Here is a 144,179-nt window from a genome sequence, read left to right as displayed (position 1 = left end):
TTCCTCCTCTTCCAAGATTTTTCTCTTTTGTCCTGATTTTTCTCTCCCAACATGATTCACAAAGCAATGTGTGCCAAAATAAATAAAAAAAGAAAACCCCCCAAAAACAAACAGAAAAGAAAGTCAGAAGCAGATGTTAAGAAGAGAGTGAAAGTATTGCAGATGGCTTTTTTTTTTTTTGAGAAGTTTAGTAAAGGGCAGAAGGAATATAAAATAGTTGGTAGAGAAGGATCATATGAGTGTTTTTTGAAAATGAGAGAGTCTTGGGGGGGGGTGGTTAGGTGGTGCAGTGGATAGAGTACTAGCCCTGAATTCAGGAGGATCTGAGTTCAAATTTGGCCTCAGACACTTAATTTAAAAATTCCTAGATGTGTGACCTTAGGCAAATCACAATTGCCTCAGAAAAAAGAAAAAAAAATGAGGAAGACATATAGACAATTAGATAATAGAATACCAGCCTTGGAGTAAGGGCCTAAGGTCAAAATTGCCTTCAGACACTTGTTATCTGTGTGACCTTGAGCAGGTCACTTAACTGATTGCCTTCAAAAAAACAGAATAAGGAAGACAAGAACTTAAGGAGTAGGGAATAGGCTATAGGGAATGAGCCAGTAAACAGAGAGAAGTGATAGAGTGAGGATGACAGAGGGGAAAATCTTTTGAAGGAGATAAGGATGGAATGGGAGCTTTGGAGCAGTTATAAAGGTTAGTATTGGCAAAGTAGCTCACCTCATGATTTGAGATGGAGATGAAGGAAAAGATAGATGCAGAAGGCAGAAGGGTATCTGAGTGACAGGAAATGAGGAAGAAGAGAGAAAAGGGAGCTCATGACTAAATATCTTCATTTTGAGGGGGTGGAGGGTGTAAAACATGAGGCAAGGTTCTCAATTAATAGTATGGAGAAGCAGCCATGGGAGGTTTGAGGAGGTATGAAAAGGTTTAGAACAGTTATTGTGGAGAATAAGATAATGAGTTGGCAGGTATAGAAGGATTCTTAGCAGAAGGGAAGGCTCAGTTGAAATTGTGTTACACAGATTTGTAGTTGACCCTATATGAATGATTGCATTGCTATTCTCTACCTTCATTCAGCAGCATAAATACATATTTTTTATTAAAGCTTTTTATTTTCAAAAAATATCCATGGATAATTTTTCAGCATTGGTTCTTGCAAAATCTTGTGTTCCAAATTTTTGCCTCCTTCCCCCCACTCCCTCCCCTAGATGGCAAGTAATCCAATATAGTATAAACATGTTAAAATATATGTTAAATCCAATATATGTATACCTATTTATACAATTATCTTGCTGCAGAAGGAAAAAATCAGATCAAAAAGGAAAAAAGAATAAGAAAAAAAACAAAGTGCAAGCAAACAATCAAAAAAGTGAAAATGCTATGTTGTGAACCACACTCAGTTCCCACAGTTCTCTCTCTCTGGGTGTAGCTGATTCTTTTCATCACTGAACAATTGGAACTAGTTTGAATCATCTCAATGTTGAAGAGAGCCGTGTCCATTAGAATTGATCCTCGTATAATCTTCTTGTTGCTGTTTACAATGTTCTTTTGGTTCTACTTCACTTAGTCTCAGTTCATGTAAGTCTCTCCAGGCCTCTCTGAAATCATCCCAGCAGCACATATATTCAAGAGCAAAGATGACAAATGGGACAAAAGGTGACTCAGGCTGGAGGACTGGCAGAGCAGAAGTATTGAAATAATAAGAGGGTTAGGAGTTTAAGAGAAGAAGATCTTGTGAAGTTGAATTTGCTCATCAAGACAAAAAGATGAGGAAAAGAAGAGAAAGTGGCTAGTTAAGGGGAGATGACATGAAAGAGAATTGAGGAGTCAAGGGATTGGAGGTCATGGATGGATGAAGGTAAAGTGTTATAAGGGAAGACAAAGGGTGAGTTGAACAGTCATTAGATTATGTTGGGATAAGGGGATTTCAGAATTGTTGAACATGGAAGATCCAAGGCTATGATTATCTCCATGTGTCACTGAATTGGGATGAAAGAGTGGTTCATGGGAGGAGATCTGAGGATTAGGGTGCTCGAAGGAGTTAATATTCAATATATATTTTGAAGTCCCTAAGTATGAGAGGAATTGGGGAGGAGAGAAAACTTGTGAGCCATGTACCAAATTATTGAGGGAAGCAGGGGAGTAATCTAGAACTTGTAAGCCATATACTAAACTATTTTTTTTAAAGAATTTTAATTAGAATTTAATTAATTTAATTGTAATTATACTATGAACCTCAAAAGAGGAGAGAGAATGGGAGTATGGGGAAAATCTAGAAGTCACAATCTCAACAAGTGTGCTGAGGGGAATTAGTGAAGGTGTGACCAACACTGGAAAGCATGGCTAGGGAGGCTATGTCATCAGAGGGAGCTAAATTTCAGTAATAAGATAAAAGACAGAAGTAGGAAAGGAAAAGAGTTAGGACGAAGGGAAATTTGTTGCAATTCTAGAGAGCAACACAGAAAGGGTATTGTTCCTTTAAAACTTGGGATCCCAGAGTTGAGAGAGATGGGAAGTATCAGGAGGTGGGGTGGGGAATGGGGTTTGGATGATGAGCCAGATACGAAGGCAAGGGAATGACCAAGCTTGAGAACGTTTACCATTGAGGAGTGGGTAGCACTCTACTTCATAAAGAAGCTGGTGATTAAGCTAGAGGCAGTGAGATATGAGATGGGAGACTCATGATCACATAGGAGGTCTCACATCTTTCAGGAAAGGGTGGGGCAGATGGAAGACCTGAGCTCAAAAGGAAGGTTGCATCTCTTAACACTGGAATTTCTTCACTTCCTGATTGTGAAATCTGGCAGGCAGCCAGAGGTAGAAGTTGCCTTGTGCAGATGGAAGATGCCTTACCAGGCCTTTTGCTTGTCTTCCACCAAGGGGTATGCTGTACCCAGGAAATGGAAGGTACAAGTGCACACAGGCAAGAAAGACCCTGACTCACCTGAGAAGGCTGGAAATCAGATAACAGCAGGAAGTGGTAGATCTACAAGTGTCATGATATAATTTCTGTAAAATGGTGCTCAAATCTTACAATACTAATTACTTGCTAGGTGTTATTATTGCCTCATTTTCTATCTTTGGTAAATCTTGGTTTTGATAGTTATTATTTATCATATTAAGGAAACATTAATTCTGTTTTATTTTCCCCCACAAATGGCTGTTTAATTTTATCAAAACCTTTTTCTGTTTCTTTTGATAGAATCATAGTTTTTGCTATCAATATGGTCTGTAATGTTTATAATTTTCCTAATATTGAAACAACTATGCACTTCTAGTACAAATTCAATATGCTCATAGTGATTATTTTAAGGTGTTGCTGTATCCCCTTTGCTAATATTTGAGATTAATATTTTTTGTGTCAATATATATTGAATGTGTTGATCTATAATTTTCTTTCTCCATCTTTTGGGTAAGAGGACCATATATGCCTCATAGAAAAGCCAACAGTCTGTTAATTTCCCTTTACAACACTTCTCCTCAAAATTTCTTTCTTCTGATGCTTTCTTCTGTGATCATCCTCTGTAGACCTCAATACCTTATGAACCGACTACTGCAATAGCCTGCAGGTTGGTCTCCTTGCTTTGTCAAAGTGATCTTAGGTAGGACCATGTTACTCTTTCCTCAATAAATTCTAGTGGCTTCCTATCACTTCCAGGATAAAATAGAAAATGTTTGCCTTTCAAATGTTTTTATAGTCCCATTCCTCCCTTTGCAGTCCTTTATACTTTAGATTCTCCTTCCCCCATTTATTCTGTGATGCACTGACTCTGGCTTCTTTACTGTTATTCAGACAAAACACCCCTGACTCTAGGTATTTTCACCAGTTGGCCCCATGTCTGGAATGCTTTCTCTCATGTCAAATTCTTGACTTTCGTGGCTTCCTTTAAGTAGAAGCCAAAATTCCACTTTCTACAGGAAGCCTTTCCTAATCTATCCTAAATTTTATTCCCCCTCTCTCTGTTGATTATTTCTGTTGTTTTTCTGATTAGACTATGAGATCAGACTGTATTTTGCTTTTCTTTGTATCCCCAGTACATAGGATGGTACCTGCATAAAGAAAGTGCTTAAAAAATGCTTATTGATTGATAGAAAGAGCTGGTAGGATGTCTCCTTCATCTATTTGTATCAAAATCCATTTTATGTAATATTGATGTTAATCATTCTTTGTATGCTAATCTACATTTGTATTTCTACCTGATTCATACTACTTCTCACTGGGAATTCTTTTTTATTTTTTTATTTTATTTTATTTTATTTTTTACTGTCTCCACACATGTAATATGGGGGATTCATTGTGTGGTTTGAAGGGAAGCAAAAGAGAGGCGGGGAAGGCACTTCTATGGAATGTTATTTTCAGATTCAAGTTAACTTTTTAGCAATTTCAATTTTTGAAGGAAAAATGGATCCTAAGCTTTGTATTTAACTTCCTTCTTTACCAAATACCAGTTCCACAATGAATACATACAGCAATTATCACAGAAACCAATTTATCAAAATCATATCAAAATAGAAATTAGAGAAAATATACAAAAGAGATTTTATATAGAGAGTGAAGCAGTTCTCACATTTTGGAGAGAAGTAACTTAACTTGGTTCAACCAAGGGAGTTGGTTGAACTAAATCTTGCTCAAAGGGAAGTTCTCCAAATGTTCTAAATGTAGCAATCTGGGAGAGACAAGGGGAAAGGTGCCTAGTCCTCTAATGTCTATAATGTCTACTCAGTCTTTTCCTTCAGCAACCTGAAATTATATATAATTAGTTGAAAATGCTTCCTAATAATTACCTTTTTTCCTCTTCATCCTTTATGAATTTTTTTTCATTTTTGAATATGGTACATTGTTTTTTTACACCTATTTTTCATAAAATTAAAGAACATGATGATCAAAGATAAAATGGATTTGATATTGTTATTAAAATAGTTTCTATTTCTTTGTGTCAATTCCATTGTCTTTTTTTTCCTAACAGTGCAAGTAGTTATTTGTGTATTAGTAGTATGTTGTGTAAGTGAGTAAGATACTCCCTGTTTCTGGTACCCTCCTTTCTGTGGTTAATATCACTTCTTCTCAGCTCTTCCTCAGCCTCCCCTTGGGATAAATATTTTCTCTCTGGTCACTCCCTAGGCTCCTGACTTTGGGAATATTTTTCCTTTTAAAACTGTCAACAGGCAGCAACAACAGCAAAAGGAAGGTATCTGAGGCAATTACCCAGGAAAAGTTAACTAGTAGTTACAGTCATTTCCCTCCAAACCTTGACTGTGTCTGGGTATTAGTTTGAAATGGTTTTGGTTCTCCTCTGCTTTTTGGAAGCTATGAAAATATGACAATTCTGTTTTGTTTAACCTGAGCCAATAGCTAGGAAAAGTACTGCTGAATTCTATTATCTACTATTTATTCTTCTATCCTCCTACTCAGGTTCATACATGTGATTGTTTATGTTAACAATTCTATTACATCTTTTTATTATTGTTGTTGAGTCTTGCTCAACTCTCTGCAACACCATTTGGGGTTTTCTTGGCAAAGAAACCAGAAGTTTATCATTTCCTTCTCTAGCTCCTATTACAGAAAAAATACTGCGGCAAACTAGGTTGAGTGACTTGTCCAGGATCCAACAGTTATTTTGAATAACACAAAGTTATGTGTTATTTGAATTCACAATGATGAGTCTTCCTGATCCAGTCTAGGCACTCTATCCTAAGTCTTATAGCTACCTATATCCTTTTAAACTTAACCTCTTTTTGTCCCCTAGCCATTCCTTTCCAAATTATCTTATTATTTCAAATTAGTCAACACCAGTTCTCTGGAATTGAAGTGTCCTGACCAGACTATGATCATCAATTTTTACTTGTATTTTGTTCTTTTAATCGCCTGTTTCATATGCCCTCTACAAAATTGAATATTGTTTTGCTTAGGAATATTCCATTTCTAATTTCACCCTCCTAAACCCTTCTTCCTTCTTTATTTCTATGCTCATGTGTTTTGCTATGAAATTTACTGTATCTACACACTATGGAAGAAGAGATTAAAATTGTGTGCTGTGAGTCTGGGGAAAACATTTACTCCTCAGAAAAACTAAAAGCAGGGGTCAAAGAATCAGTCTATTTGTGTAAATAGAGACCCTCAAGACTATAAGGATGAGTCTGACTTTCTCTGTCTTGAAGGAGGCCTCCTCAATCTTAGAGATTTCCCTTCAAACCAGAATATTTTGTTGAGATTAACTACATTACTATTATCCCACTGGAGCAAACCTGATCTTTGTCAAAGTTAGCTTATTCTAACTTCCAAGGTTGACACAGTCTCTCTCAAACCATCTGATATCCAACCTTTGATGTAAGAAAAATGGCTCACTTTGATGGTTTTTGCCCTTTTGTAATGTCAACCTAAGACTGTTTAAACTGACTCAGTGGTTAGAGCACCAGCCTTGAAGTCAGGAGGACCCGAGTTCAAATATGACTTCAGACACTTAACACTTCCTAGCTGTGTGACCCTAAGTAAGTCACTTAATTCCAATTGCCTCAGGGGAAAAAAAAAAAACCAAAATTTATATGAGAGCATATCTCCTGTTATTCAGACATTGTTATACACCTAATGACCATCAGTTAATGTTTACTTTTTTTTTTTTTTTTTTTTTTTACTAGCCTTGCCTCTAGATTTATTGACCTTCATTTAAGAATTCCCCAACAATAAATGTGGGTGTGTGTTCACTTTACTTCTGTCCAGTTCAAATAAGACTGAAGCTCCCAAGATGTCCTTTCCCTCACCTTCTCCTCCATATTTGTATAATCTTTTGGATAGCAAGAATGAGATACAGTAAAATTTTCCCCATTTCTTCCCAAAGAATACTTTTCTATCTTTTTGCTTTCTTTTTCTTTCTTAAAACCGAGAAGATAAAATAAATCATTTGGGTCATTATTGGCAAAGTCTGTGGCTCAGGTTGTTTTTTGAATCAATGCCCCTAAAACTTAAAGGGGTCAGAAAAAATGAATTTCCTTCGGGATTTTTTTTTTTAGTCTAATAGGAGTTTCAAAATAGACTGGCATTAGGAATTTGTACTTTAGAAAGTCAACCATTCCAGAATGGTTTGTACCAAATGCAGCCAAGATTAGAAGGGAAGCAAAAAATTGGGAGAAAAATTTTTACATCCGAGGTTTTTGATAAAGGCCTCATTTCCTAATATATAGAGAGAATTGACTCAAATTTATAATAATACAACCAAGCAAGGAATTGGAAACTGAGTGGATGCCCATCAGTTGGGAAATAGCTGAATAAGTTAAGGTACATGAATGTCATGAAATATTATTGTTCTGTAAGAAAAGATCAGCAGGATGATCTGAGAGAGGTCTGGAGAGACTTACATAAATTGGTGCTAAGTGAAATGAGTAGAATCAGAACATCACACAGCAACAAGATTATACAATGATGAAGTCTTTTGCATTTAGCTCTTTTCAATAATAATATGATTCAAGTCAGTTCCAATGGTCTTATGATGGAGAAAGAGCCATCTGCACCTAGAAAGAGGACTGTGGGTACGGAGTGTGGATCACAACATAGTATTTCCACTTTTTTTTTTGTTGTTGTTGTTTGCTTGCATTTTTTCTTATTTTTTTCCTTTTTGATCTGATTTTTCTTTGCAGCATGACAATTGTGGAAATATATATAGAAAAATTGTGTATGTTTAACATATATTGGATTACTTGCCATCTAGGGGAAGGAGTGGAAGGAAAAGGAGAAAAAAATTTGGAACACAAGATTTTGCAAGGGTGAATGGTGAAAATTATCTATGCATTTGTTTTGAAAATAAAAGCTTTAATTAAAAATAATTTTAAGATAATTTTTTTTTCATCAGATCACTTTCTGTTTTGAGAAAGATGCTTGCCGTACCGAGCTGACTGGATGGTAAATTGACTATGGAGGGGAAGAGTTTTTTATTTTCTTTTAATGTTGAAGTTGTAATTTTCTAATCTTTTGTTAATGAAGTTGTTTTTATTGCAAAAAAAGAAAAAAAAAGAAATGATCAGCTGGCAAATTTCAGAGAGACCTGGAAACACATGAAGTGGTACTAAGTGAAGTGAATAGAACCAAGAGAATATTTTACATAGCAACAAGATTATGTGACCAACTGTGATGGACTTGGCTCTTTTCAACAATCGGGTGATTCAGATTAATTCCAATAGATTTGTGTTGGAGAGAGCCATCCCCATTCAGAGAGAGGACTATGGGGACTGAATGTAGATCACAATGTAGTATTTTCACCTTTCATTGTTATTTACTTGTTTGTTTTTTCTTTTCTCATATTTTCCTACTTTTGATCTGCTTTTTTCTTGTGCATGATAAACATGGAAATATGTATAGAAGAACTGCACATGTTTAACCTATATTAGATTACTTGCTATCTAGAGGAGAGAGAAATTTGGAATACAAAGTATTGCAATTGTGAATGTTGAAAACTATCTTTGCATGTATTTTGAAAAATAAAAAGCTATTACATTTTTTAAAAGAGAGAGAATGGTTTGCAAGTAGTGTTATAATTTCCCTTAACAGTGAAGTTGAGTGACATGCTAGAGTTTTGTTTTTTCTTTCCAAGAAATAGTCTTTGAGAATCTAAGAGAAAGGAGGATGGTCTCAAAAACTGAGCTAAGAATAAATCTTCTATTGCAGGAAATGAGAAAGGAATAATAGGATTGAGCAGTGACAGAGAAGTGAGAGACTGAGGAGAACCACTAGCCCTCACGCTAGATTTCTGAACAGAAATTCTTTGCCTGAAGCTAGCAGTTCTTATCTACTTCTACCTAGACAGAAGAAAGTTCCAAGACAGGAGGATTTGCTCTTTCCACCCCCCATCTTTTCAACCCATGGTTGTTTATTAGCAGATATTGTAACTTACAATACTTATTTTTTTTTTTAACTCAACACAAAATCCAGGTGACCTGAATTTTTGTCTCAACAATAAAGAGATTAGAAGTTATATAATTTCAAATTAGGAGTTAGAGCTAAGCAAATGTCTGTGTTAATCATTTTCCTACAAGACACTCAAAAGCTACTGTGTTTGTATTTCTAAATTTCAATGTGTAAATTCCTTGAAGGAGCAAAAAAAAAAAAAAAAAAAAAAAGGATTATAGGACTCCTTAGAATCATATTTCCTTTAGGCCAGAGGTGGGGAACCTTTTTTTTTTTCTGCCCTGAGTCACTTGGTTATTTATAACATCATTTTGGGGTATACAAAATCATGAGTTTAGTTGTTCTACCTAACTTTCAGCAGTTGTGCAAATAATTTCACAGCCTTAGGCTGTACTTCTTCACCCCAGCTTTAAGCTAAGAAACAAAAAATAGGTTGTGGTTGATTAAATTAGAAACAAGGGGGATAGAGAGGGGACAGTGTACCCTCTCCCCAGTCACACCCTAAACCACTAGAGTTATATTTAAAATAAGATTACAGTTGGATGAGTCCTTAGGCTTCATTAAATCCATTCCTCAATTTTATAAAGGAGGAATTTGAATACTTGAGTAATTCACTTAAAATTACATTGCTAGTAAAAAAAAAAATATATATATATATATATATATATATATATATATATATATATATATTTTGGGGGAAGATGGCAGAATAGGTACAAAATTCCAAGCTCTCCAGATTTCTCCCACAAACAAAACAAAACTATACCTCAAGGTATAAGCAGACTGGTGAAAAACAAGTAAGATTTGGGGCAGAATATGGGTCATTGAATCACAATCTGAGAAGACCCTAAGAAACACTCAAGACTAACTGTAAAAAACGCAAGCAGGGAGCTCAAGGCTTAACAGTAGCCTGTTTAGGGGAAGTGAGTGAAGAATGAAAGGGGGAAAAAAGAATAAGATAAAAAGTGCATAGCAGAGAACAAAAGAATAACGTGCAGGAGAGCAAAGATGGACAGTCATAAATATAATCTTTTCTATTTTTATATGTACTTTCTTAAAATGGAAATTTCTTGTTACATATTTTGAATGTTCCCTGATTTTCTGCTGGACACATGACAATGTTTTTTTTTTTCTCTTTTTCTTTTTTTTACTTTGCATTTAGTTTTAAATAAAAATTCTTTTAAGAAACAAAGTAAAAAAATAGAAAAACTAAAATGAAATTTAAAAAAAAGAAAAAGAATTTTAATCAAGTCATCTTTGAGATCCAACATAGAACTAGATTCTCAATCTGAAAGTTAAAAGAGCTATTTTTACAAATAAAAGTAAAGCAACACATGAAAATGTGAGCTTGGGATTTTTTTTTTAATATTACAAAGAGTATTTTAAAATCTTTACAACAGTTGTTCAACATAATCAGGAACTACTATGTGGGACAAGTGCTAGAAGAGCTTTCCCAAATTAACTGATGAGAGACATCTTCAGGTAGAGGCCCAGATACACACCTGGGAGCCATCCCAGCTCCTGCCATATGCCTCTAGAACCTAATCAGCTTCTGGTTTGTCCAAGATTTCCAAAGCAAAAGACCTGAGCCTTTTCATTGGATAGACTAAAAGGACATAACCATTCTTGACCAATGTTGTCTGATTCTTGTGGGTTCCATCACTTCTTGAGGGTCTGACCTTTAGAGACCACATGACTCTCTGTAAACCAGGGTTCAAGACTGGGAATAGGGATCATTTGACTCAGTCACATTACTGATTAAGCTTCATTTTATCAGTCCCATTCATTATCATTGTACCTGAGTATTTGGAGAAAAAGATTCTGTATTAATCATTTTGCTTGTACAAACTGTCAGCTATAAAGTTTCTTGCTAAAAGCAATAATCTTTTCTAAAAAAAACAAAACAAAACACTGAATGTGATGTCAAATGAATCTGACACAAATCACTATAAATGTCTTTTCCTTCGGGATAATATCTCCTAGCACAAAACAGGATTTTTAGCACCTCTTCTAGTAATTATTGAAGAGCAGTGATTTCTGTATAATATTTACTATTACAAACTTCCCAGCTACTATTTCCACATCATGCTTCATCTTCAATCTTTTCCTCACCCCCCACTATCCCTAATCTTTCTCAGAATCTTGGGCTCTGATAGGTGAGATTTTATCTTACCTTATCAAGAACCAGGTCTCAATTCCCAGTCATCATTCCCAAATCATTTCAATCATCTATTAAATTTAACAAGTCATTTAATTTCAGGGTTTTTGTTTGTAATACTAAAAAACCCACGGCTGTTTTTAGAAACTTATATGAAAAAATATTTTTAAGTTATTGGAGTCTGTTACAGTAAAGTTTATTCAATATACATATGTACATATGTTTCTTAAGGCATGGGGTTTTTTGGTTCTTAATGCCCAATTTCAGTATTTTTTTTTTTCTGATGAGAAAACTATGGCCATGATATATCAAGCTAGGTATTTTCAACTTGGGACTTTTTTGGGGGTGACCATTGGATTTTTTCAGTTTTCACTTCACTTCACTCCAGTTCTGATACATCTTAACAAATTATGATTTCTTCAAATCCGGCAGCTAGGATTTTTGTTTGCTCCAAGAATCTAGAAATTTCCGTTCCTCAGTCTGTTTTCCAGGTCAATTTTTTTTGGGGAATAAATACTTGTTCTTCAAATTTTTGTTTTTGTGCTCATGGATCACTGAGTTATGTTGGATATAGTTTATTTTTCAGATAACTTCAGATAAAGTTTATTTTCAGATAAAAATAAGATTTTCCCTCTTACCTTTTAAGCCAGTGTTTTCAAACTTTCAAACTTCAATAGAAAGTATGTATGTATAATTTTCCTTTCAAATTGTTCTCTCATGAATTCTAATTTCATCTTTTACATTTAGCTTCATTTCTTTTCTTTCTTTTAAAAATTTTATTCTGTGTGGAAATGTTTAAAAGAATTGCTCATATCGGATTACTTGCTGTCGAGGGGAGGGAGAAAAATTTGGAACACAAAGTTTTGCAATGGTGAATGTAGAAAACTATCTTAGCATGTTATTTTGAAAATAAAAAGCTATTATTAAAAATATATAATTTTATTCTGAACTCGAGTCTTAGGGATTTTCCAAGTGTACTTATCATATTGTCTACAGAAAGGGACAGTTTTATTATCTCATTTCCCATTCTAAATCCTATTTCTTTTTCTTCTCTTATTGCTATTGCTAGGTTTTTCAATGCAATACTGAATAATATTGGTGATTATGGTTATTGTTGTTTCACATCTGATCTTTACTGGGAAGCCAGTAAAATCTCCATTAAAAATAATGCTTTCTGAAGGTTTTACATATTTTTTTTCAAGAAAAAATCCATCTGTGCCCATATTTTCCAATATTTTTTAATAGAAATGAGTTTTACATTTTATCAAAAAGTTTTTTTTTATCTATTGACATAGTCATATGATTTTTTTGTTTCTTTTATTGTTGATCTAATCAATTTCATTAATAGTTTTCCTTATGTCAAACTATCTCTTTATTCCTGATATAAATCCCATTTGGTCATAATCTTTGTAATATCTTGTAATCTCCTAGTAATATTTTATTTAGGACTGTTGCATCCATATTCATTAATAAAATTGGGTTATAGTTTTCTTTCTGCTTTTATTCTTTCTAGTTTAGATATCAGTATCATTTATTTCATAAAAGGAGTTTGGTAGGACCACTTCTTTGCATATTACTCCAAATAATGTAATTAATGTCAGATTTAGTTGGTTTTTAAATGTCTAATAGAATTTTCTTGTAAATCCATCTGATCCTGGTGTGTTTTTTTTTCCCTTTGAAAGTTTTTCTATGACCTGTTCACATTTTTTTTTCTACTCTAGGTCTATTCAGTTATTCTGTTTCCTCTTCTGTTAATATAAATAAGTTATTTTTTTGCAAATGTTCTATTTCATTTAAATTACTATATTTATTGGCATATAACTGGGCAAAATAACTCCTTATAATTGCTTTAATTTCCTGTTAGTGGTATATTCAACCTTTTCACTTTTAATACTTGTAGTTTGGTTTTCTTCTCTGTCTTTTTAATCATATTAACTGATAGTTAATTTATTTTATTTTCCCCCCCATAAAACCAACTATTTTTTACTTATTAATTCAATGGTTTTCTTACACTTAATTTTGTTAATCTTCCCCTTAAATTTTTAGGATTTCCAATTTAGTATTTAATTGGGGATTTTTAGTTTGCTTTCTCTAGTTTTTTTTTTTTTAATTGCATACCCAATTCATTGATTTGTTCTTTATTTTACTAAGAGATAAAAGCACTAAAAGCTATTCTTTAACCTACTCATTCTTTAAGATTGCTTAGTGTCTCCAATTAGTTTTATTGTTTCTGTGGTCCCTTAATTTTAATAACCAATTTTTATTGCATTGATATGAGAATTATTCTCTTCTTCTGGATTTATGTTTTAGACTTCTATTAATCTGCAGTTTTTTCCCCCCATTTTATTTGTAATTTTCTTCTGTTTATTCATATCTCCAGTATTGATTCCTAGATTAGGACTTTGTGCCAGAATTAAATAATATCCTTTTCCAGGCTCTTGTATTAGGTAGACAGGCCCTGTTTGCACCTGTCCCCTCTATAGTCTGGATGCCACCTGCCACTGAAGTTCTGTTGCAGGAATTAGATTTTATTATCAAAGCCAGCCATAATCCCTTATATGTCACACTTTCCATTGGAATTTTATTGTGGGTGTTGGGCTCAGCCCTATCTCTCTCCTCCTTGAATAATTTCCAGTTGAGAGTTGTAGACTTTTTGTGTTGCCATGACAGAAGTCTCTTTGATAGTACTTAGTTCACACCTTTAAGAGAGTTTACACATTAGAGTTCACACCTTTAAGAGAGTTCACACCTTTAAGAGAGTTCACACATTAGAGTTCACATCTCAACTAGGATTGACTTTGGGAGATTCACAAGTCAGAAACCCACAAGCCCACTCTCTGGGAGGAGGAGCCAGAGTCATTCCAACTTCCACCTTTGTGCTGGCTGGAGGCTTTGGATTCAGAGGGAGCTAGAGGCTGAAGCTGGCAGAGGCAAAGAACTAGTGGCAAGAGCTCTCAGAACCAAGGAGAGAGATAGGCCCCTAAGAAAGCTAACCGGGATATTTTGAAGGAGACAATAAACGATTTGGACTTTAACTCCTGGCTGCACTTGGGGTGATTATTACTCTGAACTGAAACTAAGGCTGCCTCCAGAAGCCCCCTAAGAAACCTTCTCCCAGAGAACTTTATATTTTAGAGAAGAGAATATTATATTACCCACAGGATGGCGGGTACTGGTCTAGTCGCTGGGGAGGCAGTGGTTACTTCGATCAGGGTTACGAAGCGCCTGGCATGAGGGAGGCTGCTGTTGCCTTGGTAGAGGAAGAAATGCGTAGGTACCGGCCTACCAAGAACTATCTGAGCTACCTACCGGTCCCGGAGTACTCAGCCTTTGAGATTGACATTATGAGAAATGAATTTGCAAGACTGGCTGCCCGACAACCAATTGAATTGCTTAGCATGAAACGACATGAACTTCCACCTCCCTCTTCTGGGCAGAAGAATGATATCACTGCATGGCAGGAACGTGTAAACAATTCCATGGCCCAACTGGAGCATCAGGCAGTTCGCACTGAAAACCTTGCGTTGATGTCACAACACAGTTGCAATGCCTGGAAAGTATATAATGAAAACAAGCCCAGAAGAAACTGCAGAAATCAAGAAAACATATTCAGGAAGAACATGCAACTCACTGCTGGATCTAAATTACGAGAAATGGAGTCAATTTGGTCCTCACTTGTCAGTAAAAATTATGAGATTGAACACACTATTGTACAGCTAGAAAATGAAATCTTCCAAATCAAGCAACAGCATGGGGAGGCAAACAAAGAAAACCATCAGGCAGGATTTCTGAAAACCTGGAGTGTAGGGAGAAGGGAGAAAAAGGACATCTTAGGAATTCTTAAGGCATCAAGAAGTTGAATGATTCTCAAATCATGGTAAAAACCTGTGGAGAGAATGGTAATGACCTGAATAGCCTGTGAATGCTTTAGAAATATGATAGAAACTTGGAAACTATGCAGAATGCATGAATTAATAATTCTTTGTATTATATTTAATTTTATTTGTATATTTCTTTGACAAATTTTTAACCTTAAAAAAAAGAATATTACACTATATGAAGATGATTTAGATATTTTAGTGGATTGCATGTTCATGTGATGTTGCAGTCTAGTCCATCTATCAATATTTTCTTAGCTGCTTTTATCATAGGGTCCTGTTTATTAATAATAAAAGTAGATTACTAAATACCATACCACTGGATTTCCTGTTGATCTTTAAAAATGGAAATGCATCTTGTCTGCTTGTTAATTATAAAGTTATACATATAATTTTTATGATTATTTTATATTTTATTAATTTATTCTTATTTTAAATTTTATATTAATTAAAATAGAAATATATACACACAATTATAAAATATATATAAACATAAAATTATAAAAAACTTTAGAATCACATTAAGACAGAAAAACATTAGACGTCCCTTCAGTTAAAAGCAGAGAAATAATGCCACAAAAGTCTAAGTGGCAATATTAGGATTTGAACTTTGTGCTCTAACTCAAATGCCCACACTCTGCACTGTACCACAAAACTCCTTTTTGTATAGAAGTAAAGGAGAGAAGTCATACCGTCATATTGGGGCTTAAGAAAAATTTTTTGGGCAGCACTGCATAAGATTAACTGGAGTCAGGGAGAATTTTGAGGGAGGGAGATTAATTACCACTAATTAAGAGACAATACTTGCAACAATCTAATGAAAGGTAATGAGGAACCTGAACTAAGCTGGTAGGTAGAGAAGTCTGGAAGAAGGGGATTTTAGGAGGAAAGATAATAAGTTCAGTTTTGGACATGTTCGATTTGAGATGATTCTGGGACATTCAGATTGAAAAGTCCGATATGTGATTGGGGATCCTGGCCTAAAGTTCAGTAGAGAAACTGGGGCTGAACATTTGGGTCTGAAAGTCCTCTGGATAGAGTTCTTAGTTAGATTCACAGGAGCGAACGTGGTTGACAAGAGGGAAGAGATGAAGAGGGGGAAAGGGCCAAGGAAAGAATCTTGGGGAGCATCCAGAATGAACAGGCTATGGATCATGTTCAAACAAAATAGATTGAGAAACAGAAATCAGAAGTATGGAGTGGACAAAGAAAACACAATCACAAAACCCAGGGAGGAAATAGTATCCCAGAAGAGTGTGGTCAACATCCACTAACAGTATGAAATGCAGGCTATAGGTTAAGTAGCTTCAGAACTGAAGGTGGTGCCTCAAGTGTTAAATCAGGCAGGAATAAAAGTCTGAGAAAACACTAAGGGTTAGAGGGATTAGAGGAAGCAGTGAGGGTGAAGAACAAACAGGTTCTGAGGCATAGGGAAAGAGGAAAAATAGGCGGTTAGAGGCACACAGGAGAATGTTAGATTGTAATTAGCAAACTGGAGCATTTGTGGCCAGATCTAACCTACAATATTCCCTATGGGTACCTGAGATGGAATAAAAGGAGTTACAATATTTAAGGATGCTAATGAATTGGAAGGTTAAAGAGTGTTTATAATGGCCATAAGGGTGAGAAGCAGTTTTGAAAACAGAAGGTAGTAGTATATTGGAATGTTTGCTATCTAGGAGATGAGAGAGAAGGAAGGGAAGGAGAAAAATTTGAATACAAGGTTTTTATTGAAAATTATTTTAGCATGTATTTTGAAAAAGAAAAGAAAAGAAAACAGGAGATAGTTTCTACTCAGCTGAGGTCATTTAGGCATTCTGTTGCTGTTTGGATGGGACCATTGGCTTTTCTGAGGATTGGATGCTCTTGGGCTCGGGTTATTGGTGGCTAGGCTAGAAGTGGAATATTGTGGGGCAGGACACTTTTGGAACTGAGGAGGCTTGAGTTTCCCCTCAAACTCCTCTCTTCTACCCCCTTAGACACACTCCCATAATAACAAACGTTGTTTTGAATCAAAATGCACTAGAGAAGACCCAGAGTTAATTTTGCCCCCAAGTGGATTGATTTTTGGACTTCAGCTCCGGGCCCTTTGGGCAATAAGAATATAAAAACACTTTTAGGACTTTGAGGAAAGCTCCTGGGACTCTAGGGAACTTCCTTGGTAACTGCTTATTTCTTATACTAGCAGCTTTTGCTTTCCTGGATTGCTTTTTCCTCTTAAATGGATTATCTTTTACCTTGTGGTTAGAGAAAAGGTAATGTTTATCTGAGTTCTCAGATTTTGAATGATTCATTATACCAAATAGCATTCTGAGCTTGTATATGTACAAATAACATAATTTGCATATAACAAAATAAAGAATCACAAAAGGACATGGAAATCTCATTGACTGCAGTTTTAAGAAAGATGCAATATTCAAAATGAAGTAACAGTCCAGAGGCTTTTCTTTAGAAAAGTATTATCTGCTAGCATCCAAAAATGGAAGATGCTTTTTGTAGACAGAGTCAATTAAAAATCACAATGCAAGAATATAACCTCTCATAACAGCTTGATTAAAATCTTAACTCTTGATTTTGGAAAGTCATAATTATAAAATATTTTAAAATGTAATTAAAAACTGGAAAAAGTGAACACAACAATTGGGGAACCACTGAAAAGTACAATAGTAATAACTAATATTTATCTATCAACTTAACATTAGTGAACTACATATTCTGTTTTTTTTTTTTATTTTTTCACAAGTTTTATAAAGAAGGGGCAATTTCCTAAATGAAAAAACAGAAGACAGAGTAGTTATTTGGTTTGCTCAGATTCACACAACTCAATAAGACATGGTTCAAATTTATTTTTTTTATACTATGTCTAGCATGCTCTCCATTAAGACAAGTATATTTGTAAAGGAATATTATTACTTTGTCAGAAATGACATTTATAAAAGTGTATTTACATTATCATAGATATCTGAGGAACTCAAAAAAACAAGGAAACAACTGTATGATTTGATACAGAGCTAAGAAAACAAAAATTTTGAAAACAATACTTTAAAATGAATGGGATGACCCCAGTGAAGACCTCTCATAACAATGTGGTCTTGACCTATACCTAATTGTGACCTGAGACTTTGCAATAACAAGTTGTGCTATAAAAGTTGTAGGTGTTCAATTATCTTAGATAAACTTACATTTCCCTCCTATCTCCCCCTGACCATTTCATTAATATTTAAGCACTAAATACAGTAAAGATTATGTTATTGACTAGTATTCTTTGTTTCTGGGGTAGATATTTAAAATAGAATATAAGCCAGGACTCCCTAGCCAATGGGAAAAAGGGGCTTCTCTTACATTTTGCAGTTTGTGTTTTGCACTCCTCTCTGTTGGGAATAGCCCTTTCTTGAAAGATCAGACTAAATCCTTTTTTTGCTTTTTACCTTGAGAGTCTCTGATTTTAATTTGGGTAAAGGTTACTGTCTCTCACACACACAAATTACTGTAATATAAAGGAAGCATACTAAAAATAGCTGAACTCAGATTAAAGGCAATTGTCCGGCTTTATTCTAGAAGTCAGAAAATAAACCACATTTCCCTCCTCCTAATAGAGATGTCATAGATTCTAGGAAGATGGAAGTATCCATTGATTTTAATTAGCAGATTTTCACTGCCCGAGAGAGAGTTCTACAAAAGAAGAAATATGGAGTGTGCCAAAGTCTTAGTTCCTAAGACTTTGGGGACATGCTGTACAGTTACTTCTCCTATAACACTTGTTTTGGTATCACGTCTATGTATTGTAGTATTTATGATTTCTTAACACATGCAATAAAACCATGCTACCATTATGATGAGATTTCTTTTTTAAAAATGTCACTGATAAATTTGTGTGATTATACATAGCGTGTTGATTTTTAGTGTGTTATAAGTTTCATTATAGCACAGTTGACTGTATTTCTGAGTGACCATTGAGTAAAGAATAACAAAAGTAGTATTTTGGAATCAGAAAGCCCCGAGTTCAAATATGATCTCAGAACCTTAATAGCATTTTGCAAATTACTTAACCTCTGTTTGCTGTAGTTTCACTTCCTCAACTATAAAAATGGGGACATTACAGATTGGCTAGGATGACAGGGAAAGATAGTGCTGAATGTTGGAGGGGATGTGAAAACTGGGACATTGATATATTGTTGGTGGAATTGTGAATACATCCAGCCATTCTGGAGAGCAATTTGGAACTATGCTCAAAAAGTTATTAAACTGTGCATACCCTTTGATCCAGCAGTGTTACTACTGGGCTTATACCCCAAAGAGATCTTAAAGAAGGAAAAGGGACCTGTATGTGCAAGAATGTTTGTGGCAGCCCTCTTTGTAGTGGCCAAAAACTGGAAATTGAGTGGATGCCCATCAATTGGAGAAAGGCTGAATAATGAATGTTATGATATATGAATGTTATGGAATATTATTGTTCTGTAAGAAATGACCAGCAGGATGATTTCAGAAAGACCTGGAGAGACTTACATGAACTGAAGATGAGTGAAATGAGCAGGACCAGGAGATCATTACAAATTCAACAACAATATTATATGATGATCAATTCGAATGGACGTGGCTTTCTTCAACAATGAGATGAACCAAATCAGTTCCATTTGTTCATAATGAATAGAACCAGCTACACCCAGCGAAAGAACTCTGAGAAATGATTGTGAACCACTACACAGCATTTCCAATCCTTCTGTTTTTGTCCGCTTGCATTTTTTATCTCCTTCACAGGTTAATTGTACACTATTTCAAAGTCCGATTCTCCTTGTGCAGCAAAATAACTGTATGGATATGTATACATATATTGTATTTAACATTTACTTTAATAACCAAGTATTGGTCTACTTGCCATCTGGGAGAAGGGTTGGGAATGAGGAGGGGAAAAGTTGGAACAAAAGGTTTGGCAATTGTCAATGCTGAAAAAAATTACCCATGCATATATCTTGTAAATAAAAAGCTACATTTAAAAAAAATGGGGACATTAACAGCACCTAACTAATTAGCAGGATTGTTGTGAGGATCAAATGAGATAATTCTGTAAAGTGCTTAGTGAAATATCCTACACATAGTAGGTGCTACATAAATACATATTCCCTTTTCCCATATGAAATAATATTAGCTAATATTTTATGAAGTGCTTTTTACATACTATCTCAAGGTTTGAAAAATGCTTTTTACATACTATCTCATTTTATCTTCACAACCATCTATAGAAAAGGAAATTGTGGCAGGAAAAAGTCAAAAAAATTGTTTAAGATCACACCAACTAGTTAAATTTTTGAGTCAACATTGAATTCAAGTCTTCCAGACTCTAGGACAGTATTTTAGCTATTGTATCATCTAGCGGTTTACCTCTCCCTCCCTACTTCCTCACTGCTCCCCTGTACCCCAATACAACTACTTATTCGTGATAAATTTTAAAAAGTCACTGGATTTTGAGGTGACACTGTTAACTAATATTTCTTTGAGATAGTTTCTGAGTGCTTCCACCACAGAGGAATCATTTTGATGGGAACTCATGTTCATGTTCTATATAGGCTTTGTGTTCTGGGTGACTGGGTGACAACTTCCCATTAGTCTTCTTTTTCTATCTTGAATTTCTTCATTTAGCAGATCTGGGAATCTACTCTGTTCCTTATATATCCACTCCATATGCCATCATTTGGTGGCCATGTACAAGAAGAGTCTGAGTCCATCTCTAGCTTGTCTTCTCCCATTCCTTAATCTGTCCTAATCTCTCCCCAAATTTTTTTTTTGATTTTGTCCTTCAAATATTATTCCAATTCTCCCAGACTTTGTCCTTATTACTTCAAGCATTTCCCCAACTCCTCCTTGATTTTATCTTTCAAGCATTCCCAACCCACTCCTCCCTGATTTTATCGCCCCAACTTTATCCTTTAAGAATCTCCCCAATTCCTCCCACATTCCTTCAAATCCCTTATCTCCCCAAACTCTATGGATTTCTTCTCTCTTCTTTCAGTCTAAAGTATGGCACAAAATCCTATTTGGATTATGTCTGTGAACTTTAACTCATTAAAAAGGTACCTTTTGGCAGGAAGAATACCTCACTATAATTTTTCACATCTTTGTGCCTCATCTTTGCTCTCCCAAACCTCTTCAGATGACTACATCATCTTTCTTTAACAGTTATGTATCAGTAAGCTGGATTTGATGGGTTATATCTCAAGCACATCCTACATCCTATTAATTCAGCAGGAACACACCTGTTCTCTTGCTGAGATTCAGTCTCAACATTTCCTTCTACTCTTTTGTTAATGAAGAGTCTCCAAAGTCAAATACCTCAGGATCCAAATGAAAGTTTAAATAGGTAGGGTTTCAATGATATCACTGCCACTTGTCTCCTCTCATAAGCCTCTGTACAGTCTTGTCCTGGTTTTTTTATTGAAGCATCCTGCTAGAACTAGTTCCAATCAATGTTTACATTCCTATGAGTGCTAGAAGGTCTAGACATACTTGAGACATAAAAAAAAAAATTTAATTTTCTGTTGATTCCAACAACTTCATTAAGGCAATTTCAAGCTCATCTTTGTATATCATCAATAAGCCTTCTTGATGAACCCAACAAATCTGAACTCTGTAAGAGGATTTAAAGGTTTTTCTTTCCCTCTCACATGTTATAAAAATACTAGAAAATGATGGCAGAGATCCATATTCTAGAATAGGATTGCAGATCAAATTGTAAATTTTTACCTCTATACAAAGTCCTGTAAATCCAGTGCAATACATCCATAGGGAATTGTCTGGTTTTTGTGTTCCAGTCCATATCTGATACCTTAAATCCAATATGAACAAAAATGAAATCATTATTATCTTTCCTTCCAAACCACATTATTTTCAGGGGTAATTTCAGAGGGATAACATGAAAGAAAAGTGTTATAAAAGGTTTAAAAAAAAAAAGGTTGATGGAGCTTTCTTTTAAAGTAGCAATCAGAAAAACAAGAAGTATGAAAAACAAATTATAAACTCATAAGTTTTTAGTTTGAAAAGAGAAAAAAAAAGAAAAAAATCCAACTTACAAACTTAAAAGTTACATTACCTAGTGCCTTTTTTTGGGTACATTACCTAAAATTTATTGTATACATGCATATATTGTATACATGCAAATACAAGGGTCCTGAAATCAAGGGTATTTTTTTCTTCCATTTTTTTAAAACTAAAAAAAAGCATTTTTTAAGTTCCCCTCACCAAATTAGACAACTAGGAAGTATTGAAATATTCCTACAGATAAGCTCCTATATATATAGCCAAAAGCTACTTGATATGGCTTTTTACCTAAAAATATCTAAAAAATTGTTCTATCCTCATTACACACAAGGGAAGCCATATTCCTGGAACTGTTCTTATCTCTTTGGGATGACCAAAGTTTGTTCAAACCACCAAATCAGTAAAAATCCTGCACATAAAAGACTATTCCTTCCTCAGAGCAGGTGTACTGGAAATATTGTTGCTCTTAGTGACCAAAGTATTATCCTGTATATATAAATAAATATATCCCACTTGCTATGTACCTACCATGCAGTAGCTGACAAAGACAATGTGCATGCAATTTTTCTCTCTACTAGGCCCTTTCCTAACTCTCTAGACCCTTTAAATACTTAACTTCCCTTTAAATGATGTCCTGTCCTTCACAGCCAGCTGCTAGGTCATTTTGATTAGTCTGTGTATCTTTAATAAAGTAAAAGGGTCATTATAAGGGCAATTACACCTTTTGTGAGTTTTTCACATTCTGACCATTTCCCCAGAACCTGGTACTTTATCAGTTGGGTTCTCCTTCTAGAAGTGAGCTATCCCAACTCAACCAAGAGAAAGATCCAGGTCATTCACAGAAGGGGAAATATCCCAAAATATCTAGGTAAGCAAACTGGAAACTTAGACACGCCCAAGAGTTTTTCTTTTTCCCCTTCCTGGATAAAATCCCAAAGAAGTTAGAAACCACTTATGTCTTAAAGAAGGTATTTATTCAAAACTGGAACCAAATCTGCCCCACATGCAGGTATGCAGCATCAAGGCAGCATTTTATCTACTAAAAAAGTGAATCCCAGGCAAAATGTTTCAGGTTTGGCTAGAAATTTGGATTACACGTACACACCATCCTTCCCTCCATCCCAATACCAACTTTGATATCTGTTAAATGTATATAATACACAAATATTTCTCTCGAGGTTTGAGAATTTTTTTTTTTTGAATGAACTTATTAAGGGCCTTCTACGTGACATGAGCTGTGGCAAGCAAAGGAGAGAGAAGGGAAGAAATAAGAATTTATTAAGGGCCTACTATGTACCTTGTACTGAACTAAGTGCTTTGCAAGTATTATTTTTCAAGCACCAAAAAGAAATAATACATTAAATTTTTTTTTCTATTCTCCTGGACTTTAATTTCTATTATATATCCATAAACAAGTAATTACACCATGTGCCAGATGAAGTGATTAGCAGAGTAATAAACACAGGCCATTTATTGGGTTGGATCAAGAAGGCATGAGTAAGAAGGAATGTGCCAATTTAGAAAGATGATTTTTTTGAGCCAAAGTTTAAAAGGCTCAAAAATGCCAAGTAGAAGAAGTGTTTACATTTTATATTATAGGCAGTGGGGAATTACTGAAGCTTCTTGAGCAGAAGAATGGTGTGGTTAGATCTTTAAAATATGAATTTGAAAGCCATGTGAAAGCTTAGAATCAGAGAAAAGAAACTTATGCAGGATACTAGCTATAAGCCTATTGAAATAGTTCAGATGAATGCCAATAAGGGCCAGGACTGGAGGGATTATGTTATCTCCAAAGAGATTTCCTAAAATTTAGTTGGAAGATTAAAAGAGACTGGGCAATTGATTGTATTTAGGCTGTGAGAGAGAAAAGAAATGGTGATGATTCTTAGGTTATAATCTTGAATGATGGGAAGAATGAAGAGGAGAAATTGGGCGATGAAAAATCCAGAGAAATGGCAATTGGGGAATGGCTGAATAAGTTATTGTATATGAATATAATGAAATATTATTGTTCTATAAGAAATGATCAGCAGGCTGATTTCAGAAAGGCTAAGTAAGGTGAATAGAACCAAGAGAACATTATATAAAGAAGCAGCAAGATTGTGTGATAATTGCTATGGATGGGGCTTTTTTCAACAATGAAGTGATTCAAGGAAGTTCCGATAAATTTGGAATAGAAAGAGCCATCCACATCCAGAGAGAAGACTAAGCAGACTGAATGTGGATCACATTTCACCATTTTTGTGGAATGCTTGTTTTTTGTTTTTTTTTCTCTTTTTTTTTCCTTTTTGATCTGATTTTTCTTATGCAGCATGATAAATGTGGAAGTATGCATAGAAGAATAGCACATGTTTAACATATATTTGCTGTCTAGGGGAGAGAATGGAGAGAAGGGGAGGGAAAAAAATTGTTATACAAAGTTTTACAAGGGTGAACATTGAAAAATATCTTTGCATATATTTTGAAAGTAAAAAGCTATTATTAAAAAAAAAAAAAGAACTGTACATGTTTAACCTATATTGGATTACTTATTGTCCAGAGGAGGGGAAGATGGGGAAGGAGAAAGAAAAATTTGAAACACAAATGTGTTCACGAAAGTGAATGCTGAAAACCAACTTTGCATGTATTTTGAAAAATAAAAAGCTATTATTATTATTTTTTAAAATCCTAAGATAAATTGTGATATTAGGAGGAGTGGGTTTAAAGGAAAAGATAATGAGTTCTGTCTTGGATATAAGCATATCAACTTTAACATCTTTATCATATCAATCTTTAACATTTATATCAGGCACTTGGAGGACAGTGAGAAGCAGTGGGCTCACAAATGTTAATTTCTATTTGATAACTCAGATCTCAATTTAAAACTCTATTTACCTTTGTTCTTTCTCTGTACCTTACTATTTATTTGAACTGAAGGCCTTGTAGAGATATCTCAAACTCATGTCCTAAACCGAACTCTTTCCTCCAAAACTTGTTTAAAGAAGAGGGTTCAACACACTCCTAGTCACCCACGTTCTTTTTTTTTTTTTTTTAAATCAACTATTTTATTTTTCCAAAAACATTTTCAACCTTCCTTGTAAGGCAAATCCAATCTAAACTCCAATATTGTCATTGACTTTCATCCCAATCATGCCCTCCCAATGTTTCTAAATCTTATTTCTGCTTTTGTTCCCTTTGCTTACACTACTATCCTAGTTCAAGCCCTCATTATACTATCACTTGATTGAAACTATCATGATGATCTCATTTGTCCCACTGCCTTTTTCTTTCCTGATTCAATCTATCCTCTCTATAGGTATCAATCTGATTTTCCTAAAACTCAAGTTTTACCATGCCATTCCCTTACTTAAAAAAACTCTAGTAGTTCCCTGTTATCTACAGAATTAAATAAACTCCCTTGTGTGGTATTTAAAGAACTTTATGATCTTGTCTTAACCTACCTCTTAAATCTTGGCAGTACTTTACTCTTTACCCACCATAATCCAGACTAACTGCCCTTATGTTCCACCTTGGACTGGATAAGAGTCCATCTTCTGATTCCATTCCTTTGAATGCATTGGCTATCCTGTATGTCTAGAACGAACTCCTTTTCTTAACTCTCAAAACATTTAAATTAGTTTCAAAATTCAGTCCACATCACTCACATTCTTTACGGATTTTTCCTTCTTTGTATCCTCTTCTTCCACATACTTCTGGGGTTCACTCTCTCAAAATCACCTTGTACCTATTGGTACCTTTTTACTTATTTCTACTTAAATATTTCCTTTCTGTTTCCATCAACTATATCAAAGGTTCATTCAGAACCGCTGTTTCAGGGTTTCTCTTTTGTTTTTGTAACCACATCACCTAGCACAGTACCTGGGCACAAAGATGCATAGTAATATCTGGTGATTAGATTGATGAATGGTTAGAAGATATACTATGATATATGATGGATGGAGAGAACACCAAAGAATGAGAAGTAACTGACAAAGAGGTGTGCAGGAAGTGAAGTGAAGAGCAAGATTCCATAATGGAATATACTGTGGATCCACAGTGACTGTTGCCAACAAAGGTGTCATCAGAAACAATACTTTCCTCCCTAAGGCACTAATACCAGGTTATTACTGAAAAAAGGGTCATCCCCAGAGTGGTCAAGAAGGGGTCAAGTTCTGCCTCTAACATAACTTAACATCTAAAGGCTTCAAATCATTCTTTAAATTACATAAAAGTTGCTGCTGTGTTTTGGCATAGGAATTTCCAAGTCTAGGAGATCTTTATATTGACATCACAGGTCTAGACAAAAAGTTTCATTTTTGATTAACTCTTTTATCTCAAAAATAGAAAATACTTGACAATAACCAAGTTGAATCTTTGCTACACATATAAATTGCATCAGTGATATAATACTGTTTTGAAATGATTTCTTAATTCATATTTCATAATTCTATTGGAAGTACAAAAGAAAACAATTTCGAAAGAATATTGGAGGGAAAGGGTCAGGTTTTTGTGATGTTCTGATGATCCCAAATGAATGCGCACTCACTCCTCTGGGAGTCCAGGACTAGTTTCTTTTTGATAACAAAGGAAAGGAGGAGGAGGGGAAAGGGGAAACAAACAAACCTTGCAGAATGTGGTCCAGAAGTAACAACTGTGTTTATTCCTTCAGTGTTAACCCCCACGGGGTCCAGCTAACATGAATATCACACCTTCAGTCCCGAGGGAGAAATACCACAGGCTGAGGGGACGTTCTTACCTTTGGGGAGAGTTTCCCGTTACCTCTGTTCCTCAACTCCGTCTGATTAAAGGCAATAAAGAAGAAGTTGCATCACAGCTACTGCAGCTGTCTCCTCCTCCTCCTTTTTCTCCTCCTCCTCCTTCTCCTCCTCCTCCAACAACTCCTCTTCTTCATCCTCAGGTGTTGGTTAGCGCGGTCCTCCGGAGACCCGGGGCTTGAGTGGAATCTGGGTAGCCACTGAAGAACGAGGTCAAAGTCAAGGTCAGAGGCATTGGTGGGTGGGAAGGGCTGGCTTACGCTTTCGTTCATGGCCAGCCTACCCTCGAGGGGTCTTTCCGCACAGAAGAGGAGCGAGCGGAGTCCGCGGCTGACAGGTGAGACTCCCGTCTAACTCGCCTGGCCGCCCAGGTGGGGCAAGCAACACGAAGCGGAGCAGAGGGCTGCCCAAACCGTGCCCCGCGACGAGCTGCTGGAGAGGGGGGCGACTTGGAATTACTTCGAAGGCTCCCAAAGAGAGCGCGGAGAACTCATCTCACCATGGAGGGAGCGGGAGGCGTAGACAACTTGGCTTTCGTCCCGTCCAGCCCTGGCCCCAATCGCCGTTTGCCGGCATCTCCCGCTGAAGTGGAGGTCTCCGTCTCGACCAGCGCCGAGGAACAGACGCTGCCCCCGCCGCCGCAGCCCGTGCAGCCGCCCCCGGAGCTCCTGGAGGAGGGTCCCTGTGGCTGGGGACGCTTCACTCCCGCCTGTCTGCAGCGCTGCAACAACCCCAAGGGCTTTCTGTTTCACTACTGCCTCCTGGCCCTCATCCAAGGTAACCGCAGGCTCGGGTTCTGGCTCCTGGTCCCGCGGGGAGCTCCACAACTCGGCACCGTGGGCAGAGCGGAGGTGGGGAACGCGACTGAGCCGGGCTGGGGGGGCTGAGCATGGGGCAAGGCGGAGTTTCACGCCTTGAGAAAGCCCGCGTCCTTCCTTCGGATAATTACAACCCGAGCTAGACATTTTGGCCTCAGCTCTTTAAAAGAATATGTCACTACCCCGTAGGTCCTTTTATTATCTGTGCTTTGTAAGTAGCAGACCTAAGCCATCCACACCGCTTGTGGTAGAAAGTTTTAAAACCGCAACACTGCGGTTTTCCTGGCGATTCTTTACAAAATGAAAAGCCCTGGGATTGCTTTGGGGATTTAGATCCCAAACAACCACGTACGCACGTACGGATACGTTGGAAACCTCAAGGTTTTCTGTTGTTTGTTAATCTATCTTTTTAAAGAACAAACCTTAAAGAAAGTTACAATTGAAACGGTAGATTTCATCTGAATTACGTTTCTGAGGTTTAGATTTCTGTTTCCGTGGGATTTTTGGGGATTACAGCAGTTAGATAATTTTTAGCTACCTTTTTATGTTAATCAGAATCAAATTATCGATGATGTGAATCTCAGGAAATGTTAAAGGGTAAAAGGAGACCATCCAGACAAAGCGCCCTTATTTTTGATTTAGAAACCCCACCCCCCCAACTATCAATTTCACAATTGCCTCCCATTCAATTTCCTTCGCCTTCAATGAAAATTTATTGTCTGACAATGAAAATAGATTGTCGGAGACGAATCTGATACCTTAATTCATACTGATATAGATGATTGATAGCAGTTTACTAAAGAATATTTTTATATTTCACAAAAAAGACACTTTTTGTCAAGCATAGGTATGGGGACATTTTTCTTTTTTCAAAGTAAAAAGTGGAGAAGACTACTAAAATTCAAAAATCAGGTCAACCTCTTAGGGTAATAACTAGCTGGGTAACTTTAGATGGAGAACTATCTAGTACTTAAAAACAAACCCCAAACCTATTTACCTTTAAAGGTTTAATTACTTGGTACTTATTTTCTAAATTAACGCCTTTGTTGTAGTGAGTGTTTCCATCCTTATTTCAATGAGATAACACTTATTGCACTTAATAGGAGATAAATTTACTCTAGATCTTGTCAGTCAAAACTTTGTTTAAATTATCCTGAAAAGAAAAATTTGATTAGTCCATAACGAACTAAATAATTAAAAAAAAATAAAACTTCCACTTTTTAAAAAATGTTTATTTTAAAAAATAAAATTCGTGACAGGTGATGATGGCTAAGGTAGCTGACATTTGAGCACATTTTTGTTTTCCTTCTTGGATGTTGTACTTAAAAGACTCTTTGCTAATGTTTACTGCTGCTTTGAACCTTTTCTAGGAAGAAATTGTCTCTAGACCATTTACATTTTGTTCTTTGTTAGTCTCTATGAAATAAATTGAAGTGATTTTCCAGTTTCAGTTAGTGATGATTTCCCCCCTTCCGTAGTCTAGGATATCCCATACATTTTGAACTCTTCCATGGAGAGAGTGTAAGTAAGCAGTGGATGGCTACCCTAGAAAGTTCCCTATTGACATAGTATCATGGGATTTTGCCTGGTTAGGTGGATTAAACACAAACATATTTGGAAAAAAATTGAATAAAAGATGAATTTTGATTTAGCATGTAATTTGTCATGTTAAAAACAATAACCAAGCTAAAATATTTTCCAAGATCTAATATTTTGTAGTGAATTAATATTTGTCAGCAAAAATAGGCACATTGTTATAATATGTATTTGTGAAAGGCTATAGTATCTTTAAATTGTGTTCTATGCAAATTAAATTTAAAAGACATGAATAAATACAGTTCTGGTATGCTTTCATAATGGTCATCAGTAGAGATTTATAGTTCTAAAGTGCACATTTGTTATTCTTTTTTCCTTGTAGGTATTGTAGTAAATGGCCTAGTAAATATTAGTATATCTACTATTGAAAAGCGCTATGAATTGAAGAGTTCCTTGACCGGCCTGGTATCATCAAGCTATGACATTTCATTCTGTTTATTGTCCTTATTTGTGTCATTCTTTGGAGAAAAAGGTCATAAACCAAGATGGCTTGCTTTTGCATCTTTTATGATGGGACTAGGATCTCTTGTATATTCTTTGCCACACTTTACAAGTGGAGAATATCATTTTGGATCTAAATTTGAAGGTAAGTGCTCCTTGTTTAAAAAAAAATAGATAAAATAATATCCAATTTAAAAGTTTTGAAATTGTTATAAAATTAGTTCATTACATCTATTTTCCACTGACCAGATCAAGTGTAATTATTTTGTATAAGTATCTAGGAGGGGGTATCTTAAGCTGGAGTCCAAATTACAAAGGTCCCTAAACTTTCATTGGAAAAAAAAATTATACTTAAGACATGTTTCTGCTTCTTAGACTTATAAAAATTTCTTCAAAGGTTTGGGAGTTTTGCAAGGCACGATGAGTTTTTGTGCTAATTATTATGCCAGTCTTCTAGGCTTCTTTGAAATACAATGTTGCTGAGGCAATTAAGTTTAAGTAACTTGCCCAGGGTCACACAGCTATTAAGTGTTAAGTGTCTGAATTCGGATTTGAACTCTAGACTTCAGGGCTTCTGCTGCTCTATCCACTGTGCCATCTCGTTGCCCCATACATAACCTAACATGGGATAAGGGAATTTGAGGTTTTCAGAATAGTAAAAATTAAAATTTAGAGTATCTTAGAACTAGAAAGCTAAAAGGAACACTGTGATGGGCATTGTAGGATAACTACTGTTTTTTTTTTCTTTTTTTATTTAATAACCTTTTATTTACAGGTTATATGCATGGATAACTTTACAGCATTAACAATCGCCAAACCTCTTGTTCCAATTTTTCACCTCTTACCCCCCACCCCCTCCCCTAGATGGCAGGATGACCAGTAGATGTTAAATATATTAAAATATAAATTAGATACACAATAAGTATACATGACCAAACCGTTATTTTGCTGTATAAAAAGAATCAGACTCTGAAATATTGTACAATTAGCTTGTGAAGGAAATCAAAAATGCAGGATGACCAGTAGATGTTAAATATATTAAAATATAAATTAGATACACAATAAGTATACATGACCAAACCGTTATTTTGCTGTATAAAAAGAATCAGACTCTGAAATATTGTACAATTAGCTTGTGAAGGAAATCAAAAATGCAGGTGTGCATAAATATAGGGATTGGGAATTCAATGTAATGGTTTTTAGTCATCTCCCAGAGTTCTTTCTCTGGGCGTAGCTGGTTCAGTTCATTACTGCTCCATTGGAAATGATTTGGTTGATCTCATTGCTGAGGATGGCCAGGTCCATCAGAACTGGTCAGGATAATGACTGTTAACTTGCTGTTCTGGAATCCAATATACACATTTTTATGCAAGAAAATAAGGATATTTACATGAACACAGTTTGAGACTGCTGGGTGACTAATGGATAGAATCCTAGGCTTAGTATCAGGAAGATTAATCTTTTGAGTTCAGATCTTATCTTAAGACCTTTACTAGCTGTTTGTTCTGGGTTTATCACTTAATCTTATTTACCTCAGTTTCTCATTTGTAAAATGAGCTAGAAAAGGAAATGGCAAACAGCTCCAGTATCTTTGCCAAGATAGCCCCAGATGGAAATCACTAAGAGTCAGACTGACAGAAAAACAATGACTACAATTAGAGACGTGAATATGGACTTTTTTTCCCTTGAGGCAATTAGAGTTCAGTGATTCACACAGTTAGGAAGTGTTTGAACTCAGGTCCTCCTTACTTCTGCGCTAGTACACCACCTAGCTGCCTTGGAATATGGACTTTTGATCAAGGATGTAGTACATCTTGCATTTTAGAGCAAATTTTCTGCAATTTTGGAATTGGTAAGATGAATTCCAACAGGGCTGTAGCATTTAAGCATGGGAAAAACAAATATAGGTGTAGTGTAGGTGATAATCACAGAATAGAAATCTCTACTATTTAAGGAAGGTAAGGTTGGTAAATTATTTGAGATCAGGAATTCTGAGCTTCAGTTAGGGTCAAAGTCAATTAGGTATCAGAACTAAGTCTGGTTCCAATATGGTTCCCTTTCTCTTATTTTCAATAGTATTTTATTTTTCCAAATATTTATAAAGATGGTTTTTAGCATTCATTTTTGTAAGACTTTGTGTTCCAGATTTTTCTCCCTTCCTCCTGTTATCTCCTTCCTTCCTAAGCAATCTGATAAAGATTAAGTATAAATAATCCTTTTAAACATTTCCGGTGCTGCTAGGTGGCTTAGTGAATAGAGCACCAGCCCTGAAGTCAGGAGGACCTGAGTTCAAATCTACACTCAGATATTTAACACTTCCTGGCTGTGTGACCCTGGGCATGTCACTTAACTCCAATAGATAGCCTCAGCAAAAAAGCAAAAACATATTCATACTTGTCATATTGTTCAAGAAAAATTGTATGTGATCATTTTTTAAAAGGAGAGGATAGGGAATCCCCAAGCTACCTAAGAGGGCAAATCAGCCCAAGTCAGACAGAAATGCAGGTCACCACTCCCTGTGAAAACAGCAATGGAATCTGGTGGCTGTTCACAGTTATTGCACTTTGAGCATAGATAGGAATCCAGTCTGCAGGAAAGAAAAAAAAATTAAAGCTATAAATATGAGGACGACAAAATGAAACTCTTGAGATGGCTAGAAATTTTGTCACTTTCAATCATGGATTAGTTAATAATGCCAAAAATGATGAAATTGTCATCCTGCTTGCAAGTATAGGCTTCTTTAACTTTTCCACTTGTAACTACTTTTCACTTGAGAAATTTTTATTTGACTCTGAGTATATAGGTATATAAAATAGGTACACAACTGAAACATTTGCAAGACAAATCTTAATTTTGGGACCCCTGCATTCAGTTATGAGACCCATATGGGATTCCAGCTCACAGTTTAAGAAGCTGGAAGATAAATGATAGATGTCAGTGTGGAATATTAATATGATATTTTAGCAGTGTTTCAGAATCTTTGGCTTAGGAGAGATTAATTTTAAGTGTCAAATGTCTGTTATTTTTAATATAAGATATCTAACTTTAGACTAAATATTTGGCTTTAGACAAGTACAAGAAGAGGTAATCATGTATTTCTCCCCAGAGTGATTTAATCTTTGAAATGAATCCACTTGTATTATCGTGGTCTCCTATGCTTACCTGTTGTCTCCTCCCTCCCCAACCAATATGATAAAAGTATAAATAATTCTTTTAAACATTTCCAGTCCCTTTCCGAGACTGATACTAGTATTCTTTTCTACTTTGTTGTTCTTGTTACATATAACATATATGGTAAAATTATGGATTAAACAGACTTTTATGGTCTGTTTATGAACTTTTATGAATTAACTATGATGCAAATAAGTATCTATTTACATGGAATGTAAAGACTTGGAATCTGAGTTGGAAGAGTATCGGGGGTTATTTATTCCAACCTATACTTAAACAGAAATTCCCTCTACAAGATCCTAATCAAGAAGTCATCTAGCTTCCACTTGAAGAGCTTAAACTTATTGAGAATTTAATAACAGCAAAGGTTGTCCATTTTGCTTTTGGATAGTTTTAATTATTAACACTTTTCTCTGTATATTTACACTAAACCTAAGTCTGCTTCTTTGCAATTTTTGTTATTCTTCCTTCTGGCTTCTTGGAACAAGCTGAAGTAATCAAATCTTTTTTTTTTTTTTTTTAATTGTGACAATCCTTCAGTACTTGAATGCAGCTATTCTACCTTGGCTAAACTTTTTTGTCAGATTAAATATCTTTACTTCCTTGAATGAATTCTTGAATAGCAAGATTTCTAGTCACTTCCCCCACTCCCATCCCCAGTTAAGGTGTTCCTTAAGTTCCAGTTCTTGATGTTTTTTTGCTTTATGAATTTGTGATGTTATTCATGCAAATATTGTCTTCAACTATACTGTTTACAAACTATACATGCCCTCTCGTCCCTTGTTGCCCTTATCCATGCTCTTCCATGAATACTCCATAAGGGAATCACTCAGTGTACTTGAATCTATTTAGTTGACAAGCATTTATTAGGTACTTCCTAAATGCCAGATACTATACTAGGAATCGAAATGCAAACAAAAGGAGAGATAGTTTCCTAAAGATAATTCAGCCTATCCTCTGAGAATCTTATTCAATTCTGGACCCATCTCATTGTCCATTTACAGTATCTGTCATAGGCTCACAGGATCAGAGCTTTAGAACTGGAAGGGACTTTATAAGCCAAACCTCTCATTTCACAGATGAGGAATAAGGCTCATAGAGTTGAAGTGATATGCCCAGGGTCTCATAGCCAGGAAATATTTAATATAGGATTTGAATTCAGGTCTTTCTGATTTACAGCTACACTCTTAAACACTTACATATATATATACTTACATATACATATATATGTATACATATATGTGTATTATAAGTACATACACACTAATGGATCCCTTTTTATTGGTTATTCATTAAATTGCACATCATATTATGGACAATAGATATATTTTATTCACTTGGTTTTTTTCTATGTGAATAGTTAGGCAAATCTCTAAGAGATTATTTTAAGAAGTAGGCTCTTTAGTTTCTGGGACTTGATATTTGTTGATAACTTTTTTAAAGTGTTGAAAACAATGCTATGTATGATATTCTAGACGTAGTCTGACTCAGGAAAAATAGTGTGACCATAATGTGATTTAGCTATTGTTCCCTTTGCCTGTCATGATAGTGTGATTCATTGAACTTACACTCTGCTAAAATTACCTGATTGTTTTCATACAAACTATTTAAATTCTTTAGTGAATTTTTGAACCTAAGAATAGAATTGCTCCTTTATTTCCATTAAATTTCATATTTTTTGACCCATCGTTTTTTTGATTTCCTTAACTGTTAGATGGAATAGTAAATTATGATTCAGCAGGCTGCTTACTTCTATGGCCTAGAGCTAAGAATTGTTTTTTCATTTTAAAATAGTTATTTGTATTTTAAAATGTGAAAGCCATCTTAATTGGGAACTACATAAAAATGAGCTATGAGCTAGAGTTATCCTTTGGGCCTTACTTTACTGATCTATGAAATGTGTTAGTCATTCCCCTCACTTTTAAGTTATTTTCAGATTTGAATAAGTAACATCACTTTATCCAAGACTCAAGCAGATCATTTCTCTCATTGATGTGCACTTTGTGATTGCGTTAATAAATATATTTTAACTGCTTTTTTTTTTTTTAAACATTCTGTGTTGAAAGTTGAATTGGGAACACTGTTATTGATGAAAGGCAGTGCCAAAGAATACTGGTTAGGGAGTCAGAAAGTCCTTGTTTTCAGTCTTATTTCTATTACTAGTTCTGTGATCTTATACAAATCACTTCACCTCAGCTAGTGGAGCCTCAGCATATTGTAAAATCAGTATATGTTTTTAACTGATATAGTTTCTCATAATATATTTGGCTTTACAGTGTTGTACAATTTATTAAAAGTATTGCAATAGCAGATAAAAAAAATACAAAACATTTCATTATTTGATTAATGAAAATTTAGTAAATCATTTTATGGCAGGAATAAAAAGTCGAGTAGAAATTCAACTATGTATTAAGCCTCTGAAATTTTAACTGGGTTTCCTTTCTTTCTATATGGATATTTGCCAAAGAATCAGAAAGTGAGCTTGTGCTTAAGAGGTGAAGTGCTGTTGAGAAATTCGTGACATCATCTATATTGTTTGATTTGAAATTCGTAGTTAGGAAATGTGTATATAGGTTTAAGTGATTTTTTTTATTTGTCCTTCTTTGAATGAGAGGGAAACTAAAGGAGGAGAGACAAAGATAAATAGATTTGGATGGGATGATTTATGAGAAGATTAAGGTAATTTAATATATACAGTGTGCAGAAGAAAACAAAGTACTCTGAATATGATTAATCTCCTACAAATCCAAAAGGGTGAGAATTATACTGGAGATTCAGTTAAATAAAGGTGATAGAAAGTACAGCTTGAATTCTCTTTTATAAAGGAGAAAGAACATTTAAGTAGATTGGAAAATATTTCCCACAGAGAGAAACTACTTATATAATTGTAAAAAAATAAAGAAAAAAAATTCAAAACCTTGTTATGTAACTTAAATGGAGGCATAAAAACAGTAAAAGAAAATTTTGGTTAAAGATGGTGAATGAGGAAAAAACCCTAGGTATTAAAGTTAAGAGTTTTAGCTACTTCTGGAATGTGGTATTTTAAAAGGTGATAAGCTTAATTCAAAATTTTAGAATCTCACAATTAGTTTCAAGGAAATTCTGATGTCATTTGATTCAAAGCATGCATAAGTAAGAATCCACCAATAGGTCACTTAGATTCTTTTTGAAGTTCTCTAATGAGAAGCCCACCCTTCTGGGGCAGGCCTGACACAGGGTGGTCTGGATGCTTGGGTGGAGGGAGTCAGATTTGGGATTTGAACAAAATGAGAAACTTAGTTTGATTAATGATAACAGGGAAAGGATATTAAACAAAGGTATTCTGATTAATTTGAGCAGATCTCCATTCTTTTTTGCCATGATAGCACCTCTGGTCAGAAGGGTACGTTGATTCATACTGAGTTGTGGGATGGCAATGGAACTTAAGGAACATTGAATATTTATGTATTGGGCTTTTATGCCTTTGGCAAATGGGAAGCTACTACAACAATTTCAGTCTTTTTCCCCCTTAAAAAGTCAATAAACGATGTGTTCTTATTCATGGGTTATGTAGAATCCAAAATACAAAATCTCCTTAAACAGCCTGTACAAAACAAAATATCTTAACAGGAACTTCACTGACTCACTGATGAATGCAGGAAAGATTTTATTTTACATTCTTGCAAGAATGCATACCCCAATTCCATAGAATGGGAACACACTTATAAAGGCCAGGTCAAGCTTTTTTTGGGGGTTTAGTTAGCCCTCCTTCCTTCTTTAGGATCCTGATTGGTCAGAATCCTTTCAAGGTTACCATTTTCCCTTATAAGATAGGTAGTACACTCAATTTTAAGCAAAATGTGATCAGAACAGTTCTTTGTTTCTTTGAGCTTATGCTGTTGGTCACATTTTCATTCTTCCAATCATTTCTCATCTAAGAGACAAATTATCCTTTCTTATCACATTCTCTGAGGTATTTATCCTTCCTCAAGGACACACATGAAAGCAAAATGACTAAGATTGCAAAATCCCATTTCTTATACATCCCTTTCTCTTCTGCACACCTCAAACTTTAAGAAACTTTCTTCAACTTTCACATATTTTTACTAGTTGCCTTCTAGAATCAAACAAGTTTTTTTGTTTGTTTTTAATAGCATTGTTTCTAGTCCTTACACTATCCTGTTCACTGTTTTCAGGATGTCTTCCAGTTTATCATTGTGAATTGTGTTACTTAGAATGGAATACAAAGTTGTAAGAGTCAGCAGCTACATGGTGTAGATGGGGCTGGATGTCTTTGTTGTAGAGACATTTTTCAGTTGTTATATCTGGCCCATTTGGTATTTTCTTGGTAAAATTACCGTAGTAGTTTACATTTCCTTTTCCAGCTCATTTTGTAGAGGAGGAAACAGAGGCAAACGGTTAAATAACTTAACCCAGGATTAGATTTGAATTCATGAAGATGAGTCTTTCTGATTCTAAGCCCAGTGCTTTACTTATTGGGCCATCTAATTGCCCTAGGAATAAGGATGGCCTATACTTAAAATCCTGCCTTAGGTACTTAGGAGTTATGTGATGATGAGCAAATTGCTTAACCTTTGGCAGCCATTGGTTTCCTCTCTGTAAATTGGAGGGGTAAATAACACTACCTTATAGGATTGTTGTGAGGATCAAATGAGCCAATATAGGTAAAGCACTTTGCAAACTTTGAAGCACCATATCGATATTAGCTATTATTAATTAACCAGAGCAAAGTATGGTAAGGATCTCTGCTAAAGTCATTCAATGTCACTCTCTTTTGAAAAATATTATTTTTGTTTGAGTTTCTATTGGAGGGCTGGGACTGGACTTCTTAAAATTTTTTGTATGCTTTGACTTACTTGGCCTTTAGTGAATTTTGTTGTTATTTGGGACTTAGCTAGCCAGCTAATACCCTACAAGGCTGCAAAATATGGAAAAGATAAAGAAAAGTCAGATAAGGAGATAGATTATCTTTTAGGAAGGTATTGTCAATTAGACTGTATGGCTTTGTGTGCAGAGGACAAATAAAGAGGAACAGATATGGAGCAATAAAACCTCTTATTCCTTACTGAGGGGGGGCAGTTTTGAGTAGACCCTCTGCTCTGAGCTATCATCTCCCTCCTTTCTGTCTTTTGGGGAGGGAAATTCTAGGGACAAGGACTTGGAACCCATCAGTATGGACAAGGTGAACAAAAACTGAGTCATTTTATGTTTTTACTTATTGATACCATTCACTTATTCATACCACTTATTTGTCTATCATCTACTGTTTTGGTACATCTCTTGAATTACTGTACTCAAATATAACTCAATACTAATATTGCCAGATAATAAGTCATAAAGGCTTATTGTAGAATGATACTTGAGCAAAAATTTGAAGGAATCTAGAGATTTTAAGAGGTGTGAAGTGAGATAGAGATGTCTAATGCTAAAGTATTAAAATGGGACATGGGGTATTGTCTGTGAAGAATAGCAAGAAGGCTGGGTTGGTTAGTGCCTAGAATAAGGGAAAGGAAGTAGCAAATGATGTGAGAAAGATTTTGAGCTCTCAGGGCAGGGACTGTCTTTTGCCTTAAAGTATTTTCCTCAATGTTTATTATCACAGTGACTGACACTTAACAAATATTTATTGCCTGACTAATTAGATTAGGAAGGAACCAGAGGAGCTTGTCTTGGAGCAATTAAAATTCACTATATTGAGTGAAAAGCCCTGAATGACATTATCTGACTTGTACTTGGAAAGGAAGTCATGTATCTTATACTGAAAAGAGCATCAAATTAGGTTTCAGAAAGCTGTCTTTGAGTTCAAATTCAGCCACTAACTAACCCTGCATGACTTAGTCGCTCACTTTGTCTTCTTCCTAAATCTTGTCTTTATCATTTATAAAATGGAAAGGTTAGGTGAGATGATAGATCTGAGGTCCCTTCCAGCTCTATCTTTATAAACTGAATTTTTTTCTTTATATTTTATATATATATAATATTTATTTATATATAATATATAATGATATATTTTATATATATAATATTTATATATCATTATATATATCATTTATATATCATTATATGATATATTTTATATATCTTTATAAACTGAAAACAGTAAGTTATAAGACATGAAAATATTAAAATACACTCAAACTTGGATGAAACTAAGTGGTATGGTTTTATGCATTTCATTGATTATATGGGCAATATTAACAATGCTAGTTCAGAATTTTTCATTTCTTACCTGACTGAACTACTTTTAAGATCTCTCTTGATTTCTCTACCATGCCCTAAGAAGCTAATTATTCAATTAATCGCCTCATCTCGTAAGATCTCATCATTTTTTCCCAAGCTCATCACTACCCTATACTGGAAGAGAAAGCTTAGCTCTGACTTCTCAATTCTTACCTGGTTGTATGACTTCTGTGACTCCCACTCCATCCTCCCTGTTTTATTCCCCTTCTTACATTATATTGTAAGTTCCTTGTGGACAGAGATTGCTTTTTAAAAATGTATATATATTTATATTCCTAGTGCTCAACACAGTAGCTGATGCATGGGAGGTACTTTGTAAATGTAGACTGTTATTAACTAATTACAGTGAAAATCTGGCAAATATAAAGACAGATCTCACTAAATTTGTTTCATAATAATAATAAGATCTAGTATTTAAATAGTGTTTCAAGATTTACATAATAGTTTATAAATATGATCTTATTTGCTTCTTAAAATAATCCTAGGAGGCAGATACTGTTATTATCCCCATTTTACAGATATGGGGCCTAAAGCAAATAAAAGTTAAATGATTTGGCCAGGGCCACACAGTAAGTGAATCTAGATTTGAACTCAGATCTTTCTGCCCCAAAGTTGAGTGCTCTGTCTACTCTACTAAATCTTGATGCCTGGTGCCTATAATTTATAAATATCTTCTTAAAACAGAATCCCTTTATCTTAATCCATTTGCCTCTGTCTCTCCTATCAGGAAACTTGCCCAGTTTCTTCTCCTTTGTAAGGGTCCTTTAAGTTTTATTTCCATTATTGTATTTGTTTCTTGTAAACAACAGAGAAGCTACATGTAGGAATGTCTTTAGTCAATGCTAAAATAGAAATGAATTTTTAAAAATAGTCAAGATTCTAAGCAAACATACCCTACCTCTGTAATTGCTTTGTCATCTCTTGCTTCATATCAAAATTTATTCAGCTAGGTTTCTGCTTAATCTTAAAGATTTCACTTTTTAGGCAAGGCATTCTCACTCAATCTAGAGTCCATGAACATTTTGTTAACTGTATTTCAGTATAAATGGTTTCCTTTGTAATCTTGCCTATTTTCTTTTATTCATTTAAAAAACATGCTGAGAATTGTCCCAGAAGCTTTACTAGATTTGACACAAAACAAATTAAGAAACCTTGCTTTAAGCTTTTTTTTCATTACTTAAGATATGTTTCATAACTGACTTATAATCTTAGATGCTTTAATTCCTTTTGTTGAAACTTGAACTAACCCAAACTTTTGAAATGTAAAGGGGAACTCTTTGGGGAAGGAACTGAAAAAAAAAAAAGTGAGAGGGCATGATCAGTGAAATCACACGCAATTCTATAGTGCAAAATGTTTTTTCCTGGAAGGTCAGAAGTAATTCAATCATAATTGACTTATGTAAAAACCAGGTGCATCCAAGTCTCCCTTTTGAAAACAAAGCCTTTATTTTAGTAGCTGAGTGGCAATTATAGTGTTGGTACCTCTTCTAGGAATGAGATGTTACCGACAATTTTTTATATATCAGTAAGCAGCACTGGTGATGAAAGGCCTGACAGTTAGGGTTCTGGCAAGTATCACTTCCTTTAAGGGTTTTCATAGACATATTAGATTCTATTGACATAATTTGGACACATTTGGGAAAGGATATGTAAACCAACAGCATTAGTCACTTGGGCTGTTCAGTTGTGAATATCAGATAAGATTTTGTCATCTGTCAAATTTATTTAAATGAGGAAGTGAAAATGAGAAACATATCTAAAAACAGCCCCAGTGATATTTTATTTTGCTTCTAGGGTTGTGAATTATTTCCCTTTATCTCAAAAATATATTCAACTGTTTAAAGTATATCTTGGGTGATCTGGAAAGAGAATTTGGTAGTTAACTACTTTATTTTTGCTTTCTAACAAAACTACATACTGGTTTATATATTTATTCAATAAATGGTTAGTGGCTACTATGTTCTGATATTTTGTAAAGTGTTATAGATAGAAAATCAAAAATGAAACAATACCTGCCCTTACTGAACATGATTGTCTTGGAGAGTATTGTGAATACAGATGAATAAGCGCAAAATATATGAGGTAAATATAAAATGCTTTTTGGGGGAGGAAGGAAGGCAACAACAACTGGGGAGAGCAGGGTCAGAATAAGGCCCTATATGGGAAAGAATGCTTAAGTTGAACCTTGTATTGCCACTAATTCAGATGCTGGGCCAGGGCAGGGGCAGGGGCATAGGCTGGTCCGGTGCTGGTGTGCACCAGGACTACACAATTGGACTCCCACCTGATGTCACACACATTTTCTAAGTTTCTAAGTTGCCTTCACCTGGAAAACATTCTTATGCTCTAAAATTTGTTTAGAGTCATCATTTAAAGGAATTTGGAGTAGTTTGGGGGAGAGGTTGGGCAAGTTCCTGCCTTTACCATCTTGGTTCCACTTGTTAAGTTGAACCTTGAAGAAAGATATAGCTTATATGAAGTAGGAGGAAGAAGTTTCCAAGCATGGGGAGAGACTTTGTAAATGCACTGTGAGGAGAAATGATTTGATGGAATCATTTCATATATAGGTAACAGCCATTAGGCCACATTGGTAGGAATGTAGGCATGAATTCAGACAAACATACTTAAATAGATGTAAAATAATGTGAAATGATGTTTAAATAACTGTTAAGTTTTTGAAAAAGGGCTTCTAGAAATGTGCATTGGAAGAAAGAAGAAATGAGGAACTCATTTTTTCTTTTTTCCCTGTTCAAGAAAAAGATTAAAAAGAGGTGACCAAGGTCAAAATTACAGAGCTGAAGTAACCATGTCTGTTATTCAAGGACTACTGCCGCAGTAGAGAGGACCATCTATATTTATTTACAAGATATATGCATGGGTAATTTTTCAGCATTGACCCTTGCAAAATGTTCTGTTCCAACTTTTCCCCTCCTTCCCCCCACCCCCTCCCCCAGATGGCAGGTAGACCAATACATGTTAAATATGTTAAAGTATATGTTAAATACAATATATGTATGCATGTCCATACAGTTATTTTGCTGCACAAGAAGAATCGGACTTTGAAATAATGTAAAATTAATCTGAGAGAAGAAAATCAAAAATGTAGGCGGACAAAAACAGAGAGATTGGGAATTCTATGTAGTGGTTCATAGTCATCTCCCAGAGTTCTTTCGCTGGGTGTAGCTGGTTCAGTTCATTACTGCTCCATTGGAACTGATTTGGTTCATCTCATTGTTGAAGAGAGCCACGTCCATCACAACTGATCATCATATAGTATTGTTGTTCAAGTATATCTTCAGTATATCTCCTAGTCCTGCTCATTTCACTCATCTTCAGTTCATGTCTCTCCAGGCCTTTCTGAAATCTTCCTGCTGGTCATTTCTTACAGAACAATAGCATTCCATAACATTCATATACCACAACTTATGTGCCATTCTCCAACTGATGGGCATCCATTCAATTTCCAGTTTCTAGCCACTACAAAGAGACCTGCCACAAACATTTTGGCACATACAGGTCCCTTTCCCTTCTTTAAGATCTCTTTGGGATATAAGCCCAGTAGTAACACTGCTGGATCAAAGGGTATGCACAGTTTGATAACTTTTTGCGCATGGTTCCAAATTGCTCTCCAGAATGGCTGGATGTATTCACAGAGGAACTCCTTTTTTTAAGATTTGTTTTTTAACTGACAAACTAAGGGGAAAAATTATCAAACTATGCTATTATGTGCTAGTTTAGTGATTCTTATTTAACATTATTTTGATTTTTTTTTTTTTACAAATGAAGATCTTTTCATTACAGATAGCAATTGATTTGAAATCTACATATTCTTTGCAATAGTATCTTCAAATAACTTTTTTATTAGAGAATTTGTTTCACTTAAAATCTTCAGAGTTGAATTCTTTGTTATAGTGAGCACGTTCAAACTCACATGGTATAAAATATGGCGTATTTTGAATACTTTTGTTTTTTAAAAAAAGTCAGACATGCTTTTATAGGTATAGAGAATCTTCTGATGAGGAATTACTATTATCAATGAAGATCTTTACTAACATTTTTAAGCTTAGAAAGTTGCTAAGAAAGAAACTAAGAAGTTTAGGTAGCTCACCCAGAGTCACACCTGTCTCTGAAACAAGTTTTCTATCCATTGTCTCTTTTAATGCTCAGTCATTCAGTTTTGTCTAATTCTTCACTGAACCCATAGATCAAGTGTCCATGGATTTTCTTGGTAAAGATACTGGAGTTTGATGAGAGTATCAACTAGAAGACTGTGGGAATAGCTGATATATCCAAGGTATTAGGAAATGCATTCTGTCTCCCTGTTTTTTATTTGTAACCTTTCTACTTTTCTTGTAGTTCAAGAAAACATGTTTAATCTGAGGATTCTATTTCAGGAAGAAAAATACTGGAATCTAACTTTGAAGATATTTTTCTCACCCATTTCACTCTGTGCTTTTAAAGCTATTTAAGGTTAAGATTTTAATTTTTCCAAGGCATCTAAATGGGAGATTCATAGAAATATATGGAATTATTTTTCTCCTGCACATCACTGGATGTTACTTAAAATAACCATTTGTTTTCTGTTACTGAAATTAAGAAATTTTATTTTAAAATTAGGATTGATTTACTACGTTTACCCTTATGTATTTGGTAAACTAAAGATTTGTTAGTGCCATTCTCTTTCCTCAAGGGAACAACATTATGATAACAATAACCACAACAAAAAACCTGTTAAAAGAATAAATGAGTTTCATTGTAATATATTAATAAAGTCCAATTTGTTTAAAAAAAAGGGGGGGGGGATAGTTAGAAGGTTCAAGTTTAAGAAGTCTCACATATTTTAAAAGGTTTGGAATGAAAAACCAAAACTCTAATCCTAAACCCAAATCTTGATCCTTTTAGTTATTTGTTTTGTGAGATTCCTGCCCATTCCCCCCTGTCCAGGAAAAATGCAAAGATTACAACAGAAGATTTAATTTGAGAGCTTCTTCTCATATAACTTCTATAAAGTGAGAAAGGTAGTACAAATTGTACAAATTTACACAGAGTTCACATATCTACTAAATCAACTAATGCTTAAAGAACTTGATATTTGTAATTGAGAATGTATTTAAGTAAACATTTTTCACATCAGTTGTCTGCTAGATAATAGGGGAAAATGTGAGAAGCTTTTTGGAAAAAGGAAATTATTAATGGTATTAATGGTATAGGTAAGACTTGGACAGGCTGTAAATTGAGAAGTTTGTCTTTAATCACTCTTATCCATTCCTTTCATGTGCTACCATCTCTTTTTGCTTTATGGCTGTTAGTAATTTTTGGTACCATTCTTCCCTCATTAAAATATGCTACATTCCATAAAGTATGTAAGCACCCTGAATCTTTGTAGGACATAATTAGTTACCTGATCTGCTAAGATAGTTGATTTTAATGAGAGTTTACAGTTGATTTTTAAAGTCTTTTCTCTCTCCCAAATAACATATACTTTTAACATAATCTTCTGGAAATGATGAATCAATTAATTCAAATGTTTCTTATTTTGGGACTTGGAGAAGAATTTTAGGGACTTCACGACCAGAGATCTTATGTTTATATCTTTGTTTGGGCCTGGTTTCAGTCCACAATGGAAGTTCTGCCCAGGCCTAGTTCAGTGGCAATGGAGAGTCATTATTCCAGTGAATAGGGACAAGAAGGGCTTTTGCTGCAATCAATAAGGTTGTTGTAAGTACTGAACTTTTTGCCAGATAGGATCTAGCCTAGTCCCTTTCTGCCAAATTCTCTCTGTGTGTATGTGTGTATCTCTCTCTCTCTCAGAGAAACTAGTTGGACTGTCCAGCTCTTATTTGAGAAGGAGTGACATCCAGGAAGAGATGGATCGATAGGAGGTTATAGTCAAAAGAATTTCATTGTGCTTGTTAAACATCCATCCAGTGGAACATCCATAAGTGAAACATGATTTTGCCTGGGAGACTGAGTCAGAGTGGAGGTGGGGTAGGTCGTGGACTTCAGAATTATAAGTCATGGGTTGATTAGTTTAATCATCAGGGTTTTTGAGGTACCATCCATATATAAATTGAAGTTACTAGGTATAAGGACAGAATTTTGGGGTCTAATAGATAATGACATTCAGGCAGGCCATTTAGTAAGACTATGTTACAAATACTGTGATACATACTTTGCAATTATGATCTCATTTGATCCTTACACTGACCTGGGAGATAGGTACTATTATTCCCATTTCACAGTTGGGGAAACATGAAAGTCACATACTTGCCCTAGCTAGGGGCTAGGAAATAAGTGTTAGAAGCTGGATTTGAACTCAATATTTTTCTTTATATCAGTTCTTTTGCCACTGTACCATCCATTGCATGTACTGGATAATGATACATCTGGATACAGCAAACTTTGAAAATTATTGAGCTATGGAGCATCTCTGTAATGTCTATGGAAAGAATAGCAGGAACCTACTCCCTCTCTTCATCTGGGATGGCAAGTGGGAGAGAAGGTTGAGAGAGTGCCTGAGAATGCATTATTTTTGTGGGGAGTCAGATATCCATATGTGCCAGTAGATGGAAGGAATGGAGGAGAAAATATCTAGCATCAAAGGAAGTTTTCAAAAATAGAATTTGAATTCCAAAAAGCACAATGAATACTAAGGTGTTTTTTCACAGGAACTTGGGGGAGGGACAGGTTTAAGAGAAAGAGATGAGAGAAAAGGGATAGGTAGTGGTGAAGGGTGGTGTTATCTTGGATTACATCATTTGAGGTGCTTTATTTAGTAGGGGAAGAAGCAATTTAAGAAACAAAATATATTAGCAAGAACTCCACTGACACAATGATGAATGCAGGAAAGATTTTATTTTATATTCTTGCAAGAATGAGTGTACACAATATTTTATGGAATGGAACACAGTTACATAGGCCGGGTCTTTTTCTTTTTCTTTTTTTTTTTTTTTTTTTTTTTTTTGCTGAGGCCCTTCGGGTTAAGTGATTTGCCTAGGGTCATACAGCTAGGAAGTGTTAAATGTCTGAGTCCAGATTTGAACTCGGGTCCTCCTGACTTCAGGTCTGGTTCTCTATCCACTTGGTCACTTAGCTGTCTTCTGAGATCAAGCTTTTTTATGGGGTTTAATTAGTAAGCCCTTTTTCCTGATTGGTCAGGATCCTTTCCAGGTTATCATTCTCTTTTAATAAAGTATGCAATATACTCAATTTTAAGCAAAATGAGACTAGATTATTTCTTCCTTTGGTTCTTTGAGTACTTGTGCTACTGGTCACATTTCTTCTCTCCCAATCCTTCCTTGTCCAAGAGGCAAACTTTATCACATTTCCCGGGGTATTTATCCTTCCTCAAGGGCATTTGTGGAAGCAAAATGACTAAGATTGCAAAATCCCTTTTCTTCTAGGTGGGAATTTGCTAGCTGCATTTTAGGAATTTTTACTTTGCATAAATAATACCCTTAAGAGTTTGTTAACTAGAATGTGGAGAACTTTACTAGAGTGGTAGTGAGGTAGGAGAGACTGAACTCTATTCATTGATGAGGCATTAACAATAAAAAATCTTTTATCTGACTCTAGTCTTTCCCTAGTTTCAGTACAACTATGAAAGCCTCTCTCAGTTCTAGGTCAGTGTCTGTGGACAACTATAGCATTGTTGCAGTGAATAAGGACAATAAAATCAGTACATTACAGGGGAGTAGATTGGAGATGGAAGTCTGGAAGAGTCTGGGATAGTAACTATGGTATGTGAAGGGATTGAGACCCCAATGATCATTCATTGGTCGATTTTCTCTCTTACAGGCACTTATTAAAAGAAGTCCTCAAACTTTTTGTATTCTTTTGGGGATTTATGAAAAGACATGTTTATGAAAAACACTAGGGGTCACCGTACAGCAAGATATCACACATTAATGGGCGAGTCAAACTCAGAAGTCTTAGGAGTTGAATGTTCCTTATGTCCCTTTTTAATTTTTGCTTTGGGGAGTTTATAATTAGTGGAAATGCTGGATTAATGGCTCAGTCACTTTGTCTCTCGCTCTCTCTCTCTCACTTAGAGAGGCTTTCATGATGGACTAGGAATTGGCATTCCTGGCTTAAAACCAGGATGAAAAAACTGTAGTCAGTTGTTGTGTAACTGTTCTACTGTATGCTCTCAGATCATGAACAAAGAAACACAAGTAAAAGCACAAATTTGAGTTGATTTACTTGTGTATGAATGAAACTAGGTCAAAAAAACCGAAAAACCAAATAACATAGTATCAAAATAAATGAACAAATTTGACACTAGGCATCTGTCATCCATCCTTAGTTGAAGTAGGGAAAAGGGACTGACTATTTTTCTGTATTCACTGCAATAAATATGCTTTTGCCCCTGTTCTACCCACATGAATGAATGACTATGGGAAGAAGAAAAAAAAAAAAAAACTAAAACAGGTTTATATCTTGCTGTTTCTCCCCCTTCTGGCCTTTACTTTTTTACTGTGGACCTGGGAGGACAAAGCTCATCTCTTCAGCTTTTCAGGTACAGGTGGCCCCTGAGGAAGTTTCTCACTCCCTTTATTTCTGCCCCCATTCCTAAACTCTGCAATATTTCTTTCCCTTATGAGATGAGTGAAAACTCAAAATGCAAGTTGTCTATGTAGGTCAAGGTCATTCCTCCCATCCAGAATTTGAATTTGCTCCATCCTCCCCTCTTTTCCCCCAGCATTGGCATGATCTTTTAGGGAGAGAAAGAATATAGTATCTTTTTTTTTTAAGAGGCAATTGGGCTTAAGTGACTTGCCCAGGGTCACAGCTAGGAAGTGTTAAGTGTCTGAGGTCTTATTTGAACTCGGGTCCTCCTGACTTCAGGGTTAATGCTCTATCCACTGTGGCACCTAGCTTCCCCTGAGAATATTGACAAATGACCCGTGTATGACTACTGGCCACTGTGTTAAATTTCCTTATTTATAAAATAAAGGGATTGAACCAGAAGACCAAGACCTATTAGGACCTGTGATTCTGAGATACTTAAGTTTGTAAGAGATGGGCCAGGAGAAGGCCTAGAACTAGATCAATGGAAAGTGGAATGGACTCATGTTTCAATTCATAATATTTACTTTTTTGGCATGTGAGCCAAACAGAACACTGCTTAGTATGTGCATGTGTTTGTATGTGTACACACACATACAAATACACATATGTGTGTATGTATGTGTTATAATATTCTCACTCTGTCAAGGCTTGACCTGTTAAACATCTCCAATTTCCTTGGTTTTAGGGCACCAAGAAGGGTTTTATACCTTTCTTTGAGCCTCCCTGCCCCACAGCTGTGTTTACTCTATTTTAAAGGCATAATAAAAGACATTCCCCAGTTACATTTAATCACTTAATATCAAATAACTTTTAAAAAATATTTACTTCAAAGATATAGTCAGAACAAAGTACAAGCATTTTCCCCAACATCTCCGGGAGATGTTGGAGGCTGGGGAGGAGTAAGCTCTCAATTTAGCTTGATTTATACATTGCACTGATTCTACCAAGTTGGCATCCAGAGGCAGTTTAGCTACTGGCTTCTGCTGGATTAGAGTCCCAGATCTTTTCTCTTTAAATTGTTGTTTTTAAAACTGGCTATAGTTTCCATCATGGATTCATGAATTTCTGTAGTTTATGCTCTTTGCCCACATTGGATTCCACTTCCTTCTCTTAGAACAGAAAAGAATGAATAAAAAGGTCAAAGATTGACTTGCTTCTCAAGAGTACCATGTAACTTCAGATAAGTCAGTGATGCTGTGGAAGTTACTATGGCTATTCTTAAAGCACAGTTCTCTCATATGAAGGCTTTAATAGTTATTTTACTCTTTCAGATGAGAATGTTGCTGATAGTAACCCAGGCCCATTTGAAGATATTTGAATAAAAAGGCTTTCTCTATCCAACCAAGTAGTAGACCAAGTAGAAATAGTTGCAGAATATGCACACATGCTTTGGGATGTACAATTGTCTCATGGACAAACAGTACCTTTTATTGTCACTGAAATTTTACTTTGTAAGTAGTTGTGGCTGCCCATTCAAAAGGCAGACTGGTTAAAATGGCTGTCAAATGGTTTTTCATATTTAGAGACCTAGAGTGAACATCTGGCTACCTGGAATAGCTTAAGAATAAAGTTGGCCTTCTCTTTCCTTTTCACTTCTCTCCCTCATAGGGAAAATTATCTGAATTGAGACTTTGATTTTGAGTAACGATTAATGAATAAACCAATCTCAGGCATAGTCGATCAGGACTCAGTTATCATGACCTCAGGTGCTTGGCTGCTCCAACTTATGAACTCCAACTATGAAATGAACTTTAGACACACTTTCCCTGCAACTGAGGGGAAAAAATCAAATCAGCCTTTTAGCTGGTTCCTAGTATTGCTACTCTTTTCTTGGAAGAGTCTGGTAGTTTAGTGGCCTGGGGGTAATATATACCCTCCTCTGCAAATCCTATGATTTAATCCATCAACAATCATTCACTATGACCAGGGACTTGTTAGGTAGGTACTGGGGACACAGAGCCAAAAATTAAAAACAGAGGAGATGTCTATTAATTGGTGTATGAATATGACAGAATATTATTGTGTGCTATGTGTAAGGAAAGGTAAAGGGAATGGTATTATAATAAAACATCTAGGAAGACTCATGAACTTTTGCAAGATGACAGGAACAGAACTGTAATAATTTCTATAGTAATAGCAAAATTGTAAAGATAATCAGTTATGAAAGAAAGTAATTCTGAGGGGCAGCTAGGTGGTGCAGTGGTTAGAACACCAGCCCTGAAGTCAGAAGGAGACGAGTTCAAATCTGGTCTCAAACACTTCATAATAGTTGTGTGATCCTGGGTAAGTCACTTAACCACAATTGCCTCAGATGGATAAAAATAATAATTCTGATCAACACAATGATCCACTATAATCCCAAAGGATTCATGTTGAAAGATGCTATCTACTACCAGATAGAGAACTGATGGACTCAGAATGCAAACTGATGCATTTTTTTCCCTTTCTTTTTTGTTTCCCCCCCCCCCCCCCTTAGAGCTTGGCTTAATGTAGAAATTTATTTTGTATGACTTTATATTTGTATGACTTTATATTTGTGATAAGTTTTATGTTTTTGGCTTATCAAAAAATGTAAAAGGAGGTGGGGGAAGGAAAGAATGTGGCATTGAAAATAAAATTGAATTAAAAAAAAAAGAAACACTAGGCTAAGAGACAGGAGACCAAGTTCAAGTTCTAGTTCTCACCATTGGCTGGGTAACGTGGCAAGTCACTTAACTTTCATCTTTACTTTTCTCATCTGTAATATTAGGATAATATTTATATTACCCACCTAATTTTATGAAGAATGTGATTTATAAGGTTTATGTTTAATTTGTAAGCAATTGTTTTTCTGCTGTTGTTATAGGATGTCCTGTCATAAAAAGTGTTAGTTTTTTAAGAGATGGAATTGGCCAATAATACCACAGAGAACGATAAACAAAAATGAAAGAAAGAAAAGAAGGAAGTAAGGGAGAGAGAAAGGGGGGCGGGAATGCAGATTGCTGATGCAATCTGGTACAATTTCAGTGCGCAGAAAACTATGGAGAAGATAGATGGGGTGTCATATATGAAGCTAATATGGCCAGACAATTCACTGTAAATGATGGAATATATAATAAAGAGAATGGTAAGTCTAGTTCATAAAGGACTTAAAAACGAGAAGTTGACATTTAATCCTGGGATTTATTTTGAATAGTTAAATAGTTTTCTTTGCTGGATCTTTAGTGAAGTAATACCAGCAAATTTGGGGTGTCCTTTCCCCTTTTCCCAATTTTCAACTTAGTTCCGTACTGGAGATTTCTGCTTTTTTCCTGCTCTCTTGCTTGATAACCTCTTCATTTCCCATGCATTCAATTAGCAGTTCTATGTAGATAATTCTCATTTATTTACCCCACCTATAACCCTTCTGCTAATCTTCAGTGTTATATCACAAACTGACAATTAGATATCTTAAACTAGATAAACAGCTGAAATTCAACATGTCCAAAATATGTCATTATTTTTCTCCAAAATCCCTATCTTCTTAGCATCCCTGTTACTATTGAGAACTCCCAGTCACATAAGCTTGCAACCTTGATATTATCCTGTCCTCTTCATTTCTCCTATATTCACTTTACATATCTACTCTGTAGGCAAACCATCCTTTTCAAACTATATGCCCTGAATTATCCACTCATCTCCTGCTTTTGTGCTGAATGCCTTTGAAGGTAGACATATAACCCCATATGTTGTCTACTGTAAATTTAGATTCTTTAATCTTAACGTGCTCTGTATTGTACATTAATCCTTTTCCTCTTCTCTGAATGATTCTATCACTTTTTCCCTAATTTTCTCTTCTCCAAGTCTCTTACTAGAGGAACTTGAAAATTGAGGGCCTCTATGATGTTTATGTTTTCAATTCTTATTTTAAATCTGCCTATCATTTTGCCCAATTCTCTCTTTTTGGACCAGTGTCAGAAGTCAGTGTCAGTGTCAGTGTCAGAAGAAGGGTTCTTTTCCTTGTAAAGGCCAATATTTTATGTTTCTCTCTTTTCTTCCTCCCCTTCTTTCATTTTGCTCCTTTGCTTATCCCTTCCTTCTCTATAATCTTTTATTTCTCTTTATCAGGGGAATTCTTTGTTAATGCCTCCAAACATGCTCAGATCTCTCCCTTCTTGGAAGAAGCTTTACTTGACCCTTAAGTTATTATCCTATATCTATCTTCCCTTTCACAGTAAACTCTTAAGAAAAAGCTACCAGTTCTTTCTTCTCCTTTCTCCTCTCCTACTTCTTAATCTCTGGCAATGAAACTTCATTCTCCAAGTATTATTGATCTCTCTACTATTTCTTTGCCCGTTGAAAACTACTAAAACCTATGCAAGCCTTTCTATACTTGAAAATGAAATCTCAGGTTTTTTTACCTTCTTTCTAAATCCAATCTTTCCTGTGCAACAAGATAACTATATAAATAAGTATACATATATTGTATTTTATATATACTTTAACATATTTAACATGTATTGGACTATCTGCCATCTAGGGCAGGGGGTGGGGGGAAAAGGGGAAAAGTTTGAATAGAAGGTTTTGCAAGGGTCAATGTTCCTTTCAAAATTCTTTTCAATTTCAATTCAAATCTTTTCAAATTTTAAGGAAGAAGTATTCTCTCAATTCTGAATTATTTTGCTTTCCTCCTGAAACTTGATCCATAGGCTGGACTAGTTCAGCTTAGAGACTTTAAAAAATGAACCACTACTAAATCATTCTATTTAGAATCAAACTCGACTACTAATGAATATATTAGGAATCTACTTAATTCTGCCATTGACAGTGTCTTATCTTTGTACCTATTTGAACTTGTTTGTCAGATATGTAATTGCCCCTTGCTTTTCTCCCATCCTTTCTGCTTATAAATCTTTCTGATTTAGGGTACTCAATTTACACCATTTTCTAGTGACCAAAACAAATATCTGATTTCTAGTGGTGCTGAAGATCATTCATTTTAAGTATTCTGAGATAATTTTCAAAAACAAAAGTTTTTGTTCTGTTTTTTTGAAAGTAGGGTTTTGAAAGTTTTTGAAAGTAGGGAAGAAATAAGAGTTTTAATCTTTAAGAAAAGCTGTTATGTTTAATATGTGCCTTCTCACTGAAGTTCTTGGAATCAAGCTCACATCTGATTGTCAGATTGCATGAAAGTTCTCCTTCTGCAATTTCCCCCAGTACTTTCTAAAGAGGTACAAAAAAAATGGTTTCATTGTTTGCTTAGCAGATGCTGTCTGTTCAATAGTAAATTCCTCTAGAGCAAAAACCATGTTGTTATCTTTATGTATTTAGTACTGAGAATAATGTCTTGCCAAAGTAAATTAAATTTATTGACAGTGGAAAGGTCATGAAAACGTATTTGCAGCTAATTTTTTTGTTTAATATTTAAAAAAAAATTTGTGTTATAAATGGAATTTTTGGACCAATTGAATTAATTATAGGATAATTAGTAATTATATATTGAGTGTCCATTATCTGCAAAATTACTTGTTAGACCCTCTTAGAGAATATCATTCCTCTCTTCAAGTTCACATTACCAATGAAAAAGATTGAGTACAATGGGTGCTAAAGGGAAGTATTACTTTGGACTGAGCGAAGGTCAGGAAAACTTTTACAATAATGATGGGATTTAAGATGTATGTTGAAAAAGATAAGTTTTCAGCAATAGGGCAGCTAGGTGATATAGTGGATATCATACAAGGCTTCAAGTCGGGAAGACCTAAGTTCAAATGTGACCTCAGACACTTATTAACTATGTGGTTCAGGGCAACTCACTTAATCCTATTTGTTAATCCTTTGTAAAATGAGCTAGAAGAGGAAATGGAAAATGGCTTCAGTGTGTGCCAAGAAAACTCCAAATGTGACGGTCATGGAAGGTCAGCCATGAAAATGGAAAAATGAGTCAACAACAAAAAAGTTTTCAGTAAGGGTATTTTCTATGGACCTTAAAAGTGTGATTGAAATAGATAATTCCTTCAGGGTATTAATGTCAAATAAAGCTGATTAGGTAAGTTGAACCTTAAATATTAGTATAAGAAAGTTGAACTTTTATTTCATAGACAATGAAGCCCCCTTTATAGATTTTGAGCAGGAAAACAGTGATTGAAGATCTATTTGATTGCTACATGTAGGATAGACTGGAAAAGAGAGGGGAATGTAAGAAGTGAAGAAGTAATAACTGTATAACTTGGAATAAATATTCCAAGAGTGAGGGTTTAAGGTTCTAAACCTGGGCAGTGGCAGTGGAAATGGAGATAAAAAGAATGTTTGCCAGAAATACTATTGCAAAGGAGAATAGAACTTGGTTACTATAGGTTTACTCAGGAGTCATTGATCACTCTGAAGTTTTAAATTTGGTTGCCTAGAACAATTAGGGTACCAATAATAAAGAAGTCAGAGTTTTGAGGAAGTTGTTACAAATTTAATTGTAGGTATTTTGAATTTGAAGCAACAGTGCAGGAAAGGTCTAATATATAAAGCCTGGAACATGGATTTGGGAGTCACCTACATTTTTTTTTTCCTGAGGCAATTGGGGTTAAATAACTTGCTCAGGGAACATAGAAAGGAAGTATTAAGTGTCTGAGGCTGGATTTGAACTCTAGTCTTCCTGACTTCAGAGTCAGTACTCTATCCACTGTGCCATCTAGCAACCCCTAGTAACCTTTTTCTAATACAAATGATGATTAAAGTTCTAAAAGTGGACATTTAGTTTTGACAGTATTTGGAGAGAAAAGAGTAAGGTTGATGAATCTTAAAGGGAAATAGTGGAAATTATTTAAAACAAATAGCAATAGTCCATAGATAGCTCTCTGAAACGTGATTATTTAATACTACTCTATTTTGATTATAAAGGAATTTACAAAATTGTAAGTCTACTCTTCAATCTCTTTCAGGAGATGATTTCCAATGATATAATATCTGCGTACAATATATGTATTGTAGTAGAAGAAAAACTTCACAAGAAGTCAGAGACATCTTTGATTATGCTACAACTGCCACCTGAATTACTTTTAGCAAGTCACCCAACTTTTCTGAGCCCTAGTTTCTCACTATAGAGTGCTATGCAAATATATACAGGTACAAAGTAATATTTTTTTTATGCTCAGAAAAAGTATAGTCAAAAAAATGACTAATTTGTTTCTAGAGGAAAATGGACATAGAGTAGACATGCCAAAAGCAGGCAAGTTCATTTTAACTTATTTCATTTACTATAGTTTTTTAAAAACTTATTTCATTTACTATAGCTTTTATTAACCAGGCAGATGGAGAATTGTTAGAGCATTGTTAGGAAGTACTAAGTTCAAATCCTACCTAAGACCTTTAACTAGTTGTAAGCAGTTAGTTAGCTTGGGCAACTTAACCTCTTGACTGCCTCATGTTCCTTGTTTATAAAATGAAGATAATAATGCACTTAACCAGGATTGTTATGAAAATAAAATAATTATTGTTAATTTAAAATAAGTAGTCACTTTGTAAAATGCTTCGCAATTCTTAGAGTACTGTATAAATACTATCTATCTTATCATCATCATCATCATCATCAGTCTACTAAAGGATTCTACACTTGTTTAATTTGGACACTATTAGGTATCTTTGTTTCTAGAATTACCTAGGCATGCTTAGACTTATTCTAACCCCTTTCTTCCACTCTTTGGTGATGTGTTGTTCATATCACCATAGTTTTCCCCATTATCCTTCTTCCGCTGTCAGAGAGCTGTCCTACATAACAAATATTAAAAAAAAATGCTTCACCTGAAGCATAATAGATTATGCTCCAGCCTTTTACCTTTACTATCTTTATTATTTTAATAAGAAGTCCAATAACATGTTTCATGTTACAGAACTAGTTGCAGAAAATTGTTTTTGGCATTTTTATGTTCACTTTTGTTTCATCACCAGCAAAGCCAAATGGTGCCATTTGTTATTAAGCAAATTTGCATTTACAAGATACCATTGTATTTGGCATCTTATCATGACCATTTCATGCATATCTTCTTACATGTAGCGTCAAGTATGCTGTCCTTTGCAATAAATACTAATTATCATGGTCTAGATTCAGATTATTTCTTTATTGCTTGCAGTCTGATCCTTAACAAGTACTTGTGAACACATTCATTCAGTTTTAGTTTCTTCATGTAAAATGCAGGGGTACCAGATCGTCTCTAAACTTTCTTTTATTGCATACATAATCAATGACATTTAAAATGAAGGATTTGAAAAAAATGTTATTGTGATAAAGTGGATTTGGAGTTTGGGTCTGAGATAGGATCCTGCCTCATATATATAATGACTTCAGACAAGTCAATTAAGTCCTCAATATCTCTTCTACTGTGTTCCATAGGTAAAAACAAAACAAAACAAACAAAAACTAGCTTTTATCCTAAATCTTTTCCTTTGTTACTTCCTCCATTTTCTTGTACCCTGTTCTGGCTCCCTCTGGATGACAAAGCTTTCCTGAGCTTGCAAACCTTCCCTGACCTGCCAAGCCTGTTAATTTTATTTTTGCAACATCTTTCAAATATGCTCCCTTATCTCCTCTGACGCCGCCACCACTCTGGTGTGCCAGTTTTACATTGTTCTTTCCAGTCCCTTGTCCCCTTACTGTCACTGATATTGCCTTGTTGCCATGCCTTAGTCTTGGATTACTCCCACCTACCTTGATTCTTACTCATATGAATCAATACACTATCCTCTTCATGAAAGTGTTTTTCCAAACCTTTTTAACCATCTTTATATCTCCCTTGACTTTCCTTTGAGAGTTTTGACCCTTTTGGTGAAAAAATTGAGGCAATTTACCAAGACTCCCTTCTCTTTTTCTCCTTATTTACCTTAGGCTATTGTCTTCTTCGTGCTGCTTCATGTGAAGACTTTTTCCTGACCATGGCAGACCCTATCCCATTTACACAAGTGACCCTGTTCCCTTCTATCATTCTCAATGGATTGTGTCCTTTATCATCCCTACTTTCTCATTTATCTTCAATTATTCCCTATGTACAGCTGCTTCCATACTTACAAACGTGCCTATGTCTACCATATTCTCAACAAACCCCTTCCTTGATTTATTCCTTTCTCCTGTTTAGCATGTAATATCTTTACTTTCTTATGCACTTGAGGCCATTGATAATTGAGTCCTCTATTTCCTTTTCTCCCCTTCTTTGTGTCATAATGACTCTTTCTAAAGTTAGCAGTCACCTCTTAATTGCCAAATCGAATAGAATTCTCAGGCCTCATCTTTTCTGACCTGAACCCTATGAGGGATTTTTTTGCTCTTCTTTCTAAGTTTTCATGACAATATTTTATTCACTTTCTGTCTATCTGACAATCAAATTTGGATGTTCTGCAAGGATTTGTTCTGAACTCTCTTCTGTTTTGCTTAGTGATCACATTAGCTCCTGTAGATTCAGCACTAATCTCTACACAGAAGGTTCTCAGATTTATTTAGCACTGATCAGTCTCATTTCTCCAGTTGCTTTGTTGTGTTATCTCAAAGTGTGACTGTCCCATAGACTTCTGAAACTTAGCACATTCCAAACTGAACCCATTCATTTCTTTCTGTAAAATGACCTCCTTTTCCTAATTTCCTTCTTACTATTGAGGGTACCTCTCCGACACTCAGTCTTGAAACTTAGGTGTCATCTTGAATTCTTTATTTTTAACTGTACCAACTTTCCATTCTCTGATATAGTTATTCCCCGAGCCATTAATGTTTTTCTCTTAATATTTTTGCAGTAGCTCTATTCTGGTTGGGCTCCTTCCTCAAGTCTCTCCCCATACTGATCTGTAAAAAGTAATATTCCTAAAGTTCAGATCTGATTAGATATATAAAGACCTCTCCCTCCAGTGGCTCCCTGTTCAAATAAAAAAATCCTCTCTTAGGTATTCAAAGCCCTTCATAATCCTCTCTTCCCAACTTCTTATATCTCCACCTTTACTACCTATGTTACTACCTAACATATTCTGTTTTCTAGTAACATTGGCTTCAAGGAGTGCAGTCACTCCTTGAGCAAGGCACTCTATTTTTAAGGGCAGCTAAATGGTGCAGGGAATATCACTGAGCCTGATATTGGGAATCAAAATCGGAAAAAACCCGGAGTTCAATCTGATCTCAGAGACTTCCTCTCGATGGCCATTCATTTTAAACCCCACCTTAGTTTCTTCAACTGTAAAATGGTTAAGTAATTCCTAGGTTTGCTGTGAGAATTAAGTGAAATAATAATATTTGTAAAGCACTTAGCATAGTGCATTTATAATAGTGGGTGTTTAATAAAAGCTCCTCCTTTCCATTCATTCATCTATCTATGATTCCAGACTTTTTCATTAGTTGTCCTCATTCAAGACTCTTTTCTACTTCTTGGCTTCCTCCAAGTCCCACTTAAAATCCCACCTTCTTCAGGATGTTATTCCAAGCCTCTTTTTGGTTATTTCCAATTTATCTGGTTTTTGTTTTGTATGAACATAGTTGTCTACATGTTCAACTTTATATAATCAAATCAACATTGTCCATTTGACTTTCATCATTTCTGTTCCTCATTAGGTTAAACACATTTCCCCTCTCCATAGGTGTGAAAATAGGCACAGGGGATAAAACGACGGGCCTGGAGTCAGGAGGACCCGAGTTCAAATCCTGTCTCAGATACTTAGCCTGGCAAGTCAATAAACCCTGTTTGCTTCAGTTTCTCATCTGAAAAATGAGCCAAAGAAAGAATGGCAAACTACTTCTAGTGTCTTGTCAAGAAAACTCCAAATGAGGTCATGAAGATTTTCAGATACCATTGAAATGCCTGAACAGCAACAGCATAATTATGAAAGGTATCGCCTTTCATTCTCCTCGTTAGTAGTAGTCTACTATATGATTTTTTTTTAAAGCTTTTTGTTGTATCTGATATGGCAGGTTAATTTAAGTCTCATTTCTTCTTGATTACCTTTCTTTTCCTAGAAATATTTTCAATTAATTATTGAATCCTTGCCCTAATAGTTTGTGTTGGGTTTATTGATCCCTCTGCCACTGTATTGTTTGTTGTGTATTCTTGTGTACCAGTAACATGTTAGAAAAAAATTTGCCTGCATTTAAGTAAGTCACTTAACTCTCTAGACCTCAATTTCTACATCTTTAAATTGTGAAATTCTTTTACTAAGTGGTTAGAGGTCCCTGTAAGAAGGGAAAGTAGGAATATTTTAGAGGGGAGTGAGCATTAGAAGACTATAAAGATGTGGAAGAGGATTGTAAAAGGCTTTGAATGACAAAGAAAGCATTTTATTTTGATTATGGAGGTGAATCCGAGTATGGGTGATGGGTATTAGACCCCTTTACCCAAATTAGCTACTTAGAGACATATTCACATACAGAGGAAGCATTCATTTGGTACTTGTAGAGAGGCCCAAGCACTCCAGCTGAGCAAACTTGGAGCCTCTCAGCATCTATCTCCCAGCCTAGTGAGCCAGAAATAGCTGGCTCAACCAATGAATTTGGTTAAATAGCAAAAGTCTTCATTGAATAGATTGAAAAACCATTGACCAATGGTCAGCAATGTTGTCTACTTCCTGTGGGTCATGTCGCTTACTACCCTCCAGGCCTGAGATCACTTGACTCTGCAATTTATGCCTAGGGCCTGACCTTCCTGTCTTACAGACCTCTGGGAATAGGGATCACGTGACAGGCCTGCAGGCCTAGAGTCTGGTCTCTTAGACTTTTTGAGAAATCTTCACCTGGTCATTCTGGAACTACTAGAGCTTAATCAGTGAAAAGTATGACACACCGGTACTTTAGGGAAGTACCTTTGATAGCTGAGTAGAGGATAGATTGGAGTGGGGATAGACTCATAACCAGAAGACTTAATAACCTAGGCCAGAGGCAGTGGGGGCCAACATCAGAGGCCTAGTCAGCCAGAGAGGTTAAATGTGAGAGATGTAACACAGGTGTAATCCGCAGGCCTTGACAGAAATTGCATGCGAGAATTTGAGAGCTCAGGTGATTGGAAAGTTAGGAAGAGGAAAAGATTTTTGGGGAAGAATTAGTTGTGGACATGATGAATTTCAGATGTAATTTGAGTTTGAAATGTTTAATACACAACTAAAGATCCAAGTCTGGAGATTAGCAAAGAATTTAGAGTTAAATAAGTGAATCTGAGAATCACTGATTCCCTGAGAATTCAGATCCTCAAGTGAAATAATACTATAATGACCTATAATGAATCTGGGGTTAGGAAGGCTCTTACTAGCTGTGTGAGCAGGGACAAATCACTTACCTGCTCTGTATCAGATCTCTTGTGTAAAATGAATTGGAGCAGGAATTGGTAACTTACCCCAGTGTGTTTGCTAAGAAAACCCCTAGTGGGGATCACAAAAATCATGACTATGACCGAACAACAACTTAATGGAGTTTGGGATGTGAAATTCTGGTAGGAGATTATTGTTGAGTTCTGTTTGTTGAGTCTAAATACTGGTCCTATTCTTTCCTCTCTGTCACCTAGCTTCTGGATAGAATTAAAAAAAACAAGAGGGAAGAAAGTTCTTTGGTTAGCCCTAATCTAAGCTTCTTCGAGGAATAAAGGAAGGAGATTACATTTAGTTCAAATCCTGGTCATTTACTAGTATGGGAAAAGGCTAGATTCTTGGTTAGGCTAGGAATAATTAAAAAAAATTTTTTTAAGGTTATTATCCTTAATCCAATTCGCCCAAAGAAAGGACTTTTTTTTTTTAAACCTTTTGTCGTATGCCATTCCATTAAAAGACTTTTCCTTGTACTTGTGTTAAAATCAAAATGTTCCTAGAAAAATATAAAGGATTTTTAAAAAGTAATTTTTTTTTTGAGAAAGTACATACTTTCTTCTTTAGTTGGGGAGGAAGTGGGAGAGAGGAAAGGCATATTTTTTTTTTGTTTTTATATTTAATAGCCTTTTATTTACAGGTTATATGCATGGGTGACTTTACAGCATTAACAATTGCCAAACCTCTTGTTCCAATTTTTCACCTCTTTCCCCCCACCCCCTCCCCAAGATTGCAGGATGACCATTAGATGTTAAATATATTAAAATATAAATTAGATACACAATAAGTATACATGACCAAACCGTTATTTTGCTGTACAAAAAGAATTGGACTCTGAAATATTGTACAATTAGCCTGTGAAGGAAATCCAAAATGCTGGCAGGAAAAAATATAAAGATTGGGAATTCAATGTAATGGTTTTTAGTCATCTCCCAGAGTTCTTTCTCTGGGCATAGCTGGTTCAGTTCATTACTGTTCCATTGGAAATGATTTGGTTGATCTCATTGCTGAGGATGGCCTGATCCATCAGAATTGGTCATCATATAGTATTGTTGTTGAAGTATATAATGATCTCTTGGGAAAGGAATATTCTTATTTCAATTTGGTATTTCTTAAAAGCAGTAAATCTTTTCTTTAAAACATTTCTAACTTTGGGGAATAGATTTGGGTTCACTATCTGCATTAGTACAATTTAAGGTGGATAGTATAACAAGTGGGAGAATTTAACTGAATAGTTTAAGTAGGAAAATAAAGGCACATTTCAAATGAAACTGAAGTTATAAACATACTTAAAGTATAAATACCCAACATTATTTTTTTGTGGCTCTTCCTTATTGATAATATTTACATACACAGAAACTGTCTAAATCTTGGATTTAAACATTATGTTTTAAAAAAAGTGGGAGCTCCCTCTTGTGGTCAATCATGTTTTAAGCTTCTGCACATGAGAAATTAAATATATATGTTTATATTATCCGTATATGTGTGAATATATTTACATACATGTGGATTATTAGAAGGAAGGGCAATCAGGGAGAATAGAATGACATAAGTATTAAGTATTTTTTATTATGTCTTTGAAGATATTTGTAATAACCCATTTAAATCTGTGTATTTGCATAAACACGGAAGCATATGTGTGCATATTCACAAATCTAGATGCACGCTTATAACACTTTCAAAAACTATAATTGCTTTTGTGAATCAGTAAATCCTTAAGCAATGTCAATTAGTACTTAATCTCTTTTCAATTTTATTGTTGCATTGTGAAAGCCTGTTCTAATATTAGCTTAAATAAAAAACATTGTTAAATTCATCCAAAAAACTCCCAAATCTTTTAAATTCCATTTAAGAATAAAAAAAAATCAAATTTAGTTGTATTGTTTTTGATATTTTTTAGGGACGTTTATAGGAATATAGTAACCCAGGAAAAAGCAGGCATTACAAAAAAACTGAAGAGCTCTTCTAGAACAGATGTAGTATCTTGATACGTGTGTATAATCAAGATTACTTGTTATATGTATGCGTATAGTAATCAAGATAACTTGAATCAAGATTTTGTGTTTATATACATATGTATATATGCATATATATAACATATGTATTTAGTATAGGAACATCTGACTTTCAATGAGTTTGACTTTTGAAAATCCATATTTGCAAAGCATATGTAATTAAATATTAAGTACTTTGCAAAAAGTATTTTGCCTTTATAGTAGAATGATTCATCATAAAATTATTTTAAAGAAATAGTTATACTTTAAATAGCATAGTGAATTAATTAGATTGGAATGAGTAGACCAAAACAAAACAAAACAAAACAAACTATAACAAAGCTGAAACTGGGTTACACAGGTGAATTACTTAGCTTGTCTTGAGTCTGTTGACTCATCTCTAAAATGAGCTATTTAATTGGAATGATTCTAAATGTGTCTTTCAGGAAATGATTCTACTGGGGAAAAATATTTACAAATCTCTTTTCAGGAAGAGATCTATTTCTTTTAAAGGCATACCTCTTTTGGACCTATTTAGGAAATACTTGAATTTTTGTGTTTGGTGTATTTTACAAAACTTTAAAACATTTGCCAACAGAAGTACTGTAGTGAACTAATGTACTTCACATATCAACAAGCATCTGGTAACTTATCTAAGAACATCTGGTTTAATTTATGTAGGGAAAAAAAAAAACTAAGTTTTAACAGTGCAAAGAGTTTTGTATTGTTACCTGGGGGAAAAGTTGCATTCTTTCTATTTATATGAGGAAATGAAGTTAAGTGAGAATTATAGTAGCAACTTTTGAGTTTAAAAGAGGAAATATTTGTAGGTAAGATCCAGTAAACCTTTTGTTTATCTTTCTTATGTAACACAGATTTGATGGTAAACATTATTCATTTCCTATTAAATTCCTTGTGGTGTTCTAGTCAATGTGCCTTCAAGTTTTGATTTTTTTTAGACTGTAAACTCTTTAAGGGCAAGGACTATTTTATACCTTTTTTTGAATTAGTGTACATCAAACAATTAATAAATACTTACTGACTTTGCCTCTGACCCTTATATCTGAATCTGAAATCTGCTAAAATCTGAAAGAAAGAAATTAGAAACTGAAGCTAAGACTGTCTGGTAAAAGATCTCTTTTAAAAAAGACCCTTCCTTACCCAAACTATGATCTAGCAATGCAGTGGTATTTTTCCATGCTTTATAAAGGATCATTGGGTATTCCTCTGGTGAATAATTTGAATTCACCTAAAGGGAAGCAGTGCACCAACCTAATTTAATTTATCAGCATTAGAATGAATCTTCCTGAACGAGATGGAGTGAAATCTCTAAAAGATAGTTGTGAAAATCGAGTTAGGTTTCATCTGTTCCAGAGTTGCAGTAGGCCTGAAGATTCTTGGGCATTGAACCAAGGACATACTTACTTCCCCTTCCTGCTGTTGTCTCCTGACATTTTCTTCCTGCCTAGATCAAATATGGGCAGCTATGTACTTATTGGCCAAAGTTCAATTTCCCAGGTACTTCTCATATTTAGAATACAAGACCCTCAGCCAATGAGGATGAGGATCAGTTGTAATGGGCCAGAATTCTGGAGAAAGGTGCTAACTCAGTGGAATTGATAAGAGAATGGTTATCTAGTTTAGCATGGTGATTAATAGTTCTCTAGTTCAGTACATGTACTTAGTATAGGTGTCATTCTTGTAGAACTATATTAAGTACTAAGTACAGACAGGCCTTAGTCTCAGTGGGGGAAGCAGGAGGCCAGGCTGATGAAGATGGAATGTCTCTTCTTGGTTCCAAGAGCTTGATCCCGCCTCTAGTCCTCTGTCTTGTCCAAATCTGTCTCCCATCTGTTCTAGTCTCTCCTTTAGGTCTGACTCTGACCTCTTAAATACTCTATTACAATTAAATCCATTCATCATACTGAGTATAAGCCAATCATTATATCTGTAGGGAATCATTATTTGTTGTAAGATTAAATCAATCATACTGATTATTAATCATGTTGCTAAACTAGATAACCATCGTATTATCAATTCCACTGAGTTTTAACACCTTGTTGTAAGAATTTCTCTAGAATTCTGGGCCATTACAGTCAGTGGTAGGAGGGATTTTTGCTTTCGGGACTATTTAAACTGTTAAACCTGTCTCCAAGGTGTCTCCTTCCTTCCCTTGCTTGGAGGGACTAGATAAACCTTTTTTTTTTTTACTTCTAGAGATATCTCCAACTTTTTTTATTATATGGTGGTCACTCATCATTCTGAGCCACACATTCCCATTCTTCATATTTTACTACCTCTTAATGCCTCTGTGCATTCTTAATATTGGGTTCCCATTGCTTACTATTTCATTTGCTTCTTTACACTTCTTCCTAACCCTGAATATGGTTGTTGATAGCTTCTGTGATAGTCCTAAGGGACCTTAGGAGATCATCAGGTCTAATCTTTATACCTGACAGGTAACATTATTGAAGTACTTCATAGTTAGTTGATTTCTGGGGCCTGACCCTTCCACTTCCACCTCCATCTCTTCATCCTCCAACATGAGCAGCCCCATCTAGACCAGAGACCATGCCTTCTTCCCTTACTACTCAATTCTACTCAATTTAAAACTTGACCTTGCGTTTGATTGGACAGGTGAGCCAGTGAAAAATTGGGTCCCCCATACAAGCTAAAATCCATCTACCTAGGATATCTTAGGACAGCGTTTCATACATTTGTACTGTTTAATCTTCCTCTCCTTTTCAGTTTCTTACTCTGGGAATGGAAATTCTGGAAAAAGCATGAAAATTGACTTTATTATCCCTATTACCTAGCAGAAACTTTTTTCCCCTTCCTACTACTCTCTGATTAGTACTTTCTCCCCTTATTCATAGATTAAGAGATGAAAAGAATTTTAGGATTACCTTGTTCTAGGCCTATTACTAGTGAGATAACCTAGGACCATGGAAGTGATTTGTCAGTGACTGTTCAGTGGTATAAACTGGAGTGGAAGGATTTCTTTTAAACTTCTAATTGTTTGCTTTTTCCTTTACTACTATGCCCATACTTGGAACATAAACTCCATGAGAACCATGAAAACAAAAATTGTTTTACTTTGTCTTTGCATCACCAGCACCAAGTTTAGTGTCTGGTATGTAAGAAGTTATGATAAGTGCTTCTTTATTCATACTACAAAATATAAAATAGCAGAGATTGACCTCAGGTCCTTTGACTCCAAATATATCTATTTTGCACTACAGACTGCTGCCTGGTTACTGGGGGTTGTGGGATGGGAATAGTGGTGTCATGGTGATGGGAAGTTGTAAAGATGGAGATTATCTTTGGTATTTTCTTACTTCCTTTTGTTTTCTTCCCATTTTTAGATCTTATTTTCTTTTGTTTTAAACTTTATTTTTATTATTGTAAACTTAACTAATATAAATAAACTTGACCTTTATGCAAGAAAGGATAGATTTTTTTGTTAATCCATTAATTTTTATTATGTATAGCTTTATTTTTTTTAAAAGCATATAATGACTTTGACATGATAGTTCCAAAATTATCTTGTCTGCAACTGAAGAGTAAGTTATTGCAACTGAGTAGATAGAGGAACTCTAAAACTAGGACAGTATTCATGTTGTTCCAAAAGTCAGTGCTATTTCAAACTTTAATAGTTTAAGTCAAATAAACTCTATGTTTAATGGAACCCCATAATGTCAGGGAAAAAGATGGAGAGGAAATGCTCTAAGCCATGCACTGATTTCCTTGAGAAAGGAAGAATATCTTGGAAGACTGATAGAGGTAGCAGCCACCAGGATCTGAATTGGGTGTTAAATCCTTAAAGGAGATTGTCAATTTCAATCTCTCTGTAACTTATTCAATATATTTCTTGCTCATTGTTTAAGAACAAAACCAAAACCAACAATAATATTAGCTCCATAGGTATTTCATCACCTGGGACAAACTTCCCTTTATTTTCACCACTATTTAGGTTCAGCAGGAACTTTTGCTTTTTAAGTTTTTTAAAAAAAATTTTGGAAACCATCAAGGTTAGTCACATAGCCTTATTTGCTCTTAAGATGATAAATGGAGAGCCAAGATGGCACTGACAATCAAAATCACCTCATTCTTTAATTAAAATGTTTCAATTTTATTCTGTATTTTAGAAATTTTATGGCAAAATATTTGTTGAATTTTCTTTTAAGAAATGGCATTTCTTAATATAGTTACATTGGCAGATATTTGGGATGCCCTGTAATTCTTAGTGCAGTTTTAAATCTGTATTAAAATAAATAATAAAATGTGTATATATATATATGTGTGTGTGTGTGTGTGTGTGTGTGTGTGTATGTCTGTGTATGTGTGTGTGTATTTAAAGTTTGCAAAGTATCATACACACAGACACACACACACACACACACACAATTTTTTGATCCTTACATCTAATCTCACAGGTAAGTACTTCAGGTATCATCCCCATTTTATAAAAGAACAACAGGTTCAGAAATATTACTTGTCTTTTACATAATCATGCAGCTAAATATTAATGGCTGGTTTTGATTGTTTTTCTAACTCTAAGGCCAGGATTCTTTCCATCATGATGTTTTTTGAAATTAGAGTTGAATACTGCCAATTTAATTTTACTATGAGAAATAAAGACTTTTAAAAATTCTCAAAAAATATAGGTTTTAAATGAACACCTTGTGCCAAGTTTCTGCAAATCACAATTTCTTTTTCTTTCCTTTTTTTCAGACACTTGCCCAGCGATGGGAAACACTACCAGTTGCAGGGATGCTTCCTCCAAGCTTTCTAGCTACCTTTATGTGTTCATCTTGGGACAACTCTTTCTGGGAGTAGGAGGAACTCCTCTTTACACACTAGGGACAGCTTTTATTGATGACAGTGTGGCTACGCATAAGTCATCTCTTTATATAGGTAAATGTGTGTTCTAATATAATTGACCCATTGTGGTATTTTTTGCTTTGCGTTTTTAACAAAGCAACAGATAAGTAGGAAGGGGAAAAAAAGGTAGTAATATTTCAGGCAGATATTTTCCATTAAACCACATTTGCATAGTTATTTACAATTTATGCATTTTCATTACATAAAGATATTAAGCTATACTTAGTTAATATAAAATCCATTGAATTCTACTTATGTTAAAAGATGATGGACATCATTGATATAATGATGGAAGGTACCTCAGAGTTTAATTTAAGAGTATCACAATATCCCTTAGTATATAGTATTCTTGCCTGTATTACAATTTTCCAAATACCCTTACATATTTTTTGTTTATTTTGAAAAAAAAAAAGTTACATCTGTTTGTGGGACTTCTCTAATAAAGATGTATTTTAGCCTTAGTAGGGCAGACAGAAGGTTATATATAAGGTTCTCACCAGCTAGGCTATCAGGAAGTATGAGTCTCTAGTTATCTTTTCTTATCTTTGCTTTACCACTTCCATCTCCATTTCTCTTCCCTGGGTTGTTAATGGACTATTGGACCTTCCAGTCTTTCTCCTCTAGGCTCTGTAAACAGAAGCTTTAAATATCTATATTGATCTCTTTATCTTTATCCATACATGTGACCAGGTAGATAGGTATATGTCTATCAGCATAGATATAAATGTAGAATCAAACTTAGCTGAACAAGGAAAGTAATCATTATTCATAATAATATCTTAGATTTATGGGCATATGTAAAGATATGTGTTTAATTTTCGAAATTATAAGTATCAGATACATTTACATCTCCTAGTTACTTTGGCTTTATGTCTACAACTTAATTTGCTTATTGAACAAATAAATGTTTTAATGAATGTAAAAATAAACCCATTTTTTTTTTTTGTAATGCTCGTGCAATTTCAAATGTGTTGTACCATACAATTTCTTCACGTTATTATGCATTTTGAAAGAAATGTTAGGCATATTTTCATGTTCTATTTTTTCTTTTCTTATAGGAATTGGATTTTCTATGTCAGTCCTAGGTCCTGCTATTGGCTATGTTTTGGGAGGACAGCTGCTAAAAATCTATATAGATGTTAATATGAAAAAAAGGCAAGCCAAGCAATGTATTTTTAAAATTGTTTTAATGTTTATGTCTCTATAAGTTTTGATATCATCAACCCTCATTTTCTCATTTGATTTTTTTTTTTTGGCCCATTCAAATGTTCTTGTGGGACTTTTATGCATGTTGTCCCCTAAGTGTTCCTTTTGCAAAGTATCTTCCCAGCATGCTAAGATCATTTATCTAGGTTGTTAATCATTAGGTGAATTCTAGTACAAAATGCTGATCTGCTCAACCTTGTTCTCACTACACAATCAATCCACCCACTTTTCCTTTAATGCAACTTTATGATATTTTATGCCATTCTTGTTCATAATTTGTCATTGATAATATTGTGAAGTTTATTTGCATTCACCAAGTTCCTTTGATTATCACTTTGTGACTTGCAGTTTTGATTATTCTGAAATTGTGATTTTTCATGATTTGGTGCTATATAACATTACCATAAAGATTATAGGTTTTAAAATGATGAGTTTTGGTTTCAAGCATAAGCTTCTTGTTGCTGAAAACTGCCCATTTCCGCTATGCATCTTTGTTTGTCTGGATGCCATTTCTATTTCCTTATGCAGTATGTTGGAAAGTAATCTTGGAATCTAAAGGTGTTGGCTCCATTGCTATCAATAGAGAAAAAAGGTTGTTATGGAAACCTAAATAGGTCTTTTTTCTCTCCTGTGTTTGTACTCTTTTCATCTTTATCCTTGACTGCTCTTGAGATGATCTGGCTCTTGTTCCCAGGTTTTCTTCCTCTTGCTGTTCTTGTCATATGAGTTAAAAACTTTTAATCTACCTTATTCTTGTAAGGTCTTTAAACAATATCCTACAATAAACCATGTCATGTTAGTCACATAATTGATTGAGAGCTATAAAGAATATGAGATTTCACTATGCCTATTGTTTATTCATTATAGAAAAATATTAGAATCAGCGGACCAATACCAAAAAATTTTTTCTTTTTATATGTGTCCAAGTTTCACAAGATTCTTTGAAGTATCTAACAACAGAGATAACTGACAATTCCCTGTTGTCATATCATGTGAGAGATATGATGGGGAGATAGATGTAGCTATAAGCAGTATTTGCTGCTTTCATGGAAGAAATCTAGCTGAGTTGATTAATTGAAGAAGAGTTACTTAAAGAAGGTACATTCTCCAGATGTACCTATTTCTTAATGACATTGTGCTGTTTGCATCAAGTCTCAGAATTTTAAAAACATTCTAAATGGGATATGTAATTACTGGGGGGGAGGGAGGGAGAATTCAGCTTAACTTTCTATTTGGGAAAAACCTGGTGTGTGAAGAATTTCTCAGACTAGAATAATACCTCTAGGTACAGGGGAGAACAGGGGTCCTCCTATGTAGGGAAGAGTGGTACCTGAGGCCTTAGTCTCTCTTTCCCAGGACAATAGATTCTGTCTCATTTTTAGATGGTGATGGAAAGATAGCAGGGGTGGGGGGAGGAGGGGGTGGATAGGAGAATTGGGAGTGGTGGTGAAAGGATGAAGATTGGCTTTTAGAGATTCAAATATCAAGTACTCGGGGTTTATATCTTTTCACAGAACATTCTTGGGGTGGGATGGGGAGGTGAACCAGGCTTTGCAAGGTGGTACTTAAGGAACTTTATCAACTGGTTCTTATTCAATGATAGATGATTTCTCTGTTCCTGCTTTCCTTAAAGCTTCTTTTCCTTTTCATTCTCCCCCTCCCACTTTTATTCTCTATTCTCTTCTCTGTTCTCCCCTTCTATTGAAACTCTTCCCCCCCCCCCTTTGTTTTTCATTCTTCATTTTACAACTTTTCTATTTTCTAATACTAACTGATAACCTGGCTCTCCAGGAAGGCTGAATCCTTTCTTTCCAATTATCCCTTAACTTCTAATCCAATACAGTCCAATGGATTTGGCACTAAGTGCTAAAGGTACAATTAATTAAAAAAATCAAGCTAATTTCTGCCCTTAAAGGAATTTACAATGTAAGGAGAGGGGATACTACAAAAGAGGTAAGAAATGGAGGAGGAAGATGGAGTACTTGGGGGCATCTTGTTCAGTGAAGTTGAAAGCACTCCTGGTAGCAAATGCAAGAATGATGTCTGAATGTAGTTCATGTCCTCTTTAAAGAAAGGCATTGGGACCAAACCAAAGGGAGAAGAGGCTGAGTGAAGTGGAATCTATAAAAACTTAAATTAGCAACTTGGTGGTGAGTTTAGAAGTGAGGAGCTTGTCTTGAGAGGAGCATCTGTTTTCTTGATGTTGAAAGGATGCTGGGAATGAGATATAAAATGGAGTGAGTCCAGTTTCTGTTCTCTATAAATGTAGGTGCACAGCCTTCCTATCCAATTTTGTCCTTTTTTTTATATACTTTGAGACTTAGTATTATATATGCCCATGTCCCCTCAAATACCCTGAGCTCCAAGTTTGTTATTATTCTCAGTTTAATGGTTAGTTTTTTTTTTAAATCATATAATCAGTCAGCACTTATTTATTTGCATTGATGAGGCAAGTGGAGATAAGTGACCTGCCCAGGGTCACACAACTAGAAAGTGTTAAGTGTCTGAGGCAGGTTCTCTTGACTTTAGGACCCAGACTGTGCCCTCTCGCTGCCCCAGCTCCTATAATCGTTTTTTTTTTTTTGTTTTTTTTTTTTTTTTTTTTACTTTTTTTACTTTACTCTGCCTCAACCACCCACAGACACCTAATCATCACTTACAACTCTCATCTCTATACTTAAGAATTCTGAATTTTCTCTTCTCTAAACTTCCTGTCTTTTATTCTCTTCATTGACCTCACTTCTTGAAAACTTACTCTTTATCCTTAGAAAGATTTTCATGTTCTTTTATGTGTCCCTTTTCTCTCAGCTTATTGGTCAGTAGTTTCTTATACTATCACCTTTCCTCGAATCCCTTCTCTTGGGTTTAAAGGCCATGCCACTTTGTCAAATCCTAGGCCTGCCTTATACCCCCATCATTTATTTTGGATTTCCCCCATCATCTCCATTTTTATTTAGTTCCTAATGAATGCTGCTGGAGAAAGTCATGTAACTGTTCTGTGGTCAATATAAATTTAGGCTATGTAATCTTAATTTGACCCTCATTGCTATATAACAATTCTTTTATTATTTCCTGATCGACTTTGTGTTTCTTCTTTTTTTATATACTACCTTACCAAATTCAAGAAAAGACTTCCGCTATCCATTTATTGGCTAAATAGTGACCATTTTTGTGAACTCCTTCTTCATTGCTCTATTTCTCAAAATCCTTCCTTAGGGTCCTTGATTTTCTCCTCTTTTAAGGTAGTCTTTGATGGCAGGTAGTTCCTTTCTCTTCTAGGATCATTTCTTTTGTCATTATTATTACAAACATTCCAGGTTCTCTTCCACCCTTTAAAACAAACACAACAAAGAAAAATCACATGACCCTTTGCAGTTTTATCCTATAGTTCTCAAGTTGCTATTTAAAAGTAAAAAATTATTGTGGCTTTTAAAAAACACTTCTCAATAATTCCTTTTCTACATAAAACTTTCTCACATAAACTAAAAAGTATAGATAAACAAAAACAAATTTATTGGCAATATCTGAGAGAAAGCTCAGAAATTGCTTTATCAACCGAAGTCTTAAATCATATTTAATCACCGCCTTGATAAGAATGTTGAGGTTCAAAGGAGACCCTCAAACAATTGAAGTTTCAGACCAGTATCATGAAGTGTCTCAAAAGAAGTTGCAGGCTTGAACCAATCCCCAAGTCAAGGGGGCAAAGTCTATTGAAGTGGGCTAAGCTCCAAAAAAATTTAGCTAACTACCAGGAGCAAGAAGATAAATTTATGGGAAAAAGAGATCAGGTACTTATGTCACTGATAATGCTTATTTTATAGCTTAGAGGTAGAATTGAGGAGTAGTCTGGTATGCACCTCATTATTGTCTCTGAAACTTTGTATTTACTGACCAACAGGTTGTTATCTGACAGCCAGGTGCCTTAGGGTTACTGCCACTTCTTTTAATGTTTGTTTCCTTTACATTATTGTGGACTCTGTGTAAATTATTTATCAAGCTTTCCTAAATTCTCCATACTTGTGATTTTTTATGTTGCATTAATATTAATTATACTCAAGCAATGGACAACCATTTTGTTTCCAGGCTTTTGCTATTGCTAAAGCTAGTACTGCTTTACTTTTGTACTTCTGTACCCATGTGAATTTTTTCTCTGTTTTTGACAAATTACATATACAAGTAGTGGTGCCGCTAGATTAAAGGATATGTATGTATGGATTAGGAAATTTTGTTAATTCTACTTATTTTCCAGAATAGTTATTTCAGACTAATATCAATTAGCATGTTATTCAAGTCTCATCCATTAGTGTGCTATTCTTCTCACAATATCTCCAGTTTTTAATATGTGTTTCTGATTTAGCCCTCCTCCTCAAAAGGGTTTTCTATATTTGTTGTTTCAATTTCAAAATTTCCCATTTACTTTTCAGTTTCTTTCGAACTTTCTTCTACTCTAAGCATTCATCGCTGTTTTACTGATAAAATCTTTTCTAAGTCTTTTTGTATTTGACTTCTGTGTAACTCTTGACATTATCATCTCGTCTCCCCTTTCTATTGGATACACTCTTAAGACTTCCATTACACTGCTTTCTCTTTTTATCAGTTTCCCCAATACTTTTGAGTTTCTCTTCTTGGATCAATATTATTCTCTTGTTACTATGATTGATGTGTTAGATTAATAGTTTAATGACTCAAATTTTTTTTCCTTTGAAAATAAAGCCCATATTACATCAGTAATTTTTTTTTTTTTTGGTATTGTTCTAGCTGTGAGTCATAGAATATAGTCTCTAATGAATTAACATTATAGATTATTCAAAAGGCAATGGAGGGGTGCATTTCTGGGGTTAGAAGGATCAAATTTACTATTAATGAGGTTGCAGGATGATCTGTGAATATCATTTGACAGATGTATTATGAGGAAAAGAGGTGGGCAGGTATTAGCAGAGTTAGAAATAAGCAATGGATAACTTATATATACTACCAGTATTCATTTAATGTCAAGAAGCATTTATAGGAATACATGGAGATGTCACCCAAGATGAGAAAGCTAGGTAAGTTATGATTTGGACCATGAGAAAGGATGCCTACATAGATCAGATCACAGATGTTGTAATAAGATGATGGAATGCCTCTTTGTCTTCACTAATAATTATTTGAGAAGAAATCTTTCCCTTACAGGTTTTTCATTTCCCTTTCCCTTTTCCCAGTCTTAAACTTGTTAGACTAATTTGTATATGACCCAAGGCTGGGAAGGATAGACAACAGTTATTGTTAAAAAGATCTCTTTAGTCTTTTAGTGGACTAAAGCCCAATAAAAATGAATAGTTTGATTATGGCTATCATAAAAATTAAATGCGATCTTGGACTATATTAAGAAAGGCATAGTTTCCAGATATAAAGACGTGGGTCCTATTTTACTCTGCCCTCATCTGTCATATTATGTTTGCTTCAGGATGTCTTGGTTAAAGAAACACTTTGATAAGCAGTGTCAGAAGAGCAAAACCAGAATTATGAAGTGCCTTGATCCTAGGTCAAATGAGGAATGATTGAAGGAATGGGTGTTTTTAGCCTTTAGAAGAAAAGGCAGTGGGAATATGATAGCAAATTTTTCACATTTGAAGAGTTGTTTGTAGAAGAAGGGACTGGATTTGTTCTGTTTGGCATCCAAGAATGATGAATAGAATTTTCAAAGAGCATCAGATGTCCGAACAGATTTGCTAACAATTATAAATGCGCAGAAATGAATTGGCTCCTTTTAGAGATAGTGGGTTTCTTTTTTTTATGGAGGTATTCAAACAGATGTTGAATGACCACTTATTGGATGTATTTTAATGGAGATTTCAATCTTCACATGGATTTTAGTATATGATTAAGATTACTTTCAATGAACATGGTTTGATCCTGAGTAGTCATAATATTGGTGATGAACCTTTAATAAAACACAAGTTTTTTTATAGACTGTATTGGGAGAAAATTCATTCTACTTTCAGGTCAATATATTATCTCTCTTGTGATATTTTACTTTTATACAATTCTGCCATTAAGATTCCAATATTTAAAGAGCTTTATACTCTTTATTTTTGGAAAATTAAAAAAAATGTTTTAGCCTTTTCTCTTTGAATAATTTTATCATAGTCTTTTTACTCTGCAAGATATTGTAAAACTGTGATTATACTAATTATTTCTTTTTTCAACTAATTATCTTTCTAATAAGAAACAAGAAATAATTATTTTTTTCATCATTAAAGCATTTTTATGAATGAAGATGATCCTCGCTGGCTGGGTGCTTGGTGGATTGGATTTATTTTGTCCTGGTTCCTGGCATGGTCCTTGATTATGCCTTTTTCTTGCTTTCCAAAGCATTTGCCAGGTAAGTACTCAAAGATGGTTCATTAAACTAAGGGAAGTTTTCCTGATTTGTTATATTTATTTAAGTACAAGAATAAGAAGTAGATCTTCTAACTTCATTGGTATAAGAAATTTCTGGATGAAGAAGCTATACCTGTCAATATAGATTCTCATAATTTCCAGATGTAGAAAATTGCTGGTGGAGAGAAGTGCCTTGACCATATGTGTCACAGGTAGAATTTGAAATTCTGATCTTCCTGACTTTGAGTCTGGCCCATTAGCTACTGTACAAATTGGAAAATTCATTCTTCCTTCCATGCTGAAACCCTGGTATCCTGAATGTGTGCATGTGTGGTGAAGGCAAATGGGTGGAAAGGTAGGATAGTAAAATATGCCAGCTGTGGGTGGCTTGAAGATACAATCTGAGATCAGATCATTCTTATGGAAAGTGGGAAAGCAGTTTATACATATACCATGTATACTTAGCTGGGGAGAGGAGCAGATAGAATCCAGGACTGCTTTGGTGAAGAATCCAGGTCAGCTGTGGTGCAGGTTCCTTTTATCTCCAGGAGGAATATTAGGTTTACATACCACCTATTCAATTACTTCTTTACTACAAGTCTGAAGTTAAGGGGTTCAGAACAAAAAGCAACTTCCCTGATAAATGTGGGTTAGTTAGCCTTTAATTGACATTTGTCAGTTTGTCCTTTTCTCACTCAACATCTATACAAAAGCCCATCATGCACATCAAACAGTGAGCAAATCTATTCATCTTTGCAAAAGGGCAAAGACAAATCAGAGAAGTTCTACAAGTTAGAATAAAACAGAATATATAAGATTAAATGATTTCTTGAATTCAGAGTGAGAAAAAAATTTCAGTTCAAGCCAGGAAAGAGGAAATGATCTCAGCTAGGGGAGGTCCCCTCTTAGCACTCTGCAGAAGGGTTCAAGGAGCAAGATATAGCAACCATTTGAAAATCTCTACCAACCAGCTCTTTAGACCTCATTTTTTTTCTAGCTGTACCTCCCAACTCTATTCAACAAATTGAAGTGAATATAAATACAATGTTGTATATCTAGTAAAATGATGAATTACTTTCTCCAAACTACTTCATCTCTTTCTACTAAAGAAGAAAAAAGAGAAAAAAAAGATGCACTAAATGTAAAACAGTTAAATCAACAGTAGTATGAAGACAAACTTGTCACATAGTAAAAAAAGAAAAAAACTTCTATGAATTAGCATTTGAAGAAATCTAATGCTTTTTTATTTTTAATATGTGTTTATTTTTTTTATTTTATTTTATTTTTTTATTTAATAGCTTTTTATTTACAGGACATATGCATGGGTAACTTTACAGCATTAACAATTGCCAAACCTCTTGTTCCAATTTTTCACCTCTTACCCCCCCACCCCCTCCCCTAGATGGCAGGATGACCAGTAGATGTTAAATATATTAAAATATAAATTAGATACACAATAAGTATACATGACCAAAACGTTATTTTGCTGTACAAAAAGAATCAGACTCTGAAATATTGTACAATTAGCTTGTGAAGGAAATCAAAAATGCAGGTGTGCATAAATATAGGGATTGGGAATTCAATTTAATGGTTTTTAGTCATCTCCTAGAGTTCTGGGCATAGCTGGTTCAGTTCATTGGTGCTCCATTGGAAATGATTTGGTTGATCTCGTTGCTGAGGATGGCCTGGTCCATCAGAACTGGTCATCATATAGTATTGTTGTTGAAGTATATAATGATCTCCTGGTCCTGCTCATTTCACTCGGCATCAGTTCGTGTAAGTCTCTCCAGGCCTTTCTGAAATCATCCTGAAATCATTTCTTACAGAACAGTAATATTCCATAATATTCATATACCACAATTTATTCAGCCATTCTCCAACTGATGGACATCCATTCAGTTTCCAGTTTTTAGCCACTACAAAAAGGGCTGCCACAAACATTCGTGCACATACAGGTCCCTTTTCCCTTATTTATAATCTCTTTGGGATATAATCCCAGTAGTAACACTGCTGGATCAAAGGGTATGCACAGTTTGATAACTTTTTGAGCATAGTTCCAAACTACTCTCCAAAATGGTTGGATTCGTTCTATGTGTTTATTTTTTAACCATATCTTTTAAAATTTTGAGTTTCCTAATTCTCCCTTCATCCCACCCCCCTCCTATTGAGAAGGCAAGAAAAATGATATAAATTATATTAGCCATATTACTACTGTACCCCCAGCTAACAATCAAAACAAAACAAAATTAAAAAAAAAAAGCAAACTCAACAATAAGAAAGTCAGAAAGTTATATTTCAGTTTTCACTTCAGTTTCACAGAGTTTTCTCTCTGGATATGGATAGCATTTTTTCATCATGAGTCCTTTGAAATTGTCTTGGATCATTGTATTGATCAGAGTAATCAAATCTTTCACAACTGGTCATCATAGTAGAATTATACCCAAAAAGTTATCAAACTGTGCATACCCTTTGATCCAGCAGTGTTTCTACTGGTCTTATATCCCAAAGAGATACTAAAGAAGGGAAAGGGACCTGTATGTGCAAGAATGTTTGTGGCAGCCCTCTTTGTAGTGGACAGAAACGAGAAACTGGGTGGATGCCCATTAATTGGAGAATGGCTGAATAAATTGTGGTATATGAATATTATGGAATATTATTGTTTGGTAAGAAATGACCAGCAGGATAAATATAGAGAGGCTTGGAAAGACTTACATGAACTGATGCTAAGTGAAATGAGCAGAACCAGGAGATCATTATACATTTTAACAACAATACTATGTGAGGATGTATTCTGATGCAAGTGGATATCTTCGACAAAGAGAAGATCTCTGGGTGTAGCCAATTCTGTCCATAATTGATCAGAGAAGGAACACTGGTAAATGAATGTGGACTACTTGCATTTTTGTTTTTCTTCCCAGAAGAATCCAATTCTTCCTGTGCAATAAGAGAACTATTCTGTTCTGCACACATATATTGTATCTAGGATATACTATGACATATTTAACATGTGTAGGACTGCCTGCCATCTAGGGAAGGGGGTGGAGGGAGGGAAGGGAAAAGTTGAAACAGAAGTGAGTGCAAGGGATAATGTTGTAAAAAATATCCTGGCATATGTTCTGTCAATAAAAAGTTATAATAATTAAAAAAAAAAAGAAATGAACAAAAATACCCAATTGGTCATCAAACAGTTTTGCTATTACTGTGCATATTGATCTCAAGGTTTAAACTTTGCATCAGTTCATATAGGTCTTGCCATGTTTTTGTTTTTGTTTTCCTGAAACCATCCCTCTCATCATTTCTTACAGCACAATAGTACTCCATCCTAACAATATGCCACAACTTGTTCTGTCATTCTAAAATTTAACTTGAAAATTTAATTTTCTTTCTTTCTTTTTTTTTTTTTAACACATTGCTTTATGATTTATGTTGGGAGAGAAAAATCAGAGAAAGGAAAAAAAAATGGGAGACAATTTTTAAAAAAGAAGTAAACATAGCATGTGTTGTTTTACGTTCGTCTCCTTAGTTCTTTTTCTGGATACAGATGACATTTCCCAAAGTCTACTAGGATTGCTTTGAATTGAGATATTTACTTGGAGGGACATGTTGAGGGAGTTCAGTTGGGTTGCTGTCTGTACTTTTCCTTTTGGCTTCTTTCTACACTTCCAAAAACTCTTACTTTTTAAAGTGCTCACTTAGTACTCTTTATCCAGTCTCCATTTGCCAGAGGCAGAGGAACTAGAAAACTCACAGGTAGGTGTGAAGTGGAAGAGGGGGAGATGTTGAGGTCTCTTGCTGCTGTGAAGATTTTGGCAGAATCTCCATCCCTTAACAAACTTTAACACCAACTTTTCCTAGCCGCATAAAGTATAAGTAATGTAGAAAAGGATTAAAATATATTACCTTTCAAATAGGGCTCAGTAAAGGTTAGGGACTGCTAAGACTTCAGAAATTCTTCTCTTAGTCTTTTTTGAGGGCCAAGTTCTGTTTCAGTCTGTTCAAGATGAGAAAAGCAGAAGGAGAAATTGGGTTTGTAAACCAACATAGGCAGCTATGTCTTTGCTGAAGAAAGGTAGACTGGAATCCAGTTGAGGTCAGGGCTGACCTTGCTGAGGATCGTTAGGACAGGGACCTAGGCCTGTTAACTGTATGTTCTCTAATACAAGGCCACAGCAGCTTTAAAACATAGTCTTGCAGGAATATCCACCTGGAAAAAAGGTGGGACCAGAAAGTGAGAGAAGACTTTTTTTTTAAAGGTGAAAACTTTTAAAAAATTAAGAGTAAAAGCCTCAGAATAAAAATCAACATGGAGGAGGCTAAAATCAGAAAATAATAAAAATATTAAAATAAGAAAAGATGACCTCAATGACAGTAAAAAAAAACTTTTTAAAACAGATATTCTAAGAAGAAAGTTAACTCAATGCCTGATAAAATACAGTATTCTCTAAACTCTAAAGACAACTTGGAATAAGAAGAGAAAACTTTATTTTTAATGAAAACTTTATTAATTTATTAATTTAATTAATTTTTTTATTAATTTATTAAAATTTTCCAAATCCAGTATTGGAATTCAAAAAGGAAAGGTAAAAACTGTTGAAATTGTATATTCTTCTGTAGATACATTTAAAAAGAGAGGAAAAGATATTTGGAAAAAGAATAAAAAAGAATAAAAAAGAATAAAAGAGTATTTAAGACTGAGTACATATGGGATGATGAGGGTTCCATATGATGCTCTAATTTCACATTTGTGTTATCTTGGGCAAGTCATTTAAACTTTTGGGGACAGTTTCCTTGTCTCTAAACTAATGGGATTGGGCTGGATGATTTTCAGCTTTAGATCTATGACACTTTCAGACTACATGAGCATCTGAACAAAGTGTCATGGATGGCAATTTTAAAGGCCATCTCCTAGTAGGTCTAAAGTATAGGTATACACAAAGCAAAGCATGACCTCCAGTATTGTTTAGATGGTATATGGGGCAGTTAGGTAGTTTAGTGGATAAAGTATCTGCCCTGGAGTCAGGAAAATTCATCTTGCTGAGTTCAAATGTGGCCTCAGATACCTACTAGCTGTGTGTCCCTGGGCAAATCATGTTTGCCTCAGTTTCTTTATCTGTAAAATGAGTTGGAGAAAGTAATGGCAAACCACTTTATCATCTTTGCCAAGAAAATTCCAAATGGGGTCATGAAGAGTCAGATGTGAATGAGCGACAAAATACCTAGATGATACATACCACTTATTTTGTTGGAACTGTGGATTATTCCAAATTATCTGATCACTTAATAGAAAATTAATCATTTGTTATAAGGTATATTATTTTAAACTAAATGATGTGCAAAAAGAATAAAGCTATATGCCATTCATATATATGGTACAAAAATACATTTCTGATTATGCAGGCACAGCAGAAACACAGGCTGGAAAAATTTCTCAAGCCCATCATAATGAAAATGCCACACAAACTACAGACAAGAATTTTGGGAAAAGCATTAAGGATTTTCCAACTGCTCTTAAGGTAAACTGAAAATTTACATAACTTATCTTCTCTAAAAGAACTTTGCAAACTGTTCTGGCCCAATTCAGTGTCCATTTGGAGTAGTTGGTTATCTCTGTCTCTGCCTCTGTCTGTCTCTGTCTCTTTCTCTCTCTCTCTGTCTGTCTCTCTTTCTGCCTCTCTCTGTCTCTCTGTCTCTTTCTCTCTCACATAAACTTATATGCATACTCACTATGTGTGTGTATATGCATACACATAGGTTATATGCATGAGTTTATAACTGATGTGTCTATGTATCTCTGTAGATTGGCAGCTTGTCTGCTATCATATATATATCTATATATATTTATGTATATCATTAGAAGCTTCAATACTGGAAATTCCCCAAGTTGATTCTACTAGTAGAGCAGAAACAATCAGAAAAAAATTACTTGTCTCACCTTAACAAAGCTGCTCAGAGGAAAGTGCTTTCTAAACTATATAGAAGGGAATTGTTATTCCTATGTCATGGTTTTTGAAAAATCAAAATTGCAAATGAGATAAGGAAGTAAAATTAAAAAAAAAATTAAATAAGCTGCAGCATTTTTACCAGGGATGGCAGTATCAAAAAAAAAAAAACCAAAACCAAAACAAAAAACCTTACATAGGATGAATTAAGTTATAACAGATGGACATGGAGAATTTTGCACTGAAATTTATGAATTGATGAACTAGAGAAAGATCTCCAGAGCATTTGTAATGGAAAATATATGTAAAAATATGGACAGAATCCTATTGTATGAATGGAGGAAGTAACCACATTAGTGAGAACATATATCCATCCAGGTATGGAAATATAAAGAAAACAATGTAGGTTTTGCAATAGAGTAATGACGTGGTCATACTTGTACCTTAAAAAGGTTATTTTTGCAAATGTTTGAATGAAATGTATTGGAGGAACTAGTCAACAAGCTTATTTATTAAATACTGATTATGTGCCAGACACAATGCTAACTGCTAGAAAGGTTCTTTGCTCTTAAAGATATAGTATTCTAGTGGAGAGGAGAAAACATGACAGGACTATATACATGCAAGGTATATGCCATGTAAATGGAAAGTACTTTCAGAAGAAGCACTAATGTTTGAGGGAAAAGAAGGTACCAAGAAAGTATTTTTTCCCAAGGTGGCATTTAAACTGCCTTTTTTATTTTGTTTTGTTCTTAATAGTATTTTATTTTTTCAAATACTTACAAAGATAGTTTTCAACATTCACCTTTGCAAAACTTGGTTGTTCAATTTTTTGTACCTTTCCTTTCCCCTCTTCCCTTCCCAAGACAGCAAACAATTAGATACAAGTTAAACATGTGCAATTCTTTTAAACACATTTACATATTTTCATGTTGCACAAAAAAATCAGATCAAAAAATAAAAAAATACAAGAAAGAATAAAACGGCCAAGTGAAGAAGGAAGAGCAACAACAAAAAGGTGAAAATACTATGCTTCAATTCATATTCATCTCCATAATTCTTTCTCTGGTTGTGGGTGGTACTTTCCATCACAAGTTTATTGGAATTGCCTTGAATCACTCCATTGTTGAGAAATAGCCAAGTCCACTACAATTGATGCTCACATAATCATCTTGTTACTGTGTACAGTGTTCTCTTCTGCTCATTTTACTTAGCGTCATCAGTTTGTGTCAAGTCTTTCCAGGCTTTTCTGAAATCAGCTTGCTCATCATTTCTTTCTTTTTTTTTTTCTAAAATTATAGCCTTTTATTTTTCAAAATACATGCAAAAATAGTTTTCAGCATTTGCCCTTGCAAAATCTTTCAAATTTTTCTTCTTCCCTCCTTACCCTCAACCCTAGATAGTGAGTAATCCAAGACAGATTAAACATGTACAATTCTTCTAAATATATTTCCACATTTGTCATTCTTTGCAAGAAAAATCAGATGAAAAGGGAAAAAATGAGGAAAAAAAATACTATTACATCCATGTACCATAACTTATTCAGCCATTCTCTAACTGATGGACATCTATTGAGTTGAGTCTTAAAAGAAGTTGTGGCAGAAATGAGGAGAGAGAATATTCCAATTATGATTGGCAACTGGTTTAAGTATATCAGTCTGATAGATGAAATGAGAGAGAGCAAAAACTTCATTGTTTCTGCATCACAGAATTTGGGAATAGAGGAAAATGTAAGAAAAAGTAGGAAGGGTCCAGGTTGGGAAAGATTTAAAGAAGATTTTCTATTTGCTGCTTGATAATACAGAACTACTGAAATATGAACTAAAGTTGAGTCTGGTTGTGCATCCAGGTGACTGGGAAGATGGTGAGATGCTTGGCAGGAATAGGGAAGCTATAAGGAGAGGCTTGGTAGTAATGAGCATGGTATATGCATAGTTTCAGATATCTATGGCTCTGCTAATTTGAGATGTTAAATAGGAGGGTGATGGCAGGAAAGACGTAGGGACCGAATAAATAGGTCTGAGAATCATTTGCAGAGACATGATAATTTAACCCATTGGAAATGAGGGAGTCTCTAAGTAAGACAGTATAGAGGGACAAGGGGAGATGGCCAAGAGTTGCAGAAACTCGTGGGACGGAACTGGAGGAGTGTTCAGTAAAGACACAGGAATAGACCAGGCCTTTATATAGGACCTGATCTGTGCCAGGCACTGAACCCAGCACTTTCACAAATGTTTCATTTTATCTTCATGTTCACCCTGTGAGCGAGGTGCTGTTATTACTTCAATTTTATTGTTTTCAATTGAAAAACTGAGGCAAATAGAGGTTTATTGATTTGCTCAGGGTCACACAGCTAGGAAGTGTCTGAAGCCAGACTTGAGCTCATCTTCCTGTCTCTAGGCTCAGTGTTATCCGTTGTATTATCTGGAGGGCTCGAATCCATTGGAGGAAAACCAAGAGAGCAGCAGGGTCATGAAAACTTAGAGATAAAAAAGGGTGTCCTGGAGCAAAAAGTGATCAACAAGGACAAATGGGGCACAGAGGTCAAGAAGGATGAGAAAAGGAGATTTGGCAAATAAGAGATCATTGGTAACTTTGGAAAGAATAGTTTCAACTGAATACTGAAGTCGGAAGCCAGATTGTAGAATGTTTAGAAGCAAGTGGGAGAAGAGGAGGCTTTCTCCAGAAAAGGGAGGAGAGATATGGGAAGATCATTTGTGGAGGGAAGTAGAATTAAGTGAGTTAAAAAAAATTTTTTTTCAAAGAAAAAAAAGAGAATGGGGCAATCTCCTATAGTTGATGGGATGGAATTGCAATTTAAGGGCTCCATGTAGGGGCAGCTACATGGTGTGGTGGATAGAGCCCTGGGCCTATAGTCAGGAAGACTTGGGAAAACCTGAATTGACATGTGGCCTTAGATACTTCATTCTAAGCTCTGTGACCTGATGAGACTTCAAGAAATTCAGTCTAGATCATTTGTATGAGTGCACAAAAATTGGTTATTTGTTTGTATATATTTGTGTTTAAAGCAAGAGGATTAATCTTAGTTTTCATGAATTTGTTAGCATATGCTTGTTTAGAACTGCCATTTCACAGTGCTACTTTTTAAAGTTTTCTGTTTATTGCAATGCTTTCTTTTATTACATTCTAACTTTTACTTTTTTTCTTTAGATTTTGCTGAAAAATCCTGTATTTCTGTGTTTAGCTCTATCTACTAGTACAGAAGCTTTAATTACTACTGGCTTTGCTACATTTTTGCCTAAATTTATAGAAAATCAATTTGGATTATCATCCAGCTTTGCAGCTACACTGGGAGGTACTGTTTCTTCTTTATTCTTTATTTACTTTTCTAAATAACATCAGTTAGTTCATTTTTCTTTTTGTTATATATGTGGTATAACTTTTAGGTATATGAGTCTTGACACATTATAGGTTATATAGATTAAAGTCATGGACATAGCTTTTCTAGGACAAAAAGAGCCTACCATAAATAAAAGTGTCTGATCATTAGACGCTATATTATTTAGGCCCACAATACATATGGACATTACACAATAATTATGTAGCAACAAAAACAACATAAACTATTATACAGCCTATGCATAAGTGAATTCCTATTCTTTGAAAGCATATTAGGACATATTTTCAGTTGTTTTGATATTTCCCAATTATTAGCATTAATTATTTGGTATATTAATGTTTTCTTTTCTAACTATTGATATCATATTTATCTGCAGGAGTTGTTTTAATTCCAGGGGCAGCAGTGGGGCAAATTTTGGGTGGCATCATTGTGTCTAAATTCAAAATGGCTTGCAAAAATATCATGAAGTTTTCACTGTTGATGGCAGTAATGGCCCTTATATTGAGTTTCATATTTATTTTTGCTAAATGTGGAAATGAGCCATTTGCTGGTGTCTCTGAAGCATATAATGGGTAAGTATCATTTAATTTTTTTTTGGTTCACTGCCCAAACCTCAAATTACATGTATTTATATAAAATATACTTTATATATTAAATGACAAAGCAAAATGGTCAGGGAATTCATAATTTTAAATTGGTGAAATATTTTCTCCTCAAAAGAGGAGAAATCCTTTACAAAGAATTATTCTCCCAATGTATCCTTTAGAAAGTTGGAGGTATTTTCTTATTTGACACTTCAAGAATTTGTAATTTCAGCATGGTGATTCTCTCTTGACAAAGGAAATCACATTTCCTTTAAGTATAAGGTCTTGATAGTTAACTCTTTGATAGTTAACTCTCCTTTGTTTTAGTTAGGTTAGAATTTCTTTCACGCAGATTAATCTTTGCAGCTGAATTAGATTTAGGCAAGCTGATGATTACATTTACATTACATAGCTTTTGAGAATCTACAGACCAAAGTCAACTCTATGATCTGCATAAGCCATTGAAGTACGGATTTTCCCTAGTCCTCTAACTGGAGAAGACTGGAGAAATCATCACAGCAGGAAATCTAGACAAAGAAACAAATAAATAAATAATTCTCCACTGGGTATGCTGAATACTGGCAAAGAGAAAAACTGAGATGAAGCAAGTCCTATTTATTATATATATATATACTGATCGTTGATTACCTCTTACCAGTTCATTTTCAAAGGGGAGTTGAATATTCTATGAGAATAATCTACTTGGTTTTTAGTTTTTAAAAAAGGCTTAATACCACTCCTTTCCCAACATATTTTGTGACAGAATAAATTCAATAATCATTTTCTAATATTCCTTCTCTTTGACCACTCCTTCCCTCTATTATTTAACAATTGCCTAGCCTCTCCAATTCTACCTATCTAGCATCTCTCAAAACCTTTTCCTTCTCTCCATCCCTATGTCCATCACTCTACTTTAGGTTCCTTTACATTATTAGAATAACTTCTTAATTGATTTCCCTTCCAAACTAAGATTCTAGGACTAACTATATCAGTTAGATCTAATTATATCAGCCCCTATCAGTCATACAGAGTGACTCCAAATTGCCTGTGTGATGAAATGTGACCTCATTTTTGGCTTCCAAAGTCACTACTTGACACAAGTTTGTCTTTCCAGGTTTATCATGCATTAATCTTCCTGCATTCTCTAGTCCAACCAGATTTTGTCACTTTATAGACCCTGTAGATAGCATTCTATTTTCTAACTGCATGCTTAGAATGTATTCCCTTCTCCACTTCTTAGAGTGGCTAGCTTGCACTGAGATTGTTTATTTTGTCATTTTTATATCCATTATTGTTTTATTAAAAACTGTAGCTTTAAAAAACTATCTTTAAAAGGTACCTCATTTTTTACTAATTTTTAAAAATGACATGATATTCACATTCTCTTCTCATTCATTTTTGGCTTATGTGATAGGTGATCTAAGATTTGGTCTTAATGTACTTTTTGCCAAACTACTTTCCAGTGTTATCTGCAATTCTTGTTAAAGAGGGAGTCCTTTCCCAAATAAATTATGATCTCATTTTTGTTTTTCCAAATACCTTTTGTGGCTAGTTTTTATTAAAGGATACTGAATTCACTCCTCAGACCTAATTGGCTTAGTGAACAAAGACTTGGACCAGTGACAGTTTTTATTAAGGCCAACTACCAAAACCCAAATGGATTTGTGATCTCATAAATTTAGGTGGCATCTTTGCCAACAAAGCATATCTCAACCCATCACTGACTAATCATCTTGTGTATCTTTTTTCTACATTTTCTGATTAGTTCATTAAAAAAGATTAATTCAGAATCCTATTCAGATTCTTTCTCACAGATCCATTTGAGTAATAGAAATCGGGTTCTTTTTGTAGTGTATGATTCACGAATAAGCTAGATTGTAAATTTGTTTAAGGTAGAGACCATTTCTTATTTTGACATTCATTTGGAAGTATATTGTGTGCTAGGTGTGTTGTAGATACTTAGTAAATAAAAAGTTTTTTACGAGTTTGAGAAAATTCTAGTTGTTAGTATATATCCTAATATACGTTCACTTTTTAGTGTGATCTTTTTTTGTGCAGTAGACAAATGTGTTAGTATCATAATAATTCATAGATAGATAGAAGTGAGCTATTTGCTGGCTTATCTGTTGGTGATGTCTTAAGTCTCCTCCAGCTTTAAATCTAAGCTGCTCCATTTGATTGTAAACTCCTTGACTAGCAAGAGCTTTTGCCTTCTTCTTCTTTTTTTTAATTCACATCATTTTATACAGTGCCTAGCATATAGTAAGCACTTAATGAATATTAATTGGTTGATATCTTCAGCATTCATCAGTCAACTTTTCATATCATTCTGAATTTCTCACATGGGCGAGTGAGCCTAGCTACTGAATTTTGTAGAAATGCTTCATTTTACTTTCTAAAGCTTCTACAAATGGATATCTAAAACTTTTAGAAAAATCTATGTTATTTAGCTTGACTATTACCATTTTGTGTAAATTATCTCATTCTTAAACCGGTAAAGTAGTTGTTGCAATCAGCCTGTCTTTAGAAGTTAAGTGATTTGCCAATGGATGAAATTATTGAATTTAGGTCTTTGACTTCAAGGCCAATAGTATTTCTAAAGCCTGTATGATAAATTATATTAATTGAATACAGTTATGTTATAGTTTTAATTTTTGAATTCCCTCCTAATCCTACTTTTTTTCTCATCATTTTTCTTATTAAAAACTTTCTAAGCACTTCTGAATGGGTAATGAATTAGATATACCAAAATAATTGGCTTCTTGATTTCAATAATGGCCTAACCAATAAAAAAATACAGTTGGTATATTAGAAAAGCAGATTAAACACTGATAGCTTTTCTCTGCTTTTCCCAGTAATATGTTATTTTACAACAAAGATTTGTCTTTATATAACTTGTGTGCCTAAAAATGTATAGCACATAAAAGGTACTTGATAGATGGGTGTTGTTGTTTTATTAATAGACCCATCTAATGTCTAGGAATAGATTAGTTATATGATATAAAGCCTTTCATTATATGTACAAAACATCACTAGCTGAGTAAAAGCATAAATATTGAGCTCCCTTTGATAAGATTCATGCCAGTTCGTCCATTATTTAGCACAAAGTCCTATAGGCCTGATTCTAGCAATGGCTAGAATGAAAGATTAATTTTTAACTGTTCATTAGTTTTTATAAATAGACTCATGGTTATATTAATTTGTTTCTTACAGGACAGGAATGTTGGGAAACTTGACAGCCCCTTGTAATGCTAATTGCAACTGCCTGAATTCATTTTACTATCCTGTCTGTGGAAGAGATGGTATCCAGTATTTTTCTCCCTGCATTGCTGGCTGCAAAAATTCAGTTCCCGAAAGTCGGCCAAAGGTAGCTTATTTTTATGACTTTATGTATAATAAGGGATATTTAGATATAGTATGTTAGGTTTTTTTTAAAATCATGACTATAAAATATCTTCTCCACTTCTGTCTAAATTCTGTTCATCTTGGCTCCAACTCATTTGTTGTTTCTTCTGTAATGCCTTTCCTGATGATCCAGTTTAAAGTGAATATGATACTGTGGTCATTACATCAAATTCTAGGACATTTTAGAGGCTTCTGGAAGAGAGCCATTCTTTAGTCTGCTATAATATTTTACTGTGTGTAGCAATCATCAATAAACAAAAACATTTCAAGTACAAAAAAAGGAAGAAAGATCTAAGCCTTTAAATTAATTATCTAATTATATTTGCTCATTTAGTAGTTTCTTTTCTTTTTCTTTTTTGGTGTAAAACTGGGACTTAAAATTTTTTCACATTTTTTTTCTTGTTTCTTGTAAAATTTTTATTTTGATTTAGGAGTTTCAAAATTTGGTAATAATATTCCTGTATGTTTTCCACACAGGATCTCTTTGAGGAGATGATGGGTGGAATTTTTCTATTGGATTATTTTCTGCATTATTGTGTCAAGGTTTTTACAACTTTCTGACAGTCCAATTATTCTTATATTTTCTCTTCTTGATCTGTTCTCCAGTTTCTGTCAATTTTGTTATGTTTCACATTCTGTTCTATTTTCTCATTCTTTATAATCTCTTTTGTTATTTCTTGATTTTCCATAACTTCACTGGCTTCCCCTTGCCCAATTCTAATTTTCAAAGAATTATTTTCATCTTTGAGACTCTGTACCTTTTTTTCTAGTTGGTTAACTTTCTTTTCATAATCTTCTTGTTTTGTCTTGGATGGTTTTTATTTTTATTTTATTTTTAGTTTTTCCTTAATGTTTCTCATTTGATTTTTAAATTCTATAAATTCTGTCTGGGCAGGCAGCCATTTCATATTACTCTTTGAGATAGAAGCCTTTTTTTTTTCTTTCTTTTTTTTTTTAAATTAAGTGTCCTCCTTTGGAGATGAACCCTGGTCTTCCCTGTTCCCATAATATGTTTCATGGTGGAATTTTTTCTTCTTTGCCAGTTCATTTTTTTAATTTTAATTTTTAAAATTTTATTATTTTTCATTAGTTTTTTTATTTTTAAAACATGCATGGTTAATTTTTCAACAGTGATCCTTGCAAAACCTTGTGTTCTAAATTTTCCCCTGCCTTCCCTCTTTAAAAAATTTTTTTTAAAAATAAAAAGTATTAGGGTAAGCATTTCTGATTGTGGGGTGGGGAATGGTGCCTCAAGCTTCCCTTCAGCCCTCCTCTCTACCAAGAACCCCAAACAAAGAGTTCCACCCCCTTGAAAATGCCCATAGCTAGCAGCTGCCCCTGCCCCACCTATCTCTGAATGCTCTTGAAAAGGCAGTGACTGCTCACAGGCCTGATTCCATTGCTCATTGGCAATTGGCTTTGAACAGTTCTGTTTGTTTCCAAATTAGGGCAGTTTCCCATCTTTAGGGTAGTCCCCTGCTCCTGTAGGCTTACCATATTTGTGCCACACTTAATACAAACATCCATTTAGTTTTCTGCAGGTGTTCCGACCTGCAGAAAGCAGGAACAGCTCAACTCAAGTGATCCACTAACTTCAGTATCCTCAGTAGCAAGGAGAAACATGTACTACCATGTCCCAATTATAACCTGTTATAATGCAGAGAGGATTTTTTTCTTAAATCTCCTTAGATTATCAGGGGAATTTTTTTTTTTTAAGGAAAAGAAAAGGAAGGCTATATCTCAAAGAATAGCCTCTTTTGATACAGAGAAAAATTGAAAAGATACTTGAGTTCCTCATTTTACGGGGAAAATTTATTATTTGGAGACCGAGATAATTTTCATGTTTTCAAGTTTCAGTGTCTTAAAGTGCAGCATGACTCCAGGATCCCTATCTAGAGTATCCAATAAATTAAAGAAATTGCTTTTAAAAGTTATACTGTGTTTGTCTAGAATTGGTGATCTTGAGTGGGTTATTTCAGTTATTTCATCAGATGATTGTCATTGCTATGCCTTTGCCAATTGAAGTTTGTAATGAATGACAATTTATAAAAAGTCTTTGAAGATGTGACAGAGTGGAGAAGAGAGGTCACCAAACTTGAGCCCTGCTACCTCTGCCCCTTATTGGGAAAGGTTTTTTGTAAAGTGGTAATTTATATTTTTAAATAAATGTAATATGCTTCTTTTAAAACTAGTAGCAAGAAAAAAATACATATAATATCCTTGAAGTTGACTCTTGTATAGGGTCCTCTGGGTCAATAACTCCTGACACTCTTTGTTGATACCCAGAGAATAACTGAGGACTTTTGCATGCTTGTGCACATGTGCATATATATTTTTCCCCCATTTATCTTGTGTACTTTTTGGGTTATTATCTTCCCTTTGATAGGTGATGGAGTACCTATTGATGTTTAAAATGGTATCATGATCATAGCTTATTCACCCTAATAGAAAAGATTTAATGCTACCCTGCAAAGAATGTTCAAGATATATGCTGATAACTATCCAGGTGTTTGGTATGATGTATTATCTTATCTGCTTTTTACATGTACCATGGAGTTGTCACTATTTGAAATCATGAATAGGAGGATGGTTAATGGTCCATTATGTTTAATTACAGAGTCCTAGAAGAGAGATGTTCATAGTTCCAAACCTTAGTACAGAACAACATATAAATCTAGAGAAAAACTGAATAAAATGTGTATTATAGTACAAGAGCATATAGTCAAAGCCTGAGAGACTCATAAATAACAATGAAATCTTTTGCATTTAAAGTAGGCATTAATGGAATGGAATTTTACTTCCACAAAGAGATAAATACAAGTCCTCTGTGTGCATCTGGTCTTTCATTCTATCTATTCTCTCTTATTTTTCTATTTATCTATGTACAAATGTAGTATTTTATTTGGGGGGGGACAAGTTAAAAGAAATGCTTAGAGCCTTCAGTATCTTTTTTTTTCAAAATAGCATATTTCTATGATTAATATTGTATTCTTAATTACATATATAAAAACTATTTTTAATATTTGTTTAAAATTTTGAGTTCCAAATGTTCTTATTTCCCCTCTGATCTCAGTGAGATGGCAAATAATTGATTGTAGGTTAAACATGTACAGTCCTATTGTAGAAAAATGCAGATCAAAAAACTCCCAAATAACAAAAAAAGTTTTTAAAAAAGTGGACTTTGATCTGCATTCATACTCTTATCACTTTTTTTTGGGGTGGATAGATAGATAGCAGTTTTCTTATTTTCTCAATTGTATTTTAATTTTCCAATTACAAGTGAAGATAGTTTTCAATATTCTTTTTTTGTTTGTTTTTGATAGTATTTGATTTTCCTAAATATATTTTTGATAGTATTTGATTTTCCTAAATACATGTAAACATACTTTTCAAAACTTTATTCTAAATTTTTCTCTTTCCCTTTCTTGCTTTCCTCATCCCCAAGACATCAAGCAACCTGATATAGGTTAGATATGTGCTATTCTTTTAAACAGATTTACATATTTGTCAACAACATTCATTTTTGAAAGATTTTTTCCCCCTCCTTTCCAAGACAGCAAATCTGATATTGATTTTATATATATTCAGTCATTTAAAACATATTTCCACATTTGTTATGTTGTGGGGAAATAAATCAGAACACAAGAGAAAACCACTAGAAGGAAAAAACACACAGATAAAACAGGTGAAAATAGTATGTTTTTATCTTTAGTTTTTGTATTTCTTTCCCTGGATGAGGATGTCATTTTCTATCCTAAGTCTATTGGAATTGTCTTGGATCACTGTATTGCTGAGAAGAGCTAATTCTATCATAGTTGATCATCACATAATCTTATTGTTGTGATATACAATGATCTCCTGGTTCTGTTTATTTCATTCAGCATCAGTTTCTATAAGTTTCTCCAGGCCTCCCTAAAATCATCCTGCTGATTGTTTCTCTCTCTCTCTCTCTCTCTCTCTCTCTTTTTTTTTTTTGCTGAGGCAATTGGGGTTAAGTGGATTATTTCCTGTAGAACAATAATATTCTATAACATTAATATACCATAAAGTATTCAATCTTTCTCCAACTGATGGGCATCCACTCAGTTTCCAGTTTCTTGCCTCTACAAAAGGGGCTGCCACAAACATATTTGTACATGTGAGTCCCTTTCCCTCCTATAAGATCTCTTTGGGACAAGCTCAGTAGAGACAGTACTTTTTAGGGAATTTTTCTCTTTACTGGATTTTTGTACGTCCTTTTACCATTTGGTCTATTATGTTTTTTTAGGAGTTTATTTTTTTCAGTATTTTTTTGTGCCTCCTTTGCCAAGTTCTTTTTTCCCCCCATGATTTTCTTGTATCATTCTCATTTCTTTCTCCATTTTTTCTTTTACCTCTTATATGATTTTTAAAATCTTTTTGAAGGAGTTTCAGGAATTCTTTTTGCATATGAAACCAATTCACATTTTTCTGTGAGGCTTTCAATGTTGTAGTTTTGACTTTTATTTGGTCTTCTTTTGACTTCTTTTGACTTTGTGTTTTAATCTTCCCTGTTACTATAGCAGCTTTCTATCAGATTATTATTTTTTGTTGTTTGCTCATTTTCCATCCTCATTTTGCACTTTTAATTTTATGTTAATGTTGGGCTGTGCTCCCGATGTAGGGGAGACAAGATTCAGGTTTTTTAAAACGGCTTTTTTCCCTTCAAAGCTAGTGCTGGACATTTGTAAGTGTTTGGTTCTTCCAGGATGGTATGATTTAAAGAAAGGTGAACAGTTACAAGCATTCTTTTCTGTCCTGGAATTGTGACCACAGTTGCTACTCTCACATGCTTTGTTCTGACTCCTAGTATAGTCCTTCTGGGACTGAATTTCCGATCTGTGTATTGGCAATGCAACAGAGTCCTGCACCTTGTGCCAATAAAGGAACCCTTTATATCTCCTCACAAGTTGTCTGACCTCTTTATCAGAGCTCTGAAAGTCACTGTTGCCAGTTCATTGCTCTCTAGGGCAAAAAGAAAGTCCTTACCATTTTTTCCTGACATCTTTGCTCTGTCCTGAGACTTCATTATCTTGAAAAAACTTAAAAGAATATATATGCTTTAAAATGTTAGCAGAAGGCTTCTTCTGAATATCATTAAGTCATAGTTGATATGCCTTCTAGATTCATATAAATCTCTTCATTCAGATTTCAAACTGGAATGAAATAAGACTTGTAGATCATCTGATACTTAAAAAACAAAAACATGTTACTAAGAATGTAATGCTATTTTACTTGCCTAATGAAGAGGCTTTGTCAATTTTTCACACCTTAGTCCTATGGATCATTTAAGTCTCAAGGGCAATTGCATTATTTTTTATGGAAAAGCTAGTGCTGATGATCAGTGATGATGCTTCATGGGTTCAGTTGTTAGTTCCCTTGTCTCTGCTTTTTCACACATTGATGTGACTAGTAATAAGCATATATTAAATATAGGTTATCCCCTTAGGTTATCAGGAAATTTTAAAAGAAAAACTAAAAAGGAAGGGTGTATTTCTTTTTTTTTATTATAGCTTTTTATTTACAAGATATATGCATGGGTAATTTTTCAGCACTCACAATTGCAAAACCTTTTGTTCCAATTTTTCCCCTCCTTTCCCTTACCTGCTCCCCAAGATGGCAGGTAGACCAATACATGTTAAATATGTTAAAGTATATGTTAAATACAATATATATATATATACATAAGGGAAGGGTGTATTTGAAAGAAAGACTAGCCTATTTTCATAAAGGGAGAAAAGAAAATCCAAAAAATACTTTCTATTTTGTGGAGAAAATATTTATTTGTTGGCAGAGATCATTTTCACATTTTCATGTTTCATATTCTAAAGTGCAATATACCCCAACGACTAAAAATCAATCAGCCTACCCATAGTGTCTAAGAAATTAAAGAAATTGTTCTTTTGAAAATCATAGTATGGCTCTTGTGCCAGTGATGAGGACTCTTAGATTACTAGAAATTATGTCAATATATGTTGCTTAGTCTTACTTAGTTCCTTGAACCAGTTAATTCTTAGACAGTATTCTTTCCTTTTCTGAAAGAATCCCTCCTCCCCCCCCCCCGAAAAAAAAAAAAACCCAAAACAAAAACTAGCTTCCTTATGCAGTAGAGACCTTTTCAGGTTTTTCTTCTTCCACATTCTATTCCTTTGTTTTTCTCTTAATAGGATACTTATATTAATTACCTACAATGATAGAACAATTAAGATAGTTTAAGAACTTTTTTTGATGTGTTAAAAATTGTACGGTGCTTAAAAATTTATAGATAAATATATCTGAAATTAAGCCTAATAATATAGAGCTTAGCATTATCACCTTAAGATAGGTTCAACAAAGGTCTATTAAGAAACCTCAAAAAGAAGATTTTGGAGATTTTTAAGGAAAAAATGTTCTGGCCTTTTGTGTGATTATATGTACTTGCAACTGACACATACTTTTCAGAAGCAAAGATGTTAATTTAATTATTGCTCCCAGAACTGGAGGCATAAAGGTGACTGGGAAGAAGGGGAGGAAGTTTGTGCAGAGTAAAAGGTCAAATGGCAAGTTGGCTTGAACAAACTGTTGGATAGAAATGTGATGTGATTGGATTTTTGGTTATAGGTATATTGGGTTGGATGAGGTAATCTGCAGCAAATCCTGGGGGGAAAGGCGATCCTTGGAACATTTGGAAGCCCATGATATTCCTTAAAAATAGAGGTAAAGGCTCTCTACTTCTCATCATAAGAAGTGCAGAGCTGAGAGCCTTTACCTAAGCAAGGGAAGGGGTGGTTAGAAAGGTAAGAGAAGAACCAGAAGGAGTATCAGTTAAGTAGAGGAAGGATGAAGCATTAAGAAAATGCAGTTTATGGAGAGAGGATCAAAAGTAGCTGAAAGGACAAGCAGAAGAGAACTGATAAAAAGATGCAGATCCTTGAAATGTCATCTCTAAAACTGTATAGTCTTATATTTTAAAAGTCCCTTTGAAATTGAGAGTATAGGCATTTGCCACCATTGAACCTCTGCAATTATCTTAGGAACCTGTCCTACAATTAGACCCAGAAGTAGATGATCCCATAGTATATTATCAGTTCACCTTCAACCTGTCCATATTTTTTTGCTTTTATTTTAGTTTTTTAAAAAAATCTTATTCTCCCGTCCTCCACATTCCACCCCAATGCAACAATCAACCAACATTTATTAAGTGCCTACTATGTGCCAGGCACTGTGCTGAACACTGGACTCCAAAAGAAGGAAGGAAGTATTCAGTCTATTCCTTATGGATGGGGATTTATAGTTTCAACTGACCTTAACCCAATGGGGCACTGAGCATAGAGTGTAGGAAGAAATGTAGTCTTGGATTCAGGATGTGGTGCCAGGGCTTCCTCTGCTAATTGCACATCCCAGCTTCTCAGGGACCCAAATAGAGCTTGTAAAGAAGCTGCTGTCTACACATGGGGAGAGTGTTTTGAAAGGATTAAATTATAGGTTTCACAAAAAGATCTTGCTGTAGAGAGTGAGTCTATGATACCGGTATAGGGAAAGGTGATGAGATGTAGCTGAGTTATTAAGTGATTACAAGCCTAATGAGAGATATTGTATATTTGTGTTTATGCCATCTCTTCAATTTAGGGAATTGTTCAGAATACGGTGCATTGTCAGAGGCCAGGTTCTTCTGGCTTTGACACAGTTCTCTGACTGCTATACTGGATGTCCTCTCTGCATGAAAAGCAAGTTTGGGATTCAATAAAATAGAATTAGATAAGATGGAATTCTTTAAGGGGAAAAAATCAATTCTATTGAATTGCATTTTATAACAATTTTTAAATTTAAAAAGAGAGACACATCTTTAGATTTGCTAGAAAAAGCCCAAACTCATTTCATTTGAAGGATTAATAATATTTTTATTTTATTGTTGCTAATGTCAGTGTAAATGTGCTAATTATTTTTGTCAGTGGATACTTTTTAAAAAATGAGATCTTAACTTTGCAATTTTTTTCTTCCTTTTGGAAAATTCAGCTAGTCTAATAAAGAGAAGCTTAATCATATAATTTTCTATCCTACTCTTTCTACTGTGGAATCCATTTCAGCAAAGTAATTTTATGGTAGTTGTAGAAAATTGGAGGATGACCACTTTCTCTTGCTTTGGGAGAACTGTAAAGAAGAATTTAGTGTTTATCATGTTTTTCCATTTAAAGTATAAACAAAATTGGATTTTCTCAATGTTATTTTATTTTTATCATTACACAATATTTTTCAATAATGAAGATTGATTATAACCACTTAGACACTTGGCTGGATCTTATTGCATTAGTGCCAGCTGGAGTCAGTGGTTGGATAAACACATTAGTGGTAATGCAATGTCTTTATTAAATGAACTCTGGCTTGACTTAAAACAAACACAAAAATCCTTTCCCTTTGAAGTAATGAAATCAGCACTTCTTTTTGATTTTTCTGAAATGTTTTCTCACTTTAATGCCGTCTTTGTTTGTTTAAATGTTTAAAAAGAATTGAGACTGTGATGAGATTGTGATAGGTAGGTTAAAATTTTATAGCTGGGTTAAGTAAATTATTGGTCAAATATATTGCACTTTCCCCCATTTTGTAATGAAATATGTAAATAGAATTCAGTATTTGTATCCACAAATCTTCCCCTCTTTCCAATTTCTCTATTACTGTAAAGACCAGTACCATTTTCCCAGTTAGCTAGCTTTACAATCTTATTGCCATCCTAATCTCTTGACTTACATTTACTTCACCCTTATAACATATTTTAAATCTTGTCTTTGGGGGAGCTAGATAGCATTAGCCCTTATGTCAAGAGGATCTGAGTTCAAATGTGGCCTTGTAAGTTTGGATGAATGGGAGGATAATAATGTTCTTGATAATAATTTGGAAGATGGCAAGAGGACAGGTTTGAGGAATCAAGATATTGAGGTTTCTTTTGGTCCTTTTGAGTTTAAGATGCTTGGAAGATATCTAATCTGAGATGTCTTAAAGACAATTTTAAACTAGTTTGGGAGAAAGAGTATAATTGGATATGTAAGTCTAATAATCATCTATATAGGGATGATCATTGAACCTAAGGTACTAATGAGGTTAGCAAGATATAAAACAAAGAAGGGACAAGGACAGAGCTTGGGAGGACACCTATGTTTTTTGAGCATGACATATACCAACAAAAAATGCTTAAGAAGTGACAGATGCATGTTTAAGTCATCACTTCTGATTGTCTAAGATAATTTACCATGTATGTGAAAAGCTAACATTAGAATATATCCATACACAAACCAAGATCATGTACAAAAATAACCACTTTTCTAGTATGTTTGTAATGCTAAATAGATTCTTTGTGTAATATTCAGCAGTTTTCAATAATTAAAAAATCATGCAAAATTTCCCTTTAGAATTGGGATTAGATGGTGGATTACATAGTGGAGATATTGAAACTTTTTTTCATATTGTAACAATATGACAGGACGGAAGATAATATGCCATTTGAATTTCAAATGTATTATAAAATATTTATTTCATATATATTAAAAAGAAAAAGAAATGGCAGATATAGAAAGAAAACTTGGAGAGATTATGTCATGTTAACCTATCAGGAGAAGAAAGTGATCAGCAATATCAGATTTTGTAGAAATATAAAGACATGAGAAGAATTGAGAAAAAAATCATTAGATCAGACAATTAAGAAATCACTGGTAATTTTGGAGAAAACAATTTCACTTAAATGATAAGATAGAAATTCATAATGCTGAGTGTTTGGAAGAAGATAAGAGGAGTAGGAATACTTAATATATATGGTATTCTCAAAAAGTCGAGCAGAGAAGGGAGCTAAAGCATGACAGCTAGTGGGGGATGGTATATAATGGTTACTTTTTTTTTTTTTTAAGAGTGGGTATGCTTATAAGCAGATAATTATAAGACATATTCTCTCTACTTAATTTCTTCTCATTGAGCCCCATTCTATAAAGATCTTTGGGACCCTACCTCTCTTCTCCAGCATGTTAGTTATCCCTCTTAGTTTTGTATTATATACAAATCTGCTAAACATATTATTTATCCTTTGCATTTACATCGTTGATAAAAATGTTAAATAGCATTCCACCATTCTTTGAATCTGTCCATTCAATCATTTTAAAATCTTAAATTTTCTTGTAATTTATATATCCCATATTTTTCATGAGATTAGTGTGAAATCATTTTTCAAATATTTGGCTAAAATTTAGGTAATTTGGCAACAGGCCTGGAGATTATAAGAGCTTATTTCAAATATGGCCTTCCTAGCTGTGTATCTCTGGGCAAATCATTTAGCCTCCATTTAACTTAATTTCCTCATCTGTAAAATGGGTATATCACCTAATTCCCAATGTGGTTATAAGAATCAAATGAGAGAGTCATTGTAAAGCAATTTAGCACAGTATCTGGACCACAATAAGTTCTATAAAATGGTAATTACTACTACTACTACTACTACTACTACTACTACTACTACTATTATTACTACTACCACCACCACCACCACCACCACTACTACCACCACTATATTATATTTATGGCATCTTCCTGACCTGTTAATTTAGCTACTTAGCCAAAAAAATAATGTAAACCTGATGTATTGTTGAAGAAACTATAATGCTTCTTTGTAATTCCCCTCCGTTTTTTTGTTAGATATCCACTTTCTCATAAATTTAATCATATATTTTAGTGTTTTCACAGAAAAAAAAATCAAGCTCATATTTAGTTGGCAGATTATTATTTTTCTTCTCTGAAAATTGGTATATTTTCCTTATACAATTTTAATATTGCCAATTTTCTAAATGAATCATTTGGTATAAAGATGATCTTTCAAGTTAGTAAGTTAATTGGACTGTAATTTTAAAAAATGTTGCAATTATTTTTTAAAAATATAAATTTGCAGTTATCTTTTCATGTTTTGAAAAACTGTTTTTGTTTACGATATTCACAGGTATACTACAACTGTTCCTGTATTGGGAGGACAAAACAAATACCTTTTGCAGAAAGCACTGAGGCTAAAGCTGGGAAGTGTGAAATCGGCTGTACAAATATGCCTATATTCCTTGGCTTTTTTTTTATTACTGTTATTTTTACTTTTATGGCTAGTACTCCAATTACTGTAGCTATTCTTCGGTATGTATTTTTTCTTATACTATACTACCCTGTATGAAATTTTTCCTGAAAACTGAAGCCAAATTACAATTTGGCTTATGTATGTAAATTATATGTATGTATATGTATATGTTATATATGTATAAGGAAATAGGTAAATTTGTGTTGGTTAAAATCAGAAGGGAGGAAAAACAATGTTGCCCCCATTGCATCTTTGCTACAGCAACACCCAGAACCAGGAAAAGCATGAGATGGTTAAGGGGTATGCTGCACATTCTCGTCTTCTCATCAGTCAGCCCCTCCCTATTCTTGTTGCTGTCATAGTCCTCTGCAAGGTTACCTACCAAGTCCAAATGTTCCATTTAGCATTTTGGATCTGTACTGCCACCTCTTTTGGGGAAGTGAGGTGGGGGAGGAATGATACTTTTAGGACAGTTATGATAGTAACTCCCTCCTTCCTTCCTTCCTTCCTTTTCTCCTTCCTTCCTTCTCTCCTTCCTTCCTTCCCTTCCTTTTCTTCCCTCCTTTCTTTCCTCCTTCCCCCCCTTTCTCCCTCCCTCCTTCCTTTTTTCCTTCCTTCTCTTCCCTCTCTTCCTCCTTCTCTCTCTTCCTTCAAACAACATTTGGTTTAGACTTTTGGATAATTTTTAGATTTCAGGAGCTTTTAAATCATGTTATATAATAATGACAATAGCTTTATGAAATTTGAGAATGTTTAAGAAATGGAAAAAATTTGGGGTATAAAATACTGAAAGTGAGCATTCAGCATTGCTTTAGGTAGAGTGTAAACAAACTATGGTTAATGTGTTTTTCTTTTTTTTTTGATGATCTCAACAGCTTTTAAGAAATCAACAGATTTGTTCTGGAAATAATGGGCCATGAAAATAAAATATAGCAATCTATCTGTAGGTTCTTCTAAAAATTGATTTTGTAAATTTAAATTATTAAAAATATGAACTAAAAAAGCACTAATTTCTTTTATTGATTCAGATATGTCAAAATAGAAATCAATTCACAACTGTTTTGTTCATTTTCACTTCTTTTAAAAAAATATTCAATTTGACATGAAGAAAATGATTCATGAGTAAAAGTGATGTCGAATTTAAAGAATGATTTCTGTTTACAATTTATAATTCTCATTTAACAATGTTGTTATAAATATTTACCAATAACTATTACTTTTAGGTGTGTGAATAACCACCAACGCTCCCTAGCCCTTGGTGTACAGTTTGTTTTGGTCCGGTTACTCGGTATGCATATCATTAATTCTTTGGAAGATTACTAATGTGTTAAATATATTAGTTTATAATTCTCTGAAGTACCAAGGAAAAAATTAACCAAAGAACTTATTTAGTAAAAAATACATAATTTTGGTCCAGTTTTTTTTGTTTTTTTTTTTTTTTTTGGATTTTGATGGATTTTGGATGATGTTTTAAATTGATGATATCAAAATTCAAGAATTAATAATCTTTCATAATAGAAAATATCAGAATATTTAGAATAATTTTACCACTAATTAATTAATCTAAAGCGAGTTTAAGAAAGGTCTGATAAATGTTCATGTATGTGTACAAATTTTTAAATTTTTTATGATACAGTAAAAGGAAATGTATGAAAAATGTCTATGTATTAATTGAAGATGATGAAAAAAAGTCTTAAATGGCATTTTCAAGCTATTTATATAAAATGTTAAGTATCCCAGAGGATTATATGGACTATTTTAATTCACTTTCTAATAATCCTTTCCTTTATACAATGATACTTTAAATATGAATTAATTGTGGGGTATGGAAAAGATAGTTGATTTTTCATTTTTAAAAAAAGAGTCACAGGGTGATATAGCTTACAGAGAGCTCACCTTGAAGGCAGGAGAACTGGGTTCAAGTCCTGAGTCTGACACCCATTGGCTAGGTAACCTTAGGTAACCCTAAGCTAACCCCAGTTATTCCTTTAGAGTTCTAGATAACTCTGAAAACCGCCAAAAGTTGCTGAGCAAGTGCTCTGAGGTAGTTTCCTTATCATTCCCCCCACACCTCCCCACTCCTATCTTGTCCCTATTTGAAATTAGCTGAAGTGTAGGATATACATGTAAAGTGGACAAAAGAGAAAAAAAAGAGAGAAAAACTAGAAAAAGTTTTCTAGATGGTTTGTAAGGAGAGCTCTCTATATGAAACTGGCTTAGCTGACAGGACTCCAGCTCCAGGGTATAAATACCTTACATCTGTTAAGATGCTAGTGTCCCCTGGAAGCTGCTCAAAGATTAGCAGTTGCATATGGTATTTTGGCAAATAGCACTTGCATTAGTGTCAACAAAATATTAAGAATTTAAAAAAATGATATTAATTTTTTTGAGGACTATTAATATATATTTTTAAAAAGTTTAAAAAGATATACAATACAGATTGGAATATATTTGAATATTTCATATGAAAGAAACTCCAAATCCTAGCTATCTTTGATTGTCTAATGTCTGATTTCCTTGCTGAATAACTTTTGAGACAGCCTCTATACCAAAAATAAAAACAAAAGAAAACAAAATAAATTGGTATTTTTAAAAGGTTGTGGAAAAATGAAAAGATATAAAAACATTTGCTGTGGCAATCTGTATAAAATTTACTAATCTTATTTGTTTTTTAAAATTATATTAATACTTCAAAGACCACTCGGGTTAAAGCCACATCATAGAAAATTTCATATCATCTGTAACATGAGTGGTAGAAAACTGATCAGCTTTGTGAAGACTTTTCTTTCTTTCTTTCTTTCTTTTTTTTTTTTTATAGCTTTTTATTTACAAGATATATGCATGGGTAATTTTTCAGCATTGACAATTGCAAGACCTTTTGTTCCAAGTTTTCCCCTTCTTCCCCCTCCCATGCCTTCCCCCAGATAGCAGGTTGACCAATACATGTTAACTATGTTGAAGTATAAGTTAAATACAATATAAGTATACATGTCCATATAGTTATTTTACTGTACAAAAAGAATCGGACTTTGAAATAGGGAACAATTAGCCTGTGAAGGAAATCAAAAATGCAGGTGGACAAAAATAGAGGGTTTGGGAATTCTATGTAGTGGTTCATAGTCATCTCCCAGAGTTCTTTCCCTGGGTGTTGCTGGTTCAGTTCATTACTGCTCTATTGGAACTGATTTGCTTCATCTCCTTGTTGAAGATGGCCACGTCCATCAGAATTGATCATCATATAGTATTGTTGTTGAAGTGCATAATGATCTCTTGGTCCTGCTCATTTCACTCAGCATCAGTTCATGTCAGTCTCTCCAGGCCTTTCTGAAATCATCCTGCTGGTCATTTCTTACAGAAAAATAATATTCCATAACATTCATATATCACAATTTATTCAGCCATTCTCCAATTGATGGGCATCCACTCAGTTTCCAGTTTCTGGCCACTACAAAGAGGGCTGCTACAAACATTATTTGTGCAGACATTTTAAAATGAAGACTCTAGTTAGTTATATGCCTTTAAATAGTGTTTAGCTAATGAAAATAGTAAATGCACTTCTGGCCCCAATTCTTTTGTACAGAACAGCATTCCTGAATTCAGGTCACAGGATAAAAGCAAAGACATCTATAGAGCAGAGGAGGCCATCAACACCTTCTAAGGACAGATTTCCTCATCAAAAATCTGTGGCAAAGCCTTTGCATCTCTAAAACAAATTTTAGATGATAACTACATAATTAAAACATTCTTGAGGTGATAATTTTTTTTAAACTTTCTTCAGGCTAGGCATAGGAAAAATAAGATATAGAATGATTGAAACTATGTCTCTAATGGTATATTGCTTCTTTTAAAAAAAAAGGTATTAGTAGATTTTTGTTCTTCAAAATACATGCTAAGATAGTTTTCAATATCCATCCTTGCAAAACTTGTGTTCCAAATTTTTCTCCCTCTCTTTCCCTCCCCTAGACAGTAAGTAATGCATGTGCAATTCTTCTATTTCCATATGATATATAGCTTCTAAAGAAAAAAAGGGAAGGGAAAAAAATTCACAAAACATATAGGATCAGTTTCTTAAGAATGATGTTAATTTTAATGATGTTTAATTTGTTCAATTGGAAAGTGAATTTAAAAAACAACACTCTTACTGATGAAAATAACTTCCTATTTGTATAGTTTACTGACCTTAACTCAAAGAAGCAAATTTTTTTTTATCGTATTTTTGTTCAATTGAATTTTTAAAAAAATTAACTATTGTTAATTTGGTTGGACCTCTTTCAAGCTGCAGGTCAATTAAGAAGTCTATTAATTATTAAGTTGTCACTACCTGTGAATCTTTGTCATATGGGCTGGGGTAGTTACAAAGAAAATAAATAGTTTTTCCGTAGTTTGTACTCTATTGTGTGAGATAGAAAATGAATATGCAATATCTAATACATAAAAAAGAGTATAATACTGATAAATTGTTCTTTGTAAGGATAGAAAAAACGAAAGATAATTTTCAATTGGGGAATCAAAGATATTATCTTTTGAAATAGATGAAAGGAATAAAATATTTCAAGATGAAGAAATTATAAGTCACTGTGTGAAAGTACTGGTTGGTGCATTGTGTAAAATGTATATAATATGTTATACACATATAAATAAAAATATTAATTACTACTTTCATATTATCCCTATTCTTCATATACAATTATCATATATAGGTACAATTCCTGGACCAATTGTGTTCGGCTTTGCAATAGATAGTTCTTGTACTCTTTGGGACATTAACCAATGTGGAATTAGAGGAGCTTGCTGGATATATGACAACATCAAAATGGCCTTCATGCTGGTAGGAATAAGTAAGTAATGATATCTTTGAACATAAAGTAAGTTGATTTGTTTGTGGTAATTATGAATGAGCAATTTTCAATGTGGTGTTTTTTATAGTAACAATAGAGCATCCATATGTTTTAATATAAAGCAAATTTGTATATAGTATATAGACTGTGTCATCGGGTGCTGATTACTACCAGAGTTGTATTTTGTATTTAATAGACACAGAAAGAACATACTGCTAACTGAGCAGTAGAGATTCTATTAAGATATTTGTGCCAGTGAAGATTTAACGAATATCTTGATGTGTGTAGGAGTATAAAAGTAAGGATAAAATAAGAAGAATTTTATTTGATGAACTGTAACATCCTCATTAAAATATCAGAAAAGAGTCAAAATGTAATTGTGTGAAAGAACTGTCAATGAACCCTGCACTAAAAAGATAAGTTTGATACCAGCTAAATAGGGAAACTCTGTAATGTTATTGATGCCTATTGAAGAATTTTGAATAGTATATTGTTTCAAATTTAATAGAATGATATGATATGAAATCATTATCTGTACTTACTCATTTAATTATATTAGAGATCACACTATGTCTCCACAAACCAAATGTTGCATATTATTTATATTTCCTATAAGATAGCTAACATGATTGAAGAAGTCAAAATTGAGTAGAAGGGTGAAGAGAGGATAGGGGATAGTTATTCTTTCCTTCAATATTAGGATTTTAATTAAGTTAAACTCTTTCAGAAAAATAAAAATATAGTAACTTGGTTTAATGTTTCCCTAATTCTATTTTCTGTGTGTTTTTTTCATTTCTACTTTTAATCTGTTTATATACATCATACAGTTGCCACATTAGATTATAGAAATAGTTTATAACAGGTAAGATACAAGAAACTTAGAAATGTAAAGTTATTGTTAAAATTAAAAAATGAATGATCTCTAGAAAACCATTATGTTATAAAAGATGAAATTACTCATTTTTTAATATGGGGTTTTATGCTTAATGTGATAAAAATGTGATGATGTAGAAAACAAGTTATTGCTAAAACTATCTGTTCTGTCATATTGTTCACACAGTATTTGTTGTACACATACTATTTGGCCAACACATATATTTTTAATTTGGGGCCTACTATGTACAAGGAATTATGTGAAGTAAATGTAAAACATGTTCAAAAAAAGTAATCCCACCCTTCCAAGAAGTTATATTCTAGGGCACATTGGGGAAGAGATGTTATCTCTAAAAGTTAAGTACAAAGTATATGCTGTGAAAGCATATTAAAAACCTCCTTTATAAATTTCTTTAGAACTATTAAATTGTAATATTTCTCTGGTCTAAAAAATAACCCTTCCAGACTTTTGTTTGAAAGTGGGTTAAGTGGAGGATGAAAGGCTGGTCTTAGAGAAATGCATTAAGGATGAGAACCTGTTGTTAAGGATATTGTCTTAAGTAATTAGGCAATAAATCTATCTAAGGGTTGTCTCTTCTTTTACTTTCTTTGATGGAAATGTGACCTACTCCTTCTCCTTTGAGAACAGATTGAGATATTCATCATAGGGAAGAATTTTTTTTGTTTACTCTCAGAGAACACAGGAAGAAATTGTCAGTTATGTAATGCTATAGTAAATATCATTTTGAAAAGTTAATTCAAAACTGTATTTTTATATGCTGTGATTTTTGTTGTTTGAGTCCTAAAAATGTTACTTCAAATTATATTGAGGTAGAAAGACATGTATTGGAAAGTATGGAGAATTGCCATTTTGGATCTCTCTGTTTTTCTCTTTGTTTTATCTGTCTCTCTCAGCCAGAGATAGCTTGAATATTAGATGAATGCTAAATTAAATAAAATTGTTTCTGTGAGACTTGTCCCTAAGTATTACTTTTACCCCATCTTTCAAAATATGAAGTTACATGAAGTAATTTCAAGTGGAAAAAAAATGGGGAATCAGAAAAAGCCTTATGTTCTTTGAAAGAAGCTAATGGATTTATGAATCTCAGGTGAAAAAAGAGGGTACTCAAAATATGGGGAATTGTTTGTGTTCATAGAGAATTTGTAGGGGAATTTGACTTGAATGGAGAATAAAAGAAGAGAAATAAAAGCTTAGAAAGTCAGATTGGGAACTAGATTGTTAAATTTTTAAATCCTGGGCTGAGTATTTTGTATTTTATCTTATACAAATAAAGGGATGTCAATGTGGTTATGTTGGGAGATATGATACTATGGTGAGATCTTATCTTTAGGAATTTCATTTTAGTACTTCTATGGAACTTATGCCTTAATTTCCCACATTCCTAAGTGGAAGCTTAGATGTTCAATTTGATATATTTATGTAGGAATTTTCCCCCACCAAATGTGATAAAATCACAGATCTTTAAAAAAAAATTGATATCAATAGAGATGCGAGTGTTTATATTTTATGTAAAGCTTTACCTTTTTATATTTGCATATGTAGCAAACTACTTAATTAGCTAGCCATTTACCCAAACAATATTTCCTCTTTTTTTCCATGAAAACATTACTTGTATATATGTATGTATATAATGTATATATGTGTGTGTGTATATATATATATATATATATACACACATAGTATATATATATATATATATATATATATATATATATACATACACACACATATGCAAACACATTTGTACAATAGGAAATAATTGTGATAATTGATTCTACCACTAATTCAGATGACATTGGAGGTCAAGTTCATTTAGTTGTATTGGGCAAAATTTGAGAACTAGGTCAATTATGATATTTGTAAAATGCCTAAAGGTAAAGTGCCTGGTGTATAGTAGATAAATGTTAATAAATGTGCATTCCATTCTTTATTAGAATTTGCAAATGTTGATATTCCTATTATTTTTGATGCATACAATATATTTCACTGCACTTATTTTTCTCCTTTGTTGAGTTTTTTAAGTGTAACTTTTTAACTATTAAGATCCTTGATTATTTATAATGATTATACTTTTGTTCTAAGTTACTGAAATCTATGGTTTTATTTTTTTGTTTATTTTCAGGTGTTGGTTGTAAAGTACTAACAATCATCTTCAATGGTCTTGCAATCTTCTTGTATAAACCTCCTCCTTCTGGCACAAATGTCACATTTGAGAGTGATAATGTAGTTGTGGCTTCTGTCCCAGTAGAATCTGATCACAGCAAAACAAGGCATGATGGATAAAAGAGACAAGAAGAGAATGTTCCAACAGTGAAATGACAATTTTTTTAAGAATTGTAAATTGCCATTGCAGCATTATCCATACCAAATGGAAAAATCACACTTTTGGTGTGGTGAAGAGTTAACAACTGAATTCAATTTTTCAGGTGTTAATGAATGTTTACTTTTGCAGCTTCAAAAGTAAGAAAGCAGAAAATGTGTTTTTAAGTTTCACTGAAAGACTCCAAGACCTGGAATATAAAATTTGTATATTCATTTTTAATTTCCAAACTAAACATAAAAACAAAAAAAATGCCTGTAAACTAAATTCCATACTAAATGTTATTAACAAAGATAATTGATACTGTTAGCAGAGGATTAGTGAAATATCAATCCATTTTATAAAGGCTTTGTACATTTCACTTTCTCTCCTAACTTAAAGTCAAAACTATCATTATTATGTACAAACTCCATAGTTAAGGTGTAGAGCCAATCTCAATACCTTTTATGGAGCCTATTGACTGAGAATTATATGTACAATAATACTACTGATTAATAATTTTTACCATCCCTACTACTTTTTGTTTTTTAATAAACAATAATGTGCAGCAGTGGTGTCAAAACAAATAGAAATGGATCCCTGTGGGTCATATCTTGATTTAAAAAGTCACAAATTAACATCTATGTTGTATTGTGTTATATTTTATTTTGTGAAAACATTTCCCAATTACATTTTAATCTGGTTTCAGCAACACTTAAGAAGCCCAACAAAGCGAGTTTGACATCTCTGATGTTCAGTATTCTTATTAAAAGTTAGTGGAGAGTTTCTAGGAGCAAACATTGGTGGCCGTGGAACTATGGAGTGCAGCGATTATAAAATTAATGCAGTACCAGGCCACTGGTCATATGCTGGAATAGGGAATTAGCAGTGTTGATAGTTTCCAACCAGGCTGTCTTAAAGTCCACCAATGATTTTGGATTCCAGAAGAGAGCACAGATCAAATGAACCAAGAGTCAAACACCAGTCAGAATAGCCGAAATTAAAGTATATGGAGATGCTAGAGAGCAGTTAGTAAAAGGTTAGGAACCATAAAAGCACACCACAGTCAGGTCATATAAGACCACAAAACAGTGGAGGATGAAAGAGAGAAAAAAGATCATGGATACCAAGTAGGATGTAGATTTATAGGACCCAGGACAAGTGCCAGGACAAGGGAAGCTGGAAAACACAGAGGCATTGTACCAAGGAGAATTTGAAAACGTGGTAAATGCCAAAATACTACTTGATCTTTGATGCCTACTGGAGTTGAGAGCATTCAAAGAATTTAGTACATCTAAGGTAGAAGCATGGGAAAAGCTGTACATGTTGAGGCAAAGTATATAAGGGGAAAATAAAGACAGATCTTGACAGAAATTCTGAGAGCAATGTGATTTAAAAACAAAAGCAACAAAAATGGAAAAACTAAATGTGCAAAAGTCTGGGACCATTTTTGTTTGGGGCAAATGTCACTATATCTCAATACTTTAGCAGAACATCACTGTCTTGTATCACAGTTCATTAACTGTTTGAAGAACAGTGAAGACTCCAAATCCACAAGAAATGTTTAATTGCATCAGTATATATTTTCATAAAACAAAGATATTTAGTATATATTAGAAAGCAAAAATGTTTTTCTTGCTGTACTACCAGTACACATGTACACTGTTTAAAAGAGAAAGCTTATGTTGTCTGGAAAGTTCATTTATGTGAAACACTTCATTCTTCAGTGATGTTTGATGAATGCAGTGTTAATACTCAAATAATCAGATAAATTTTTAAGATACTCAATTCAAAAATTCCTTCTAATGATGCGAATTGCAAGCTATGTTTTAGAATATGTTCATTATGTTCAGTAAATGGTTTGCATATGCTACTTTTAAAAGAAAAATTTTCTCATCTATTTATGAGAAACTTCAAGGCAGAAGTTGCCCACAAGTTATTTTTGAATATAATTGTGCAGTATTGGTGTAATTATATAGACTTTTGAGTATTGAGGCAATGTTTATAATATATAAATGTAAAATTAATATGCACAAATTATGTGCAATTATGATGGCTACGCCAATAATATAAAATTATAAATATTTAGGAACAGTAAAATTTTGTGTTTTATTATATATTAAGATAAGTGTTTGATATCTTGATTAATTCAGCAGGGTTGTATTGTAGTGGTATTTAAAATCAACTATTTAAATTTCTTTTGTCTACTTGAAATTTATATTAAAATTTAATTAAGATTTTTTATAAATATAAATTTATTTTTTTACAAATTGAAAAATTATTTTTACTTTGGAAATCATTTGATACATTTAGTGGTTGTTTGATATGTTAGCAAATGTACTAAACTTAATAAATACTTTTAGAGTTCAATGGAAAAATCAATATACTTATAATTATATTAGTTAATTAAAAATGTGAAATTGAGATAAATTATTTTTTTCAACAAACAATGGATCCAGAAAAAATAATCTCCTATAGAAAAATAATTTTTATATCAACAAGAATCATATTTTATGAAATTGTTAATAATAGCTTTTAATTTTTAAAAAAACATGCAAAAATAGTTTTCAATATTTATCTTTGGAAAACCTTGTGTTCCAAATTTTTCTCCTTTCCTCCCTTTTCCCCCAGACAGCAAGTATTCCAGTGTAGGGTAAACATGTGTAATCCTTAACATATTTTTACATTTGTCATGCTGCATAAAAAAATCAGATCAAAAAGAAAAAAAAGAAACAAAAAGGAAACAAACAATATAAAAGATAAAAATACTATGTTGTGATCCACATTCAGTTCCTACAATCCTCTTTCTGGATTCAGATTGCCCTCTCCATCACAAGTCTATTGGAATTGGCCTGAATCACCTCATTATTGAAAACAGCCATCTTCATCAGAGTTGGTCATTATATATTATTTAACATTTTAACCAGAAAACTCAATTTAATATTTATACCAAGTACTTGGGCCACTTTAGAATGTCCAAACCAGAACTCATTAACTTCCCCTTTAAACCTTCCCAGTCTCAAAACTTCCTATTTCAATTGAAGTACCAATATCTTCCCATTGACTTTGTTTTGCACTTTTGGACTTTTTGTTCTTTTCTGTGTCACAGTGTATACAGTCAATTGCCAAGTCTTGGCAGTTCTATTAGCATAATATTTTTATTATCTTTCTTCCTTTCTTTCCTCCTTCCTCTGAATATCCCTCCCTCCCTTAAACCTTCCTTTCTCTCTTCCCTCCTTTGATTTCTTCCTTCCTTTTATTCCCTCCCTTTCCTTCCTTCCTTTCCTTCCCTTCCCTCCCTTCTCTCCCCTCCCTTCTTTTCCTTCCCTCTTTTTCCTTCCTTCCCTCCTGTGCTTACTTTGCTCTGCATTGGATTATATAACTCAGTTTACATAAGATTTTCTAAATGTCCATCACTTCTGATGAAATAATATTTTCACATATGTATCAATGTTTGCTCATTCCCCAATTGGTGTGCATTCACTTTTCTATTATATTGATATGAAAAGTTTCAACTTAATTTTCTAGACTTATTTTACACTATACCCCTTCATAATTTCTTCATTCCAGCTGTCATTTTCCTAATATTTCTGCCTTGATACCTTTCCTAAAATTCCCTCCTTTCCTAAAATTCACTTCATTCTCATCCTCATTTCACAGGATTCCTAGCTTCCTTCAAGGTAGAATATACTCTTCTTTGGGAAGCCTTTTTTGATGTCCACAACAATGACTACTTTTGGCTTTTTCATCTACATTTTGTATTAATCAATAGAATGTAAATTTCTTGAAGCCAGGGATTGTTTTTCTCTCTGAATCACCAATGCCTAGCACAATGCACTTTAAAAATATTTTACTGAACAATTGCTAAGTCATTCATATTTAATCTATAGAGGAAAACATTAAGTTTTGAACTTTAGTTTAAATTTAATGTCTATAAAACTCACGAGAGACAGCCAGGATAAGGAACAATCAAAGTGGATAGCAGTCACTGCAGGAAATGGGCTATGCAACCAAGGATTTTTTTTTTTTTTTTTTTTTTTTTTTTTTTTTGGTAAATCCTATTTTTATTGATACATTTTGTTTGCACATCATAATTTCTGAATGTAACTTTACAAAGGAAGCTATTTCTGAGAAGTTAAAAAAGGGATGTGGAAGAACAGTTTGGTAAAATCAACACATCAACCATGATGGAGAGCATGTGCAATATTAATCATATGCAATATGAAGAAAATATAGTCCTCTGTCTTTTCCAAGAAAGAAAGGAGGTCCATTTTCTCAGCTCTTTTCCAAGGCCAAGTTTGGTCATTATAACTGCACAGTGGTCAATTTAATTTTACTCCCCCCCCATTTACATCATTGTCATTATCTATAGTTTTACAAATTTTAATTTATTTCCTTCATTGTCATGTCATCACATACTGTTCTGAATCCTTTATGACAGCAATATTCCAATTAAATTTGAGAATTTATTTAGCTGTTATAAATTCGCACAAAATACATAATTTTATATAAATATTTTTAGCTAACATGCTTGTTTTTATGAGATTTAGGGTTTTTTTTTTTTTTTTTTGTGTGTGTGTGTGATAGTTCAACTCTGTTATTTCTGTGAAGGCAAAAAGTCCCTAATTACATAGAGGGAGGAAGTTTTTTTTTTTTAAATTATAGATGAAGTGGACATAAATGTCTTGAATCATTAATGTCTGATTCCTCTGTTAGATGTAACTTTTGTCTTGTGTATAACTGTAGTAAATTGAATACAAAATTTTAAATATGGATACTGCACAAGGTATTTCTAAAAATGTAAGGAATCTGCATATTAAGTATGCAGACGTTCTAGTCTGGACTTGCATACTTATACTGTATGTCTGACAGACACATTTTCCCTAAACTACTACAAACTATACTCAGAAATGTTCACTTCTAAATTACTAAGGAATATGATCCTTAAATTGCTTAATCCTTCGACAACTGTAATTACTGTTATTATTTCTGAAAATGACCCTTTTAAAATAAACTCCCTAAAGTCATGATCACAAAAATTACTCTTTCTCTATTGCTTTTTGTTTTGTCTGTGAATCATGAAAATTAAGCAATATTTGACTTATCTCAAAACTGTAAAGGACAATTTATTTCAGAGCAATAAACTTTAGAAAAAATGTATGTATTTTGGTATTGTTGTCTGTATTACAATTTAATCAAAACAATACAATCACTTGTAAACAAATATTCAAGAATTTGGGACATTTACATGTCATAGAGAGGTGCACTAGTGGAATAAATGAGTATACACAGTAGTAAAAGGCTATAGTAATATAGTGTTTGATAAATGAGAAGATCCCAGCTTTTGTGACAAGAACTTAACATCTGAAATAAATTCTTGGGGGGGGAAAATGCAGTTTGGCAGAAATTGAATGTAGAGCAACATCCCATAACATATACCAAAATAAGTTTAAAAAGGATACATGATTTAGACATAGTGAAACCATAAGCAAATTATAGATGCATAAAATAGTTTACTTGTCAGATCTGTGGATAGTGGAAGAAATAAGACCAAATGAAAGTGTTATGAGTTGTTAAATGGATAATTTTGATAAAATTTTTGCACAAAAATCAGTTCAGCCAAAATTAGAAGGAAAGCAAGCAACAAAAAATTTACAAGTTTCTCTGATAAAGCCTTATTTTTCAAATATATGAGGAACTGAGTCAAATTTAAGAGTAATTCTTCATTTGATAAATGATCAAAGGATATGACCAGTCAATTTTCAGATGAAATCAAAGTTATTTATATAGTCATATAAAAAATGATATTTCATACTTATCAGATTGGCTAATATGACAGAAAATAAATGTTGGAGGAGTTGTAAGAAAAAATGGAGTTGTGAACTGATTGTAACCACTCTGGAGAGTAATTTGAAACTATGTCTCCAAAATATAAAACTGCACACTCCTCCCTGTGTTCCCTTTTTTCTTTAGTATTTCCTCCCCTCACCCCAGGTACAAAAAAAAACAAAACAGGGTTTTTACCTTTTTTTCCCCCAGATTCTTTTCCATCTTCCCTTCTACCTTCCCCCATTCAGAATGCAAGCAATTCAATATAGGTTATACAAGTATAGTCGTGCAAAACATTTCCATCATAGTCATGCTATGAAAGAAGACAGAGTCTCTCCAAAAACCCTCAAGAAAAATTAAAATATGCTTCAGTCTGCATTCAGAGCCCAATAGCACTTGCTCTGGAAATGGATCGCATTTTTCATCATAACTCCTTTAAAGTTGTTTTGGATCATTGTATTGCAGAAAATAATTGTGTCATTCACAGTGGATCATCTTACAATATTGCTATTTCTTTGTACACAGTACATGTCACTTTGTATCGGCTCTTTTCACATTTTTCTGAAGGCATCCTGCTCATTTTTTAGAGCACAATGGTATTCCACTGTAATAACACACCACAATTTATTCCCAATAACACCACAATGAATTCCCGATTGATGGACATTCCTTTCCTTTCCAATTCTTTGCCACCACAAAAGACTTGCTTATAAATATTTTTCATTTGAACATGAGTCCTTTTTCTTTTCTTTTTTTAATTTCCTGGCATTCAGACCTAATAGTAGTATTGCTATGTCAAAGGGTATGTATAATGTCTTATTTTCTCCATATCCTCTCAAAATTTAATCAGTTTCTTTTTCTGTACTATTAGCTGATCTCATAGTTATGTGGTAGTACTTCAGAAATGCTTTAATTTGCTTTTTTACAATAATGAGAATATTTTTCCATATGGCTATAGATTGCCATGGTTACTTCTGAAAATTGTTCACGTTGAACTGATGCCGAGTGAAATAAGCAGAACTAGGAGATCATTGTACACAGAAACAAGATGGACATGGTTCTCTTCAACAATGAGGTGATTCAAACCAGTGTCACTTGTTCAGTGATGAAGGGAGCCATCTACACCCAGTGAGAGGACTGTGGGAACTGAGTGTGGTTCATAACATTTTTCATTCTTATTGTTTGATTGCATTTTATTTTGCTTTTTTTTGTGCATCATGATAATTGTATAAATATGTATACATTTATTGGATTTAACACATTTCTACCATGTTTAACATATACTGGACTACTTGTCATCTAGGGGAGGATGTGGGGGGAAGTAGGGAAAAATTGGAACACAGGGTTTTGCAAGGGCTAATGTTGAATTGTCCATGCATATGCTTTGAAAAATAAAAAGGTTTAATTAAAAAAAATAAAATGGTTCATGTTTTTCGATCATTTATCAATTGGGAAATCACTCTTATTTTTATAAATTTGACTCAGTTCTCTATATGTTTGAGAAATGAGGCCTTTTTTAGAGAAATTTGCTCAATTCTTACCCCCCCCCCCCGCCAAAAAATTACTGTTAACTGTAGTTTTCTTCACCTCCATTTATACTGTTCTCTTTTTTTCATCTGCCTCTCCTTGAGTGTTTTACTTTTGAGTAATCTCTCCCCCCATGCCTCCTTTCTATCACATCCTTTTCTTCTCTTCCCTTCCTAACATTTTGTAGGGTAAGACAGATTTCCATACCCAACTGAGTGTGTATAGTATTCCCTTTTTGAGCCAATTCTGATGAGAGTAAGGTTTACTTACTGCCCCTTAATCTTTTCCCTTCATACTGTAAGAGTTTTTTCTTCTCTTTTATGTGTTTATTCCCATTTTACTTCCCACTTTCTTTTTCTCCCAGTACATTTTTTCTTACCCTTTAATTTTATTTTTTTTAGATATCATCCCTTCACATTCAATTAACACCTGAACCCTCTGCCTATATATAATCTTTTTTACTCCCCTAATAATGAGAAAGTTCTTGAGTTATCATAACATCATCATCTTCCTATGTAGGAATAGAAACAGTTTAACCTGATTGAGTCTCTTAAGATTTCCCTTTTCTGTTTCTCTTTCCACATTTTTCTGAATGTTTTTTTAAAGTCTTGCATTTGAAGATCAAATTTTTTATTCACTTTTGTTTTAAATCAAGAATGCTTTAAAGTCCTTTATTTCATTGAATTTCTATTCCCCACCCTGGAAGATTATGCTCGATTTTGCTGAGTATGTGATTTTTGGTTGTAATATTAGCTCTTTTGCCCCCCGGAATATCATATGCCAAGTTTTCAGATCATTTAATGTAGAACTGTATTATTCTGACTGTGACAACACAATGTTTCTTTCTGGCTGCTTGAAATATTTTCTCTTTGACATGGAAATTTTGGATTCTGGTTATAATTGCTAGGAGTTTTCATTTTGATATCTCTTTCAGGTGGTGATTAGTGGATTCTTTATTTACCCTCTAGTTCTACTATCAGGACAGATTTCTTTGACAATTTCTTGAAAGATGATGTCTAGGCTCTTTTTGATCATGGCTTTCAGGTATTTCAATAACTTTTAAATTATCTCTCCTGGATCTATTTTTCAGGTCAGTTATTTTTTCTAATGAAATATTTCACAATTGCCTTTTTTTTTTATTCTTTTGGTTTTGTTTTTATTGTTTCTTGATTTCTCATATAGTCATTAGCTCCAATTCACTCAATTCTAATTTTTAAAGAATTATTTTCTTCAATGAGCTTTTGTATCTCCTTTTCCATGTGTCCAATTCTACTTTTATTTATTTATTTTATTATATTATTTTATTTATTTATTTATTGATTGATTTATTATTTTTGCTGAGGCAATTGGGCTAAGTAACTTGCATAGGTCACACAGCTAGGAAGTGTTAAGTATCTGAGAACAAATTTGAACTCGGGTCCTCTTGCCTTCAGGGCCAGTGCTCTATTCACTGCTAACTGCCCCTCCAATTCTATTTTTAAAGAAGTTGTTTTCTTCAGTGAATTTTTTTTTTCTGCTCATTTGGCCAATTCTGCTTTTTAAGGAGGTTTTTGTTTTTCTTCTTTATTGAATATTTGTGGCTCTCTTTCCATGTGGCCAATTCGGATTTTTTAAGCCATTCTTTCTCCTCACTGCTTTTTTTTTTTTTTTTTTTTTGTACTTCCTTTACCATTTTGCCTATATTATTTTTCAAGCTGTCCTTCAGTATTTGTCTCTTTTATCAAGTTGAGATGTGTTTTTCATGATTTCTTGAATCACTTTCATTTCTCTTTCCCATTTTTTTCTACTTCTTTTACTTGATTTTCAAAATCCTTTTTGAGCTGTTCCAAGGCCTGAGGCCAATTTGTATTTTTCTTGGAGATTTTTGTTGTAGGAGATTTGACTTTGTTGTCTTTTATGTGTGTATTTTGATCTTCCACAGTTACTTTCTATGATCAGAATCTTTCTGTTTGCTCATTTTCCTAGCCTATTACTTGACTTTTTTTTAGTCTATACTTTATTTATTTGTTTTGTTTTTATTATTATAGCTTTTTATTTACAAGATGTATGCATAGATAATTTTTTAGCATTCACAGTTGCAAATCCTTTTGTTCCAACTTTTTTCCGTCTTTTCCCCACCCATTCCCCCAGATGGCAGGTTGACCAATACATGTTAAATATGTTAAAGTATAAGTTAAATATAATATATGTATACATGTCCAAACAGTTATTTTGCTGTATAAAAAGAGTCAGACTTTGAAATAGTGTGCAATTAACCTGGGAAAGAAATCAAAAATGCAGGTGGACAAAAATAGAAGGATTGGGAATTCTATGTAATGGTTCATAGTCATCTCCCAGAGTTCTTTTACTGGGTGTAGCTGGTTCAGTTCATTACTGCTCCATTGGAACTGATTGGTTCATCTCATTGTGAAAGAGGGCCATGTCCATCAGAATTGATCATCATATAGTATTGTTGTTGAAGTATATAAAATGATCTTCTGGTCCTGCTCATTTCACTCAGAATCAGTTCATATAAGTCTCTCCAGGCCTTTCTGAAATCATTCTGCTGGTCAATTTTTTAAAAAAAATTTATTTCTTTTTTTTAATTATTATAACTTTTTATTGACAAAGCCCATGTCTGGGTACAACATTATCCCTTGCACTCACTTCTGTTCCAACTTTTCCCCTCCCTCCCTTCATCCCCTCCCACAGATGGCAAGCAGTCCTATACAAGTTAAATATGTCACAGTGTATCCTAGATACAATATATGTGTGCAGAACTGAACAGTTTTCTTGTTGCACAGGAAGAATTGTATTCAGAAGGTAAAAATAACCCAGGAAGAAAAACAAAAATGCAAACAGTTTATATCCATTTCCCAGTGTTCTTTCTTTGGGTGTCTGCTGGTCATTTCTTACAGAACAATAATATTCCATAATATTCATATACCACAATTTCTTCAGCTATTTTCCAATTGATGGGCATCCACTCAGTTTCCAGTTTCTGGCCACTACAAAGAAGGCTGCCACAAACATTCTTGCACATACAAGTCCCTTTCCCTTCTTTAAAATCTCTTTCGGATATAAGCCCAGTAGTAACACTGCTGGGTCAAAGGGTATGCACAGTTTGATAGCTTTTTGAGCATAGTTCCAAATCACTCTCCAGAATGGCTGGATGTATTCACAATTACACCAACAATGTATCAGTGTCCCAGTTTTCCCACATCCCCTCCAGCATTCCGCATTGTCTTGCAAAATTGAGGCAGTTCCCATCAATTGACAAATGGCTGAACAAGCTGTCATCTATGATTGTAATAAATACTATTGTGCTATTAAAAATGAAGAGTAGGCTCCTTTCAGAAAAATCTAAGACTTAGAAGCAAAATGAAGTGAGCAGAATCAGGAAAATGTATATATTGTATTTAGTTGAAGGAATGTTGTATAATGATTAACTGTGAATAGCTATTCTTAGCAATGCAAAAATCTAAGATGAAGATTTATGATGAAAAATATTATCCATCATTCTAGCCAATCTGACAGGTATGTAGTGATATCTCAATTTCTTCGTCTGAAAATTGTCTGTTCATATCCTTTGACCATTTAATCAATTGGAGAATGGCTTGATTTCTTATAAATTAGAGTCAATTCTCTATATATTTTGGAAATGAGACATTAATCAGAACCTTTGACTGTAAAAATGTTTTCCCAGTTTATTGCTTCCCTTCTAATCTTGTCTGCATTAGTTTTGTTTGTAGAAAACCTTTTCAATTTGATATAATAAAAATTTTCTATTTTGTGATCAATAATGATCTCTCGTTCTTCTTTGGTCATAAATTCCTTCCTCTTGCACAGGTCTGAGAGGTAAACTATCCCATTGCTCTTCCAATTTATTTATAATCTCATTCTTTATGCCTAGGTCATGAACCCATTTTGACCTTATCTTGGTGTACAGTGTTAAGTGTGGGTTACTGCCTAGTTTCTGCCATACTAGTTTCCAATTTTCCTAGCAATTTTTGTCAAACAGTGAGTTCTTATCCCCAAAACTGGGATCTTTGGGTTTGTCAAACACTAGATTATTAAAGTTATTGGCTGTTTTTGTCCTTTGAATCTAACCTATTCCATTGATCAACTAGTCTATTTCTTAGCCAATACCAAATGGTTTTGGTAACCACTGCTTTATAAAATAATTTTAGATCTGGTACAGCTAGGCCACCTTCATTTGATTTTTTTTTCATTAATTCCCTTGAAATTCTTGACCTTTTGTTTTTCCATATGAATTTTGTTGTTATTTTTTCTAGGTCATTAAAATAGTTTTTTGGGAGTCTGATTGTATAGTGCTAAATAAATAGATTAGGTGGTATTGTCATCTTGATTATATTTGCTCAATTCAAGAGCATTTAATATTTTTCTAATTGGTTAGATCTGATTTGTGTGGAAAGAGTTTTGTAGTTTTGCTCATATAGTTTCTGATTTTCCTTGGCAGATAGATTCCCAAATATTTTATACTGTCAGTAGTTACTTTAAATGGAATTTCTCTTTGTAACTCTAACTGTTGGATTTTGTTAGTGATATATAAGAATGTTGATGACTTACGTAGGTTTATTTTATATCCTGCTATTACTTGACTTTTGACTCTTTGTTAAAGTAGGGTCCTGCTTCCAGGGAGAAGCGTGCACTGGCCCAAGCTTCAGGGTTTTTTTGGCAGCATTTTTCAGAGATTCTTTTAGGGACCTGTAAGTTTTCAGTTCTTCCAAGTTAGTGTGATCTAAGGAGAGGCCTGTGTTCTTTTCTGCCCTAGAACTGTGAGGATGCTCCCTCTTCCACTATGGATGCAGGCTGTGATGTGCAAGTTCTCCTTCTCATCCTGGCTGTTTGCCCCCAGCACTGTGACCAGGATCTGAGTGTAGACAGAGAAATAGGAAGCTTCTAACTTGTTGTGTGATCCCCATACTATCTGTGGGCTGAAAGGGCTGGACACCATCACTAAAGCCACTGCGGGCAAGGCTTGCACCAAACAGTGCTCTACTCTCATGCAACAGGACCTTTCCTGCTGACCTTCCAAGTTGTCCTGAGCTGGGAAATTGTCTCACTCTGTCTTTTTAAGGATTCTACTGCTTTAGAATCTGTTTAGAGTCATTATATAAAGATATGGGAATGGGTTGGGCCAAGAGCTCCAGTGAGTCTCCACCTTTACACTGCTATCTTATCTCCATCTCCTGTGGAGCCTTTGATGTAGCAATAGCATTCCTAGATCTTTATCCCAAAGAGATAAAACAATAAAGAAAAAGACTCAGATGTACAAAAATAATTAGAGCAGTTTTTTTTTTTTGTGATGGCAAAGAATTGGAAATTGAGGCAGTTCCCATCAATTGACAAATGGCTGAACAAGCTGTCATCTATGATTGTAATAAATACTATTGTGCTATTAAAAATGAAGAGTAGGCTCCTTTCAGAAAAATCTAAGACTTAGAAGCAAAATGAAGTGAGCAGAATCAGGAAAATGTATATATTGTATTTAGTTGAAGGAATGTTGTATAATGATTAACTGTGAATAGCTATTCTTAGCAATGCAAAAATCTAAGATGAAGATTTATGATGAAAAATACTATCCATCTCCACAGAAAGTAATGATGGAGTCTGAATTGATGGATTGAAACATAGTATTTTTAAAGTTTTGATCTATGTTTTCTTTTACAAAATGACCAACATGGAAATATTTTACATGGTTGCTTATGAATAATTTATATCAAATTACCTGCCGTCTTAGAAAGAGAGGAATGATGGGAGGGAGGGATAGAATTTAGAAGTGAAAAATTAAAAAAAGTTAAAATTATTTCTACATAAAATTGTAAAAATAAAAAAGTATAAAAAATAAATAAACTCATTTGAGAGGTATGAAAAAGAAATTCCTCTCAGTGTTCAAACTAGAAAAAAAGTTATGTGATTTGGATAGTTTCTTCTCAGTTCTGGATATGCATGATCTGGAATATAGTGCTATTCATTGCATTTTCTACAATTTAAAGAGATTATGGCACTATATTACTAAAGGACAATGTAAAAAATATTTTTAATTTAAGGGAAGTAATGATGTATTGATACCAGAGAATAATTAGCACAATGGTCCAGTAACTCAGTAAAAAGGAGAAATGCAGCCTAAGAGAGGAAACTGTTTTCAAGGTAAGAATTGAATGTTTAAAGAGGACCTGAAGAACCAACCTGAACAAAAGCAAAACTCTAAAAATTTGTTTTACTACTGTGTACCTTAACTGTGGGCTTTCTACAACCCAGAAAAAGCAGTCCTGCACCTTTTTTAACTTTTTATATGAAATCATATCACATTATTAATTTTGTACAAGGAGACTTGAACAAAAAAAGGAAACTGAAAAAAGTTAAAGTATGCTTCAGTTTATATCTGGTGGAAGAATTACTGATGGAAAGGAGGACAGATTGGAGGGAGTGGTGTTCAGAAGTAAAACACTTGTGAGAAGGGACAGGATGAAGGTGAGAGAGAGAGTAGGACAACCAGGAAAAAATAACTTAGAGGGAAATATACAGTTATAATTATAAATGTGAATGGATGAACTTACCCATAAAATGGAAGTAGCTAGCAGAATGAATTAAAAACCAGAATCCTACATTGTTTACAAGAAACACATCTGAACTGCAGAGATACACAAAATAAAGATGTATTAAAATCTATTATACTTCCAGTGAAACAAACAAAGAAAAAACAAGGGTAACGATCATGATCTCAGATAAAGCAAAAGAAAAAATAGAATTAATTAAAAAAGATAAAGAAAGAAATATCTTGCTGAAAGGTGAATTCTTATGAGGATGAACAATTTATTCATATAATTAGGAAGCTCAGACATTTTACAATAAGAAAATTTCTTACCTATATGTCATTTAGTGCTGTAGAACTTCAAAAGATCTCACTGAATCAGGATAAGCACTTCCTCTATTGATGCAGATTACAACTATGTTTTAAAATTTATTGTTACTTCATGCTAGCCAATCTTCTGTTGATGAGACTTGAAATTTTGATAAGTTGATCCTCTGATCAACTCAGTTCAATTCACTATACATGGTGCTGGGGACACACACAAAAATGAAATATTTTTTGCTTTGAGGGTGAATGAGTGGGTAGGAACAACCTAAGTGTGGGTAAGGATAGGAACTAGACCTATTATTTAATTGGCATAGGGAAATCACAGGTAAGGCAATTTCCTTTACCAGTTCTGGTTAGTACTTCTTAGCTTGGTGTGTGGTATATACTAATATGTTTTTCATTTATTCTTGAATTCTTGGTATGAATAAAATGTTATCATAGATAATTTAAACTATATCTTGAGGCATAGACCCTTCCTTTCCCTCATATTTTCTTTTCTTTAATCCAATTCACTGGGTTTTCCTCCCTTCTGCTTTTGGAAATATAAAACCTAAGTAATTATAAAACAAATCATGTACAATCATGTACAAGCACAGAACAAAATAATAAAGCAAGCCAGTTTTACATGGAAATAAGATCACGGAGCAGTATAGAAAGATGAGCACAGAATCTGTGGGGTCCTGGATTGAGTTCCATGTCCCCATTGAGACCATAGAGAAAATAAATCATTAACTTTGGAGTCAGGGAAATCTGAGTTCAAATCTGACCTCAGATACTTTCTAGCTTTTTGAGCTTGGGCAAGTCACTTAACTTGTGTGCTTCAGTTTCCTTGACACTAAAATGGACGTAATAAAATTGCCTATCTCATAAGGTTGTAAGGATTGAATGAGATAAACAGAATAGACACTATATAAATGCTATTATTATTAATATTTTACCTATTATAATGGGTTACTATTCTTCTAAACCAGTAAAGTCTTCTGGCTCTTCATAGAGTTCTTACATGGGTTTGGTATGACCAGGTATTTTGGGAAAGGAATAAAGAGTCCTGTGGAATGAATATTAATTCATTCTATTGGAAGCAAGGAAGGGTCAGCTAATTGATATTTTTATTTCCTACACTGGTCACCTTGCTTGAGATTATGTGAATACATAATACATACATACATAATATGTACATTATGTAGTGCTATTCATTAAAACTCTGAGAGTTTCCTTCTAAAGCTGAACCTTCTAGTGATGTTATCCCAGTTATCCTTATACAAACTTCATTCTTCATAACTCCCCCCTTTTCCATCTAATTTCTTAATTCCATCCTCCTTGCTTTCCAACCCCTCAATGACCCACTAAAGCAGTGCTGTCTGGAATATGTGCTTTCATCCAAGATCTTTTTCTTTTCCACTCCTTTCATCTTTTGGCTCTCACTGAGACCTAGCTCCTCCCTGATGACACAGCCTCTCTGAACACGCTTTTTAGCACCTCTATTGATCCTTCCTGACTCACTCACTGATCAAAGTGCTGATCTGGCATATTCCTTGCTCCCCACTGCCTTTTCCAGGCTCTCATTCCAATTCTTTCACTCAAGTAATCTTTCCTTCTTGAAGATTTACTCAATCCATGTTTACTACCCACTCAAAATTGTGGTAGTTCTCTAAAATCTGGCTTGTGATATTATTATTCAAATGAGACTCTTGTCTGCAAAGTTAATAATGATGCCCTAATTACCAAATCTAATAGTCTTTATTCAATAATCATCTTTGACCTCCCTGCTGCATTTGACACTTTAGCATTCATTTCTCCCTAGGTTTTTTTTTTTTTTTTTTTTTTTTTTTTTGACATTATTTTTACTTGTATGTATCTGTCCACTCTCCAGTCTCCTTTTCTGGATCTTCATCCAGGTTACATCTTCTATCCATGGATCTCTCTCAAGGCTCTGTCCTGAGCCCTCTTCTCTTAACAGCTCGTATGAATTCAATGATCATCACTATGCTGATGTTTCTTAAATCTATTTATCTACTTCTTGTCTCCAGTCTCACATCTCCAGTTGCCTCTTGGATATCTCAAATTGGATATCTTATAGACAACATGTTTAAATGTGGACTCCATCTGCCCCCTAAAAACACTTACTTTCCCCTAGCTTCTCCATTATTGTTAAGGGTACCATTAGCCACACAGGCCCAAAACCTATGTAATTATTTTTGACTCCTCAGTCTCTATCACAGTCCTCCTCCCATATCCAATTTGTTCCCATGGTCTATTAATTTTATTTTCATGATATCTCTTGTATATGCCACCTTTATCCTGTGACACTCCCATCGTCTTGGTTCAGGCCATATCAGGACTATTTAAATAGACTACTGGTTTATTTCTCTATCATAAGTTGGTTCCTCCAGTAACTCAGTCATAAGCCTCTAATGATTATCTGTTATGTGCCAGGCCATTTGCTAAGCTCTGAATTTTTAGCTCCCAACATGAGACTATTCTGCCCTTAGAATGAGAGCTTATCCTATATAGCCAGCCCCAGACAGCTGACCATGTTTTTCATAGGTCTCCACGCCCCGCTCTGTTTTTACTTCTTGTTCTTGTTATAGAAACCTAATAAATACCCCCAACCCTAAATTGCTTCAGAAAGAGAAATGTCAGCTGACTACCCTATTGATATGTTTCCTTCCCCTTGACTCATGATACTAAAATATAAGTAACCTCAAGTTAAAGACAGCAAATAATCAAATTCCATTGTATTTGCAAAAATGTTTGCCTCTTCTATTTTTAAAGAGCACTGTTAAGAATTGTACTCTAAATTTTGTAGAAGTCATTTTTATGGACTCATATGTTTGTACTAAGTTAGAAATTCCCCAGAGTCAATATACTTTTTAGTCTTCATAAAATGAATAAATGACTTAATTTAAAAAGCATTTATTAAAGCACTTACAGTGTACTAGTCACTGTGTTAAGCTTTGGTTATAGAAAATATAAGGCAACAAATAGTCCCTGCTGTTAAGGAGCTTATATTCTAATAGAAGGAGATAATATATGGAGGGAAGATAAATTAAGGTTTTCAGTTTCATGGTTTAGAGATATCTGGAAATTGGTATAGTGGGCCCAGGCCTGTCAAAAGAAAATGAAAACTCATCATTCAGAGTTCTAGATGGAAGAGGAGAAAGAAGAGGAGGAGGAGGATGAAGAGAAAAAAGAAAGTAGAGGAGAAAGAAGAGGAGGAGAGGTAAGAGGAGGGAAGGAGAAAAAGGAGAGGAAGAAATGGGGAGGAGTATAGAGAGGAGAAAGAAGAAAAGAAGGTAGAAAAGACCAGATTGCAAGAGACATACCTTTTTCAAACAGTGTTTCATCTTAGTGGTAATGGCAGGTGGGGGAGAGAGGGATAAGATTACCTTGAATTTTATCATCTTTTAAAAATCCCCAAAATTGCTGCTTAGAAAAGAGTGGCAAATTCTGATTGAAAAAAACAGTTCAATCCTTCCAGATGCTTTGTAGGGGTCATTTTCTTTGCTTAACCAACAGGTGGCTCTGTTGTTTTTTCTAACAGTCACATTGCTTTTTTAGAAAAGCAAAAACTTTAGGATCCATAGTTTGTGTTCATTCCCAGACACACACACACACACACACACACACACACACACACACACACAAACACACACTCAGAAATCCTGAGATAATAAGAAATATAATTCTGATTCTTTAATAAAATCATATTTTTTCACATGAGAAATTGGGATTCTTTGTATACTTTATCATTCATCAAAGTCCTTTTCACATTTCAAAGATTATTAAAATTAAATTCATCTTATATTTAATAAGCATGTGCTGTCTGGAGTTATTCATTCTTTCCAACTCTGCTGCTGACTCTGGATTTGAGCATCACATTTCAGTTGCCTTCTTCCCCTGGAACATTTCTCTTTCTTTGTAGACCCCATTAGTAAATTTCTCCCAACTTTCACTTTGAGGAATCCCCAGAGCAATCATCCTCCATTCTAGTCCTAGATCTGCTTCTAACATCCTGGACTTAATCAGCTCTTCTCCCACCTTATCCTTTTCAAGTCTCTTTCACGTATTGCCTTCCTCCATTAGAATGTAAGCTGCTGAGGGCAGGGAATATATCTTTTTGTTTTTATTTGTATTTAGAGTATTTAGCACAGTGTTTGTAATATAGCAAATGCTCAATAAACTTTTTGAAAAATTATTTACCTGAAATTGCACAAAGACAAAAACATATTCTTTTCAAACTGTTTATCCAACATTTATACAGAGATAAGTAAATAAAAAGTAATTATAAAGCAAATTAAGGGGAAGAGAAAAATCAAACACACTAGTGTAGATATCTGGAATGATGAAGAAGATGGCACTTGAGTTTTGGAGAAAGCTAGAGATTCCAAGAAGCTGAGGTAAGACATATTCCAAACATGAGGAGCAACTTGTTTAAGGCACAGAGGTGGAGAATGTGATGTTGCATATAAGGAACAGCACATAGGAAAGTTTGGCTAGTATATAAAGTTCACAAAGAGAATGATATGAAGTAAAACTAAGGACATTGGCCAGAACCAAATAGTTTTTACATACCAAATAAAGGAGTTTGTCTTTTACCCTTAAAGCAAAAGGGAGAATGAGAAGGCTGGACCTGTGCTTTAGGAAATGATTTTGGCATTTCTATGGAGAATCCAGGAGAACTGAATCAGGGAGATTAATCAAGAGGGTATTACAGTAGTATTGGTGTTAGGTGATAAAGACCTGAATTAGGGCAATGATCACATGAATAAAAGAAAAGGACAGATGAAAAAATAATGTGCAAGAAGAATTGACAATGGCTTGGCTATGAGACCTGAAAGAGAGGAAAGAGACAAAGTTGACATTGAGATTGTCAAACTGAGTGGATGGAAAATTTAAAGTGGAAAAGTTGAAAATATTCTCAACAGAAGCAGGTGTATTTGAAGGAGGGGCTGGTTTGGAGGGAAAGGAGAGTTCTCTCTACCAAAGTCCATGGCACTTGTCAAATGGTTCAATGAGTTTTGTTTTAGAATTAAATTGAAATGCTGTCTAGCAGACCTTTGAAATAGAACTGCAACTCAGTAGGGAAATATGGATATTTGGGAGTAATCAGCAGAGAAACACTAATTGAACCTATAAGAATGCATAAAAAAGATGATATAGAAAGAAGGGGGCCTAGAATATACCCCATGATTCATTTATACTTTGTGGATAAGTTATGGATGAGTAACCTGAAACGAAGACTGAAAAATAACACAGGAGATATGAGAGAATATTGTCATGAAAGCTAGTATAAGAGAAAGCATGTAAAGGGAGGGAGTAATTAGTGGTGTTAAAAGTTGCAGAGAAAATCAAGAGGAGTGAGAACAGAGTTTGTGTCTTTAGACTTAGAAATTAAAAGATAGTTAGCTAACCTTGGAGAAAGACATTTGGATTGAATGGTAGAATTAGAAGCCAAATTGTCATGAAAATTTTTTTTAGCAGAGAACTAGGTCAAGGATCTTTCAGAACTAATACAAGGCAGAAAGAGTTCTTAAAAATGAGGATGATAGGCAATTAAAAACATAAAATAGATAAATTTGATTACATTAAATTGAAAAGGTTTACCTAAACAAAAATTAATGTAAGTAGCAAAAAAAGGGAAACTATTTTTTTTGAGGAAAAAAAATCTTGTTATTTCTGATAAGGATTTGATAATTAAGATATATAGAAAATTTATATATACACACATATATATATGTATTTATGTATGTATTCCACCAACAATGTATCAGTGTCCCTGTTTTCCCATATCCCCTCCAACATTCCACATTATCTTTCCCTGTCATTCTAGCCAATCTGACAGGTATGTAGTGGTATCTCAGAGTTGTCTTAATTTGCATTTCTCTGATTAATAATGACTTGGAGCATCTTTTCATATGGCTAGAAATAGTTTCAATTTCTTCATCTGAGAATTGTCTGTTCATATCCTTTGACCATTTATCAATTGGAGAATAGCTTGATTTCTTATAAATTAGAGTAAATTCTCTATATATTTTGGAAATGAGGCCTTTATCAGAACCTTTGACTGTAAAAATATTTTCCCAGTGAAACACTTTTTCAAGTCAAAAATAATGAGGGAAACATCAATCAAAACAACTCTGAGATTTTCTTTATACCTAGAAAACTGGTAAACATACCAAAGATGAGAATAGTTAATTTTGGAATAATTGTAGAAAGAAATCCAAGATAGAAATTTCTAATTTTCTTTAATATAGTCATAATACAGTATTTATAGTATGAAAACCAAAAGCAAGAGAACACAAAAACACCCTGATTCTAGAAGCAAAGTAGATACCAATTGATTGTTTAATGGCTAAAAAGAATTTACAGTATATGAATATAATGGCATATTACTAAAGGATAAAAAATTGTGAATATAATGAATTCAGAGAAGAATGAGATAATATATTAACTAATTAAGAGGAAGTCAGCAGAAACAGGAAAACCATACACATGACTTCAACAATGCAAATATTGAAACAACAAAAATATTATGTTGTTGAGCAATGGCCGGGGGGGGGGGGGGGGGTGTGTGTGTGTGTGTGTGTGTGTGTGTGTAAGGCCTTAGTCACTCTAATATTCTTCTACTGTTTTCCTTGAAGGAGAGGAACAAGAAAATAGTGACAATAATTTTGTCTTCAGCCAATAGAAGGTCCTTGATAGGGCTTGGGAATAGATAGTTCTCTACTCTTCCAATATGGTGGGCAATGTAAGCCTTTTGAGGGCAGGGACCAAGTGCCTACCATAAGAAGTACTTAACAAATGTTTGGTGATTGATTAATTTGTTCTCTCACATATAAAATGAAAGCCCCAATGTTCAGGAACCATTCTAGGCAGTCTTAAGTCTTGGCAGAGCTTACTAGCTCCTGTATTTTTGTTGTTATTATTGATGTGGAGTCATTTCAATCATATCTAATTCTTTGTGACCCCATTTGAGATTTTTTTGGGAAAGATATTTGAGTGGTTTGTCATTCCTTTCTCTAGCTCATTTTATGAGGAACTGGAGCAAACAGAATTTGGAGAGCTTGCAGAAGCCTAACTCTCTATTTACCATACCACCTAGCTTCTTTAAATGCCTTAAAATGCTAAATCTCTAGAGTTTGAGAAGCTGGATTCAAATTCTACCTGCTATAATCTTAGGCGATCACTTAACCTTTGTGGGTTTCTGTGTTCTCCAGAAAATGAGTAGGATGGATAAATTTATGATGCTATGATCCTTTTTCCTTTTGTATGACTTTCCACAACTAAGATTTTACTTTCTTAATTTATTTTGGTTAATGTTTAAGTATACTTATATTACAAGGGGTCGGTTATATGGCTGAACAAATTGATTTTGATTTTATTTTAATATTTATTGACAATATGCTTGAATGAGATCTGGTCCTTGATCTCAAGTAGATTATAATTTACTTAAATAAATTAACTGAAAAATAAAGTAATAACACATTCAAATAATGGTTCAATACAGTAGTTCAATAGAATGACAGTTCATTAAAAGAGATATTACAAGGCAATATATGATTAATTGCTAAAAGAGTTAAAGAACTGTGCATTTTAATGTGGCATGTTATCTATTTATGGATAATGCACAAAAGAGAATATTCATTCAAAACAACTTACTGAAAGAGTTAACTATAATTTTTGGTTCTATATCCTAACTAGCATTTAATTGGATTTTCCCCAATTCAATGTAAGCCAGAATTGGTATAATTCCTGTCAATATAGGAATGAAATATAGGAACCTAGAGATATGACTTTTTCCACAAAAGTTTTAACATCAGATTGGAGTCAAAGATTTTTTTTATCATGACCTGTAAGAGATATATATTCAACTATATATCATCAATATCATCAACAAGAACAGTAAGAAACCAGTTGTTATTTTTAAAAGCTGTTAAGTGTTCTTCTGCAGAAAAATAAAAGTTATGAACAAGACAATGCAAAGGCCGGGAGTTGGAAAAACATTAATTTTTGATTGATTAAACTCACTCTTTTATCTAGACTTATATAAAAACTATTGACAGAAGAAGTCTAGGTAAGTATGTAAGATCTGGACAATTTGTATGAGATGGTAAAATATCCATGTTCCTACTAGAAATGTTTGGGGTAATGAGTCTATTTCAATTGATCCTTAACTCGGACATCAAATTGATTTACCTTAGATGACTAACCCTATTCACAAAACTATCACAAACTTATTCAGTAAACTCCAGTTATTTCCTATTACTTCCAGGATCAAATATAAAGTTCCCTGTTTTTCTTTTAAAGTTTTCATAACCTGGCCTTTTCCTACCCATTTTTCTTTCATTTCATACTCTTCCCCCCTTCTCCTTCCCCTCTCCCCTTTACTCTGAGCATGACATTGCATCTTACAATTCAAAGCCTTTTCACTGGCTATATTCAATTCCTAGAATATTTTCTTTCCTTGACTCTATATCCAGGCTTCCCTGGCTTCCTTCTGGTTTCAACTTAAATCTCACTCTCTGTAAGAACCCCCTTACAATCCTCCTAAATTTTAGTGTCTTTATCAAAGATTATCTATCTATCTACACAATATATAGTATAATATATTTAAACAATATTTGTGTTATGTGTGTGTGTGTATTAACACATACCTATATGCATAAGTAGATCACATGATTTCCTCCAGTTGTCTCAGAGTTACTTGAGGGCAGGGATTTTTTTGGGGGGGCTATTTTTTGTTTTACATCTTCATTACTTTGCATAGTGGTTAGTCCCATAATAGGTGCTTAAGAAGAGTATAGTGACTGATTGATTGTATTAACTTACATGATGGATTGTCCTTGAATACTCTCCCTTTCTATCCTCTCCACTTCTACCTATTTTGAGAGTCAATTAGCCACAATCTGTGCTCAAAAAGTGATGAAAGAAGTCCATATTTAGAGATATGACCTTCCTATCAAAAAGATTGTTTAGCAATGCATGTCTTTTGCCATTTCTTTCCCATATATGTCAATCAACAGTTATTTATTTATTAAGCACCTGATTTGTGCCAGGTATTATAATATATAATGAGTATATAAAATTCTAAAGGAAACATTTGTGTTTTCTATTTTTTTTTCCTGAGGCAATTGAGGTTAAGTGACTTGCCCAGGGTCACACAGCTAGGAAGTGTTAAGTGTCTGAGGTCAGATTTGAACTCAGGTCCTCCTGATTCCAGGGTTGTGCTCTATGCACTATACCACCTAGTTGCCCCATTTGTGTTTTCAAAGATCTCTTTTGAAAGAAGCATATCATCATTCTGTTTAGGGTGTCATGAACAGAATGAAACCCTAATGGCTTTTTTTTTATAGGGAATGGGGTGGGGCTCAATAGTTCTTGATAGTGTAAAGAGTTCATTAGAACAAAAAATATGAGAACCTCTGGGATAGATTTATTTTAAAATGTGTTTTATTTCCTCCCATTACATGTAAAAATTAACATTCATTTAAATTTTTTTTTCTGTTCCAAATCCTATTCCTCTCCCTCTCTCTCTCTTCTCTCCTCATTCATTGAGAAGGCAAGCAATTTGATGTTAATAGATGTGCAGTCATGTAAAACATATTCCCATGTTCGTTGTGTTATGAAAAAAAATAGACAAAAATCCCAAGAAAAATAAAGAAAAAATATACTTCAATTTGCATTCATATTTCACCAGCTATTTCTTTGGAGATGGATTTCAGGTTTTTCTGAGAATATCCTTATTATTATTTCTTATGATGTAATAGTATTCCATCACAATCATATACAGCAACTTATTCAGCCATTCCCCAGTTGATGGACATCCTTCAATTTCCAATTTTTTTTTCCACCACTAAAAGTGCTGCTATAAATATTTTTGTACATATAGGTCCTTTTCCTTTTAAAAAAAAATCTCTTTGGAATATAGATCGAGTAGTGGTATTACTTGGTGAGAGGATATGCATAGTTTTATAGTTCTTTGGACTTAATTCTAAATCACTGTAGAGAATGGTTGACTCAGTATACAACTTTATGAACACTTGTATCTCAATTTTAGTGTCTCAATTTCCTACATTCTCTCAACAATTTTCATTTTCCTAGTCATATTAGCCTATCTTGATAGATGTGGTAAGGTAGCTCAAAGTTGTTTTAATTTGGATTTCTTTAGTCAATAGTGATTTAGAATTTTTTTTTCATAAGACTCTAGATAGATTTAGTTACTTCATCTGAAAATCTCCTGCTTATATACTTTGACCATTTATCAATTGAGGAATTGCTCTTATTTCTATAAATTTGACTCAGTTCTCCATGTATTTCAGAGATGGGATTTTTATAAGTGAAACTTGCTGTAATTTTTTTTCACAGTTATGTTTACTAACTATGTATTTCCCCCTTGTTTTTCCTACTCTCCTTCCTTTCACCCTGTTCATTGTCAAAAATGTTTTACTTGTAACTTTTACCTTCCTCAACCTATAGCCTACCTTATAAAAGTTCTGCCTTCCACCTCATTCCTGTCCCCTTTCACTTGCCTGTATAATAAAATAGATTTCTATCCCAACTAACCATTATGTTATTCCATTTTTGAGCCAGTTCTCATTGGCTTCTTCCCTTCCCTCTTTGTTTCCTTTCCTTCTTACTCCTATCCCCTGAAACTCCCATATCCTTAATCTTCTTCTCCATTGTAAAAGCTGTTTCTTGCCTCTTTTACGTCAGATAATTTATCCCATTCTCTCTCTCCCTTTTCCTTCCTCCCAATGCATTCATCTTCTTTAATCCTTAATTTTATTTTTTTTAGATAAACATCCCATCACAATCAACTTACCCTCATGCCTTATCTATGTATATTCCTCCTAATTGCCCTAGTAATGAGAAAGCTTTTGGGCCTTACATGTGTTATTTTCCCATGCATGAATATAAATAGTTCAACTTTAATGAATTCCTTATGGATTTCTTTTGTTGTTTACCAATTTGTGCTTCTCTTGAGTCTTGTATTTGCAAGTAAAATGTTTTATTCTATTGTAGTCTTTTCATCAAGAATGCTTGAAAATTTTTTATTTCAATAAATATCTATTTTCCCTGAAATATTATGCTCAGTTTTGTTGGATAGGTGATTATTGATTGTAATCCTAAATCTTTTGTACTCTGGAATATCATATTCCAAGCCTTCAAATCCTTTAATGTAGAAACTGCTAAATCTTGTGTTAATCTGACTGTAACTTCACCATATTTGTATTGTTTCTTTATGATTGTTTGCAATATTCTCTCCTTGACGTGGGAGTTTTGAAATTTGGCTATAATATTCTTGGAAGTTTTCATTTTGGGATCTCTTTCAGTAGATGATAAGTAGACTCTTTTAATTTCTCCTCCCACTTTATTTTTAGGCCATCAAGGAAGTTTTTCTTGATATTTTTTTCAACTTTTTATTTTTAAAATATGTACATAGATGGTTTTCAATACTCACGTTTACAAAACCTTGTGTTCTTAATTTTTCCTCCCTCCCTTCTCCGCATCCCTCCCTTAGGCAGCAAGTAATTCAATATATGTTAAACATGTGCAATTCTTCTATATGTATTTTCACATTTACCATGTTGCACAAGAAAAATCAACTCAAAAAAGGAAAAAAAATGAGAAAACAAAAAGCAAGCAAACAATAGCAAAAATGCTGTGTTGTAATCTATACTCATTTTCCACAGTGGCTCTCTCTGGGCGTAGATGGCTCTCTCCATCACATATCATTGAAATTGGCCTGAATCATTTCATTGTTGGAAAGAGTCACATCCATCAGAATTGATCATCGTATGGTCTTGTTGTTGCCATGTATAATGATCTCCTGATTCTGCTCATTTTACTAATCATCAGTTCATGTAAGTCTCTCCAAGCCTCTCTGAAATTATCCTGCTGATTGTTTCTTACAAAGCAATAATATTCCATAGCATTCATATACCATAACTTATTCAGTCATTCTTCAACTGATGGGCAACCACTCAGTTTCCAGTTTCTTGCCACTACAAAAAGAGCTGCTATAAATATTTTTTTACATGTGGCTCCTTTTCCCTATTTTATGATCTTTTTGGGATGCAAACCTAGTAGAGACACTCCTGGATCAAAGGGTACGCACAGTTTGATAACTTTTTGGGCATAGTTCAAAATTGTTCTCCAGAATGGATCAGTTCACAACTCCACCAACAATGTATTAGTGTCCAATTTTCCCACATCCCCTTCAACATTTATCATTATGTTTTCCTATCATCTTTGCCAGTTTGAGAGGTGTGTAATGATACCTTAAAGTTGCCTTAATTTCTTTAATCAATAGTGATTTAAAGCATTTTTTCATATGATTAAAAATGGTTTCAATTTCTTCAATTGTCTGTTTATCTCCTTTGTCATTTATCAATTGGAGAATGGCTTGTATTCTTATAAATTTGAGTCAATTCTCTATATATTTCAGAAATGAGGTCTTTATCAGAACCCTTGATTGTAAGATTTTTTTTCTTTGTTTTCTGCTTTCCTTCTAATCTTGTTGGCATTAGTTTTGTTTGTTCAAAAACCTTTTAATTTAACATAATAAAAATTATCCATTTTGCATTTCATAATGTACTCTAGTTCTTTGTCCACAAATTCTTTCCTTCACAGATCTGAGAGATAGACTATCCTTTGTATTTCTAATTTGCTTATAGCATCACTCTTTATGTTTAAATCATGAACTAATTTCAACCTTATCTTAGTATAAGGTGTTAGGTTTTGGTCAATGCCTAGTTTTTGCCATACTATTTTCCACTTTTCCAAGCAATTTTTGTCAAATAGTTATCTAAGAAGCTGGAGTCTTTGGGTTTATCAAACACTAGATTACTATAGTCATTGAGTATTGTGTTTTGTGAAACTAACCTGTTCCACTGATTGACTATTCTATTTCTTAGCTAATACCAAAAAGTTTTGATGATGGTTGCTTTATAATACAGCTTTAGATTTGGTACAGCTAGGCCACCTTCATTTGCATTTTTTTCATTAATTCTCTTGAAATTCTCGATCTTTTGTTCTTTTAGATGAACTTTATTATTATTTTTTCTCTGTAATTTCTTGGCAGTTTGGTTGATATGGCACTAAATAAGTAGATTAATTTTGGTAGAATTGTCATTTTTTAATATTAGCTTAGCTTATCCATGAGCACTTGATATTTTTCTAATTGTTTTTATCTGACTTTATTTGTGTGGAAAGAGTTTTGTAACTGTATTCTTACAGTTCTTCACTATGTCTTAGCAAGTAGATTCCCAAATATTTTATGTTATCTATAGTCACTTTAAATGGAATTTATCTTTGTATTTCTTGCTGCTGAACTTTGTTAGTAACATATAGAAATGCTCATTTATTTTGTATACTGCAACTTTGTTAAAGTTGTTAATTGTTTCTTGATGTAAGTATACCATCATATCATCTGCAAAGAGTGATAATTTGGTTTCATCATTACTTACTCTAATTCCTTTAATTTCATTTTCTTCTCTTATTGCTAAAGCTGACATTTCTCATACAATATTGATTGTGATTGTGATTACTGTTGTTTTGGTTATTGCTATTGTCATTTATGCTAATAGGTTTCTTAATATTGAATCAACCCTTCATTCTTGGTACAAATCCTATTTGGCCATGGTGTATTATCCTGGTGATAACTTGCTGTAATCTCTTTGCTAATATTTTATTTAAGATTTTTGCATCAATATTCATTAGGAAAATTGATCTATAATTTTATTTATCTTTTTTGACCCTACCTAGTATAGGTATCAGCACCATATCTGTGTCATAAAAGGAATTTGGTAGGACTCCTTCTTTCCCTATTTTTCCAAATAGTTTGTGTAGTATTAGAATTAATTGTTCTTTAAATATTTGGTAAAATTCACTTTTAAATCCATTGGACTCTGGAAATTTTTTCTTAGGGAGTTGATTAATAGCTTGCTCAATTTCTTTTTCTGAAATGGGATTATTTAATCTATTTCATCATCTGTTAATCTGAGCAAACTATATTTTTATAAGTATTCATCCATTTTACTTAGATTATCAGATTTATTGGAATAGTTGGGTAAAGCTGGGCAAAGTTGGGTACAGTTAGGTAAAATTATTACTTTGATTTTCTCTTCTTTGGTGGAAAGTTCACACTTTTCACTTTTGATATTAGTAATTTGATTTTCTTTCCTTTTCCTAATCAAATTAACAAAGATTTATCTATTTCATTGTTTTTTTCATAAAACCAATTCTTAGTTTTGTTTATTAGTGCAATAGTTTTCTTACTTTCAATTTTATTAATTCCTTTTCTCAGAATTTCAAATTTGGCATTTAATTGGGGATTTTTAGTTTGTTCTTTTTTTATTTTTTAACTTTTTTAGTTGCACGACCAATTCATTGATTTTCTCTTTCTCTATTTTATGCAAGAAAGTTTATAAAGATATAAAATTTCACCTAAGAATTTTCTTTGACTGCATCCAATAAATTTTGGTATGTTGTCTCATTATTGTCATTCTCTTGGATGAAATTTTGATTATGTCTATGATTTGTTGTTTTACCCACTTATTCTTTAGAATTAGATTATTTAGTTTCCAATTGATTTTTCGTGTATTTTCTCCTTGTCTTTTATTTCATGTAATTTTTATTGCATCATGATCTGAAAAAAGTGTATTTACTATTTTTGTCTTTCTTATTTGATTTTGAGGTTTTTTATGCCTTGATACGTGGTCAATTTTTGTATAGATTCCATGTTCTGATGAGAAAAAAGTATATTCCTTTCTGTCTCCATTCAATTTTCTCCAAAGGTCTATCACATCTAAGTTTTCTAAAAATCTTTTTACCTCTTTAACTTATTTATTTTGTGATTTGATTTATCTAGTTCTGAGAGAGCAAAGCTGAGATCCCCAATTAGTATAGTTGTTTAATTCTTCTTGCAGCTCTCTTAACTTCTGTAGGAATCTGGATGCTATCTCACTTGGTATATATATGCTTAGTATTGATATTACTTCATTATCTATGATATCCTTTAGCAAGATGTAGTTTCTTTGAAAGATCTCTTGTTACGCCACAGTTCTCTTTTATTGTCCTGACTCAGTTTCCCTAATTATTCTGACTCAGTCCTGCCTTGGTTTCCCTGCTTCTCAGTTCTGCAAAACCTTCCCTCCCTCTTTATCAGAATAAAGGATAAAAGATAAGGATAAAAGATCTTATGTTTTAGAATATCAGAATGCTTCTCCCCATCCCAAGCTATCTGAATGTCTGATACTGTCTTATCAATATGCCTCTCCCCATGTCTGAGGTGCCTTCTCCTGATTATGCCATCTCATCTCAGGAGGTTCACCCCACCCTGCCAGAGTCCCGTTCCCTCTCTCAGCACCCTGACTGCACCCCTGCCTCAGTCTACCCTCTGTGTCTGAGCCATGTGTATATAGGTCATTGAGAACTCACATTGTTGGCTGGATTCTTGGAGACGATAGTCTCATTCAGCCCTGGGACCAAACCATGGATCCATTTGGTCCCAGTAAATCTCTCCATTAAATAAATTATTAAAATGTTCTCTAATCTCTATCCTGCCTCAGTTTCTCCAGCATTACATTCTCTCATCAGAATTTCTCTTCCTTTTCTTTGTACCTCTACAACACATTGACAATTCTTTGTTTTGTATTTGAGTTGTTTTAGTACATATAATGTCTTTTCCACCCCATTCAGAGTCAGGGTCTCTAGAATTCGACTGAATCTGCTTCTGTGTAATCCTGGCATACATGATTTAACAGATCTGAGTCTCAGACAACATCCTAAATCACAGCTTTGTCATTATGACTAAGTCCTAGATGAAATAGATCTGTTTTATGAAGGGAATTCTCACACTTGGAGTTCCATAAAAGGAGAAAATCGTGAATCTTTTCATAGTTTGGTCTCTATTTTTCCACACTAGATTATAAATTCCTTTTGGGAATATAGTTTATATTATTTTTTTGCAATTGTATCTTCCCAAGGGCCTAGTACAATACCATGAACATAGAAATTTACTGAATCTTTTCTTAGTTGAGTGGAATTCATTTGCTTCTTTAGAAGAAATCACACAGTTTTCAACGATTATAGTAATCCCACCAATTTTCTTAGCTCTGTCCTTCTGAAGAATGCAGAGCATTTTGATTCTGTGTAGCTTTGTGGTTGAAGAGTACTAGCTGTTTAGATTTGAAGGTTATCTGTATGATGAACCCCACTTTATTTTAGTTTCATGAATCATCCATCTTTTTAAATAAGGTATCTGACATTGGCTATGTATCTTTAATGAAAAGACTGAAGCAGAATAATTAGTTACTTCAAATTACGGCCAAACTAAGCCATCTTGACCTTGGTTGACATTGACCTTATTCTGACTTTTAAATTGCAAATTAAGGAAAGAACTGGTTAAAAACAAAAACAAAAACAAAAAAACAACTAAGCCTCAAACAACTGACTGAAATAACAGAGGCTCAGAAACCCTAAGGCTAATTACCTACAGTTAGTGAATTGAAGCAATGCCAATGAGAGACTGGAGGATAAGCATATTAAAACCATTATAATAGAAGACATGAAATGAGACAAAAGAAATGAGGGATGGAAATGTAATGCATGCAAGGAAAGTCATACAGGAGATTAAGAAAATTACATTGCTATTGTGTTTCATTCTAGTTAAAGCGAATGACCTTCATTTGCAATGTTTTATGGATCTCTTATAGCAAATAAGCTTATTCCTTCTCCTTCCTCCTCTCATCCCCTCCTCCCACAACCCTTAATGATGGAGCTCATTTTTTTCATGCCTGGTATATATTTGTACATTGTGTGACAATTAGAAGAGAGAAGAAACTATGGATTAGAGTAGCAGTTCTCAAAGTATGATCCAGGGACATTTGGAAAGGGTACTTGCATTATTTCAGCAGTTTTAAAAATAATAATGTTAAGATATTTTAATTTTTAATATGGCAAATATTGAGAGATAAAACCCACATAAACAAAGCTCTTTGGGAATTATTGCTAATTTTTATTAGCACAATAAGATTTTTGAGATCAAAAAGTTTGAGAAGTACTGGCTTAGATTTATCAAGCTGAACTCAGTATTTTTTCAAACTCATTCATATCCCTTTTATTAGGCTCAAAGCCCCACGGATTTCTAAAATTAAGATTTCTTCAGGTGATGAGAGAATATGATCCAGGGACCATTTTCTTAAACCTTTCTTTGAATTACTTGGGCCTAAAAAGACTTGCTTTCAGTTCATTGGAATGTTGGCATTTCTTGCAAATGAATGTCTCCTTAACTAATTACCATTAATACCTGTGTATAATATGCCTCATTATCCCGTAGAAGAATTGAATTGCTCCTTGGGGAAAATCAGCTTTAAATCAGATGATATTTTAGGTCCCTTTTCCTTTAGGGAAAGAAAATATGTTCTTAGATATTGTGAAAAGGGAATCTAATTCCTTTGTTTCTATTATTAAAATCATGGAAAAAAGAGGAAGAGGTTAGAAGTTCTTCTGAAGTCTGGAGGAAGAGATATAGCTGGATCACCTTTACATACCATTGTATCACAAAATCTAGGTGCATTATTTTGATCCTTGCTAGGATAATTCCCCCTCTGTTGAGTATTGCCTCTCCCTTGCTGTCTCCTGTCCTTCACCTTCTTAGTTTGACCCTTATCCTGACGGGATTAAATTATGATCCTTTCCTGGAATTATGGCTTGTCTGCCCACCCAGTGTCCTTGCTCCCCTTACCTGCCTTTGTTTCCCCTATGAGATTGTATACTCAGGTTATGTATTCTGTTTGCAAACCCTAGTCAGCTAAAACTCTATATAAGTTCCCTTTCTCAGTTTATTTGTGCCAAATACTTTGGACAAGAGTCCCATATGGCTGGCTAGTCTAAAACTCCACATTAAAAGATTAAAACCCAATCTCTGTCTTGCCTCAATTTTTCTGGTATTACAGGAGGAAGAGACAGACGGAAAGTGTTTCAGATATGGGAAACAGTCAGTGAAAATTCTCAGTCTGGAGAAGGAGTATCTTGTTTGAGGAGTATCAAGAAGACCAGTATTCCTTTGTTGAAGAGACATGGGGCAGGATACATCAGGGAGCAATTTCTAAAAACAACTCGAGAGTAGGAGGGGATCAGGTTGCAAAGGGATTTGAATGTCAAATAGGATTTTATATTTGATCTTGGAAGTGTTGTGCCACAGTTCCCTTTTAATGTCCTGATCCAGTTTCCCTAATTGTCCTATTCAGTTACTCTGCCTCAGGTTATAACTATTCCCTCTTAATGTTAGGATAAAATTCTTATATCTTAGACCTTAGGTTATAATCATTCCCTCCTAATGTTTGATGGGATAAAGGTCTTTATCCATTTTAGACATCATTAGAATATCAGGAGCCTCTCCAGTACCTCCCATTATGTCATCCTAGGTGCCTCCCCCCATTAGGTTATTATCTCCATCCAGGTACCTCTCCCATTATGTTATTGTTCTTGTTACCCTATAAAAGAATCTTGTATCTGACATTCACTGCTGAATTCTTTGAGACGATAGTCTCATTCAGTTCTGGGACCAAACCATGGATCCATTTGGTCCCAGTAAATCTCTCCCTTTCAAATAAATTATTAAATTGTTCTCTAATTTCTATCTTGCTCAGTTTCTTTGGCATTATAGAAGTGATGTATGGGAATCGTTGGCTTTATTAAATAGGAGAGTGACAATTTTGGTTTTAATAATATTATTTAATAATAATATCAGTTGGACAGCTGAGTGTAAAATGGACTCCAGTAGGGAGAAGTTTGATTTTGCACCTTTATTTTGTTTGAATTTTGACATGTTTTCATCTCACCCAAAACTGTTTTCTAATGCACAAAACTTAGTTCATTTTTTCAGATAAAAAAAAAAAGTTTCTAGAAAAGCAGTTTAATGGAAATTGATCCTTGATTATAAACTTGTTCTATTAAATTCCAGTGCCTTGATCTAATTTGGTTGTCTTAGTCAAAAAAAAAAAAAAATTGTATTTTTATGAATATTTTATCTTTTCTTTAAGATTACAAAAATGTCTGAGCTGAAAGTGATGTAATAGCACTCTGTGTCCCCCTGATCTTTGTGGAGGGAATGATGTAATAGCACTCTGTGTCCCCCTGATCTTTGTGGAGGGTGGGTCTGGGTTGGAAAATCTCTGAATCTCAACCTTGGCCTCTGGAGCATTCCCTTCCTTCTCCTTGGTTCCCAGGGGGAAACTTCTACAATAATCCTCACCTTCAATTCATTTGGAGATCTTGGCCTGGGGCATAATCACCACCCATTATTGACCTGGAAATTAGCCCTGGGCCATAGAAAGCTAAATAAAATCAAGGATCTGTATCCCAAATCTTTGCTAACTTCCTATTCAGGAACTAGCCCACTGAGACTTCTCAGTGAAAATAAACCCATTTTCTGTCAAACCTTGCTTGGAGACTGGGAGTGTGAATTCACCAGCCTGGGGATTCCTATCACTGTTTAGGGTATCTCACCCCTAAACAAAAGGAACCTTAGAAATCACTTAATCCAATTAATTTATTTAATTTTATTGTTCAATTGCATTGAATTGATATAGTTTTTGTCTACATTAATACATATTTGGTCTTTAAATTTTTCTGGGAAATTATCTGAATAGGACAACTTGGTAGCTGGAAAATTAAGGAATATGCTGTAATAATGTTTACATTTTATATATGATGCTAGAGTAGATGTTGAAAAGTAAATAATCAGGCAATAAAAGTAGATTTGTTATAGAGGTACATTGGCAGAATAATTACCAGGTTATAAATAAATGGTAGTCTTGTCTCATTGAAGAAGCCAATGATTTTTGCTCAGGTCCTTCCTCCCTCCTTCTCTTCTTTCTTTCCTTCCTTCTTTTCTTCTTTCCCTCCTTTCTTCCTTCCTTTTTTTTTCCTTCCTTCCTTCTTTCTTGTAACATAAATAGCAAAGGAAGAAACAGAAATAGCAACTTTTTGTTGCTCAGAAGTATAATCTTGAATTCATATCAACCTGGAAGTATAAAGGATGGCAGCAGTATGATTTTTACATGACACTAAGCAGGACTGATCAAAAAATCTGAATTCATTTGATATAGATTTCATCACTCATGAATTGGAGTTTTATGTTTAATATGTCCTAGAAAATCAAAGATCTGTGCCTAAGGAAAAAGAAAGTCCTTTGAAATGTAAACTCTCTTTTCCTTCCTTTATCCATCAGCAGGTTCAAGCTGCTATGTAGAGACAATGGGAAGTAATTCATTAAATTGTTATTGAATTCATTTAATAACTGGATATGCCAAAGTTGTAAAGCTAAACTAATGAAGGAAAAAGACTTCATTATACTGCTGAAATATTATCATTGGAAATAATGAACTGATGGCTGATTTTTTTTTTTTGAAAGAAGGAAAGTGCTTTTTCTTCCTCTCTGAGTTATTGGATTTTTATTCAGCCTTGTAGAAGGTACTGTATTTTCTCCAGTCACAAAACCTCTAGTCACTAAGACAAGCCCTGATTTGATGATTAACTTTTGAATCAAAATAATGGATACTACATCAGCATTTTTTTGTTTTAGTGTTCTAAATAATTTTTTAAGTCTTAAAATTGCAGGAAAAGGTGCCAGCCTGCACTATTAGAAATAGTTTCTTCATTTAAGAGTGCTTTATAGCAATGAAATCACAGAACCAGTTTACATTATAAAGTACAGAATTCAGATCTGCCCCTATGAAGAAGATGTAATTTTAGACAAATGATATTGTTCAATATCTTAAACTACATTGAAATGATGATTTACATGTATTCACAACACATTTTTGAACTCAATAACTAAAACTGGGACAATTGAGGTAATTGATCTAAAATTTTTCCTTTTGCTGTCATGTTTTTACATTAGTTTTGTCCTCTAATATGTTCTTTATCCCTTTCCCACCCAGATAGTAGAATCATCACTTTTACAAGAACTAAAATAAAGAAAAAAAACAGTTAAGCAAAAATTGAATTGGGACTGATAAATATGTACATCATCTTTGAGGTTACTTCCCATGAGGAAGAGACTGGAAGAGTTGCAGTGATATGTGAGGAAAGTGCCTTGGTGTTCTGGACTGGGACCTAATCCATGGTAGTTCCAATATTGGTATAAAAAAAAGACATATAGCTAATTTAGCAATTAACAAAAAATTATTTAGCCATAACTGAAAAAGACCCTAGGGATTGGATAGGCACTGAGAATACTTCAAATTGATTCAGTAGAGTGAGACTCCCTTGCTGAATTACTATCATAGTATAATATGATGAATCTCTTGATCTCTTTGTGGCTGCTATGCATTTAGGTGTCCCAGAAATCTTATCAACAGCTTTGCGTCAACTAAGATTCAAAGATATTCTCAGTACATTTAAGGAAAAATTAGCCAAACTTACATGAGGAAAAAGTTATGATATTGCTCTCATACTTTGAGAGTTTTTAGAATACACAACATATTCTTTTTTCTTCTTTTTTATATTTAATATTTTTATTTTTCCCAGTTATATATAAAACTTTTTTTACATTTGATTTTAAAACTTTGAGTTTCAGATTCTTACTCTCCTAGCCCCAGCCTCTTTAAGAAGGCACATGTGAAATTATGCAAAACATATATATGTCATACTTAATGAGATTTCTAGCCTAATTCTGCAGCCCCTTAGGATGTAAGATTGTTATTGTTGTTGTGACACATACACACAATCTGTATAGTTTTTCTATGTGGTCAGCATTTTTTTTGATCGGCTACGGGTTTTGATCTAGCTAACTGGGAGCATATCCAAAATACTTTAATACTGCTAAGTACTTGTTCTCTGTCCTTATTTCTCTCTTTCTGAATCTTTCTGGTTTTTGATTCCTTTGGTGATGGCATAATCTGGTGAGATAAAATTACTTAGGTCCCTTTCTCTGCTCCAAAGTTAACATCTGGTCCTATGAATATGGGCTATAGTTATTTGCTTTCTGAAGTAAGGTTTTTTATTTTTTTCTCATTTTAGGTGAAGGAAATTAGGAAGCTCTGGTTTTGTTTGTTTCAAAGAAACCTAGAAGCTCTGAGGAGGCCTATATAGTACAAGAATCCAGAAGTGTGTGTGTGGGACTCTAGGAGTCAAATTGGTCTGAAGACCAATCTTGGAGATCCAGCCATAGTGGCAGAACTCATCTGGCAGTGATTTTTTATTTTTTTTAAATAACTTTTTATTGACAGAACCCATGCCAGGGTAATTTTTTACAACATTATCCCTTGCACTCACTTCTGTTCCGATTTTTCCCCTCCCTCCTTCCACCCTCTCCCCCAAATGACAAGCAGTCCTATACATGTTAAATATGTCACAGTATATCCTAGATACAATATATGTGTGCAGGACCAAACAGTTCTCTTATTTCACAGGAAGAATTGGAGTCAGAAAGTAGAAATTACCCAGAAAGAAAAACAAAAATGCGAACAGTTTACATTCATTTCCCAGTGTTCTTTCTGTCCATCATTGATCAATTAAAACTGAATTAGATCTTCTCTTTGTCAAAGAAATCCACTTCCATCAGAACACATCCTCATACAGTATCATTGTTGAGGTATATAATGATCTCCTGGTTCTGCTCCTTTTACTCAGCATCAGTTCATGTAAGTTTCGCCAATCTTCTCTGTATTCATCCTGCTGGTCATTTCTTACAGAACAATAATATTCCATAACATTCATATACCATAATTTACTCAACCATTCTCCAATTGATGGGCATCCATTCATTTTCCAGTTTCTAGCCACTACAAACAGCACTGGCAGTGATTTTTTTTTTTTTTTTTTTGAGATTTTAGGTGGATTTAGGAGGAGAATGTCATCAGCACTGCCAGATGTAGCTTCTTTGCCAATTGGCTTTATTTAACTTTATCTCTCTCTCTCTCTCTTTTTCTGAAATGACCATAAAATTTTACATTACTATATACAGTATAATATATAAATGGCTATAAGGTTTGTAAAAAGCAGCAAATAATTTTTTAAAGATGATGAGAGGAGATAGATCCTATTTTAGTATTTTAAATTGATGAAGAAACAAATTTGTTTAAGACTGTTAGCAATAAGTTATATTGTCAGGGTCAAATATTATTGAAATTCAGAAATGGAAGTAAGTTGTTATGAAAATAAAATTACTGAAATGATAATATAGCCATAGACTTACATGCTTCTTTATGACACTTTATTATTTGAAAACTTTAATAATGATTTATTAGAGTATA

The 144,179-nt window shown here is 34.0% G+C and overlaps 1 protein-coding gene and 1 pseudogene across 1 annotated transcript; both read left to right on the top strand.

Moving 5' to 3' along the window:
• The first annotated feature begins 14,175 nt into the window (after positions 1 to 14,175).
• LOC100925146 lies at positions 14,176 to 15,342 on the top strand (annotated as a pseudogene).
• An 11,885-nt stretch (positions 15,343 to 27,227) lies between these two features.
• Positions 27,228 to 107,256, top strand: LOC100924882 (solute carrier organic anion transporter family member 4C1). The gene is made up of 13 exons (XM_031968314.1): positions 27,228 to 27,504; positions 29,464 to 29,727; positions 66,557 to 66,739; positions 67,765 to 67,861; positions 74,155 to 74,276; positions 79,673 to 79,788; positions 83,386 to 83,530; positions 83,952 to 84,147; positions 87,373 to 87,526; positions 98,534 to 98,715; positions 99,880 to 99,944; positions 103,357 to 103,494; positions 106,512 to 107,256. The coding sequence occupies exons 1-13, from the start codon at positions 27,228 to 27,230 to the stop codon at positions 106,670 to 106,672; spliced, it is 2,100 nt and encodes a 699-aa protein (XP_031824174.1). The 3' UTR covers positions 106,673 to 107,256.
• The last annotated feature ends 36,923 nt before the right edge of the window (positions 107,257 to 144,179 follow it).

The sequence above is a fragment of the Sarcophilus harrisii genome, chromosome 1, assembly GCF_902635505.1.
Source record: "Sarcophilus harrisii chromosome 1, mSarHar1.11, whole genome shotgun sequence".
In the NCBI taxonomy this organism is placed as follows: Eukaryota; Metazoa; Chordata; class Mammalia; order Dasyuromorphia; family Dasyuridae; genus Sarcophilus; species Sarcophilus harrisii.
Note: the sequence above shows the minus strand (reverse complement) of the source record. Positions and strands in the feature narration are given on the sequence as shown.

Coding starts and splice junctions, on each gene's coding strand:
- LOC100924882 (XM_031968314.1), top strand. CDS start 27,228: ATGGAGGGAGCGGGAGGCGTAGACAACTTGGCTTTCGTCCCGTCCAGC. Junction 79,789..83,385: donor ATTTTCCAACTGCTCTTAAG/GTAAACTGAAAA, acceptor TTTTTTCTTTAG/ATTTTGCTGAAAAATCCTGT. Junction 87,527..98,533: donor TTCCCGAAAGTCGGCCAAAG/GTAGCTTATTTT, acceptor CGATATTCACAG/GTATACTACAACTGTTCCTG.